We start from the raw sequence: 125,181 nt of genomic DNA on the forward strand, positions 1-125,181 counted from the left end.
TGAGACTTAATTTTTTATCAATATTTAAATGATTGATAAAGAAAATTAGATAAGAATTGAAAGCATTTGTCTTTGAATTCAAATGCCGGGTTAACATCTAGATAACATCATGTTTTGAAAGTTCGAGTAATAAATCATCGCATTGGCACTCGGTACTAATCGAAACTTTTCCCTTGGAAAAATACACGATTCCTCTTCCCCTTCGTTCGTGGCAGCGGCGGCGAACCCAGAGACGTTTTTTCCCTAAACCTCCGGCCGTTCTCTCTCCCTCTCATTTCCTTCTTCTTTCCTCTTTCTTCTTCCTTCTTTCCTCTTCCTCTTCTTCTTTCCCCCTTTTATTTCCGCTGCTGCAACTGGTTGGGACTGTTCATCATCGTTTTCTCCTGCCCGAAAACCATGAGCGGCGGCTACCTCACACCGGCTTCACCCCTCGCTCTTCTTCTCCTAGTCTCGCGAGGGAGAGGTTTTTCAGAGTTACTATTCGTCGCCTTACCCGTCCGAACAAGGGAAGCGGCGGCTTCTCTGTTTTCTCCTCTATATCGGAACTCCCTCTCCAGTCTCTCTGTCTTTCTATTCTTTTTGTTTGTCTTCTTCTCCTCTGGAACTAAAGCTTCCCGCCACTGTTCATTGTCATCTCCGTGAACAGCGGTGGTATTTCTACCCCTTTTCTGCAAACCATCTCCGTCCCCACGAGATTTGTGAAGAGCCCGACTCCAACGTAATTATCTCTATCCTGCTTCTTCTGCGTCGTCTTCTTGTTTGGTTCCCTACAGCGGACTGAGGCTTCCTCTCTGTTCTGCAAGCTTCAAATGAATCCGGCCGACCTCAGAAATCGTTAAAGCACGTTCACACCAGGAGGGACTCGTTCAACCCCTCTGATTTCTACGAAGTGCGTTGAGTTCATCCGTTACAGCATCGAATAGGCGACAAGATATTACTCAGTTGACTTCACTGAAACTCTTTTTTTTTTACAGTGACGATTAGAACAGATTGATGGAGTAGGTTCCATTTGGGCCACTCCGTAGATGTTCTTCAGCCCAATCTGACCTGGAGTTCGCTATCTGCTCCCATGTTTGTCCAGATTCGAATATAATGTTGTTAGAGATCAGGATATTACTGCTTTCTTTTTCTCCCTCCCTCACTGTTTTATTGTTTATATTTGAGATTAATACCAGTAAGAATGTGGTTGCGATTTTGTTTTATAGTTGCAACATGATGAAATGTGTCTTCTATTCTGTTTCTTTGTTTTTCTTTCTCTTTTGCTATTTGATTAGAAAGCGTGCTAAAGCGTGCTATTTATAATTGCTATTTGATGAAATGGGTCCTTCCAGAACCTTGGATGCGAGACCTCAGTCCGGTCATTCATTTTCTTTTATGTTCTGGCTGAACATTGATTATTCATTTCAGATCGAATATAAATTACTTGAGAGTTATCTTCCTTTTAATTTGAGATGATTTTTTTACGTTGTCTTAGTTTTCTCATCCGTTCCATTTCAACCCTCCCCTATCACACTTCACGTGTCAGCTTAATCAGTTAGGGTGTCAGCCACTTCAGTTTTGTTAGCTTACATGCCTTTTCTGGGGCCCATGTAAAATAATGTCATAAAAAAGGGCAAAAAACAACATAACATAAAAAATTTAAAAGGATAAATAAAAAAAATGGAAAAAGGAAAAATTAAAAAACATTTAAAAATAAAAAAAAGAGAGAAGAAAAAACATTTAAAATAAAAGGGATAGGAAAGGTTAGTCCAATACACACAAAAGAAAAAGAAAAATATTAAAAATCCAAAAATTGAAAAAAAATAAAAAGAATAAAGAAGGAAAAAGTGTAAAAAAGTAAAAGAGGCAAGAAAAATAAATAAAAATATTCTTGAAAGAATTAAAAATTAAAAAAAAAGAGATAAAAAGATAATAATAAATTCAAAAAAAAAATCAAAAAATTAAAGCTGAACTCTTAAAAAAATAAATAAAAAGAAAAATGTAAAGAAAACAAAAAACAAAAAATAAAAAAATCAAATTTCTAAAAAATACAAAAACAAAGTGATGTGTCAAAAAAGCAAAACAAAATAAAAAGCATAACAATTATGAATAAAAATTACAAATGTAGGGAAAATCAAATAAGAAGTCTAAAATAATCAGCAAAAGTGGAAATACAAAAGAAAAAGAGAAGAGGAATAAAAAAGAAGAAAATAAAAGAAAAAGAAATCAGAAAAGTGAATAATAAAGAAAACAAAAAAAAATCATTTAAATAAGAGAAATTCTATACATTTCTTTAGGGTAACTAAGGAAAAAGGAAATCAATCATTACACAAAAGTACAAATAAAAAATATTAATATAAAACAAGAATTAAAGATCTAAAAGAAGAAAAGAAAAAATAAAAAATAAAAATAAATAAAAATGAAATATAGATATTTTTTCAAATCAAAAACAAAAAAAAAAACAATAAATAAAATCACCTCAGATTGATCGAAGAGTCAAAAATAAAAAAATAAATAAGTAATAACTAAGTTGTAAAATGTGGGATCTATATACAATGATAGCATGAAACACAAAAAAAAAAAGATGGAGAAAAAAGAAAAAAAATAAAAGTAAAACAAAAAAAACATAAAAATGTCAAAAATTATTATAATAGAATAAAAAAACAAACAACAAAAAAGGAAGATAAAAGTTCAAAAGTAAATAAAAATGAAAACATATTGAAAGTAAAAAAACTAAAACACAAAATACAAAAAAAAAACAAAAAAAAAAGAAAGAAAAAATCAAAATCCAAAGAAAATGCAAAAAAGAAGAGAATCCAAAATCCCAAAAAAGGGAAAAAACCAAAATACAAAAAAAAAAAGAAAGAAAAGATAAAAAAAGAGGAAATGATGAAAATTATTATAAGACATTTAGAAACAATAATAATAACTAAGAAAGAATAAATAAAAAAGAAAGAAAAGGAAAAAAGAGGATGAGGATGATCCAGATTTCTTTGAATTTGTTTTAATTAACCAAAGCTTTGGGAAATGTAATAAATGTTTTACCAAACAAAAAAAAAAAAGTGATGAAAAAAATCAAATCATAAAAAAAAAGAAGAAAAAAGGAAAGGAAGAAGATGTATACAAAGGGGAAATAAGAAAAACAAAAAAAAAAAAAAGAAACAAAAAATGGGAAAATAGAAAAGTCAAAAAAAAAAAAAAAAAACAAAAAGAGAGACAAAAACTTGATATAATGAATTGAAGAAAAAAATATTTGAACGTGCGTTCAATTTGTGATAGATGTATTGTCCGTTATGAATTGATATATTATTCTCTAATACTCCTTTATGGCATTTTAAGGCAACAACAATTTAAATAAATCACTTATTTATGATAGTTTAAGAACTAATTTGTTAACCTAGCCTATTTGCTTATAGTATTCATGGTTTCATGTTTAATTAATTTGTTTTTAAGTTTTAATTAACCATTTGCCATTTTCATTCATAAACTTGCTTTTATCTTTGTTGTTTTATTTTGCTTGCTAGGGTACTGCTATTTACTTAACTATTAAGCCGATAACTCTTTATTTCCTAAACTGAATTGAAAAATCAGCTAATTGAACGTCTGAACTGATTGGTTCGGTTTTGGTTAACCAATATAAAAAAACAGCGGTTAACTGAATCAACCGGTATACATATATTTCTATATATTTTATATACATTTATGTATATTATATATTATATAAATTAATAAATATGTATTATATATAAATATATATTTATAATATATTATATATTATTTAAAATATACTATTATATATATTAATAATTTTTATTATATATTTATATATAGTTTTATAATATATATATTGTAAAAACTAAAAAAATGAAAAACCGACAAACTGAACCGGCGGTTAACCGAACTAGTCAACCGGTTAACTGACTAGTTTCAGTTCGGTTCCATTACCGGTTTTCCAAAAACCAATACTACCAGTTTGGTTCAAAAAAATGCCCTACGGTTCGGTTAACTGAACTGTGAGCACCCCTATATGTAGGGTGCTTACTACTTAGTACCTTATGTTGCACCTAGGGGTGTCAATTGGATTGGATTTGGTCCAATCCGATCGAGTCCAATGTGAGTCCATTACAAATGGACCAGGTCCAATCCAATCCAATAAATATTTTGGACTGGTCCAATTCAATGTCTGGACTGTCCAATCTGTTCAAATCCGTTTTAATTTAGATTGATTTCAACCCAAATCCGGTCCATTAATATCTATATTCTCATCTTATATCAATGGATTACATAATGACTTAATCCAACCCAATCCAATATAAAATTATTACAGACAAATCAGGTCCAATCCAATCTAATAAATATTTTGGACTGGTTTGATCCAATACTCCATTCCAATATGCCTTGTTGGTCCACCCAATCTATCGAAATTGAATTTGGACTGGATGGGGTCCAGTCCAAAACAGGTCCATTGACACCTAGTCGCACCTCAATCTTGGTGCGTTGATACTGATGAAGGAAGATTTGGCCCAACCTCGTAATTACGCAACATGTGGCAAAGGCAACAGCTCGACACAACAACACGCCTAAGATGAGAGCACCAAGGGAAGGAACCAGCGGTCCGAACTCCCTACCAGCAGTCCGAACTCCCTACTAGGAGCCCGAATTCTCCCTTCGGCCCTGAGCCAAACTCAAAAGACAGTAACCCGAACTGGTCTGCCTTATGGCAGTTCGGGACACACCTCTCCGAACTGGCCTGCCTTATGGCAGTTCGGGACACACCTCCGAACTCAAGACTTCACCTCGCTCACCACTCCAGCACTTCGCCTCCGGGATGCCAAACTGAACAACCGTACCGTGCCTAACACCGAGGAAGTTTGTATCCAGGGGCGATGCACCTAACTGACTTGGGATATGACGTTTGACAGCCGCACTTCAAACGGCCACCTGCCACCGCCATCTCCAGTTATAGAGACGACTCCAACAAGGAGCAGTGGCGGTTCTGTCCCAGTAGAAGGGATGACACCTGAACTGGTAGAAACACAGAAGTAATCATACCCGACCTGACAGAAGTCTCGGAGTGAGTGCGCGAAGTGGTTATAAAAGTCCCCCTACCCCCAACAACAAGGTATGCAAACTTTGCGCCATCTGGTTTTATCTTGCCTTTGAGAGAATACTAACTTGAGCTTCGGAGCAATCTCACCGGGTTCCCCCCAGAGTTCCCTCATCTTCTCCGTTTCAGCCTCCCCGTTGCTCCAGTTAGAGGCAAGGTCATTGATAGCTAGGACCGGCCGGATTGCGCACCATCAATTGGTGCCATCTGTGGGAAACGCTTCTAAAAGCCTTCCTCTAAAACTCTCTTAACCTCCTCTTCTTCCAAAAACTCCAACACCCATGGCTTCTTCCAAAAATGCCGGACTTGGCACAGAAACGAACACCATCGAGGAACAACTCCAAGTTCCCGTGGTGTGCATCGGGCAGTTCACCATCCTTCTTTCAGTGGATGGGATCCCCAGCTTGAATGCGCCACAAGCAGTGGTGCCCCTAAACCTTCCTGCCTTGAACGTCCCTCTTCCACTCCCTATCGAAGCAACCTTCGCTGAACCAACTGCTGTCCCACTAGCGACCCGCCAGAACCAGCTGGACGACCTAATGCAATGCATGCGGGCAATGCAAGCTCAAATGCAACAATTCTAGCAGCATCAACTCCAATAACACTAGGTACTACACCACCTCTCTCAACACCATTATCAGCAGCAGTTCCCTCAGCTACCCCTGAACCAGTCACTACTTCCACCTCACCCACAAAGTGAGCACCTCAGCGCTCCAAGCCTGAGTTCCCGCTCACAGAGAACCGGTTTAGCGCCCTAGCATTAGACCAACATTTCGGGCCCATCGAGCTCGACAACACAGAGGCCAGCAGTGCCAGTACTAGGCCCGCTCAACGAAGGCGCCGACGAAGTCGCCGAACTGCCACCCGTGTCCTGCCCAAGCTCAGAGGAAAGGAAGAGATGAGCTCAGATGATGTAAAAGCTGCTCCAACTCTCTCAGTTCCTTCCCCCCTCGCATCAGAAATCCTGACAGTCCCCATGCCCAGAGACTTAAGCTCCCACCCTTGGACAAGTATGATGGGTCCTTTGACCCCAACGACCACGTCGATGCTTTCCAGTCCCAAATGCACCTCGCTAGGGCTAGTGAATCATGCATGTGCGTGGCCTTCACCACCACCTTCAGGGGGTGGCCCACACCTGGTATCGAAACCTAGCCCTCGGGTCAATAAGAAGTTGGGCCCAATTCGTGCAGATCTTCACCGCACACTTCATTACCAGCAATTGGTGCCCCAGAACTGAGGAAAGTATCTTTGGGGTAGTCCAGAGGAAAGGAGAATCCATCCGGAGCTACATCAAGTGGTTCAATGAAACATGCTTGCAGATATCGCGATTAGACCCCGCGGTACAGCTCGCAGCGGCCAAGAGAGGGGTAACGCACAAGGAGTTCAAATGGCACATGGTGGCTAGCCAGCCAGCGACTGTGGCCGATTTCCTCAAGGTCACGGACAAGTTCATGAGAACAGAGGAAAAAATCAACCAAAGAACCGAAGGCGGGGTCGAGAAAAGAAAAAGGGAAGGTGAGCCCTCCAACCCAGGCGACAGAAGGAGCCAGGCCCGAGAGGCGAAGCCAAGCAATCCGTCTCGAGCTCCCTTAGCAGTTTGGACGGATTACATGCCGTTAAACACAAGGCGGGCCGAGACCTTGATGACGATCAAGGACGCCCCCTATGTAAAGTGGCCACCTCGCTTAAAGAGTAATCCAAACGAGAGATAAAAATCTATACTATAGTTTTCATAGAGATCACAGTCATAGTACCGAACAATGTAATAATCTTCGGGACGAGATAGAGAGACTCATCCGTCGCGGATACTTGAGAAATTTTGTACAACATAATGATAATAATAATAAGGCAGGTCGGCAAGGGGAGCACAGAAAGGATGCCCCCGAGTTTAGCAGCAGACCCGCCGAAGCCTTGCAGCAACTGCCTCCAGAAGAGAGGCCAATTCGGGGAACCATCCATGTAATAGTAGGAGGTTCGATGGTAGCATGGTGCACTTCGGCAGCAGCACGTATGTCAGTTCGCGAGGCAGCCCGAGAAAAACAAAACCCTCCAAAGAGGCCGGAGATAGAAGAATCGATCTTTTTCACGGAAGACAATGCGTGAGGTGTCCACTATCCCCACGATGATGCGCTCGTCATAAAACTAAGGATCAACGACTTTGAAGTCCGGCGTGTGCTTGTGGACTCAGACAGTTTGGCGGACATCCTCTTCAAGTCGGTGTTTGACCAACTACAGTTGTAGAGAAGCGATTTGAAGCCCGCAAACACTCCTCTGGTGGGCTTCAGCGAAGAGGAAGTCAGGCCCCTGGGGAAGATAACAGTACCTGTGGAAGTCGACACATGGCCTTGCGCGGTCAGAATCAACCACGATTTCTTGGTGGTCGCGACCCCCTCCCCATACAATGCCATAATAGGGCGGCCAATTACACATATTCTATGGGCAGTGGTCTCCACCTACTATCTGGAAATGAAGTTCCCCACGGACTTCGATGTGGGGGTAGTGCGGGGCGACCAGTTTGAGTCTCGCAAGTGTTATGTTGCCGCCCTGAAGGGAAAAACCAAGGCAGCCGACGACCTCGAACTGGAGCGGCCTATGGAGCAGGGCGAGGAACGAGCTTTGCCCATAGAGGAAACGATCGCGATCCCGACCTCGGCTACAGATCCAGATCGAACGCTACAAATTGGTGCTTTCGTCAAGGAGCCTCTACGAACCGAACTTGTGAGTTTCTTACTTCAAAATTTAGATATTTTTGCATGGTCCGCAGCCGATATGCCCGGTATTGACCCTAGCCTTATAACTCACAAACTTAACATTGACCATGTAGTTAGACCCATTAGACAAAAGAAACGCAACTTAGCCCTGGAGCACTGGAGGGCGGTCGACGAGGAGGTCGAAAAGCTCCTCACAACGGACTTCATAAGGAAAGTTCATTACCCAAGCTGGGTAGCCAACCCAATGCTGGTGAAAAAGGCAAACGACAAGTGGCGCATGTGCGTCGACTACACCGACCTAAACCGAGCTTGCCCAAAAGACTGCTTCCCCTACCCCAAATTGACCGCCTAGTGGACGTGACCTCAGGACATGAGCTGCTAAACTTTTTGGGTGCCTACTCAGGCTACAACCAAATCAGGATGGACCAGTCCGATGAGGAAAAAGCCAGCTTCATAACCGAGTTTGGTTTGTACTGTTACAAGGTCATGCCCTTCGGACTAAAGAATGCTGGGGCGACCTTCCAAGGACTTGTAAATAAGCTTTTTCGGCCCTTAATTGGCACGAAAATAAAATGTTATGTAGACGACATGGTCGTCAAGACACAGTTCTCACAGGAGTTAATACAAGACTTAGATTATGTCTTCTAAATCCTGTGTCAATTTAGCATGAAACTGAACCCCAACAAATGTGTCTTCAGTGTCACCTCGGGTAAGTTCCTTAGGTACATTGTCAACTGGCGTGGTATTGATGCCAACCTGGACAAGATAAAGGCCATCCTAGATATGAGACCACCCCGAAAAGTAAAAGAGGTTCAGAGGCTAAACGGCCGCATAGCCGCTCTAAGCCGCTTCATATACAAATCAGCAAACCACTGTCTCCCTTTCTTTAAGGCGATCAAAGGCAAAGGGTTTGAATGGACCCGAGACTACCAGCTTGCGTTCGATGATCTAAAAAGCTACCTTGCCACTGTGCCAACCTTAGCCAGGCCCGAGGAAGCGAGGTCTTAGAATTGTACCTCTTGGCGAGCGACGAGGTGGTCAGTTCGGTGCTAATAAAAGAAGTAGATCAGATCCAACGGCCCGTCTATTATGTTAGTAAAATCCTGCAGGGAGCAGAGACGAGATACCCACAGATAGAAAAGTTAGCATACGCACTGGTAGTTGCAGCTCGGAAACTCCGCCCATACTTCCAAGCTCACACCGTCATCATCTTGACTGACAAACCTCTGAGGCAAGTCTTACTCAAGCCCGAGGTTTCCGGTCAGCTGACAAAGTGGGCCATCGAGCTCAGTGAGTATGACCTCCAGTACATGCCACAAACTAACATTAAGACCCAAGCCTTAGTAGATTTTATCGCCAAGTGCACATTCAGCCTCGAAGCCCTTGGACCGGTTGAGCCCAAGATCCCCATCTCGGGTGAACCCGGAGCTCCCAAAACGGTAAAGTCTGAACCCTGTGAAGTAGCAACCGGCGTGGCACCTCTCCTGGTTAGGCCAAGTGCGAACTAGGATGAGGAGCCCTGGATCCTTCACGTAGATGGCTCCTCGAACTAGCAGGGCAGCGGGGCTGGAATAGTCCTATGCGGCCCGGGTGGCATGAAACTGGAATATGCACTACGCTTTGAGTTTGCAACATCCAACAACGAGACAGAGTACAAGGCACTGTTAGCTGGGATGAACCTAGCGCAAAAGGTAAGAGCGAAGCACATAGTTATCTGCAGCAGTTCCCAGCTCGTGGTCAACCAGGTTACGGGCGAATACGAAGCACGTGAGCTCTCCATGATCGCATACTTGGCAAAAGTAAAAGAGGCCCTACTCAACTTCCAGTCACACTTCATCAGGCAAATCTCGAGGTCAGAGAACACTGAGGCCGACATCCTGTATCGGCTAGCCAGCATGAGTCACAATGCCATGAGAACCGTGTACATAGAGGACTTACCTCGACCTAGCATTCCCGGTGGGGCAGAGGAGGTCGCTCCTATCCTTGAAGTAGAGCCGAGCTAGATCGACCCACTCGTGAGCTTCTTGCTAGATGGAACCCTCCCTGCGGATCGCAATGCAGCAAGAGGGTGCAGCGCCAGGCAGCCAAATACGTCAAAATAGACGAACGGTTGTACCAACGGTCCTACACGCTCCCCTACCTGCATTGCTTGTGACCTGTCGAAGCCAAGCTCGTATTCTGTGACACTCATGAAGGACTTTGCGGCGGACACCTGGGGGGCAGAGCACTCACCCAAAAGGCACTTCAACAAGGATACTACTGGCCAATGATGAAGGCAGAAGCCGTCGAGCTCGTCAGAAAATGTGACAAGTGTCAGAAGCATGCCAACATCCACCATCAGCCTGCTTCCGACCTCAAATACCTCACCAGCCCATGGCCCTTTGCATAATGGGGCATTGACCTCCTGGGGCCATTCCCGCCAGCAACAGGTGGGAGAAAGTTCCTAGTGGTGGCAGTAGATTACTTCACAAAATGAATAGAAGCTGAACTTCTGGCAACAGCTACAGCCCGAAACATACAAAACTTCTTTTGGAAGAGCATAGTATGTCGCTTCGGGCTTCCTCGGGTACTGATCTCTAACAATGGCAAACAGTTTGAGGATATCAAGTTCCAAGAATGGTGCCAGAATATGGGAATTCGTCAGAACTTCACATCGGTCGCACACCCGCAGGCAAACGGTCAGACAGAAGTAATGAACAGAGCCATCTTGCGTGGACTGAAAGCACGACTAGACCAAGCTAAAGGGTTGTGGGCGGATGAGCTACCAAGTGTTTTATGGGCTCACCGGACTACAAAAAAAACCGCCACGGGAGAGACCCCCTTTAATCTCACCTACGACACTGAAGCGGTAATCCCAACGGAAATTGAAATACCTACACTACGACTAGAAGCATATGACGATCAGACAAATGGAGACAAGCTACGTACCAACCTCGACCTACTGGATGAGGTAAGAGACCTCGCGCACATTTGGACAGTGGCCTACCAGCAGAGAGTAGCTCGGTACTACAACGCCAGAGTAAAAAAGCGAAACTTCTGAGTCGGCGACCTGGTTTTCCGTAAGATTATGGTGTCCGAACCCGGCGTGGGCAAACTTGGACCAAATTGGGAAAGGCCCTACAGAGTAAAGAGAGCGCTCGAAGGGGCATACGAACTTGAAATCTTAGAAGGCAAACAAGTATCCCGAGTGTGGAACATCGTCAACTTAAGGTGATACTACCTATAGATTGCCAAGCGAAGTGGACGAAATCGATACCAGAGCCTAAAAGCCAGGATGCCGAGCTAACGAAGGAACCTCGGCATAGGCAAAGAGGGGCGAAGCGTATTAAACATCAAAATAGGTCGTGCGAGTGTAGTAACCCGGGAAAGAAACAGATTCGGCATATGGTCAGTTCGGGAGAGAACAACCAATACTTAACCAAAAGAAAAGTCCATTCCATTACAAGACAAGGAAGAGTACATTTGATAAAAAAAAATTGCATCTTCACAAGCCCAGAGCTACTTCTTCACCATCAGAAGGCACTTCAACGACACTCGAAGGTCCTGCCTCACCCTCGAAATCCAGCTCACCATCAGCGACGTTGGTCATCTCTTGAGTTATGTGCGAAGTGGATATGACACTAATATCGAGCTCGGGGTATGTGTTTCGGATCATCCACCGACTCAGTTTAAATCCCCTTCTGTACGAGTCCACCATCAGGTCGTCAAAGTGCGGCGAGGCAATGTACTCATCAACGACCTTCTTCTTGGCATCTTCGGTGCCTTGAGAAAAGATCTGTGTTCTCTCCCTTATGTCCTCCTGAAGGTATTCAACCTGATGCTGTAGATCCAATCTCAGGTCTGCCATGTGCTTCACAACCACCCCCATGGCCTCGGCATCCCTTTGAGACCTCGCCTACCTGGCCATAGCAGCGCGAGCAACCTCCTCGACAGCATGAGCAGCTGTTTCAGTAGCTCAGGTAGTCGCCTCGACAGCATGAGCAGCTGTCTAAGGCATGAATAGAAGAGTTCACCTACCAAAAGGAACAAGTGATTAAGAGAACGACAACAAGAGGGATAAAAGTAAACCAGCCCGACAAGAAATTTGACTCACCACCATAGCATGAGTAGCGGCACAACAGGCGATCTGGATCAAGGGAAGATCAGTCCACGCTGCGATCTCCTCGGGGAAGGTGGCCTCCCTACTCTTCTGAAGGGCATAGTTCGGCGACAGCACGCTCCTAAATTCCCCTTGAACTCTTGAGCCTGAGGGCCCAGCTCGCGTATGAGCGGACCCAGAGTAAGCGGGAGCACTTGAGTAGGCAGAGGCACCCGTGTGAGTAGTCTTGACATAAGGGCCCCCCGCCGCTTCTTGCATTGAAAGAGCCACCTCGGGCTCCCTGGGCGGATCCTCCGACGTATAGTCTGGTACATGAGGCTCTGCATCCTGAGGCAGCTCGGCACGAGTTCGCTTGGCGACCCGCTTCCTCCTCTTCATACCTTGGAACAGGTGCCCACCGTGAGTCCTCTCTGAGTCCATCACACCTGGAAAAAAGAGTTCGGCATCAGAAAAAATGAAAGAACAAAGCGAAACAAAACCTCTTGAGCAAGGAACCTACCCGAACTCAGTCCAGCCGCAATGAGCTTGGCCTCCGTCAGGTACTGATGTCATTTTAGCCCTAGCTATGCCCATTGCCAGAGGCCCTTCACCGTCTCTTTATCAAGAGTGACACTGGAGTCGGGGGCGGCCATCCCCCACCCGATCTGAAAAGGCCACCCTTGTGCACTTCGCACCCCGAAGTAGTCCCGCTTCCATGCCGGGACCTTGTTGGGAAGTTCGTGCAAGAGCTTAAAACCCAGGCGAGGAGACAAGTAATACGTCCACCTACTCCCAGGAAGAGGACCCACTTGTTTCTTGAGCATTAAAATATAGGAGAATATCTCCAAGTCTAAAGGAAAGCCCTGTTTGCAAAAAAGGGAAATTGTCCCCACCAAGTTACAAACAGAGTTCGAGTGAAGCTGGCCGACGGTAACGCCGAAGTGGTTTATGACCTCTACAAGAAGGGGATGGAAAGGTAGTCGTAGCCCCACAACGAGCTGCTCCCGAAATATCACGATCTCATTAGGACCGTGTTCCCAAGGAAAGCTACCCGAAGGAATGAAATAGGCGTACTCCCCAGGCAAATTGTAAGAGGTAATAAGGGATTGGAGTCCCTCAGGCATCATGGTCGAAGGACCAAACCTGTCTAGCATCCGACCTCAACAAGAGGTAGACGCCAAACTGCCCGAAGCGGCTTGGCCTATGGGTTCGAACTCGTCCTCAAGTTCTACCTCAGGATCGCTAAGGCTATCGGGGGATGCAACTCGGTTTGTAGAACCTGCATCAGACCCACTAGAAGAACCGTCTGAGCTATCCAAACTAGACATCAAGGAGAAAAGGTGGATTCCAGGAAAGTACTCACCTGAAAAAAGGTTTGAACAGACTTCGGAAACTGGAACAAGCAAAAAAACCTTGAAGGCGAACTAAAAAGCCTTGATGCGAACTAAAAGACCTGGACGCGAGCTGAAACTTGGATGCGAGTTCAAGAAGCAAAACGCAAAAGTGACAAAGTGACTGGGGTCCCCTACTATTTATACCCACAGTAACCGAGAACCAACAGTGCAGATCAGAGCCAATCTGACGGCCCGCATTCGCGCTGACCGCACGTCCCTTGAGACCGAGATGTGATTGGCGCACGTCTTTTTGAAACTGACAAAACATCGGCGCACGTCTTTCTGAAACTGACAAAATGTTGTGCACGTCTTTCTGAAACTGACAAAACGCCATGTACGTCTTTTTGAAACTGATAGAACGACCAGCAATGCATTTTTTCAAAATCGAAAAGAACCGCTGTCACGTCTCCCAGCGATGCGCTTTTTTGAAATTTGAAATAAGCGCGTGCCACCACGTTTGTCAGCATTTGTAAGCAGGTAGGCGCATCTCCTGCCTTTTGGGCGCTCAAGAAAACCAAAGAACCCTGACAACGCACCTCGCCAGGGCATGACCCTTGGCACAAGGAGTGGAGGGCAATTGATGAATGAAGATTTGGCTCGACCTCGTAATTACACAACACGTGGCAAAGGCAACAGCTCAGCACAACAGCACGCCTAAGACGAGAGCACCAAGGGAAGGAACCAGCGGTCCGAACTCCCTACCAGGAACCCAAATTCTCCCTTCGGCCCTGAGCCAAACTCAAAAGACAGTAACCTGAACTGGCCTGCCCTATGGCAGTTCGGGACACACCTCTCCGAACTGGCCTGCCTTATGGTAGTTTGGGACACACCTCCGAACTCAAGACTTCACCTCGCTCACCACTCCAGCACTTCGCCTCCGGGACGCCAAACTGAACAACCGTACCATGCCTGACACCGAGGAAGTTTGTATCCAGGGGCGGCGCACCTGACTGACTTGGGATCTGACGCTTGACAACCGCACTTCAAACGACCACCTGCCACCGCCATCTCCAGTTACATAGACGGCTCCAACAAGGAGCAATGGCGGTTCTGTCCCAGTAGAAGGGATGACACCCGAACTGGCAGAAACACAGAAGTAATCATACCTGACCTGACAGAAGCCTCAGAGTGAGTGCGCGAAGTGGTTATAAAAGGCCCCCTACCCCCAACAACAAGGTATGCAAACTTTGCGCCATCTGATTTTATCTTGCCTTTGGGAGAATACTAACTCGAGCTTCAGAGCAATCTCACCGGATTTCCCCTGGAGTTCCCTCATCTTCTCCGTTTCAGCCTCCCCGTTGCTCCAGTCAGAGGCAAGGTCATCGACAACTAGGACCAGCCGGATTGCACACCATCGGATACCATTCCAACAAAAATGAGAATGAGATTCCAATTCCACTCGAAGAGTTAAATGTTCCTAAGAACCAAATATCCCTAAATCTTTTTGTTTTTTGTTTTTTTTTTTTTTTTAATCTAAACATCAAATCCATTGCAATTTGCAAGTGTTCGATGTTAGCCTTCTACATTTTAGTTTTGCGTGTCCGAAACTAAATTTCACGAATTTTCACAAACGCTTGAAACAGTGTATACCTTTTTTTAGTAAAGACACGTCAAATTTGAGACATTTTAGATCCAACTGCACACTAAAAAATATTTTCAATGGATTAACTCAATGATGAGGCACAGAACACTACAATTAAGCTGTACAACAGGAAGATTTATATGCTTTCCAAGCAGGTAGTAGCCATGAGGTATGATTTTGTTTTTGCTGACATGACAGTTGTTTTGTTTTGAAAAGCAAAAAATTACAGGGCCCCTCAATTGTCTTTAGAGTAAAGGTTCCAGCTCACTCACTCGTAAAGTCTCCTCCTGGTTGTAATATAGTAATAGGAGTCAAATACTGCTTTCGCGCAGCGTATTTATTTATTTTTCTTTTTCTTGGGGACGGGCTCCATTTTGTTTAGCCCATTTCTGCCAGCCCAATTGTTTTAAAGAATAATTCATGTTTTTGAAACAAAAACAAATGTTGATGAAATATATTATATGATTTAAAACAAATATATGCTTTTTAAATCAGAAATTCAAGAATACGCTTTTTCTCATTGTTTTATCATAAACCAAAAATACATTTACAATCAATAACATGTTTTTCAAGTTTTGTTTTAAAAACCAATTTGTTTCCAAACTAAATGGTTTTAATTTGTTTCCGATCTCACAACACACCCTAAATTAAAATCAACCAGTAAGAAAAGAGAGAATTTTCATCACGAAAACCTTGTTATTGATAGAACTTCAAAGCATATAATGTCATTCTATAAAAAGCACAAAGTTGGGACTGGGCACCACCAAGGAAACGTTCTACAACGTGAACTTATGTGTTTTTTGTTTCCAAAACTGAAACTAAAAACATGTTATTGAATCCGGTTTATTTCATCTGATTATTCAAGATGATGTTCCATAAACCATATAATTTCTATATTAGAAAAATTGTCTTTGTTTTGTGTTGGTTCCAAAAACATGTATTATTTTTGAAAAAAAACACTTTTTTTTCCCTTTGAAATAAAAAACATAAGAACATATTTTTGTTTTTTTGCTGATGTGGCGATTCCAAAAACAAACAAAATATCACTCATGTTGTAAAACTCCCCCTAAGAAAGCGGATAGAACTGGATGAAAATCTAGTTCACAACCATACCCACCGTCTACTTTTATCATGTCCTATCTGCCATCAACCCGTTGGTATTCTGAGTCTTCTGTATGTGTTCTCTTTTTCTTCTTCTTCTTCTTCTTTTTGCAGAATACAAAAACATCAATAAGGTAAACCGTGTATTCCTCTTCGCAACCATAATTGATAAGCAGTCATATGGAAGGAATCATAGCCTTTAGGAGTTGTGTGCCATTTGAAGTGTCTTCTAATTTTACATAGATTATTGTGCATTCTCAAGTACAGTTGTCTGGATATTGACAGCAGTATCCGTTTCAGCAAGGCTATGTCTCGATGGCTGATGATGACAGAAAACTTGCTCCAATCCAATACATTGGCAAAAGGAAGGTCATAGTGATTGGATATTATCACAGGAATGCAACCATAGTATATAGCATCGGAGATCCTCGCAGTATTGACTTCGTATCCCTTCACATGGAGGCAATATTTGCTCCTCCTAAACCCTTCCTCGTATGGGAAAGGAGGATTTCCAGAAAATATGTCCATGCAAGTATCATTTGCCCATATGTCTACCAGCTCTTGGCGAACTTGAGAGTTCTGCATGCGTCCAGCAAAGAAAACTAATCTGTTCCTATAATGAGAAAAAAATAAATAAATGCATAAAGCCATTTACAATGGCAAGTAAAAACAGAGCCATCACGGAATATACAGACCCCAATATAACCCACAAAATCCTCTCACTTATAGATACATCTAGAGACCTATCAAAACACATTCCATTGAATGATAAAGACAAATAGAATTTGTGATGTCACTGTAATACCTCCCATACATTTTCATCTCTTGATCCTATCTACCCAATTTTCATTATCACTTCATCATTGTACACATTGAAGGAAGGTGAACGTGTGCAAGCTGTATGTTTTTTTTTTTTTTTTCTTTTGGTGAGAGCATCAATTTTCTATGTGGTTTGATCCAAGAGAGAGAGAGAGAGAGAGAGAGAGAGAGAGAGGACTAACAGTTTCAAATGGATTCTTTAGACTGATCGACCTATTTGATAATCCTTGAATCTGAAAAGAATTCTGTGGATTTGCTTTTAGTATTTGTTCTTTAAATTGGATTGTCTGGCCTTCATCTTAAACTGTTGTGCACTTTGACCTTTCCAATCCAAAAGCTTGGGAAATGATTTTGCTTTCAAATGTTTAAAATTATTATTCCACATCAGCCTTTGCAGCATCTTGGAAAAAAGTATGTATATCTAAAATAGAGGGTAGTCTAGGAATCAGAAGGCTCAAAACAGTAAACTTGGTCCTCCTTGGTAAGTGATATTGGAGATTCAATACCCATCCTGATAGCTTGCAGAGGCATGATAGTGGAAAGGTAGGGGCTGAGAAATATTGAAGGGTAATTGAGAAGAGTTGCAGTAAATTCATGAAGGGGATGCTAGGTGTTGGTGGACATTGGTGGTTCTGTAATACCTTGGAAAGGTCACATGGTATGGCAACCTCCCCTCAATGGAGGAATTTCCAGCACTGTACCTAGTAGCTAGAAACAGAAATTCTATGGTGACAGATTGCTTTGAGATGCACAATGGGAGGTGATTTGGAGTTAGGTGGGATCATTCTTGACCCATTCTGAAAACCCGGCCTACCCCAGCCTGCAATATATCATCATCCCATGCCTCATTAGTGCAGGAGAAAAGGTCTAGCAGATCTGTTCTAGTGATTTTTACAGCAAAAATCACCCAAACTGTTTGAGAAATTCAATAGTGAAGAAAGAAAAACAGCTTTCTTAAGCTTGAACTAATTGAATATCCTCCTTTTTCTCCTTCGAGCAGCAGCTAATAATGTTCTTATATAAGGGTTCTATTTAGGTCGGCAGACAATAAAACCCTGAAATTACAAAAACACCCGAGTCCCAAAATAGTAAGGAAAACCCAAAAATAACTCTATATACCATGTAAGACTTCCTAACAATAATAATCCACTAGAAGTCATTAATTGATTGAGAAACAACCTAGGAAATCATCAAAACAAAAATCAAAACAAGAAAACAGCTAAATTCAAGCACGAGAATTCTTCACTTGCTCAGTTGCTTGTTCCTTCTAGATTTGTCTTGTGCTTCTTCATAATTAAGCGCTGCAGCCTCTACAACAGTCCCCTCCACTTGAAGAGGACTTGCCCTCAAGTCTTGTTTGGAGATGGATAGATGGTACTCAAAGAGATACGCAACATTGAGAGTTCTAGATATATTCATGGAAGTAGGTAGGTCTACAACATAGGTATTGTTATTAATCTTCTTCACGATCTTGTAGGGTCCAATCTTCTTTCTCTGCAACTTGTTGTATTTCCCTGTAGGGAACCAGTCCTTAGAAACACCATTACTTCATCCCCTTCTTTGAAAAACTTTGGTCGTCTATGCTGATCAGCTGCTTCCTTATACTTGGCATTGGCCTCTTCTACGTGTTTCTTTACTTCCTCATGAATAGATATGTTGTCAACAAAGTGCTCCGCTACAACACTATATCCTGGCAATTTTGGAAGTGGCACCAAGTTTAAAGTATGTCTAGGAGTGTGCCCAAACACAATCTCAAATGGAGATTTTCCAGTAGATTTGTTCACCATGCTATTATAGGCAAATTCTGCTTATGCAAGAGCTAAATCCCATTGGTTAGGCTTCCAACTAGATAGATTGTCCACACACATCCTCCAACTCCCATCCTCATTCTGTAATGTGGCAAATTTGGCAAACTAGCCCTTGGAATCAAGTCAATAGCATGCTGTATTTCCCTCACAGGAGGTAATCTATCAGGTAATTCCTCAGGGAAAACACTTTTATGCTCTTCAAATAATGGTTTCATGGCATCGTTACACCAATAGGTGGGGAACCTTAGCCCTTGGCAACAATAACATATATCTGCCCAGTCTCTTTAGATTCCTACAAGAATCTAAGTAAGAAGGGTGTGCCTCTCCACTTGAGAAGTTTTGGAGCGTTCCTTCATTCCCAAAGGTGCAAGAACAATCTTCTGTTTATCTTTAGTGAAAATATAAAGATTATCCTTGCCCCTATAAGTGACATCATAATGGAATTGCTAAGGTCTTCCCAAAATAATGTGTCTAACATCAATATCCATAGCATCAAATAGTAATTCATCAAAATGTACATCACCGATAGAGAAAGCCACCTTGCACTGTTGTGAAACTTTTTTCTGGCTGAATCCTATTCACACAACCAGCAATGAAGGGACCGGTGCTAGGTCTTGTTCTTGTTAGCAAGCCTAACTACTCTACAATTGATTTGGAAATGATATTTGCTTTTGTCCTGCTGTCAATAATTAATTCACATACACAATATCTTTTATTCTACATTGTGTATTGATCTTTTTCTCTTGTGTGTCGAGTATTGGTTACTTAGCTGCATGAAGAATACATTTGACCACACCAAAAGACCTCTCTTCTTCTGGAAAAGCCTAATGAATATCATCTCCCAAAACCTCTTCTTCATCAACAACAGGCTCTTCATTTTGAGGTTGAAAATCTAGGCTGTCTTCAACTTGTTCAATCATATTCACTCCTCTTGTGCGTGGTTGTGGACAAGAGCTAGATGTATGACCACTTCCCCCACACCTATAGCGTTTATTCCCTATAGGATGTGCATAGGGGTTGTTACTTCTAGGTTGATTACCCTGCTGGATAGGTTGGTTTCATTGTATTCGAGGCTGAATTGGTTGCCCCTCTAGGCTGGTTCTTTTGTTGGAAAGTGTTATGGAATGAGGCAGTGGGCATTCCAGCCTTAGGAGCATCCAAGAGAGAGTGTTGGTTCTCCCTAACAACCTCTTTCCCCTTCTCAACAATAGTCTTAACCCTAGATGTCTCACGCAAGATGTCTTTCAGCCTTTACAACTAAACGAATAGCTTCATTCAAATCTCACACATCTTGGGCTGCAACTCTTTCTTGTATGATTGGTTTGAGGCCCTCAATAAACCAAGCAGCCTTTTGTGGTGGAGTTTCAGCCAAACTCATTACGAACTGAAAGCCTGAAAAATTCAGATGCATACTCCCTAACCCCACGTGTACCTTGCACACAACGCTGGTATTGTTGGAACAAGTATTGGTCGTAATCACATGGAAGGAATTAAGCCCGAAGTAACTGCTTCATTCTTGGCCATGTCCTTTTAGGTTGCTTTCCAGCCCTAACTCTCTATCTGAACTTGATCCTACCAAGTAGTGGCTCCCCATTTCAGCTTATAAGAGACCAATTTCACCTTCTTATTTTCTACTGTCTTGGAAAAATCAAAAAATTTCTCCATCTCATGAATCCAATCTCGGAAATCTTCAATATGCAACTGTCCATTGAAAGTTGGCAACTCAATCTTCACCTTGTAACCCCTATCACCATTATTCCGTTTTTTATGTGGTTGTCTAGCTTCACTAAAATCGAAGTCTGTTGCTAGGGCTTGGAACGTGGTTGTTCTTGAGGCTGGAGTGCCTGAAACTGATTCCCTAGATCAACTCTCCTTGCTGGTACAGCAGGCAAACCCCTAGTTTCTTCTTGGCTCGAGGCTGTACTAGGTGGCTGAAGATTAGTCCTAGTTATTGCTTCCATCAACTGACTAATAGCAGTTTCTAAACCTTGAAAGGATACAGCTTGTTGCTGTTGTATCTCTGATGGCTAAGAGAATCTCAGATCCATCACTGGAAGCATTGTTGTAGGCCATGTCTGAGGGAAAACTCAGGCTCTGATACCACCTAATGCAGGAGAACAGGTGATTTTTACAGCAAAAATCACCCAAACTGTTTGAGAAATTCAAGAGAGAAGAAAATAGAGTGAAGAAAAATAGCTTTCTTAGGCTTGAAGTAATTGTATATCCTCCTTTTTCTCCTCTGAGCATTAGTTGATAATGTTGTTATATAGGGGTTCTATTTAGGTCGGTGGCCAATAAAACCCTGAAATTACAAAAATACCCCTGTCCCAAAATAATAAGGAAAACCCATAAATAACCTTATCTAATAGCTATATACCCTATAAGACTCTTCCTAACAATAATAATCCACTAGAAATCATTAATTGATTGAGAAACAACCTAGGAAATCATCAAAACAAAATCAAAACAAGAAAACAACTAAATTCAAGCATGAGAATCCATGACTTATCCCTGTATGTGCAGGGATAACTGGATAAGGTTATGTACATCTGTCCCTCCCCAGACTCAGCATTGGTGGGAGCCTCGTGCATTGGGCCACCCTCTCATCCATGCCTTATCCCAACTATATGGGGTCAGCTACATGAATCCTGTTTTGCCAATCCAATCTATTTAAAGCCATATCCTTTGTTAAATTATTAGTGCTTGAATCATTTCTTACTACTACCCATGTCCTTTTTGGTCTACCCTTATCCTATAGCCCCTTCAACTTGTAACAAATCATTTCTTCTAAGTTCTAATTGGTATTGCTGATGGTCTTCTATGCACATGACAAAACCATCTTAGTCTACTTTCTCTCATTTTATCACATATTGGGGCTACTCCTAGGTTCCTACAGATGACCTCATTCCTAATCTTATCCTTTCTAGTTTTCCACTCATCCATTTTAGCATTTGCATTTCTACCACTCATTTTCTAAATATGTTTGTTGATTGCCCAACACTCTGCTCCATACAACATAGATGGCCTTACAACTGTTTTATAGAACTTTCCTTTTAGCTAAGTGGTATTGCCGATCACATAAAAGTCTAGATGCACCCCTCCATTTTTCCCATCCTGCTCTAATTCTTTGGGTGACATCCTTCTCAATCTCTCCCTTCTTATGAATGATTGAACCAAGGTACTGGAAATGGTCACACTGAGTTATCTCTTGGTCTCCAATCTTAAGTGTATCCTGATTTACGCTTCTATTAAACTGGAGTTTTTTCGATTACATGTTAAGAAGGATGAACTTTGGAGTGAAATGGAGAAATTGGATAAAAGTATGACTATCCTCTTCTTCCTTTTCAGTGTTGGTTAACGGGAGCTCATTTGGATGGTTTAGGAGCTCGAGGGGATTAAGACAAGGGGACCCTCTCTCCCCGTTGTTATTCATTTGTGTGACAGAAGCCCTTTTTAGATTGGTAGAGAGAGCTCGATTAGGAGGACTTGAAGGTGGGAAATGGGGTTAGAGATGGCCCTACTTAAGTTCGTAGATGATACTCTTTTTTTTTTTCTGTAATGCATCTTGGGATCAAATCTGGAATGTGAAGGGGTCAGCTTTTATTTTTTATTTTTTCTTTAAAACTGGTTCAGAGGGATCGGTTTAAGGCTGGTTTACCCCCTGAACTAGGCCAAACCCCGAAACGCCCCTTGTAGGGGCATACTGGGGAAACCCTCGATACGATATGTATAGGTCAATACGCTCCAATATGTTACGATTTTTTTATCCTTGATTGGGAAATATATGGCTAGACAATAATAAGGGCATGGAATGAGGTGGCACACTCTTCTAAAGGAAAGGCAAAAAAGATGATGGAATGGAAGTCCCCAACAATGGATAAGATAAAGTTAAATTTTGACGAGAGAACTACGGGAAACCCGGGAATGGAAGGTATTGGTGGTATGTTTAGAGACGTGTTGGTTATGTACTTGGGACCTATAGGAGAAGGGTAATCACGAAGGGCTGAACTGATGGTGCTGTTACAACGCTTAAAATTTGCTAAGCAATTAAACTTCAGAAACATGGAAGTCAAAAGAGACTCAAAAGTGGTTACTTCTTGGACCACTTCTAGAAATAATGTACCTTGGATTTATAGACATGCCTTAAGGGAGATAGAAAGCCTGAAAGGAGACTTGAATGCCTCTTTTACTTGGATAAGCAGGATGACTAATGGGATGGCTGATACTTTAGCTAAGCAAGGGGTATTTAGGCAGCAACTATTTTGGGCTTTATTGTAAATTGTTATTGGGCATTAGCATTGTTGTATCAGGTCTCTGTATTCTTGGGTGAATGGATACCCACTCTGCTGTAACTTATTTCTTTCACCTATTGATATAATTAATCTTTTGCTGATAAAAAAAAAAAAAAAAAAAGATGGCTACACAAATCTGCTGAACTTATTAAACAAGGTAAAGCCTGTGATCAATTTTGATACTAAAATTTGGAAGTGGGATATCTCATGGTTATTCCTCTCAAGATCTTTTTTCAGGAGGCTTGATCAAAGCATCACAACCACTTATGACTTACTTAGCAGCAGAGTTTTTCTCCCTCATATACCCTCAAAGGTCTCTTTCCTAGAAAGGATTGCAGTTACAACATTATATAAATACTATTTATATAAACGTATAGTACAAATATCATAATATATAATGTTTAAAAATACATATATTTATTATAATAAAATATATTTTTTATAGCTTACAATACAAGTTACAATATTTATATTTATCAAACTGATATATTCCAGAAGGTTAAATTTGTAAAATAATACACTTTCAGATTTTTTTTTTGATAAATAAACAACGAGCTTATTAATGTGGAGACGCCCTAGCAAAACAAGGGACTGTATGGGAGAGACTTTACTGGGCAATGCTGTAATGTTTGATGTTTATTGGATCAACCTTTTTTAATAAGGGTTGACTTCTGTAAAGTTATCGTTTCTGATAATATATATATATATACTGTAGTCCTATGGTCCCTGTTGTACTGTAGTCTTAGTCTTCTTTTTATCTTTCATTCCACCAAGGGCCCTTTTTGTAATTATTCATTTTTCACCTTTAGCCCTTCAAGGGGTCCTTTGTAAATACATATAATTGATATATATATATATACTCTTTGGGTGTGGGGGTCAATTCATTCTGTTAGACAGCCCTGAAGCCTTTGGTGTTCTCACAAACTGGAAGATTGACAATTAAAAATCAAAGAGAATAGGCACTTCAAGTATCCACAGAGAGGCATGAGGTGTTACCTCTCACACAAACTTTATAGAAGATAGAATCAAAACAATTAAAACTGTGCCCAATACAAACAGTCCCTATTAACCCCTTGTTTAGCTAGCTAACCCATGTGCCATAGCATCAGCTGCTCTCCTAACCCAAGAGATTTTCAAGTTCATGTTTCTGGTTATCCATTTAAACCTTTTCATTTCATCCCTAAAACATCATAATAAAGACTCCAGGTGCCATAGTATACTTTCAGATATTACAACATTCAGATATTGAATAATTCAACTGCACTCAGAGGTACAGAAAAAGCAAAATGGAAAATTTTGATTAAGAGTCCAGCGCCACATTCAGATCCTTTTGCTTTTTAGATATCAAAGTTAGTTTCTGTTCTTGCTTCAGCACTTCTAGGTCTGAATCAATCGAGTCTTTAGAGATAGGAGTAGAAACTTAAGTGAAAGGTGATAATCTCTGCATGGGAGGACAAAGCCAGTTTTACACAGTTGAGCTCACCAGCCCCAGTTAAGTGCAGTGCAGTTAAACAAAATCATATTGTACAGAAAAGGTAAAAGAGTGTAAAAGCGCAGAAATCTATTTGACTATCCCTACCATTTAACAAGATGAACATTTTCTTGTCTCCATATCCATCACAAAGGAAGTTCTCTTGGATCTTTGCATTCTTTTTTTCCATACTCAAAGCAGTGACATATAATATATTTGTAGGCTTTACAAACACTTTTGAACACACTAATCCTCCCTCCAACTAAGAGATGCATTTTCTTTCAACCAGCAAGCTGTTAATCAATTCCTTTATCATTAGATACCAAATATACCATTTTATGCTTGCCTCAATTAATAACCCAATGCATGAGAAAAGTATATTAAACTTTCAGTGGATTCCTAGATGTGCTAAAATCATGGCTGGTGGATTAGCAAGACAAGGGGTAAACGGAGCAGAATTGTTTTGGCATGAGGTCCTGAGGGGAGCCTGATGTAAGGATAAACTGGGGTACATAGCAATTGCTAGTCTACAAGTTTTAATAAAATTTTGATTGTTTTCAACCTAAGTAAAAAAAGTAAAAGAAAGGCAGACAACCCATAGCTCCTAAATTCCTTTCACAATTTTCAATCAAAGGTTCATCTTACATGCTTACACCAATCACTGCATTCTTTTTTCAGATTAATATATGACAACAACACCACTTTCAAGCCCTTAACAGTGTTTCAAAAGGCATGGGAGGCGTACGCCTGGAGGTGCGCCTCCAGGCGAGGTGCCCCCAAAATGCCCAGAGGCGCATGACAAAAGCACCCATACCATTGAGGCATACGCCTCATGTACAGAGGCGTGAACAAAGCATACGCTTCTAGGGAGGCATACGCTTCTGGCATCGCCTTCGGAAAGAGGCTTACGCCTCCCACGTGTGGCAATTTAAACATGCACAAGATTTAATTGTTTTACATTTTTAAATTTCTAATTGGTGGGGCCACGATTATATCATGGCCCCCAATGTATTGGATCATGTTTTTAAGTGTAAAAGAGGGGGAAAATATCCCTCCTTCGATTATTTTCTTAACCCAAACCTTTAGGGCTCGAAAGAGAGGAACTCTAAACTTTGAAGTGTGAAACCTGCAAAGTGCGAAGAACAAGTCTTAACTCAGTTTCAACCTGCAACTTCGAGCAATCTGGTATGTGTATTTTTTTTTCTTTTCCTTTCTTCTTTTTCTTTCTTCTTTCGCACTTTGCAGCCTGCAACTTCTTTCTTCTTTCTTCTTCTTCACGTCACTTACTCGGTCTCAAATATGGTGGTCTTATTTTTCTTTTATTCTTTTTATTTGCAATTGCAATCGAAGAGAAGTTGGAGTTGCTGGACCGATGTTGTGGAAGAAGTAGGAGAGGATAATGTGGTTCGAGTAATCATAGATAATCAATCATGTTATGTGCTTGCTAGAAAAAAGTTGACGGAAAAGAGGAGCAAATTGTATTGGACTCCTTGTGCTGCACATTGTATAGATTTAATGTTAGGGTCCACAGGGAAGATGAAAGTTTTTAATGAAACAATTGAGAAGGCAAACCATGTCACAAAATTTATTTACCGCCATGGATGGTGAAAGCTGAACCACTGTAGTCGAAGTAGCAGAAAAGAGGAGAAGAAGAGATGCTGGAATGTCGAACTGTACTTGCAGTTGACCATGCCTTTATTTATATATAAGTGAAGTACAAAGTACAAGAAATTACTGGGATACCCCTGATTAGTGATGGGGCACCCAGAAGACTTAAGACATAAACAAGATTAGGCCCATTAGCAAATGCCCAATTACAAGATAAGTTTAACATAAGAATGGGCTAATAGGAATTCTTATCAGCCAAACACACTCAAGCCTTCTAACATATCATTCTAACACTCCCCCTCAAGATAAACATGGATATCAATCATGTTTAGCTTGCCAAGTATGTCCTTGAACTTTGTAGTTGCCAGCCCTTTTGTTAATACATCTACAATCTGCATTTCTGATGGAGTATAAGGCACACAGAGTTCCCTTGAAACAATTCTCTCTCTTACAAAGTGTCGATCAATTTCAATATGTTTTGTCCTATCATGTTGTACTGGATTATTGGCAATGTTGACAGCAACTTTATTATCACAATACAACTTGAGAGGACCTTCAGTCTTAATACCAAGCTCATTAAGGAGAGTTCTGAGCCATAAGAGTTCAGCAACCCCGTGTGCCATAGCTCGGTATTCTGCTTCTGCACTTGATCTAACCACAACATTCTGCTTCTTACTGCACCATGTGACTAGGTTTCCTCCCAAGAATGTACAATAACCTGAGGTTGACTTTCTGTCTCTAACAGACCCAGCCCAATCAGCATCAATGTAGGCTTCAATTCCAAGTCTGTTGTTCTTCCTGAATAGAATTCCTTTCCCTGGGCAAGTTTTCAAGTATCTTAGAATTCTTTCCACTGCTCTCATATGAGGAGTCTTTGGTGAGTGCATAAATTGACTGACAACATGCACTGCATAGGCAATGTTTGGCCAAGTGAGGGATAGGTATACCAGTTTTCCTACCAATTTTTGGTACCTTTCCTTATCATAGTATTCCTCACCCATTGATTCTTATAATCCATGGTTCGGTTCTATTGGTGTGTTTGCTAGCCTGCACCCCACCATGCCTGTTTCTTCTCGGAGATCTAGCACATATTTTCGTTGACATATGTAGATTCCTTCTCTTGATCTAGCAACTTCAATTCCGAGAAAATATCTCAGATTTCCCAGGTCCTTGATCTCAAATTCTGAAGCTAAGAACTCCTTCAGCCTCTTCATCTCTTTCACATCATTTCTAGTAATCACCATATTATCCACATAAACAATGATGGTTGTAAGTTTTTCATCCTTTCTCCTTGTAAACAATGTATGATCCGCACTGCTCTGAGTCTACCCCACTTTCTTCATGGCCGTACAAAGTCTCTCAAACCATGCCCGGGGAGATTGCTTCAAGCCATACAAAGCTTTCCTTAGTTTACACACCTTCTTTCCAACATCATATCCAAGTGGGGGTTCCATGAATACCTCTTCATGTAGATCACCATTAAGGAAAGCATTCTTCACATCCAGCTGATGAAGTTCCCAAGAGAATTTTGCAGCTAATGACAGTAGAACCCTGATTGTGTTGAGCTTTGCTACCGGGGCAAAGGTTTCCTTGTAGTCAATTCCTTCCTTTTGTGTAAATCCCTTTGCCACAAGTCTGGCCTTGTGTCTTTCAATTGACCCATCGTCCCTGTGCTTTACTGTGAATACCCACTTGCACCCAACAGTGCCTTTCCCTTCTGGCAGGTCCACCAATTCCCACGTTCTTGCTTTCATTAGGGCTTTCATCTCTTCATTCGTGGCTTCTTTCCATCTTGGATCAGATACCGCCTTTGAATATCTGGAAGGGACACATACAGAGGAAAGAGCAGACACAAAGGAATGATAGGCATGTGATAAATGTGAGTAAGCGACATAATCAACTATGGAATGCCGAGTGGTGCAAGAACAAACAGGCTTACGGAGAGCAATGAGAGGATCCAAATCTGAATTGAGAGAGTCAGAATTACCTTGGATTGCAGAGACAGATTGATCCGAGTCCAACTGGTTGCAATCATGAGGTTGAGGGCCCTTCTTCCTTCTATTGTATGTAAGTATCTCTTTCTCTTGTCTGCTGGAATCATCAGGAGCATCAGCTGAAGCTGGAGATGTAACTGGCACAGCGGGAGTCTCACAAGGTCGACCCGGGATGTTACAGCTAGGAGTAGTGGAAGGTGATGAAAGGGGAACAAAAAAGAAGGGAGAATGAGAATCCTCTTCCATCCCACTAGTCTCCCCCTGAAGAGGATTCTAAGAAGATTGGAAATAGGGTTGAGACTCAAAAAAGACTACATCATAACACTTATACCCCCCTTTTGCGTAGGAGAGTAACCCAAAAAAATTCCCTTTGTAACCTTAGGATCCAGCTTGGTTTTCTTTGGATCCTTCACATGTATGAAGTATGTACATCCAAAAACCCGTGGGGGGAGAGGAAATTCTGGAAGAGTGGGACACAACACAGAGAAAGGGGTCTTTATACCCAGTACCTTAGATGGCATCCGATTTATCAGGTATGATGCAGTGAGAACAGCTAGAGACCAATATTGCTTGGGCACACTGTGTTGGAAAAGTAGAGCTCGAGCTGTCTCCATTAGGTGCCTGTTCTTGCGTTCAACAACTCCATTTTGTTTAGGGGTGTAAGCACATGATGACTGATGTAACATGCCTTCGTCTTCTATGAATGAGTTCAGGGATCTTTCAAAATATTCCGCTGCATTGTTTGAACAGAATTGTTTAATCTTCTTATCAAATTGTGTTTCAACCATCTTGCAAAACATCATAGTTATCCGTGGAACTTCTTCATGTCCTTTTAACAGACAAATCCAATTGCACCGAGAATAATGGTCAATAAAACTGATAAAATAACGGAAGCCATCAATGGAGACAATGGGTGAAGGACCCCAAACATCAGAATGGACCAAATCAAAAAGGGCTTGAATTTCATTACTATAAATTGGATATATTGATCTGCATTGTTTTGACATTTGACACACATCACAAACTAAACTTTGATTCAGAATGCCCTTACATAAATCGGGAAACAACATTGCTAAAGAAGAAAAAGACAAATGACCTAGCATAGCATGCCATAAGTGCAGCCTAACTCTTGACTCCACACTTTCTGGACTAGTAGTAGTAGAAGCTTGCAGTGTTGAACTGACATCTGCATAAAAAAAGTAGAGGCTCTCATACTCATGACCACTCCCAATCGTTCTCCTCGTCAATCTGTCCTAGAAAACACAATGAGAGGGAAAAAAAGTTATACTGCAGTTTAAATTTCTTGTAAGCTTTGAAGCAGACAACAAATTTGATGTAAGACTAGGAACATGTAAGACTGATTTAAGAGAGAGATCATTGCTTAGGTCAACCACTCCCTTTCCCGAGATGGTGGAGAGGGACCCATCAGCTACTCTCATCTTATCCTGGCCAGACAATAAATGATATGAGGAGAATAATGAGGACATATGTGTCATATGGCCAGTGGCTCCTGAGTCAATCACCCAAGAGCTAGAATTAATGAACTAGTTGCACTAAATGCAGAGGTTGTACCTGATTTGGCAAGAGAGGTGGAAGCTAAAGAATTGTTCTTCAGATGGGCAAATGCCCGGCTGAGAACCTCTACCTCACTAGCTATAAAGCCCAAGGTACTTGGTCCAGAGGAATCAGCAACTTGCTTTGTGGTGGAAGAGGACACTGGTTGAGTACTTTGTGAGATGTCACTACTACTGTTGGTGGCAAGATTCCCACTTGCTATGTGGCCCTTATGTTGCCTTTTTTCCTTTCTCAGAGCAGCTGGCTTCAGATGAGGGTACAAGACCCAACATTTCTCCTTTGTGCGTTTCTCACCACCACAATGGGTACACTTGAGGGACTTCTTGTCTGAAAATCTGCTTTCCTTAGTGGAGACTAAGGCTGAATGTTCTCCAGATAGTTTTGTTGCTTGTGTCTGGGAGTCAACCTACATCTCCTTTCTCCTTACTTCTCCATTCCTCACCAAGTAGTAAACATGATGAAGCTCAGGTAATTCATCTCTCCCTAGAATCTGTGACCTTACACCTTCATATATAGGGTCTAATCCTGCTAGGAACTTGAAGGCTCTGCCCTCCTCAATCTGCTTGTCATGCCTCCTCTCCTTACCCCTGGCATTTTCCCAATCCAAAATCATGTGATGGTCAAGCTTTTCCCAGAGACCTTCCAGTGTTGCAAAGTATGATGCCACAGACATGTCTCCTTGCCTTAGGGCTGCAATGTCTTGGTTCAGCCTGTAGATTCTAGCATTATTCTTCTTTTGGCCATATGTCTTAGATAATTTCTCCCAGATTTTAGTGGCTGTAGGAAAATGATGAACAGTTCTGGCCACCCGAGGAGTCATGGAGGCCAGCAACCAAGACATAACTATGGCATTTTCCTTGCGCCACACAGTGTATTCAGGGCTGCTGATTTCTGGTTCCTTTTTATCTCCATCCAAATAGCCTGTGAGGTCACGAGAGATAATGAACAGTCTTGCTGAGACAGACCACTCTCTAAAGTTATACTCATCCAATAGCACACTTGTAATCTGCAAGCTATGCAGATTAGGGTTCTCCAGGTTTGAGGACCTTATAACAGGTCTGTTATCTTTAGAAGAAACTTCACCGAATAGTGATGACATCCTAACTTCGGTCAAGGAGTTGTTCACAGTACTTTTGGGTGGTTCTGGTTAGGGCTGGCCGAAGTAGTCATAGAGTTCACAGTGCTGATAGCACAACAGATAGGCTTCACTTGGACTAAACCAGTTCGGGTACAGCAACAAGGAAAAGTCTGTAACTGAACCAGTTCACAGAGATGGAGTAGGGCTGGTAACCGACTTGGAAATGATCTGTAACTGAAGTTGCCACAGTTCTGTAAAGGTCTTTCTGAACCAGTTCTGATGCAGGTTCTAATTAGTCGAAGTAACCTTAGCAGGCCCTGACAGCTCGCAACACAGTTTCAGACTTGCCGAGACTGTCACAGTTCTGAAGCAGTTCTGTTACAGCAGCAAAAGGTGTTCTGGGCTGGTAACCGACCTGTGCTATGCAGACTCCACTTGAACTTCAAGTACTGCAACTGTAAAAGGAGTTCCCCTCCTTACAGACAACACTAGGACTGCTGAAATCAGTCCTCAACTAGGTTTGTCCTATACAGACCTCTTCTTAGCAGCCGAATAGCTACTAACTACTAGAAACTAGTAGGATTCCAGCTTCAGGGTCTTACCTCCCTTGCGCCCCAAGGGAAACCCTAGGTCGAACCTTGTGTTGTTCTCCTGCAACCCTAGGGTTTCACAACAACAACCCAGATAAAAAAAAGGTGAAATACAACAAGAAAGAGGAGATGGTGTTGGCAGTAACCAGGAAGGTGCTCAATGCTCTGATACCATGAAAGCTGAACCATTGTAGTCGAAGTAGCAGAAAAGAGAAGAAGAAGAAGAGATGCTGGAATGTCGAACTGTACTTGCAGTCGACCATGCCTTTATTTATATATAAGTGAAGTACAAAGTACAAGAAATTACTGGGATACCCCTGATTAGTGATGGGACACCCAGAAGACTTAAGACATAAACAAGATTAGGCCCATTAGCAAAGGCCCAGTTACAAGATAAGTTTAACATAAGAATGGGCTAATAGGAATTCTTATCACGCGAACACACTCAAGCCTTCTAACATATCAACTTAGTTTTAACCTGCAACTTCGAGCAATCTGGTATGTGTATTTTTTTTCTTTTCCTTGACACCCTCAGGATGCTTACTCCAATTGCTCCCTTTCCACTTTTCACAAGCAAACATTGATTGAAGAGGTTGCTTCTGTTTATAAATGCTTTGCAATGTCAAGTAAGCAATGGCAAACTAAGTAATTGCTGGACGTAAAAGCTCCTGGTTTTTTGTGAAACTCCTCATCAAGTTTAAAACCTATCCATGGCGGTAAATGAATTTTGTGACATGGTTTGCCTTCTCGATTGTTTCATTAAAAACTTTCATCTTCCCAATGGGCCCTAACATTAAATCTATACAATGTGCAGCACAAGGAGTCCAATACAATTTTGTCCTCTTTTCCGTCAACTTTTTTTCCAGCAAGCACATAACTTGAATGATTATCTGTGATTACTCAAACCACATTATGCTCTCCTTCTTCCTGAGGGTGTCAAGGCAAAACAAACTATAATGTTTGATGGTAGATTTTGGCCTCATGTAGCATTTTGTGTAAAGACCACTTTGCCAATTGTTGCAGTGTTGAGAGAAGTTGATTTTGAAGTAAGACCCTCAATGCCTTATTTATATGAAATGATGGATTCAGCAAAGGAGCAAATTGCATTTGCTTGTGGTGGGATAAAGAGTAAATATATGCCTATTTGGAATAAGATTGATGAAAGATGGACCCCTCAACTTCATGTCCCTCTTCATGCAGCAGACTATTATTTAAACCCACAGCTACGCTATGAGCCAAATTTTTCGAATGATCGTGAAGCAAGAGAGGGATTATTTGAATGTATGAAAAGGATGATTCCTGATAGGCATGAGCATGCCCTAGTAGATTGCCAGTTGGATATGTATGATAAAGCACTAGGAGATTTTGGTTGTGACATGGCAATTGATACGAGGAAGAGGTGATCTCCTGGTAAGTCGTTTATTTGTTTGATAATTAGTACGCAACTATGCATAATTCTTTTTTTTTTTTGGATATTTTAAAGCTTTACTAATGTCTTGTTAAATGATATCTTTGTAGCTGATTGGTGGGCACAGTTTGGAACCCAAACACCAGAGTTAACAAAATTTTCTATTCGAGTTTTGAGTCTTACATGTAGTGCTTCTGGTTATGAAAGAAACTGAAGCACCTTTGAGCAGGTTATTATTTATTTTCTTATTCACTTTTTAGGTTTTTATGTAATAGTTGTGTTTTGTCAATGTTATTAATAATATATACTTTGTCTTTGTACTAGATACACACAGAAAAGAGAAACAAATTGGAGCAACAAAGGTTAAATGCTTTAGCTTTTGTGATGTATTAACATGAAGTTGAGGAAAAGAAACATGAAGAGGAGGGCAAGTGCAAGTATTGAACCCATTTTGACACAACGTGTAGAGGAGGATAATGAATGGATTATTGAAATTGAGGATCTAATTCTTCCAACTAATCCTTCTTGGGTGGATAATCACTCTTTGGGCCTTGAAATTGCCGTAGTTGAGGTGGTTGAAGATGCAGATACAAATTTAGTAGAGCCAACAACCCCTACCAGCAAAAAAGGATCAAGTGGAAGAAAGAGGGGCTCAAGTGATGGTGGCAACAAGACATTTGATCGTAGAAATCAAAAGACTCAAGCTATTGAATCTAAAACTAAGTAATAATTAGTGTATATTGATTCTATTCTTCTAGTGGTCCAATTAATTTTCTAGTTGAGGATTATTAAGTGAGGTGACAATTGCAATTGGATTTTGTTCGTAGGGACAAGGAAAGGCAAGAGTGTTGAACTAAATTTGATTGATGAGGATGAAGATGATGAAATAGGGAGAAATGAACCACATGATGTGGATGCAACTCTTGAAGCAAATGATGATGCCTTTGTTATTCTAGAAGAAGATGATTTAGAGTTTTTTGATTGAGTTTCAGTCCTTAGAGTTTTTTTTTTATCTATGTTGCATACTTGAATCAAGAATTTTATTTCACATTTTCACTATGTTATATTGTTAGTTGGAGTTGAAAATTGAGATTTAGAACACAAATATTAATTGAAATTAAGTCATTATAGTGTTATATATGTTTTCATGCTCAAAAAATCTATTTTTATTAACATACCCACTATAATAATAAAAAAATACATACTTGAGGTTTATGCCTCCAGCGTTCTGAACTATGTGTCACGCCTCCGCATTTTAAAACATTGGCCCTTAAGTATGGTTTTAACCACTCCAACCATATACACCTACAGCCCTACAAAATCGCTGTCAGCCTACAAATAGCAGGTGTGAGAGAACTTTTCCTCTATCCACCACCTTGAAATCATCAATAAGACCAAAACTTTCTGTTTTAAGGACAAGTCAATGGGGATGATCAAAACTTTCAAGTCCCTATCCTAAGTTTTTTGGTGCAAGCCTGACCCAGCCAAGGCTGACCCTAGGCCTCAACATAGGCCAGGGGCCAAGGCTTCATAGTTAAGGCACAATATGTGCAACGTTTCAGGCAAGAAGCACAACTAAAGTGCCTCCTGTTCCTAGAGTCTTAAGTGTGAGGCACAAAGCAAAAAAAACCTAAAATCTGAGTCATCAAAATAGCACCCTAAGACCAGTCAGCTAATTTTATCATCCAAATAGTTTGTCAAAATTCAATCTAAAGCATCCTAAATATTTAGGTTAACAAAGTGATCTCCAAAGATCAACCAAGTGGTGTACCAAGATTTGAGAAGCAACCTAACGTATTCTATAATTATTTTTTGACAAGTCTAATGTAAGTGGGGTGTATGTGAAATTTACCCCAAAAAACTTAGTACATAAGCTCTAAATTATAAAGAAAATATATATATATATATATATATATATATATATATATATATATTTCTTTTGTCAAGGATAAAAGACAGTTTGATTGGGCCAAGTCCTTCCAACAAATATAAGAGAGTGTACAAGAGGAAGAGATTAAAAAGGCTTAGAAGTGAAGAAAAAGGGTGATAAAAGGAGGGGGGGTGGGGAGTTTCAAGTTGTCATGAGGGAGATAACGCTGACCTCGACAAAAGAAGGACTGGAGGTTAGGCCAGGGCCAAGGGATAAGAAGGACGAGGGAAGTCAATCTGGTGAGAGTAGTCTTGCTTTGTCTCAACAAGCTGACAAGGAGGGGGAGAAAGTAATTAAGAGCATGGTGGACACGGAGGCTAGAATTGGCAAGAGTTTAGGGCTATTCTTTTGGGAGGTGAAGAGTTCGCTAGAGGAGCTTTTGAAAATTTTGAAATGAGAAAAAGGAAGAGAGAATGAAGAAGAATTTGCGATGGAAAGAAGAAAAAGTTTGGGATAAGGACAATGATGGGCAAGATCAGACGTTTGAAGCTGAAACTAGCCAATGTCTGAAGTGTGTCTGTGGGGGGGTTCTCATTCTTTCTTTTTGTTAGTTTTGTGTCATTGCAAGCCTTGCTGTTGTGGCAGTGGATTCGGGTGTTACCTTAATACCCCTGTAAGTGTTGTAATCTGTTTTTTATTTTATCAATAATTTTTTTTTATCAATAACACTTTCATTAAATCATCAGTAGAAAATTTACAAGTGGAAGCCAAACACACTTATCTTCCAAGAGCCACAAAGAGCCTCAAGAAAGGAAAAAAGAGAAAAAGACACTAAAGTTACAGCTTAGCCCAAAACAGTGAATCCCTTTCTGCCCCTTGTTTAGCTAAACCGTCAGCTAGGGAATTATCCGATCTTTTAATCCAACATGTCTTAACTTCCATCTCCCGCACCAGCCACTTGAATTTTTTTCTTTTATTCTTCAAAAACAATTAATCAATAATTATGCAGAATACAAGCATCCCTCAAAGAGGCACAAGATGCTACTTCTCCCAATAAACATGCAAGTTACAAATTACACTTGAGCCTAATACAAATGATTTCTATTCACCCCTTGCTTAGCTAAAGTATTTGTCATGCTATTTGCCAATGTCCTCACCCATTGAATCCTCAAGCTTATACTTCTAGTGAACCATTTGAATTTTTTCATCTCATCCCTAAAGCCTCAAATTATGGAGTTCAGTTCCTTCAACCATCCCACCACTAATTTTGAATCCCCCTCAATCACCACATTTTACATATTAAACTCATTTGGATCCCCTCTTATCCCAGAGGGGCTTGGGTTACCTTTGATCGCTCCAATCATAGTTTAATTTCACAAAACCTTCAAGAGGAGACTACCAAACCATATTCCCTTCTTTATTGAAAGAGTTTGTAGACTCCCCCCCCCCCCTTGAATTTCTCCAAATATCATCAAAGGAAAACTAAGAGAATAAGTCCAGAGTTTTAATCCAATGTATTACTAGGACCATCACACAATCTCTCAATGCTTCTTTGCTCCTCCCCTTCTCCATGAAAATTATTGCATTCCTTTCTTCCCAAATAGTCCAAATCAAAGTTGTCGGCCCTCAGCCCCTCACACACCTCCACATGATTTTTCCCCTTCCCTTCAGCCAAGCAAAAACTAAGGGATCAAATAGCATATTTACATCCTCTGGTTGACTCTACTCGTGCCCAAACAGTGAGAAAACCCATCCCCAAATATCAACAATAACACGACAAGAGACAAAAAGGCAGTAACAACTCTCACTATTGGCTTTACATAGAAGACACCGATTTGGGGCTACAAAGAGAGGAGGGGAAATAAACTTTCCTAGCTCCCCTCCAAAAGGTGAAAACAAAAATTACAATGTAGCCTAGAACAAATTGTTTCTGCCCACCCCTTGCTTGGCCAAAACATCAGCCAAACGATTAGCATCTCTCTTAGTCCAATGCAGTTGAATCTCCATGCCTAGAGTTAGGAACCTGAATTTCCCTTTTTCATTTATATAGTCCTACAGGCCCGCCTCCTCCTTTTGAAGCCATCCAATAATGAGCTTTGAGTCCCCTTCAATTATTAGCTTGGAAATATTTAATTCCTTGGCCCTCTGAACTCCTTCCATTACAGCATAGGTTTCAGCTCTCAACGAATCACCCACTCCAATAGGGCCTGAGAAAAGAGCCCTAATGACACCACTTTTATCTCTAAAAACACCTCCAATACCTGAAGGTCCTGGATTACTCTCATTACTACTGTCAAAATTCAGTTTTTGAAAAACCATTAGTAGGAGGGGTCCAAGAAGGTCTAACAACAATTTTCAATGGGGCAGAATCAACCACTTCCTTAACAGATCCGCATGTGATATACCTTCAAAGATTTCCAAAGTCTTCACCCAATGAATCACCCTAGATGAAATTGCTTCAAGTAGGACATCCTTACCTCTTTCCTTGTCCTGAAAGAGTCTCTGATTTCTTTCTTCCCAAAAAGTCCAACACACAGAAGCTCTTGTATAGTCGTATACCTTCATAAAATCTGGCCCCTTCTTTTCTGCCACCTAACAAAGGTATGATCGAACAAGCATTGCACGCTTGGTGGGGGATCCCACCTATACCCGAACAAGGATAAAAACCATTCCCAAATTGAAGATACAAAAGAACAAGAAATTAATAAGTGATGAGAAGACTCCCCATTAGCCTTACAGAAAAGACACCAGTGAGGAGATAAGCACCAAAACACATGTATTGATCCTACCAAGGATCGCTTCCCAACAAAAGCCCCCAATGACCCAATCCTAGGCGGAATAGGCTTACTGCAAACCTCATTACTTGGGAAAGGTTGACCCTGGTTATCCCTTGATTGGGTTAGAGACTCAAAGAAGGAAGCACAAGTAAAGATACCCGAAGGGGATAGGGTCCAAAATCTGCCATCACTTCTTGAAGGGTCTAAAAACACTTTCTCAAGATTTTGGATCAAAGTAAGAGCACTGTTGACCTCGGTGACTTTAAGGTCTCTTCTTAAACCCAAATCCCAAGCAAATCCAGAGAAGAATTGGAAAGAGTCATAAATGAAGCAATAGGTTCATCCTTCTAGTTGGATAAGGCATAAATTAAAGGAAATTTTTCTTTGAGAGTTAAGTTACCCAACCAAGGATGTTCCTAGAGTTTAACAAGACTACCAGAACAAGGAATATACCTAACAAATGGCAAGAAAGAAAGATAGCATGGATAGACTTCCAGGGAGAAGCTCGTGTGGCCCTAGCCAGCACACCGGCATCCCAACCATCAGCCGCAAGCCCATGGATACTGATAATCACCTTCACCCATAGTTTGTCCCTATTAGTTGGCATCCTCCAAAGCCATTTAGCAAGAAGAGCCTTATTCTTTTCCTGAATATTCCCTTGTCCTAACTCACCAAACTTCTTACTTCTTCTAACCACTTGCCAACTAACTCTATGGTCCTTTTTCTTTTCCCATGGCTCCCACAAGAAATCTCTCACAATTTTTCAATTTGGTTGCTAATCCCTTTTGACATTCTAAAGACAAACAAGAGGTAAACTAGCAAGTTTGCAAGAGTGGACCTTATTAGGGTAATGCTACCCTAAAAGGACAAGTAACCTTTCTTCCATGACGCCAGCCTTTTGGAGAATCTCTCAACTACCGGGTTCCAAAACTGGCTTCTCCTCAGATCAGATTGTCCCCCAATGGTAGACCCAAATAACTCAATGGCAATTGATCCGCACTACAAATCAACAACTCAGCCCCTTCATTCATTGTCTATCCTCCATGTTCAATCCCACAAGGCAGCTTTTGTCCCAATTCTCTTTTAGATTTGACATTCTTTCAGACATCAACACTAACATTTTTAAGCTCCCCATCCATCTCAAATCATTACCACCACAAAACAGGACCATATCATCAGAAAACTAGAGGTGGGTGATAGAGATCTCCTCTCTATCAATTCTCCATCCCCTCATGGGATCCCTAAAATCATCCCTAGAGATCAATCTCCTGAGAACATCTGCAATCATAGTAAACAAGAAAGAAGAGAAGATCCCCTTGCCTAATCCCTCTTACAGCCTATAAGTGATCAACCACAGGGCCATTGACCAAAATTGAAAAATGACATGTCCTAACACAACTGAAAATCCACTTGTACCATCTATCACCAAAACCAAGATTTTTCATTGCCTCAATCAGAAAACCCCAATCAACCAAATTATAAGCCTTCTCCAAATCCAATTTACAAATCAAGCCCTTTCTTCTTGATCTCTTAATCTCATCAACACACTCATTGGCAATTAAAATCTGATCAATAATTTGTCTATCCTTAACAAAGGCCCTTTGAGATGGAGAGATCAGCGAAGGTAAAACAACCTTAATTCTCTGGGAAAGCACCTTAACGATGATTTTGTACAAGCTGTTGATCAAGCTGATTGGTCTGTAGTCCTTAGGGCACAACTGCATCAGGCTTTTTTGGGATCAAGGCAATAAATGTGGAATTCAGCCCCGGATTGATTACATCTCTCCCTAAGATTATTTTTTTTAGAAAAAGGTAAGGTAAAATTTTATTAATATTGAGATAAGATATAAAGGGATCCCCCAAGGAAAACCTTGATGGGGTCCAACCACTACAACCCCTGAACTACAAATCCCAAAAGTTGCTAGAATTCAGTCTAGCCCCCAACAATGAGGCATGAATCCCTTTAGTTGCCGACACCCATGCAAGGCATACAGCAAAGAAATATTGGTTCCAAACTTTAAGTCAATAATTCCAACTAAAATCAAAATTATATCCACCTAAGTTCTAGCAGGAGCAAGTTTTGGCAATCCCTTTAAGTCCTAGCTCCAAAGCAACTCCTTTATTGAACCAAGCATTACCCATGCAAGGCGTACAGCAAAGAAATATTGGTTCCAAACTTTAACTGAAACAGGGCAGTGAAGAAATAGGTGACAGCTATCTTCAACACCTTGCCCACACAATACACACTTCTCCCAAAGAAATCATTTTTTAAAATCTCCCAACAATCTTGGTAGAAAGCCATCATAAAACCATCTAGGCCAGGGGCTTTGGATCTATCCATAGAAAACATAGCTTCTTTTATCTCCTCAATCTCAAAGTTCATTTCCAACCAATCCTTAGAACTTTCAGTCAGTTTGGGCCAATCTAAACCACCAAGCCACACTCTTCTATCCAAGGGTCACCTAAAGATTGATTTAAAGTGATTCACAAAGGCTTGGGCAATCTCATCATGATTGGTCAGGGTAACACCTTCCACCACCAATTTGGAGATGTGTTTTTTCCTTCTCCTTCCATTAGCTAGAGCATTGAAAGATTTGGTATTTCTATCTCCCTCCTTAAGCCAATTATTCCTTGACTTTTGTCTCTAATTTGTTTCTTTCTTCAGAAAAAAAATCCTCCAACTGTCTCCTTAAACCCCACCTTTCTTCTTTCTCTTTCCTAAAGCACGCTTGAATCAGTGATGTATGTTCCATTCCTTAATTTTGGCTTTGAGCTCCTTCAGCTTCTAGTGAAATTTCATGCCTTCCCATTCAGCCCTTGGATTGCTTCTCTCCCAGCATTCCTTAACCTTTTAAATAAAACCATCTGCACATAGCCACATATTCACAGACCTCAATGGTGTCAAACCTCTTCCCTCCAAATCCACCTTAAAACTTAAGTTAGGCCAATGATCATAAGTGATCCTAGGTATGGCTCGAGAGACTAGGTTATTCCAATGCTCCTCCCAATCAGAAGTGAATAAAAATCTATCTAATTTGGAACAAATTGGATTGGACTACAAGTTGGACCAAGTACGACTATTGTAGGCCAGTTGCAACCCTCTGAGCTCACACCCTTCAATAAACTGATTGAATTTTCTCATACTTGTGCTTATTCTCTGTCTCGGGTTCGTAGTCTCATTAGTGTACCTAACAACATTAAAGTCACCTCCCAAACACCAAGGCCCATCACATAAACCTCTAATGTCCTCCAGGTCTTCCCAAAAATCATTTCTTTCCCTATAACCATTTGGGCCATAAACATTTGACAACACCCATTCAAAGCCATCAGACACTTGTCTAAATTTAATTGAGACAGTGTATTTTCCAACCAATTCTTTTTTTACCAATAACCAAAATTTCATTAATTAAAATAAAATAATGAATACAGCATCCAAGGGAAGGGGTAAACTCTCTTAGCCCTCCCCAAGGACAAAAAAGATCCAGTGAAAGATTTACAAGCATGTCCACAATGAATGAGTCCTTCCCACCCCCTGTTTAGCTAAGGCATCAATAAAGGAGTTAGCACTCCTTTTAACCCACTAAAGCCTTGTGACCATACCCCTTGACAGCCACTTAAATCCCTTTTTTTCATTTGCGTATTCACAAAGTCCATTCTCTTCTTTATCCAGCCAGCCAATAACTACCTTGGAGTCACCTTCAATGATTAGATTTTGTACATTTAGTTCTTTTGCTCTTCTTACCCCTTCCAACACAGCCAAGACCTCTGCCCTAAGATAATCACCTCCACCCACTAACTCAAAAAATAGTGCCAAAACCTGCCCTTCCTCATTCCTAAAAACACCTCCAATACCTGAAGGTCCTGGGTTACCTTCACTGCCCGTCAAAATTTAGTTTAATAAACCCTTCAACTGGTGGAAACCACAATGGGGAAGGAGCATCTTTCCTTGGCGCTGATTTAGCCACTTCCTCCCAATTATTAATCAGCAAACCTGTTGAAATACCCTCAAATAATTTCAGGGATTTCATCCAATGTAACACTCTAGCTGTAACCATCTCCACAATTGCACTGAAGCTCCTTTCCTTATTATAAAATACCCTTTGAATCCTTTCCTCCCAAACTGTCCAGCAAATAGCAGCTCTGGTGCATCTCCAAAGAATTCTGCCCCTTCTCTTCATCCCACTAGTGACTGAGGAAGTGAACAAGCTTAGTAAGTCCAGAGGAGAATTCCACTTGTAACCAAACAAAGAAGCAAACCAAACCCAAATAGAAAGAACAAGAGGACAAGAGATTAACAAGTGATAGCAGTTCTCACCATTGGATTTACAGGGAGTGCACCAGTTAGGAGACAGGTAATGATCTTCCTCAAAAGTATGTCACAGGTATTGATCTTCCTCAAAAGAGATTCCCAACAGAAGGCCCCTATTCTCGGAGGGACTGGCCTTCCCCATACTTCTTTAACAGGAAAAGTTAACCCCAAGTTTGCAGAAGGTTGAGACAAGGCTCTCTTAAAAGCGGCACATGAAAAAGAACCGGAAGGGGCAAGGGCTTATATTCTACTGTCCAGCTTAGAGGGGATCCAATAAGATTCCTTGTAAAAGTGCACATCAAAATCCATTTGGAACCCAATTTTGGAGAGAATGAATCAAAAACTGGCCACTTGGAAGGTTAGGTATCCTTCCAAAGGAGGGAAGGTAACTCTCATAAAAAGTGTTCTAGCCAGCCTGCCTACCTATTTTTTGTCTCTTTATCCAATCCCTTCGGAGATGGTGAAGGCATTAGAAAAAAAGATGAGAGATTTTCTGTGGATGGGTTGGAAAGACTCACATAAGTATCATCTTGTGAACTGGGGGTAGATATGCAAACCCCACTCACAAGGGAGCTTGGGAAAGGCTCACATTATTAGGCAGCTGGCAGTGGAGGTTTAATGCAGAACCAAATAACCTTTGGAGGAAGGTAATAGCTGAGAAATTTGGGCTGGACAGTTATGGTTAGGATTGTGGTCCCCTCCTTCAACTTATGGCTGCAGCCTCTGGAAAGGAATTTGTAGAGCTAACACCCAGTTCAGACATCGTATCAGGTTTAAAATAGGAGATTGCAGAAGGATCAGACTTTGGCTGGACCCTTGGACTGGGGAGAGATCCCTTTAAAGAGTTGTTTCCTACCTTATTCGACCCGGCAGCTGACAAAGAGGTGCTGGTAGCTGATTCTTTTGTTCAAAGGGGAGAAAACATTTGCTGGAACCCATCCTTCAGAAGGGACTTTCATGATTGGGAGATTCAACAGATAGGGAATCTCCTAGTTTTGCTTCAAGATCAGACTCTGAACTTGCAAAGTCAGGATTCAAGAGTGTGGAAGTGGGAGAAATCAGGAGTGTTCTCAGTTAAATCCCTTTACAGATTTTTAGTAGATGGAAATGATGCACATTTTCCTAGCCGGCCATTTGGGGGACAGTGGAACCCGCGAAAGTTAAACTTTTTGCTTGGGTGGCAGTTTTAGAGAAATGCCTAACAAAAGAGATGCTGTTGAAGAAAGGTTTTCTGTGCAATGACTTCTGCAGTCTGTGCAGTGGGGAGATGGAATCAGTTTGTGAAGATATATCTTGATGTGCATTATTAGAGTAGTCCTTGTTGTACAGTATCATAGTTCTTATTATTTTATTTGTTCTTTTTATCTTTCAGCCCTGTAAGGGCATTCTTGTAACTGTATATACGTTTTATCTCTTTAATATAAAAGAGGCTCTTTGGGGTGGGGGTCGACTATTCTGGACACCCCTAATTCAGTTTTCTCCTAGATCTGAATTCAATTCACATGGTATCAGAGCAGGTTGCTCCTTGATCTTCCTTCTAGTTATAATTCAGCCTGCCTTTGAGTTCTGTTAGTCTGATAACAGCCAAGAAGAAAGAGGAAGAAAGAGGGAAGAAAGAGAGAAAGGAGGAGAAAAGGAGAGAAGAAAAGTCTGGTTCGAATTAGGGAAAAGTTCCTCTCCCATTCGGCCAGACATGTTTTTATATTATTAATATAATGGAAAAGACACATGTGGCCTTATTTAAGTGAGGGACACTAGTTCTAATATAATATTACAGATCAGCAACCTCAACATAAGTATAAAGACAGAAATACCCCTACACTAACACTCCCCCTCAAGTTGGTGAGTATATATCATATAATCCCAGCTTGTTACATATGTAATCCACTCTTCCCCGACTCAACCCTTTTGTAAATAAGTCTACCCACTGGTTTCCTGTATTAATGTATGTAGTGTCTATCACTCCATTCAGCACCTTCCCTCTCACAAAGTGACAGTCAACCTATATGTGCTTGGTTCTTTCATGAAACACCGGATTAGAAGAAATATGAACTGCAGCATGATTGTCACAATAGAGCTTCATTGGAGTATTAATGTTGTATCCTATCTCCTGTAAAAGATTTCTTAGCCACACTAATTCACAAGCAATATGTGCCATAGCTCTATATTCTGCCTCTGCACTGCTTCTTGCCATGACTGTCTGCTTCTTACTTTTTCATGTCACCAGATTACCCTCCAAAAAAGTGCAATAACCTGTGGTAGACCGCCTATCAGACATAGAACCAGCCCAGTTAGCATCAGTATACCTTCTATTTCAAGTGTTCCACCACTTTTGTATATCAAAACCACGACCAAGGGCCCCTTTTAAATACCTCACAATTCTTAGAACCGCATTCCAATGAGGAACCAGAGGTTTCTGCATGAATTGACTTACCACATTAACCGTAAATGAAATATCTAGCCAAATAATGGTTAGGTAGTTTAGTTTACCTACAAGTCATCGGTATCTGCCAGGGTCTTCAAACACTTCACCCATATCACTGCTCAGCTTAGTATTTGTTTCCATAGGTGTTTCAGTTGGTTTAGCACCTAACAAACATGTTTCTTCTAGCATATCAAGCACATATTTCCTCTGACACAAATTAATACCGTGCTTAGACCTTGCTACTTCTATCCCCAAGAAATATTTCAATTTACCAAGGTCCTTTCTCTGAAAATGTTCCTGTAAAAAAGTCTTCAACCTGTCAATGCCCATTTTATCATTCCGGGTAATAATAATATCATCTACATACACCACCAATAGTATTTTTCCTACCAAAGAGTCATGATTAAAGACAAAATGATCAACTTAGCACTGTTTCATACAAAACTTCTTTACCACCTCACTGAACCTACCAAACCATGCTCGAGGAGACTGTTTAAGCCCATATATAGCCTTCTTTAGTCTACATACCTTACCATCCTCCCCTTGAGCAACAAACCCTGGTGGTTGCTCCATGTAGACCTCCTCGAGCAAATCACTATGCAAAAAGGCATTCTTGATATCAAACTGATATAGGGGCCAATCATACATAGCTGCAAGAGAGATCACAACACGAATCGACCCTATCTTAGCAACTGGGGAGGTCTCTGTGTAGTCAATACCATATGTTTGGGAGTACCCTTTTGCAACCAATCGAACTTTCAGGCGCTCAACACTACCATCAGGCAAATACTTAACAGTATAAACCCACTTACAACCGACAACCTGCTTCCCAAGAGGAAGAGCGGTGAGGTCCCAAGTATGATTATGAAGTAGAGTTGAGAGCTTTTCTTCCATTGCACAGCACCACCCTAGAGAGGCAAGGGCTTCATGGACATCCTTAGGAACAACAACTGAGAATAACAAAGAGATAAACTGGCGATGGGAGGCAGAAAGGTGAGTGAATGAAACATGATTAGAAATAGGATGAAGGGTGCAAGTGCGTTTACCTTTCCACAAGGCAATGGGAAGATCAAGATCAGATACTGGATTCGGGGCTGGTGTGGAGAAAACTGTCGGGTCTGCCGACGGTGATGGAGCCAGAGAAGTAGCAACAGGTACACGTGGGCGATGTGTATACACTTGACAGATAGGTGGGCGTTCAATAGGTGGTGGCAGTGGAGGCAAGGACTTGGTCATGGCTGGAACGTTGAGAACTAGGAAGTGGAAGAGGGGGAGGTGATGAGGAGGAAGAAGCATCATCGGACCCCAAGAAAAATATAGACTCAAAGAAGGTAACATCAGCACACACAAAAGAACGTCGAGAACTATGATGGTAACACTTATACCCTTTCTGGGTCCGAGAATAGCCAAGAAATATGCACTTAAGGGATCGTGCATTGAACTTATCGTTCCCGAGGCCCAGATTATGGACGAAGTAGACACACCCAAATACCCGGGGAAAAAGAGGAAACGGAGACAAGGTGGGAAACAAGGTAGTAAATGGGGAATGACCATCAAGAATAGACGTGGGCATCCGATTAATCAAGAAGTAAGCACCGCATCACTCCAAAAGGGTTTTGGAACATTCATGTGATGCATGAGGGATCGTGCTGTTTCCAAGAGATGACGATTCTTTATCTCAACCACCCCATTTTGTTGTGGGGTGTAGGTACATGAGGTCTGATGTATAATGCCATGTTGGTCCAAGTATTCTTGAAATGATGAAGATAACTAATTTTTTTTTATGAATGATAATAAATTTATTAATTCAGAAGCAACTTTAGAGTGAGTTCATACAACATCCCAGAGAGAGGCATGAGTTGCAGCCCCTCCTTGAACCTTACAAGTAAACTAGGAAAGAAAAGCAAGAATCACAACGGAGCCCAAAATAATTCTTCCCTATTTACCCCTTGCTTAGCTAACACATCTGATAAAGTATTTGCTAATCTCCCCACCCACTGTATAGTGACCAACATATTCCTTGTTAACCAACTAAATTTCTTCATCATTCTTGTAACGCCACATAGCCTCTTCAGGATTTTTCAACCAACCCACCACCACTTTGGAATCCCCCTCGATTATTAGGTGTTGTAGCCCCAGCTAGTTTGCAAATTGCACCCCTTGTACAACAGCTAAAAGTTCTGCCCTGATGGAGTCCCCAATTCCCAGGGGACCTGAGTAGAGCAACAAAATCTCTCCCTTCTCATTTCTCAAAGCACCCCCCATTCCAGATAATCCCGGATTACTCATGCTACTTCCATCAAAGTTCAACTTTAGTGAGCCTTCAAATGGAGGAGACCAGCTTGTAATTGATTTGTCCTTTAGAGATGAACACCTCGCTACTACTGACAAATTTCTCCAAAGGTCATTAAAGGAGAATTGATTAAAGATTTCCAAGGTCTTCAGCCAAGGTATTGCCCTATTTAACACACAGTCTTTCAAATCCTAACTACTCATTTCCTTTTCTTGAAAAATTCTAATATTCCTTTCTTCCCAAAGAGTCCAAATCAAGGCAGCACAAGCACATCTCCACATAATTCTCCCTATTGTTGTAGGCCAATATAAGGTAGAATGGTTGAAGAGCATGTGAACTTCTACTGGTAGACTCCAACTACCCCCAAACAACGAAATTAGCCAAGCCCAAAGGTCTGTAGAAAAGGGACAAGATATTAATAGGTGGTAACAATCCTCACCATTAGCTCTACAGAGGATACACCAATTAGGAGAAATACAAAGGAAAGGTCTTCTCTTTTGTAGGTTATCTAGAGTGTTTACTTTCCCAATGAATACTTCCCAACAAAACGCCATAATTTTTTGGGGAACTGGCCTGCACCAAAATTCTTTTGATGGAAAGGGTTGGTGAGTAGAATGTTGAGAGATGGACTTGAAGAAAGAAGCACAAGTAAAGGTTCCATTGGGTCTAGGAGTCCAAACCCTCTTATCGGGCTTGAAGGGATCCAAACAAACCTGATTAAGAAAACCAAGCAAAACAGAAAGAGAATCAATTTCATCATCCCTAAGTCCTCTGTGAAACCCAAAATCCCAAGTAGGATCTAAGGGTGTTCCAAAAGGTGAGACAAATTTTGAGACCACCTCTTTTTTTGTACAAAGAAACAGAAAATAGGAAAGGGAACAAATCCTTTAAAGGTGTGTCTCCTACCCAAATATCCTCCCAAAAAAGAACAGAGTTGCCAGAACAAACTTCATACTTAATAAAATTGAGGAATTGAGGAAGGGTGTTGTGAATAGCCTTCCAAGGTGCGGAAAGGTTAGCTTGCCTTGATACACCAGCATCCCATCCATTCTCTGACCTCCCACGAATGCTTCCCACCACCTCATGCCACAACCTCTCTTTCCAATGGCCATCGCCACAACCATTTCCCTAACAGAGCTTGATTTTTTCTAGTTACCCTCCCAAGTCCCAAACCCCCCTCTTCTTTACTTCTGCACACAATTTCCCAATTAACCAAGTGATCATTTTTTTCTTGTCCCGGCTCCCATAAGAAATCTCTTATCAACTTCTCCAATTTCCTAGCTTCCCTAACTGGTATCCTAAAAACAGACAAAAAATAGGTAGGTAAGTTAGCCAAGGTAGCTCTTATTAGGGTAATTCTCCCTCCTAAAGAGATATAATTCCTCTTCCATGAGGCTAATCTCTTCTCAAACTTTTCTATCAATGGGGTCCAAAATCTACTCTCCCTAAGATTTGCCCCTAAAGGAAGCCCTAAATAAGGCATAGGCCATGCAGAGGTGGAACACTCAAGACACTCCGCAATAGCCTCGACCTCCCCTACCTCCAAATTTATACTCGCTATGCAGCTCTTTTCCAAATTTATACTCAAATTAGAAATACTTTCAAATCCTTTGATTAGCTCCTTTAGGTTTGCTACCTTTTCGCTAAAACCTCCTTCACAAAAAATCATTAGGTCATCTACAAACTGAAGGTGGGTGACGGGGACTTGGTGTCTCCCTATTCTTCAACCCCTAATGGCATCTTCACTGTCAGCCTTAGTAATGATCCTACTTATCACATCAGCTACTAAGGTAAAAAGGAAGGGTGAGAGTGGATCCCCTTGCCTGATACCCCTACAAGCTGGAAAAAAGTCCCTCACCACACCATTTACCATAATAGAGTAGTGACAAGTACTGATACACCCAAAAATCCAACTACACCACTTGTCCCCAAATCCACAGTTTTGCATAACCTATAATAGAAACTTCCAGTCCACCAAATCATAGGCCTTTTCAAGATCCAATTTACAAATGAAACCTCTCTTACTAGACCTTTTCATTTCCTCCACACACTCATTCGCAATTAAGACCTGATCTGTTATTTGTCGCCCTTGAATGAAAGCCCCTTGGGTTTCACTAATGATAGAAGGGAGGACTGTTTTGATCCTCAACGAGAGCACTTTAGCTAGACTTTTATAGATGCTTGTCACCAGACTAATAGGCCTATAATCTTTTGGGTGGTTGGCATCACTCTTCTTAGGTATCAAGGCAAAAAAGGTGGCATTAATTCCAAGGCTTATAGTGTGATTGTCTGCAAATTCCTTAAAGACTTCAACTAAATCCTCTTTCAACACCTCCCAACAGTCTTGATAAAAACCCATTGTAAAGCCATCTGGACCTGGAGCTTTGGATCTATCCATTAGAAAGACAGCTTTCTTAATCTCTTCTTCCTCGAAATCCCTTTCCAGCCATCTTGCCACTCCGTCATCAATTCTTGGCCAATCCACCCCTTCCACGACTACTCTCTCACTCAAAGGTCTTCTATAAATCGATTTGAAGTGGTCCACAAATTTTTTGGCTATGTCATCCTGGTTGGTAATCACCTCCTCTCCTATCCTATCTCTAGCTTGGTCACAAGATTCTTTCTTCGTCTCCCATTTGCCAAATCATGGAAGAATCTAGTGTTCCCATCGCCTTCCGTAATCCACTTGTGTCTAGATTTTTGTCTCTAACTGATTTCTTCCCTCAGTAACACCTCTTCCAAATCCTTTTTCAATTGTCTCCTTAACACTTTGTCCTCCTCGATCAGCCCATTTTGAGATTCCTTTACATCCAAGTTCTCTATTCGAGAGATTAGGCACAATTTTTGCTCCTCAATTCTACCAAAATGATCTCTATTCCACTCTTTTATTTTGGCTCTCAACCTTTTTAATTTCTTATGAAACTTGATCCCCTTCCATCTTACCCCCCTCTCCTCCTCACCCCACCATTCCTTCACTTTTTTCACAAAACCTGGATGGGTAAGCCACATATTTTCGAATCTAAAAGGTTTGGGTCCTATAGGAAAAGACTTAGTACCTATCAGGACAGTGATCGAAAGTGACCCTGGGTAACGCTCTAGCAACCAAGTTTTCCAAACTATTCTCCCAGGCAAGGTCAAATAAGAACCTGTCCAACTTCGAACACAAAGGAGTTTCCTGAAGGTTGGATCAAGTGTAACTGGATTGCAGCTGAGGTATTTCCTTCAGTTCACATTCTTCAATAAAACCATTAAATTTCCTCATGCTTGTTGTAATTACCTGTTGGAGATTACTGGTTTCATCAGAGAATCTAATGACATTAAAATCCCCACCCAGGCACCAAGGGCCATCCCATAGCCCCTTGATTGCATAGAGTTCCTCCCACATCTCATTCCTCTCTCTATAGGAATTAGAGCCATAAACATTGGTTAAGACCCATACACACCCATTCTCTAAATTCTTACACTTAATGGAAACTGAGAATCTGCCTATCAATTCTTCTACTACTTCTACCACATCCTCCCTCCATAGTGTTATGATCCCCCTCGAGGCTCCCCAAGAAGGAGACGAGCTCCATCCTAAACCTCTAGACCTCCAAAAACTCCTCACCCATCTCCCATCTAATTCCATCATTTTGGATTCTTGTAACAGCACAATATCGGGTTTTTCCCTTCGGAGTAGGTCTTTGATCACCCTTCTCTTTCTTGCACTCCCTAACCCTCTTACATTCCAGCTAATAATTTTCATCGAGACAAAATAGCAAAAAACCCATGAAAAGGCCATAATCTCCTCATTTTAGGCCTTTCCTCCTATCCCCTCTACCACTGAATTCTAAATCCCCCTCAATGTCTGAAATTAGCCTTTCCACTTCAGATCTTTTTTTCTTCTTTGTTCCTTTCCCCCCCCCCCCTTCCTAATACAACAATCATCCTTTTTCTTTTCTCCATCCTTTTCAGCCAATGTCTGAGGAAGAATTTTACCATGCTCACACTTATTTTGGCTAAAGCATCTTTCTAAGAATCCTTCCTTTTTTTTAGTTCCTCCATCATTGTACAGATCAACTCCCAAATTCTGTCTACCTCCCCCTTACTACTTCCTTCCAACACCCTCTCTCCTCCTTCCACTATCACCCTCTCTCTTGCATCAAAACCTCATGGATGGGAAGCTGCAATATCTGTTACAGGCATAGCAAACAAGTCAATACCTAAAAAGGAATTGACACCCATACCTAGTAGGACGGGGGTAGGACTAGAATCACTAGAATTGAATTGCTGACAGGCGACAAATGGTTTTAAGGCCTTTCCCCTTTTTGGACAAGGTTGTGAAGTAGACATAGTGAAAGAATCACTTCCTGACGACCTACCCACTTGGAAAACCTTTCTCTGTGTTTCCGACACTGGAATACCCACATCCATCCTCACGGCCGATTCTTGTCCCTCTCCACCAACATCCTGTAATTCATTAGACTCAAAGTCAGCTCCCTCGATGAAGGGAAGAGGAGTTTTCACAGCTTTAGAACCATTTTCTTCACCATTTCTAGTCTTCCCGCCACCTGCCTCTTCAGTCTCTTCCTCTAAAAACAACAGCTCTGTATGCAAACTTTCTATTTCAAGTAAATCATTGTTGCTTTTCGAAGACAGACTTCCCAAACTTAACGTTTCGTCTCTATCAGAATCGTCATTGTTGTTTTGTTCACTCAACCAATCTTCAAACCCTGTTTTGTTCAAATCACTAGGCTTTAGGTATCTTGGGTTGCGCCTATCTGGTGAGAGATGGTTCGCCAAGTTGGATGGGACCCACTATAGAGAGCCTCGAGACTGAGAGTCCTGAGATTTTGCGCTTGAACTGTTCGAACAAAAGGAGGGATTCGGGGTAGAAGAAGATAGACGCTTAATCTCGTCTATCAGCTCATCCCTCCTCCCAGTCACGTGCTTACTTAAAGGGTCCCTTGGCCCATCTGTCTTGTAATGGGCCTTGGGCTCAAGACTTGTAATATAAGAACCCAGCTTTAAAGTCTTTACTTGAGTTGCCTTCTCCGGCCCACCAGAAAAGGGATCCACTCGACTGGGTCCATTTTCTAAGTCTTTTCGTCCCACGTGACCTCTTAAAAAATCACGCCCCCCTGTTTTAATGGTCGAGCCAGCAACCCTCCCTGTATGAGGTTGCTGGTTCAGCCCTATCCCTTTCGACACTAGTAAAATTTTGTATGTTTCCCCTGACACCACCTGCACAAAAGATCTGCCATTTGTCAAATCCTTTTCTTGCTTTCTACAGGTTTGACCTTCCATCTGCCCCAAAGCTTTTTGGCTTCCCAAAATTTGTTGGCCCTTTTTAGTGAAACATTCCTTCCCATTTGAATTAACCAATCACACAAGTCCATGTAATGCTTCTTATTCCTCCTCCCCTCCTACCATACGAGCCTCCTTCCACAACCCTACTTCAATGGAGGAAGCTAGCCACACAGAGACAAAACTCCCCTATGTTCGTACCTCTACCTTTCGTGGAATGTCTTTTGGCTTCACACCACTTAGCAGGATTACTACCGAATAAAGATCGCCCCAGAAAGCTCCTTTCAAGATTCCTCCACACAATACAGCTATAGACTCTGCTATTTCTTGTTTCCATAGATGAAATGGCAAGCCTATTACACACACCACCACACCATCTTCGACAAAAAAATCCTTGGAGTTGGATGTTAGAGTCCATTTAAAGACTGTGAATGATCTAAAATCAGCCTGAACATTGATAGATGATATTTCCAATTCATTCTCTATTGGATCTAGGAGGGCTTTACAGTTATCGAAGGGGGTTACTATGAAGCCACTCTTCAGCTTCAACCTGGTTGCCATAAGTCAGCTACCCTCCTCCAATCATTAACCTTTTCCTTGGCTTGTATCACAAACTTACCATCCCACTCTTCTCTCTCTAGACCTCCCACCATTCTGCAATGGCCTTTTGTTTTTGCCATGACCACTGGCCCTTGTTCTACCCTGTTGTTGTTGAGATATGCCTTCTCTTCCCTTATGGAGGCTTTTTTATCATTTGCTACTCTTTGAGCTAAAAACTCTTTAAACAACCAGTCAACTTCCCCCCAACCTTGGTTCTGTTTTCCTGCTGGTAGACACACCAGTTGCCTTCGTCCCTTACCAAAAAATTCAGCCAAAACTATGAAGAAGCCTTTTCTATTCCTCTTACATTCAACAACATATCTTCTCCCTTCTAATGTACTAAAATCCTGCCAGTTTATCTGCTTACCTTTTGAATAGGCTCCAGCTATGAACTCTCTTAGCCACTCGATCACTTCTAATCCTTCCAGCAATATTGTACCCTTTTTCGCTTCCCTTACCTTCAGGCTTACCTTCCCCCTGATTCTCATCTCTTCGAATAGGAAATTTTTTGCTTCTATCTTCAAGGATCTCCTCCACTGACCTGCCTGCACGAACTCCATTTCTCTCCTTCTACACATCCCTCTACCTTCTTCTCACCATGTTGTGGGAGGATTCATAGCTGCCATTGACCTCCTATAGAACTTGGAAGGGGTGTGTTTGGAAGGTAGTAAGAGGGATAGGAGAATAAATATTCACGGCCATTATCAAAACTAAAAATTTTAATGTAAACACCAAATTGATTGTGAATCTCAACATAAAATTTCTAGAAGATGGTAAACAATTCACTTATTTCTTTCATTAAATAGAACCACGTCATCCTTGAAAAATCATCAACAAAAATGACAATATCTATATCCATTATATAACATCACTTTATACAATTAGGGAAAAGGAGAGAAGAAAAGTCTGGTTCGAATTAGGGAAAAGTTCCTCTCCCATTCGGCCAGACATGTTTTTATATTATTAATATAATGGAAAAGGCACATGTGCCCTTATTTAAGTGAGGGACACTAGTTATAATATAATATTACAGATCAGCAACCTCAACATAAGTATAAAGACAGAAATACCCCTACACTAACACTTCTCTTTGATCTGTCTTGCCCTTGTGATCTATTGAAAACCTACATCTCTGCCGAGTGGTCCTAGACTATTTTGATCTATCCAGGAACTCCTCTTCTATTTTCTGCGCACCCAGAGAGAGAGATTTTATTGGATCTCTCTCGTTTGATCTTCGTTTGCAGCAAGAATTGAAAGGAGTTGTCGCCCAACCCTTCTCAACATATTCTGAAATTTTCACGGAGATCCGTGAAGTTTTGAGAGAGATCTGGACTCTTCTTCTTGGCTGCTGCGCCCAGACTTTCCTTTTCTGGACTATGTGTTCAGCCTCTCTTCGTTTTGGATCTTAAACAATCTCTGGTGAAAGTAAGGGGTTTCTTTCTCAGTTTTTTTACTCTCTTGGATTGATTATAGCATATTTCTCTTGTCTTTGAATCAAGTTTTGCTTCAGATTAATTTTCTTAATCTTTAGTTGAACCCTATTTGTGCTATCTTCTTGCTGAAATGGCTTCAAACAGAGCTGATATCATCCCTGTAAAGATGAATGGACAGAACTATGAGATGTGGAAGTTTCACTTCGACTTTTATGTTGAGGGAAAGGGTTTAGAAGGATATCTGAATGGAACGGTCACCAAACCAGCTGAGACCGAGGCCAACGCTTTACAACAATGGAAGTTGGACAATGGTAAACTTGTTTCTTGGATTCTGAGTTCTATTGACTATCATATATATATTCCCATGAGGAGAATGAAAACAGCATATGAGATGTATATGTACCTAGAAAAGGTTTATCAACAGTCCAATGTATCTAAGCAATATCAGATAGAATCTGAAATATTCTCTTACAGCCAAGAAGATACGAGGATACAGGAGTACTATTCTGGTTTTCTTGATTTATTGGTTGAATATGAGATTGTTCACATTGAACCCTCGAATCCAATGGAGTGTGTAAAATATCTTCAGAAGCACTTTCAAAAGAGAAAGGTAACTCAGTTCTTGATGAAACTCAGACCTGAATATGAGATAATTAGGTCCAACATTCTGAGTAGGGGAACACTTCTAGATATGGATTCTGTTTTAGGGGAACTTCTGAGAGAAGAGACTAGACTTCTCACTGCAGTCGAGCTTGATGAGAAGATGGCTGAAGTTGGGGCTGAAACAGCCTTTGTTGCTCAAGGGGGTAAGAAGCCAACCTCCAAGGACCTCTCCAAAACCCAGTGCTATGAGTGTAAGGGTTTTGGACATATAGTATCTCACTGTAAGAAGAAGAATGTGTGTACCTATTGCAAGCAACATGATCACATCATTCTAGACTATCCAGTCTGACCAACTAAGGGCTCTCAGAAAAAGATTAAGCATCAGGCCTATCAGGCAACAGATGGACCAGCAATAGACACTGTATCTACCAAGGGTGAGTCATCAATGAAAGGTGAATCAACAGGTGTCATGGACAAAGAAAGGGTTCGGAAGCTGGTATCTTATGCTATTTCCTCTGCTTTCTCTGCTATTGGCTTGTCTGGTAAGTTTTCTACATATTGTTCTTCCCCTTCACATGCTTGGATTATAGATTCAGGTGCCACCAACCATATGACAGGAGCCTACCTCAACCACCCAATCCCTTCCACTAAAACTCACCATAAACATATTATTATGGCTAATGGTGAAAAGTTAGACATCATTGGTAGTAATGATCTGTCCCTTCAATTGTCACCAACCAGATCCTTTCCTCTCTCCAAAACCCTCTTAGTACCCAACCTTATTACTAATCTGATTTATGTTGGTTAACTTGTTGATGAAGGAAATGTTCTCACTTTTTCTCATGATGGTTACTTGATACAAGACCGGTACACTGGGAAGGGGAAGGGGAAGAGGCGTAAGCTGGGCCGTCTGTTTGCACTGGAATTCAAGAAGTCTCAACCGAGGGCATCCTCAGCTTTACTTAGTTCTTCTTTGTCTGATTCTATGTTGAGTTATAGAAATAATATTTGGGATTTATGGCATAAACGGTTGGGTCATCCATATTCCCAAAAATTAAAACCTTGTTTGACTTTGGTTTGATTAAGAATAAAATTCCTCAGGTTAATACTTTTGATGTTTCTTGCACTACGTGTTGTTTGAGTAAAAGTCAAGTTTTACCATTTCTTCATAAATCTGAACATGTCACTAAACCTTTTGAGATAATACATAGTGATGTTTGGTATGCTTCTATTACTTCACGATTGGGGTACAGATATTTCGTATTATTTATAAATGATTATACCAGATATACTTGGATTTATTTTCTGCGACACAAATCAGAAGTCTTTGGTGCATTTAAATTGTTTCATACTATGGTGCAAAATCGATTCAAGTGCAATGTGACTATCCTCCGCTCAAATTCAGGGGGAGAAAATAGAGATGGAGACTTCTTGGCATATTTGAGGAGTCATCGAATTCGGTCTCAAAATAGCTGCCCAAAAACTCCACAACATAATGGTGTAAATGAACGGAAGAACGGACACATTCTCAATGTTGTGCGGACATTACTATAGGAGTCTCATACTCCAACATCGTTTTGGGTAGAAGCAGCTAGTACAGCCGTGTATTTGATCAATTTTCTTCCATCCTCTGTTCCAGGCAACACCTCTCCCTTCCAAAAACTTTTTGGTTATCACCAAGATTTCTCTAGCTTTCATGTTTTCGGATGTCTTTGTTTTGTTCATCTTCCTATTCGTGAATGATCTAAATTAACTGCTCAATCTGCTATGTGTGCCTTTGTGGGATATAGTCCTGACTACAAAGGATTTTTGTGTTATGATCATACTACTCGTCGTATTCCGATTTCTCGAAATGTTGTGTTTCTTGAACACATCTCCTTCTTTGTTGGAGTTACTAGATTGGCTGCTCCTTCCATCTCTGTTTTGTAGGATTTTGATTCAAATGACACTACTACTTCCTCAACCGAGAGAGATCTTCTTGTCTTCACCCGTAAGCGGATACGTGTCCTGGCTCTTGCGCCTACAACCCCCCTTCCACCCAGTCCAGATTCATCTTAGATATCCTCTGTAAGTGATACCTTGACCCAAGATCCTCCTATTTCAGATAGTAGCTCAATTATTCCACTTCATCGTTCTACCCGAATCTCTAGACCTCCTGGCCGCTATGGTTTTCCTTCAAACCATAGTTCATTTTCTGTTGTACTTTCTTCCACAGATATCCCTAGATCTTATCAACAAGCCATTAGAAGTTCTCAATGGAAAGAAGTTATGAATGCCAAAATTCAAGCCCTCCATGAGAATGACACTTGGATCTTGTGCCAACTCCTCCATATGCTTTTATTGTTGGAAGTCGTTGGGTCTATACAATCAAACTAAAATCAAATGGCTCTCTTGATCGATATAAGGCCCGGTTAGTTGCCCAAGCATACAGTCAGGAACATGGGATTGATTATGAAGAAACATTTGCCCCGGTCTCTAAGATCACCACAGTTCGGACCCTTATGGCCATTTCTGATGTTTATTCCTGGACTATTTATCAATTGATGTGAAGAATGCGTTCCTTCATGGCGAATTAAAGGAGACAGTCTACATGAAACCTCCACCTGGATATTGAAGTGATCCTTCACGTGTCTATCGCCTGAAGAAGTCTTTATATGGTTTGAAGCAAGTACCCAAGGCTTGGTTTGAGCGCTTCCGGGATGTTGTTGTTGCAGCCGGATATAATCAGAATTCCTCTGACTACTCCCTCTTTGCTAAGAGAAGACCCCAGGGTATTACTATTCTTCTATTATATGTTGATGACATGGTCCTAACGGGGGATGACTATGACGACATTTGTGAGCTGAAGTCCTTACTTCATAACTCATTTCATATGAAGGACCTGGGTCCTCTCACTTACTTCTTGGGTTTGGAGGTTCATCGTAGCAGTCCAGGGTATTTTATTTGTCAACAAAAATACGCCTCTGATCTTGTCAAACTAGATGGAATCACTAATGAGAAACATGTTGATACCCCCCTAGAGCTGAATGTAAAGCTATCCAAATCCGAAGGCCTCATCCTTCCTAATGCCACCCTGTACCATCAGCTTGTTGGCTCTTTGATCTATCTTACTATGATCAGGCCTGATATTTCACATGTTGTTCAGGTCGTCAGTCAATTTGTCTCTGCCCCAAGACAACCTCATATGATTGCAGTTCGCCGCATCATCCGTTGTGTTGGAGAAAAAACCTCTCAGGGGCTGTTTTTCTCTTCTTCATCATCCATACAATTGAGGGTTTATGTTGATGCTGATTGCGTTGGTTGCCCTAACACTTGTCGATCCACTACTGGGTGGTGCGTCTTCATAGGTGACTCTCTCATCTCCTGGAAGTGCAAGAAACAGCAAACTGTCTCTAAGTCTTCCACTGAAGCCGAGTACAGAGTTGTCTTCTGCATGCAGCGAGATTGTTTGGCTAAAGTCACTTCATTGATCTTGGGATTTCTCTTCTTACTCCTATCCCTCTATATGCCGACAACACCAGTGCTATCAAGATCGCTTCTAATCCAGTCTTTCTTGAGAAGACTAAACATATCGAGGTGGATTGTCACTTTATTAGAGACCTCCTTGTTGCAGGCTCTATATTTCTTCCTCATGTTGCCTCTCACATGCAGATTGCCGATATCTTCACCAAGGCCATGACTAAGAGTCGACATCTCATTCTTATGGGCAAACTGATGTTGATGTCTACGCATCAATTTGAGGGGGAGTGTGAAGATATATTTTGATGTACATTATTAGAGTAGTCCTTGTTGTACAGTATCATAGTTCTTATTATTTTATTTGTTCTTTTTATCTTTCAGCCCTGTAAAGGCATTCTTGTAACTGTATATACGTTTTATCTCTTTAATATAAAAGAGGCTCTTTGGGGTGGGGGTCGACTATTTTGGACACCCCTAATTCTGTTTTCTCCTAGATCTGAATTCAGTTCACACAGTTAACCATCTGTTTTTACATTGCAAGTTTGTAATAGAGATATGGAACTATTTTCTAAAGAGCTTAAAGGCCAGCTAGAGTATGACAGCCTCAGTTAAAGAATGCTTGGAGGCTTGGCACATACCGGGGATGACAAAGAAGGGGAAGTTGTGCTGGTCCTATTTACCCCTGGCTATTTTGTGGGTAGTATGGATTGAAAGGAACAGCAGGACTTTTGATCACAAAGCCTCTTCTGAAGCTGAGGTCATTGACAAGGCTATTGCGCTTCTTTGGAGCTGGCTGTCTATACACACAGGATTTAAAGAAGATACAACGGATTGTAATTTTTTGAAGGTAGCTTCTTTTGAGGTCCTTTTGTTTATATTTTGTAAAGCTTCTCATTGTACAAAGGACTGGTTGATTAATACAATTATACTTTACCTTTTCTCAAAAAAAAAATAATTTACAAAAAAAGAAAATATATTAAGCATACAAATCTTGGTAACAAGGTATCACCACGAACAAAATAATAGATCCCTCCCAAGACCCCACTCTAACTAATGATGATCAGCATATGCAAACCCATCCAACTATCAGGGCAACGACAGAAATACAGCCAATAATATTTGGCAAGCTATAACCATGACCCATCTCAAAGCAGCTGTAAAAGCCATTACCACCTCATCCAAAAGTTTACCTCAATGTTTCAAATGACTTCATCTACCTTATTTAGTTTTCTCTCCCAAAAACCTATTCCTTGCCTAAGACATTTCCCAAATGATTTCTATTTGGATCTAAACCTAAGAGTATTTTGATATGAGACTCATTTATAGGGGCTTGGATGGGGTTTGTTTGATGGGCAACAACTCTCATCCATCAATAATTATTTTGCATGGTCATCTCTTCGCTTGGGTATAAAAGCTTATTTCAGGTTTGAGATCAACAATTCATCCCAATAAGGCAACAGGACTGAGGCATTTTTATTAAAGTTGGCAATTTTGACAAAGAAAGGCGGCAGCCAATGGATTTATTCAAACGAGTAAATTAATATTTAGATTTGATATTCGAATGGTTTGTGTCCATTTCATTTGAATACTAATAAATTACATCCATGAGTTTCAAGTTATGTGCCTTTGAGGTTCACCTTTCATGTACATCAAACTTCTAGTGCCTTACAACTAACACTCATTTCAAGTTCTGTCATATGGTGGAATATATCTTTTTTTCCCAAATATTTTTCTATTCCTGAAAAATGGGCTGATGGATTATTTCCCAATATATTTATAAACATGTGAATTTTTAAGCCAAACAAATTGGCTTAATTTACATGACAGCCTCTAAATTAATATGGGTCTCCATGGGCCTAAGGTCCAAGTCTACATAAATATGTCTTGGTGGCCTAAGGATCCAGGTGTATTAAGCCCAATCTATCCCATCTCCTATTGTAATAGGGTGGTCCCATTGGCAAATCCATTAACTCCTACATAATGGTGCATGTATGGGAGTTAGCTCTAACCCAACACCCCACTCACATGGGATTGGTTAGCTAATCAGACTGAGATGGCAGTCCTAATCCTTGGCTATAAATAGTCGTGCCTAGGAAGAAGGAGGCTCCTCTCCTTTTTTCACGAACACACTGCAAGAAGCTCTCAGGCACCAACACTAAAGATTGCAAGCAACCACAATCTCCTATAAACTCCAGCAACTGCAAGATCAAGAGAGAAGAAAGAAGGCAAAAGCTTCTTTGTTCTCTACAACACACTTGGATTCAAATTCTCCCAAGAAGATCAAGCCACCACAAAAGGACCCTTCTTAGAGAAGCATCATTCACAGTCGATCAAGCACAAAACCCAAAGTGAAGAAATCTACATCCAATCACGAAAGCACCAAAATTAAGAAAATCTACATCAACACTTCAAGAAGTACGAGAAACATGCCAACGGCCTCGTCTTCACCGAATTTGACCGTTAATCAGAGGTTGCTCACATCATTGGACAAAAATCAAAGAGAGTTCATTCCCTTGTGTATTTATTACAAATTTATTTTTGTAATTTGTCTTTTGTGAGACAAAATTTGTGTCGACAACATCTTCCTTTTCCGAGTTGGTACTAATCTACAATATGTTAGAATATGCCTAAACAAATAAATTCGATCAATCTTAATATAATTAGATGTGTTAGTTAAATTCTTTTCTATATTCATATATGCATGCATAGACCTTATTATTTACTCGTTCCATTCTACTTCTACAAAACGCAACCTTTCTTGAACTAGTTTTTATTAATATCTTTTATATAGTACACCTACATCCATTTTGCAGTGTTTGAACCTTCTATTGGTAACAAAGGCAGTCATACCTTGCATCTGGCGGATTTAATGCTTCCTCAGGCGGCCGAGGCCAAACTTGGGGAAGCCCCACATCTTTATGACTAACATAGAACCTCTGGAAGTAGCTTGACGAGCAAGTGACCTGAATAGCATTGCTGTACAAACTCTGATGCTTTGAAGCCGCATCCCGCCCAACAGAATGACAGAAAACATAAAAGTGATCAGAACCCTCTGAAGCATTCCAGAATATATACTCCCGGCTGATCCTGGCTGTGTACTGTGCGACAAAGTTTGCAATGGATGCCTCAGAACGCACACGTGGATCGTTTCGAAGAGCATTGATGGAGAAGGGCATGAAGAAGAAGTGTGCCTCTTCTGGGTTGGTTGTGAGAAGGGAGCTCCCAAGGAGGGCTATTTTGAACATGTGCTCGCTGTAGTAGTTTCCAACCTTTGGATGCAAAGGGTTGGGATGGGGAAGGAAAATTGGGGCAGAGGGGGAAGAGTGTTTTTTGGTGAAAACATCGGGATAAACAAATATTTTCAAGTTGGTGAGCATTTCATTAAAATCCGCAGAAAAAAGTTCCCAATTATGGTATGGACCACCCGTTGCATCTGTTGGTGGTGGTGGTGGTGGTAGTGGAAGCGATGGAGGTGGCGGCGACGGTGGTGGATACACCATACTTGTTTGTCCTGCCGCAGCTTTGTTGTTGGTACTGATGTTTTCTGCTAGATAAAGCGTATTTGATGGCGTAAACTGAGTATTTAGTTTGCTTTCAACAAATTGAACTGGTGGAGTATCGGATAGCTTCAGAAGACCGTGGAAAGAGAAGATAGACAACAATGACGCAACTGCCACCGTCACCACCACCACCACCAGCGGCACAAGTAGGCGTCTTTGGTGGAGACCGAAATAGGGAAAGTTTGGCTTTGGCCTTCTCTTGGAGAAATAGGCTTCTGCCGGCAATGCCGTTACCTGCAACATGCGTGAGGAAGGGATGCTAGATGTATATGGATAACGTGGAGGGGAACTGGACAGGGACTGCGGCGACCTAGAAGTCTAGGACCAGACCTTGCACGATCTTGAGTCACGAGTGACGAGTCATGGGCGAGTTGACATCAGCGCCTCACGGAACATCCCAACCGTGTTTGGGAAACATCTCTCGATTACAAGTACAATTACAAGTACAGGAGATGCTTTCCACGCGAGATCGGCTTCAATCAGGGCAAACCTGTGCCCATACCGATCTAAGTGACGGGTGGCTACGAGCCGAGTTACTCGAGTACGGTTCAGGTTTCAATCGACTTTTCAGCCGAGCTTGAATATATATATGTATATATATAATAAAAGTATTATAATTCTTAATTTTTTACATATCAAATAAAAAATATTCTTTATATATAATTTTATATTTTTATTTTAAATCGAGTTCAAACTTATAAGTTTTTAACACGAGCTGATCTTGAGCTCAATGTTCTAGTTTGAACCAAGTTCGAGCTTGAGCCTTATACAACCTTGGCAAGCCGAGCTTGATCATTGTACTATTCGACTCGGCTCTAATCCACCCCTAGTTCTAATAATCATTCCCAACCTTATATTGAAAATATCTCCCCATGAAATAAAGCACATAAGTACGGAGATATTCTCAATACAATGTAGTAAAGGCTACTCAAATGGGCTTTGCCCTATCGAAAGTTGAAATCTTCCAACGCATGTTAAGATGAATTCAGCTTTAGTCAAGGCAAAGCCTACTCAAGCAGACTTTATTGTCTTGCATTGAGAGTATCTTTGTACTTATGTGCTTTATTTTATGGGGAGATATTCCCAATGCAAGGTTGGAAAAGGCTGTTAAAACGATGTATGCATAGGTTTGCCTTGATAGAAGTCGATCTTTGTTGAGGTGTACATGTGGGGCAATTATGGAGTGTTGATGTGGTATCCGAACAAGCAAATCTATGGGTGTAAATGGATTGAATTCGAATGAGTCAGACAATATTTAAATTCAAATTTGATTAAAAAATTTGATTCGATTCATATTCGAATGGGACGAATATTAAAAATTAATATTTGAATTCGAAATTGATTAAATATTTAAATATTTGATTCGAATTTGACCAATTAATTATTTTATATAATAAATAAACATTTTATTTATATAAATATAAATATATAAAGTATTTATATAATTTAATTATTACATATAAATTATATAAAGCATTTAAATAATTTACAAATTATATATAAAAATTAAATAATTGATCAAATTCAAATACATATAAATTGAATTATCCAATTATAATATTTAAATTTAATTCGATTATATTGAATCTCAATTTCGAAAATCGAATTTTCAAATACCGTTGACACACGCAAATTACGCGCTTACTATCGAATTTGCATAGTGCCCCGATACAAGGACGGCAGGTGTTCTCCCGCATGATCTCAATCTAAACACATGCGAGTTAATTGGCCGCATGCTTGTCCTGTTAGATCCCAAATTCACCCAAAAGGCCAAAATCCCCCAACTCCCGCACGACCCTCTCTCTCAACTCTACTTCCGAGCAAAGTATCTTTTCATTCTCCTCCATTCCATTTACCATCCATCTTCCGTATTTAAATATATTAAAAATTATAAAACATATTATATATAGTAGTTATATGACATAGTGTATATGTATATATCACTCCAATTTAACCTCTGACCTATAAATCTTTTCCTTTTTTCGGTTTTATATCCAATCCGATTATCTTAAAATTGGTAATAATTACCCATCTCTCTCATTTCTCTCACATCTGTTCCAGGTTTTGATATTTTTTTCATTATAAAACAAACAAGGGGAGGTATACATCACTGGCCATCACCAACAACCACGGGCAACATTAAACGGGCGGAAATAGGAAATCAGCAGTATAACAGTTGGTCGATTTCTATCCGAACTCCTTTTAATGTTTGACCTAGTTTCTATCCTGGGGATTATGTTGGTTTAATTTGATATTTGATCCGAGCAAACCGGCAGAAAAAAGGTGAAAGGGGAAAAAAGAAAATGAACTTCACTGGATGGCACACAGAACCTTCCTTTCTTCGCTCTCCTGAGAAGTTGTATAATTTGGACACATCATTCAGTTCAATTTTCTGCTCATTTTATGGATGTTACACTTTGTTACAGCTTCAGTTAGTTTGGCATAATACTGCAATTTGTCTATTACCCCACCTGTTCAATGTTGCCAGTGTCACCGGTGATGGGCGGTGGTGGCCTGGTGGGTACCTCCCCTTGCTGGTTTGTAATGGGAAAAAAAAAAAAAAGTAATATCAAAACCTATAATGGATGTGAGAGAGATGAGACAGGGAGTTATTGCCTTCAGACGGTGTGACCACCGAAACGATCATTGGCGCCGGAGAACTCGTGGATTTTGAGCTCGGATGGAGGAGAGTGAACAGGCCGGAATAAGGGGATTTTGATTAGGGCTGTTCACAGGTTGGTTTGGATCGGTTTATTGGCGCTTTTCCAGCCAACCTGACCTGATCAGTTTATCTAGAAATAAAACCAAAACCGACCCAATACTAAGTAAAACCAACCTAATCAGTTTGAATCGGTTTGGGTCGGTTTTGTGAATGATTCTCTTAGTGTGAACGGTAAAGGATTCAAGTCTAAGAAAGCAAAGGCTAGATGCCTGAAAATTAAAAATGATTTGATGGATTAAACCGATATTTTATATATAATGTGTATATTTCTAAAATGAAACTAATATATATATATATATATATATATATATATATATATATATATATATATATGTTTGAAATATATATTATATATAATATATATCTAAGTCGGTTCGATTTCGGTTTTCACACATGAAAACCGAAACCGAACCGAACCATCGGTTTATGTTTTTTTGTAACCTAAAACCAACCAATACTGAAGAAAAACCGACAACTCGGATTGAATAGGATCGGATTGGTCGGTTTGGGTCTTGTTATGAACAGCCCTAATTTTGACCTTTTGGGAGAATTTGGATCCATCAATTAAGATCATGTGAGAGGACACTTGTCTGCGTTTGATTGTGTGGGGCGCTGATGCGAACTCTAATAATGCGACGGAAAATAGCTAACTGAAGCAGACTAAATAAAGTGAGAGATTCATTATGGCAATTGTCTTAATGCAATAAACATGGTTTAAAGTATTGGTACGATCATATCTTTTAAAAAAATACAGTCTGAAATGTCTGTTTTCAGGTGTTTCAGATCTCAAAATTTTTTTAATAATAAAAGACATGTTTTCAGATTCTCAAAAAACCAAAATTTGAAAAAGAAAAGGTATTTCGGCTGTTTGTAAGTACCGATACGATACAGCCAATATGCATTTCATATCGATACTTTGAACCTTATCAACAAATACTTAGGCTATATTTGTTTTGAAGGAAAAAATTATTTTCCCTGCATTTTCCTTCAAACCAAACATAACCTTATAGAATAGGAAAAAAAAAGGGCATGTGCTAACAGGTGTACGTAAGATCTCAAAGAGGACATAAGTGTGTGGGATTTAGATAAGCCTACCGCTAAGATAAACTTCTAATTTAAGCCGGTCATCCAACAGGTTAAAACGCTATGCCATGCAAACAAACTAGAATCAATAAAACAACATAATTAGAAAACCAGGATAATAGTGAATTAGTGATGAATGGCCCAAGATGAACTCTAATATGCGACCAAATGAAATAAATATATTTGTAAAAAGACAGCATAGTTTGCCGTCCCTGGGTCAGAATTGAAAGATAAGCATTTTAAGACTTGTAAACTAGTAACTAGTAAGTAATCCTTCCACGAACAAAGTCTAATTTACTCAAAATGAAAAACATGTCAAGATCTAATTCTTCCATAAAGGAAAACAATGTGCTTCGGTGGCTTATTTTTCAATAAGAGCCAATGAGGAAGTTATTCAATATACAGTACCGTATGTTGTGATATTTTTCTTTTCGGTTATGAAGTCTATTAAAATATGCCGTCTTTTTCGGTTATGAATACTAACCGTGGACCAATGCCAAATCCACGGGCAGAATGGGAAGGGGGCTACTAGTAAACTACAAAAAGGCTGTAATTTCAGACTTCTGAGATGGAGTGCAGTCTAGTTATCCCTTTTTTTTTATTATATACCAGACTTATATTTAGTATTATTAATGCATTTTTAGATTTATTTGAAATTTCTGCAGATTTTAATTTTTCCACCATGTTCGTATTTATCCCTGTAATTCCCTAATGTATTTCCATACTCTTTATCTTTCTACTACTTTGAATTTAGCTTAAAACCTAAACCGAAACTTGGTTTTTGCATGCTTAAATATCATTTTGAACAAAAGTTCGAGATTTTTGCATGCTTAAATATCAAATAGGAGCACCTGCAGAATGCTCTTCCTCTCAAATGGTCCTGAGTCCTGATGCTAGTTACATATCCATGCCAAAAAGGAATAGAAAAATATGTTTTTATCCTAAAGCCATTGACAAAGGGATAATTTTAGCTAGAAGAGTAATGCAATCTCTAATATGGTTTTCTCTAATCAAACTAGCAACATCACACAAAAAGCCGGATGAAGAGTATTACACAATATTTACATTAACGGAAAGGAAGACGTATGAATCAGAGTTCCCAACAAAGCGGATTAACATATCCATCAGGAAACAAACAAAAAAAAAGTGGAATAACAAGTAGACATAGTCGTGGTTCCACAATAAATATGTGAAAGCTTATAATTGCTTTTAATACCCCTTCCTATACTGTCTCATTTTCATGATATAAATACAGGCCAAGGCCAAATCGAGCACAGGCTCTGCAGAAAGCCATTTCCTCGGCTGCAGAAACAGGATCTTCAAGGCTGCCATCACTTGAGGATACTGTTCCAGATGATTCACGATGTGCCTGCATCAATATGTAGCAATAAAAGAATTGTAGATCGGATCTGGTAATGCAAACATTATTATATTGTAAACATGTAACCTAGAATCTTTGATTATGAGCAAACTACCATGGGTTTATAAAACTGTTAGTCAGGGTTGCTTAAAGAATGTACACCTGGGCACTTGGTTGGGAAATGGGTGTTTGTAAAGTTGTTTCTTTGAAGTGGTATTTGGCATATATACTCAGTTCAACTCAACAAGCCTTATCCCTGTTCTACTTCTACGGTTCTGCCATTCCACCGTTTAGTGCCATATCCATTGTTAAATTATAGGCCCTCAAATCATGTCTCACTACTCAACCCATGTCCTTTATGGCCTGCCCCTATCTCTTCTAGACCATTCAACTAGCAACAGATCACTTTTTGCCCCACTGGTAATAGTCTACTCGACACATAACTAAGCCATATACTTTCTCTCATTTATCACCTATGGAGCTACTCCTAAGTTCCTATTATTACGCTCATTTCTGATCCTATTCCTTTAGTTTTCTCACTCATCCATCTCAAAATTTGCATTTCTTCTACTGGGGATGATCATGGACCACGCCAGGCTAGCTTAGCACCTATGATAAGTGCTATAGCCGGGGCCTGGGCCTGGGCCTGGTCTGCCTTGTAACTTTATAAAATTTTTATTTCAACCTAAGTGGCATTCTCTCATCACATAGGACTCATAATACACCTCTCCATTTTTCTCATCTGGCTCCTGTAGAGATGATGGACTGAATAGGCCTTAGTTTCTTTCCTTTGTTTAGTTATGTTTTCGTTTTATGTTTATAAGTAGTGGGCCTTAATTGTGAGCCTGTTTTTTCTTTTTCCTTTTATTGTTGTCTTTAATGCTGGATGCCCTAATAAGGGCACTCATGTAATTGTGCTCATATTACAATTAAGAGAATAAAAGATAATATTGGGGCACTGAAGAGGGGACTGAACTCTCTTCTTTCTTCTCTTTTCTTCCACCTTCCTCCATTACTTCTTTCTCCTCCATCTTCTTCAATCTTCTTCTCTTCTATTTTCTTCCTTTTTTATTTCAGATTATTGCAGATGGGATCTACAATTTGGTATTAGAGTGATGGTCCTACCTTTTCTTCTCTTCTCCTTAATCCCCATACACAGGTTGTATGGAGAATTGATTGGTTAATTGATTAGCAAGTAGACTTGTTCATGGGCCGGGTAGCCCGATGGCCCGGCCCGCACCCCGGTCGGGCTTGGTCATGTAATTAGGATCGCGGGCCTAACACAATAAGCCCAACTGTGTTTCGAGCCGGGCTCGGGATTTGTCAAAAAAAGCCCAACCCGGCCCGACTCAACATTATCAGCCCGACTGTGTTTCGGGTTGGACTCTGGATTTTCCAAAAAAGCCCAACCCAAGCTCGGCCCGGCTCGGCCCGACTCAGCATTATATATTTTATAAAATACATATTATGTATTTTATATATTATATAAAATATAAAAATAATATAATATTTATTGAAATATATATTTATAATTTAATATATACATTTTTTATTTTTTTTTCTTTATAATTTCTCTCTCTCTATTCAGCCGCTTCACCAGTAGTAACAGCATGGGCTAAATTTCGGGCTCAGGCCCAGGCCCGGGCTTCGGGCTTTTTATGAGGGTCGAGCTTGGGCCCAAGTTGTAGGCCCGATGGTCGAGCCAGGCTCGGGCTTGGGCCTTGGAAAAATCTGTTAATATAGAGTGAAAGCCCGGCTCGGCCCATGAACAGGTATATTAGCAAATATTCAGCCCAATTAAAGGAGGTTTTTTTGGAGAAGTTTGAAGTGCTTGTTTGGGGCCCAAGGCAGGTTCTTGGAGAGTCCCGAAAACCCTAGCTAATTGGAGATTTTTTCGATTAAGGGATATAGGAGTGTGAATGTAGGCACTTGGGGCTAGAAATAGAAGTTTATTGATTATTTTTTAGATCAATCCCAGTTGGAAAGATTTCTAGATAGACTTTCTCCCTTCTCTCATTTTGTCAAGTTAGGTGAAAACCCTGATTTGGCTATTTGAAGAGCAACTTTGTCCTTAGGGAAGCAAGTCTTGTCCAGTAACACCCTATTTTGATATTCATTTGTCTCCGTTTGACCAATTGAGCAAATTGGAGGTGAGATGAAACTCTCCACAGATTCCGAGTTTGGTCTAGGAGGGCAGGGCAATAACCTCAATGAAGTTGGATAAAACCAATTTTTTGGCATGGCCTCAATCTATAAAAATTCATGTATGTAGTAGAGGGGAATGGCAGTACATCACTAGGACCAAGGAAAAACTTGTGGAGGATGACCCTACCTATGAGAGGTGGATGTAGGATAACTACACTGTAGTAGTTTGGTTAGTGAATTCCATGCAATCTCATATCAGTTAGCATTACTTGTGGATGAAGACTACAAAAGAGGTGTGGGACAGTGTTATGGAGACCCATTCCCAGAGGTTGAATGTTGCTAGAGCCTACAAGATGAAGAATGATTTCAATAATTTAAGATAGGGGGAAAAACCTTTGGTTGCTTACTTCTCTATGCTGAAATCTCTTTGGCAGGAGATTGACTTGATGAAGATTGTTGTGTCGGGGTTACTAAAGATGCTGAGACTCATAGGAAATTAGTGGAGAGAAATTGGGTCTTTGAGTTCCTCATTGGACTCAATCCCGAGTATGATATAGTTAGACAGAATATTCTCGCAAAAGACAATTTGACCTTATCCCAAGCCTATGCCATGGTTAGCAGTGAGGAAAGTCGAAGACAGTGCAGGTTACAAAAGTCTCAACGGATCACTTTGCTAATGCTAGGATGAAGCCAAGGGTCGGTATTGAGAAGAAGATGTAGTATGTGAGTATTGCAAGAAGCTTAAGCACACAAAGGATACCTGTTGGAAGCTACATCCAGAGCTTATACCTCCTAGATTCAAGAACAACAATGATGGTAAGAAGAGTGGCAATGCCAATGTAACCACCTCTTCTAAGGTTGAAAAAGGTTCTAGTGATGAAATCCTTGAACCGTAGTGTAGCATTTTTCCCTTCTGTGTTTTTCAAGACAAAATCTCAGAAGGTGAATGGGAGTGGCCATGAGGCGAATGGGATATACCTGTTGGATAGGCCCAGACAAAGTTAAGTATCAGTTCAGAGAGCAACTTTTGGTTCTAATGTGTCAAAGTCAAGCGGTCGTATTATGTTATGTCATTATCATTTGGGTCATATATCTTTTTCTCTATTGAGTCTTTTGTTTCCAACTTTGTTAAAGGAAACTACATTATCAAGCCCACATCGTGAGTCATGTGAATTGTGAAAGTATTGTAGAAAGACTTATTCTTCAAGTAATAAAAGATCTGCAGTTCATTTCCATATTGTTCACTCCGATGTGTGGGGAGCATACCATTTACCTTACATGGGTGGTTATAAATACTTTATTTTGTTTATTCGTGAGTTTTCTTGCTATACCTGGCTTTACCTTATGTATTCTCATGTTGAAGTACTACCCAAACTTGTAAAGCAATTTCATGAATTTGTGCCATGCTGAAGTACTACCCAAACTTGTGAAGCAATTTCATGAATTTGTGCTTACCCAATTTGATACCCGCATCAAGATATTCCAATCAAACAACGCTAAGGAATATTTTGATAATGATCTTATTTCATATTTTGAGAGGTTTGGGGAAATACATCAGAGTTCTTGTCCCCATACTCCAGAGCAGAATGGAGTGGTAGAGAGAGAATCGACGTGTTGTTCAAGTAGCCGGAAGCTTTTTTTTTTGTGCCTCCCATGTTCTAGTGAGATTTTGGGGTGATGCAATTATGACAGCTACCTATCTTATTAACCGCATACCATCTCGAGTCTTGAGGGTTTAAATCTCCCTTTGTTGCCATGTTCTGTAAGGGTGAAGTGTTTCCTATTCCTTTGTGTGTCTTTGGTTGCATATGCTATATTCATGTTCCTAGCTATCAGAGACATAAGTTTGAACCCGAGGCTCGGAAGTGCATTTTTCTAAGGTATGCTTCCACACAAAAGGGTTATTGTTGTTTTGATCCCACCAGTGGCACTTGTTTTGTCTCCATGGATGTCACCTTTGCAGAGTCACTTCCTCTTTACGGTCATTCTACTGAGGGAGACCATTCCATTGAATTGTTTACTTCACCACTTCCTCTGCCTTCTCCTGTTGACCATGGGGTTGAATCCCCTATGGTTTCTTCTGCCCCATTGGTAGTCTTTGTCTCCTAGTTCTTCCATTCCAACTCCTCCTCCACATGCTAATCCTCCAGTTTTCACTCTCCATCTTATTGTTCATAGGTGGTACCAAAGACAAAGGCTACGACATGAACAAGTTGTTTCCCCATTTACAATTGTGCCTCAAACACTCCCAACTCCTGAAGAGAGGACAAGTCCTTCACCACCTGCTCCAAAACCTCCCTTCCTAGACCTGGACCTACCTATAGCTATGAGAAAAGGTAAGAGGAAATGTACAACATATTGTATTTCCAAACACCTATCTTACAACATGTTGTCCCCGTCTTATTATTCTTTCTTAACCCATATTTCTTCTCAGCCTATACCCAAGCCAGTTACAGAGGCCTTGTCTAAGCCAGAATGGAGATAGGCTATGAAAATTGAAATAGCACTTCGCAAAAATAATACCTGGGATATTATGGATTTTACCTAATGGGAAGAAACCAGTGGGATGTAAGTGGGTGTTCACCATCAAGTATCATGCTGATGGCACCATTGAAAGGTACAAGGCTCAGCTACTAGCCAAGGGGTATACTCAAGCATATAGAGTTCATTATATAAAGACCTTGTCGCTAGTTGGAAAAATGACCTTAGTGAGAGTCCTGTTGTCCTTGGTAGTGAGTGACTAACCATTACATCAGTTTGATGTTAAGAATACTTTCTTAAATGGAGATTTGACTAAAGAGGTCTATATATCCCTTCCCCCAGGTATGTATGGTAAAGAAAGGCAGGGAAAGGTTGCAAGTTGAATAAATCCTTTTATGGCCTCGAACAATCCCCATGAGCTTGGTTTGACAGATTCAAAGCTGCACTTGTTGAGTTTGGCTATAGACAGACAAAGTCTAACCGTACCTTGTTTGTTAAAGAGGTACTCGGGTTACCTTACTTATGTTGATGATATTGTGGTTACGGGAGTGATATAGAGGAAGTCCAAACTTTCCTGAACTCAAAATTTGAAATTAAGGGCTTAGGGGAGTTGAGATATTTCTTGGGACCGGGAGTCGAAGTTGCCAGGTCTTAAGATGGCGTCTTCATTTCCCAACGGAAGTATGTTTTCGGTCTTCTCATGGAGATTGGGAAACCATGTATGAAGTGAAACCACTCATAAAGATTCTCGAATTTCATTCCTCTCATACTCCATAAAGTAGCCATTGTAAAACATCTTCACATGATATTGCTATAGTTTTTTGTTTTTTTTTTTTTTTAGAAAAGGTAAAGTATGATTGTATAGCAAAAGGTCCTTTATACAATGAGAAGTTGTACAAAAGCTAACAAGTTGGACCTCAAAAAATTACCATCAGACATAACATCTTTAAATACGGTATGTATAGACAACCAACTCCTAAAAAACCCTATAGCCATGTTGATGACTTCAAACTTCAGAAGAAGCTCTGTGTTCAAAAGTTCTTTTGTTTCTTTCCAGCCACACTGCCCACAGAATTGCCATTGGGGTGGAGGACCAGCAGACTTTCCCTTTCTTAGTCAATCCAGATATGTGCCATTCCTCAAACAAGGCTTTCACCTCAGGCAGGCATGCACCAACTTAAATTCAGGGCCTTCAAAAAATATCTCCAAATTTCTGAAGCAAACTTGCAATGCAGAAATAAATGGCTGTCTAATTCTAGTTCCACTTTACAAAGATAGCATCTCAAGTCATTGCAGATGAAACCTTTCATCAGCAACATATCTTTGGAGAGGCACTTCTCCAAAGTTGTTACCCAAAAACTTGACTTTTGAGGGTGCCACTGTCCCCCAAATAGCCTGACTGGGAAAAACTTCACCTTCTCCCACTAGAAAGCTGTAAAAAGATTTACTGAGAACTTTCCTGCCTTGTTCCACTTCCATACTCTTGAGTCATGAGTTTGAAGGTTTAAAGCCTGGTTTTGGAGAGTAGTGAATAGATCTTCAGCCATCTAGACCTCTCAGTCATTGAAATTCCTTCTAAAGGATGGAGTCCAGCAAATGTTGTTGTCCCTCCTCACATAAGAGTCAGCTACCAATGCCTCCTTATCAGTAGCCATATTGAACAGAGCAGGAAACAACTCTTTAAGTGTGCTTTCACCGATCCAGGGGTCAAACCAGAATCTAATCCTTCTGCCATCTCCAATTTTATATCTGATCCATCTTCTGAAAAGTGTAGCAGCTTTACATATTCCTTTCATAAACCACAGCCATATGTCGAAGATGGTGAGCCAATATTCCACCCATTCCTGTCCAGCCCATACTTTTTTCTATTACCTTTCTCCATAGGTTATCCGGCTCAGTAGAAAACCTCCAAAGCCAACTACACAGTAATGCTAAATTGAAGGTCTTTATATGTCTTATTCCCAACCACTTTGGGATGGGGTTTACAAATCTGGTCCCAATTCACAAGGTGGTATTTGTGAGAATCTTTCCAATCCATCCACAGGAAGTCCCTCTTCTTCTTTTCCAATTTCTCTGCCACCTCTGAAGGGATCGGAAAGAGGACCATGAAGTAGGTCGGAAGGCTAGCTAACACACTCTTTATTAGAGTTATCTTCCCACCTTTGGAGAGATATCTTGCTTCCCAAATGGCCGGCTTTTGGTTCATCCTTTCTAAAATTGGATTCCATATGGCTTTGGATGTACATTTGGCACCGAGAGGCAACCCCAAATATTTTGGGGGGAGAGCCAACATTGCAACCCAACAAATCTGCCAATCTCTGAGTAATGGAAACCTCTCCAACAGCTATCATTTCACTTTTAGCTAGGTTCACCTTTAGGTCCAATACTATCTCGAACCAGAATAGATGTTTCAGGTTAATGATTTGGTCCTCCAAAGCATTACAAAAAAGAGTAATCTGCATATTGCAGAATGGGAATTTTTGTGCCATTAGTTCTCACTTCAAAACCCTCAAACATCTCTAGCTCTGCATCCCAATCAACCATTCTACCGAGACCTTCCATTACTAATAAAAATAGCAGAGGTGACAAGGGATCCCCTTGCCTCAAACCTCTCAAACTATTGAAGTTGCCTCTTACTGAACCATTAATTAGGACTGAGAATCTTGGTGTAGTTATGCAGACTTTCATCCAACTTCTCCACTTAGAGCCAAAATGCATTCTCTCCAACAAATAATCCAAAAAAGCCCAATTGACATAGTCATAAGCCTTCTTTAGGTCTATTTTACAGACAAGCCCTCTCCTCCCACTTCTTCTTGAATCAATTAACTCATTGCCTATGAGAACAACATCGTGTGTATGCTTGTTATTGACAAAGGCACCTTGATACTTAGAGATCAGTGTATCCATCACCTATCTTACTCTGGTAGCTAGAATTTTGGCCAAAATTTTGTAAACGCTGCTGCTCAAACTGATTCGCATCAAACGGTAGAAGGTAACAATAGAAATAAGTGTGCAAATCAAGTTCAAGGGTAGAAATCCATTGTCAAAAATGATAAGAAGAATACCTATTTGATTTTAAAATCAATCTCAAATTATCAAGACAGTCTGCAAATGGAAGGGTATATAAGATTTTTAAGCCAAGTCTCTGTTATATTCAAAACAAGACGGTTTTACCCCTAAAGCCCAATACCGATCTATACAGAATTTGAGAATGCTAGAATCAGGATGCTTGGCTAATTCTGTCATGGATGATCTTGAGATGGGAAGGATCTCGATGCTCAGTGTAATTTTAAGGCTGCATTGTTAAGGGACTAGCAATGGTTAAGTTGGGGGTGTCATAACTCTGCATTTTGATGCCTTAAGGGCATCAATTCAGGGTATTTTCGGCCTTACGATAGTCAAGATGTGCCATTTTCCCAATTAAATGCAATGTTCTGGCCTCTGAGGGTCTTTGTGCAAATTCTGGAGAAAACTAGAAAATTTTCATGGCTGAAATGCAGATTTTGGGAAGCTTGTGTGAAGTCCAACTAAGAGAGGGGGTGTTTTTGTGAAAAACTGAAAGCAGGAGGGCGCCTCCTAGCTACTAAACCCAATTTGGCGCCCCTCCTACTGTATTAGCATGCTCACCATGTCTTAACAAACCCTAAGGCGCCTTTTAACCCATTCTTTTCACTCTTAGCAAACCCTAGCCGCCCCTAGGTGTTTAATCTTCACCCTCCACCTCTTTTAATCTCAACCACTCATTCTAGGGCACTCTTTTTGTAGTTTTTAAACCCTAGGGCGCCACCTAACTGTTAACCCTCACCATTCAGCCCCTAACCACTAGATCTCAGCCCTCCATTCCATCTTCTATCTTAGCCATCCACTCTAGGGTGCCTCCCACCTCTTCTAATCTCCACCTTTCAACCTTAGGAGCCTCTCCTCCATTCATTTTTGGAAGCCCAAATCTCATCCCTACATAACATTGAGCGCCCTCTTCTTTTCTTTTCAGCCCTAGGTGTTAGACAGTTTTGTATGCCCTTAGCTTCAATCAAAATGATGTACTTTATGAGTTTATTGTAAATGAATAAAAGTGCATATTTGATTCATGTTCCCTTGGTATGTTTCTGTGTAATACCCTTAAATTGGACACTTAATGAGACTCGTGTTAGTTTAGAATGTTCACAGCCAATGGGTGGGTCTGGGGAGACCTATCCTGACAAGGCTGACACAATGGTACCACCAAGTCGGTTGGGGTGCCTTGTCTCAGCTACCAGGGTGAGACCCTAGGCACATACAGTGTGGGATTAATTGAATCTTTGAACTGGACCAGATTTCCAGTATTGCCCTGGACCTTGGAGATTGATGGGCAAAACTGAAAAGTTACACCCGACCCCTAGACTCGATTATGATACTGCACTAGGTGTCGGATTGGGCTGTCTTTGATGTACCAATCAGTGAGATCCTTAGCGGGGGTCAAAACCTGGGTATGTTGGGACAGTCTGAGAATTCATCTGAGTGGGTGATCATAGTGACAGGATCAGCCCCTTGTCGGACAAAGGTAATGATCGGGGATGCATTCTCACTAATGGAAAGCAAGACTGTCGGCAGCCGATTTCAATCATTGAGATTTGTTTTGCAAAATATATTTTATATGAGATAGAAAAGTATATAAATTATGGTTTCGAAATGATTTGCAAAAGGTTTTAAAACCCGGGATCCATACTTGAGAGAGTGCAACAGTGTTCCTTACAGCCGAGGGAGAGGTCCTCTCTTGTCGGGCAGTGTATGATCATTATGGGCTGAGAGGTTAAGTATAAGACCATTGAGGATAATACCTGATGGGCTAATCTTGCATCTGCCCACAGTCCCTGGGTGTTACAAGGTGGCTTGGCCCAGGGACCACTTAGGGTAAGTGTTGGGCCCATAGAGCCCATCTGATGGGTTTTCAGGGGGTGCAATATCCATAACAGTGTATTCGACCAGGCCTTGTAACAGAGGCTGGGCTGAACCCATGTGGCTGATGTGTAGATCAATGTTTGGGTCCCACGTCATACAAGGAAGCCCAACTGGGTAGTAGTTTGGAAGGCTAAATGAATACATAACCCTAAATGGGCCTTAAGCCCATTTCGAACTGGGCTAATTTGATTAGTCTTTAAGGGGCGAATTCTGAGATAAGATCAACTGATAGGATTGGGCCCACACCCTATCCACTCAGAGAGTCCAAGATCTAAATGAGATTTAGATCTGGAAACTTCCTAAGTAGATTATGAGATGACTGATCTAATCTGCAGATAAGATAAGGATTATCCCTTATCTTGAAGGGACTTCTAATCTAGATATGATTTGGGTTAGCAACTCCTAATGGGATTAGGAGCTGATCCCTTTAAGTCTATAAAAGGAAGAGGGGGCGGCAGCCTTTAGACACATCAACACAACAGACAACCAACAGTCTTGTCTTCAGAGCTGAGATCACAGAAGAGAGAATTCTGCACCCTGCAAATACTCTCTAGCCGCCTCCTTCCTACAGCCGCCGCCTACAGCAGTTCGATCTCCATTCCTTGGGAAAAATAAATATTGGATCTTGATTCCAATCTTTTGGAGAAAAGATTGGTGGGAATTGTATTCACAAGCCGTCCAGGTGCTTCTTGAGAAGGATCAAGTTCTTTTGGAAGAACACTGCTGATTCTGCTCCACCCTGCACTGCGCCATCTTCAGTGGGAGCAGGTTTTGGATCCTACCTTGGGCATGAACACCTCCATTGAGAGATATTATTTCTCTGTATCAGGTATTATCTCTCCCTACTCCTTTTGGTTCAGATCTGGTTCAGTTTATGGTTCAAAAATGATCCTTAAAAATATGATTTTTTAAATGGGGAATTCGAGTCCCTGTTGAAGGGAGAGAAAATTTTTTGAAATTCGCCCCCTTATTCCGCAATCTTTGGGCGTCCATGTGATGGATTTCCTATCCCTTCACTAGGATCACTCCAGAATCATCCTAACTCTCCAGAAACCCTAGAGCGCCCATAACTTTGCTAAAACCCAACTGCCGCCCCCTCTTTCTCTTTATTCCCAGTTGTGTCCACCCTTCTCTATAAAAAGGACCCTAGGGGCCCTAGAGAAGGGGTTGGACAATTCACCCAATTAACAAAGCTAAGGTTTCTTGAGGAGTTCAATGGTTGTAGAAGGGGAGGACACCAAGTTCTTGTCAGGAGGGGTTCCTGCAAGCTGTTCAACCAATCTGCAACTACCGCCACTGGATCTGATCAACCATTCTTTTCTTTTCTATTATTTTTATTTATGCAATCATTTAGATTTAATTCTTGTTCGTTTCTCTATTTTGCAGATCTGAATTCATTCGGTTCAAGGCTAAGGTGTCTCGAGGGGTTCGAGGGTTGTAGAAAGGACAAACACCCAGTTCTTGTCAGGAGGGGTTTCTGCAAGCTGTTTGGCCGATCTACAGCTACTGCCACCGGATCCGGATTCCGAATCATTTTTTTATTTATTTCTTTTATTTCCTTTGTTGATTCCCATACTTTATTATATTCTAATCTTTATTTATTGTTTTGTTTAAATTCAAAACATTTAATTTCAGCAATAATAGATTTTATTTTTGTATTTTCTGCCATTCCCAATTGCATTCTCTTATCCGGATCTAAGTATATATTAATTTTTCACTTACTTCCCTGTGGATACGACCCGTTCTCACACATTTACTAGGATAGTAGTTCTTTGAGAAACGGTAAAAATTATAAATATTAAACCAATGTTTCAAAGTGGTTAACAACACGCTTCCGGACACACCATTAAGGAGTCAAAAACTCTCTTTGTTACACTCCTTTTTCTTCTTTCCTCCTCATCCAAAAACTTTCCTTCTTCCTCCGCATCAATATCAGCTATTATTTTCAAACATTTTGTTTTTTCCTCATCCAACCTTGCCCTTTCCTGCTGCCAGGATTTAATTTTTCTTTTCAGCAATTGCAGTTTTTTTTTTAAATATATGGCTTTCTGAACCTGTTAAAAAAGCTTCAGCCCACCACTGCTGAACGTTTGTTGCCAGCTCTTCTGATTCCAGCCAACAGTGCTCCAGTCTGAAAGGGTGGTGGTACTTTTTTAGCCCCACTGTATCTAATAAGAGAGGAATGTCATTAGAAACTGCTCTTGGTAAGGCTTCCTGACTAGAATTGGGGAAAACTTCTTCCCATTCAGAAGAAATCAGAAATCTGTCCAATCTGACTAGAAGGTTCTTCCTGGTTATTAGTCCAAGTATACTTTGCTCCAGAAAGCGGCAAATTTATCAGACCCCATCTCTGAATGAATTCCGCAAAAAGTTTCATACTCCTGCTACTTCTGTGACAACCCTTTGTCTGCTTGACAAACAGTGGCGTTGAAATCTCCCCCTAACACCAAAGTTCCTTCCCAAATCTCTCTGACACGGTCTAGTTCTTACCAAAATGTAGTATTGTAGGTAATGATCAAAACCAGGTATACATACATACATATATATCAGGATGCCATTTTCACTTTGAAATGGTTGTGCTTGGGCTAGTTGCTTAAAAATCAGTCATTTTTCATTTGGATATTCTAAATGCAGTATTGTAGGTAACGACCAAAACCAGGTATTTGTGCCAATATAATGGGAAACAGAATACGAATATACATCAGAACAGAATGATCATACCTCTCCATCAGATCCGCGTATGGTGAGACGATAAACCACAGTCACACTTCCATTTTCAGAGAATATAACATCACGTACTTCTCCACACCAACCTAATAAAAAAGAAAACATAAGACAGGCAGCTAATACCATGATGAAATTTATCTATGTAATTTATCCATCAGTTAGGCGGAGAGCTCACCACCTACACAACTCATAAATATGAATTTTGGTTATTGCAATCTTGGAAATCCAGGCCCTTCTGGTGTGGCAGGACTTTTAGAAACTGGGAAGAAACTCTGGGAAGGTAAGGAATTGGAGACTTACCAAGGGCCAGGCTCTGACTTATATCAAAATTTAAGGAGATTTGTGTGTTGTAATTGGATGGTTGAAAGAAAATCAGGAGGGTTCTAGGAGGTACAAGCATACATTTTGAGAATTGCTACATGGATACCACATTCTGCCAATAGTCTAGCAGATAGTTTAGCAAAAGAAGGGGCATTGAGAAATCATATGTTCTGGGGACAGATCCCCTAAAGTTTAAAAGGTAGTTAGCCAAGGCTATCCGCATTGTTGGGAATGTATATTTGCAGAGTGTACTATTTAATCCTTTTATTGATAAAATTTAGAGTTGTTATTCATTAAAAAAATAAACATTTTATCCCCACCCGAACACAACTTTTTTTTATTGGCAACAGAAAACAGGAAATTCGTTGATTTAGAAAAGAATTATATAACAAGAGGTTGTGAGTTTACATTTTGATAAGCCCTCAACTACCCATTCGGGCGCACAACATGAGACCCAGGCCCAAGACACACAGCAATCAGGCCCGGCACGAGAGAAACATCTGATTCTCCATGTACAACCTCCACTGAGGTTCGTTTACGTGAGGAGGTCACGTCCCTCCAGTTAGTTAGCAGTCACAGTCGAGTCCATGTGCAGGAGAGACTGAAGAGAGAGTATAAAATATTGTAACCCCCCATCTATTCGGACAGGAAAAGAAAACTTTACTATTCTCCTCCTTCCTTCCTCTTCTACTTCTTCCTTCTCTTCTTCCTCTCTTCTGCTCTGTTTCAGGAGGGTGAGCTCCCTCGAACCAGATTAGATTCTCATAAATTCAAAGTGGTCATATCAATTGGTATCAGAGCCACCCAGATCCATGGATGCACGGATGACAAGGCTTGAAGACCATCTCAGTCATCTTGAGGGAAATCAGAGGATTCAGAAAGGGATTCTGGCCAAGCTGAAGATGATTTTAGACAAGCTTGGCACGATGGTCGGTTCTCTAGAAGAGCATAGTCGCCGAGCTCCTTCCATCAACACTCCTTCCGAAGAAGATGGAGGATCGAAGCTGATAGAGAGCGTTGGAAAACCAATAATGACAACAAGATCATCAACAGAAGTTGAGACTTCAACCCTAGCACCGAGCTCAGTGATGTTAGGTGACAGAATAGGGGAGGTGGTTCAGAAGGGCAGTATGAAGATTATACCCCCAACCAAGATCTACCAGCATCCCAGCCCTAGTCAATTCGTCACCCCATCCATTGCTATCCATGTAGCTCGACCCCTGGTCCCTGTTCTCTCCCCTCTCACTCACTCCCTTAAATCGAGCCTGTCAATACCCAGCCAAGGTTCATATCAGTTGCTCAACCCCTGGTCATCATTTTCGCTGGTAGCAACCATAACCCGACCCATCTCACCATGCCACCGGAAACCTATCTCTGCTCACCCTCTAGTTTTACAGATCCCTGTTCTTTTCCCCTTCCATTTCAGTGGGTGAGACCCTCCTCTGTATAGCGTCCCTTGGCACCCTTCGATCCCACTCACAGCCCGTATTATTATTACCAATACAACTCAAGCAAACCTTATCAGATGCAAGGTAAGGAGATTGCTTAATGGCAGGCCAGTGAGGATGAATGCACCTTTGCTCCCTAGTGACAACCATGAGTTCTGGTTCACTGTTGGAATTAAGCCCGGTGGTCAAGGAACCTTCGTCAACGAAGATCGTACTGGCCATGTGCTTGCTTTCACCAAGTTGTTACGATGTCGGCAGATTCTTTCAATCACTGACAGTGGTGTCAAAATAACTAAGGCAAACTCAATGATTTGGGTTTTGGTTCCCAACAGGACCTCTAGACACAGGTCAACAACGAAAAGGTGAAATGATAGGTAATGGTGAGAATCCAAGCATCATTAACGTAGTCGTTGTTCACCTTGTCCATTCTAGCATCTCCAGTGGTGCCATATCCTATATCTGGGTAGATGTTGTTGTTGTGAGTATGCTCAGGCAATTTGGAGTTGGATTAATTAGTGCTCGTCTTGTTGCTACAAAGAGATTTGTCATTGTCGTCATTGTCGTCATTGTCCCTGCCTCAGCTATGCCCTCACCAAAAAAGGTAATCCGAGTCCCTCTCTTTTATTTTTTGGGAGTTAGATGGATATTTTCCTATGAAAGTGGTTCCTTGCAACCAAGAAACCAACAACTTGCAAAGAGGCGGGCAAGTAGGACCAGCTATTGAGATAAGTAAAGGCCTGTTTGTCCACAACAACATCTTGAGGAACCCAAAAACTCGTGGTCACATATGCCAGTTCTTAGAGTTGGCCCTCACACTTTTGAAGGGAGTGCCTTCTGATGACATCAAAGAAAGCCCATCCATTTGCTCTTCAGTTTCAAATGTTTTCAATGATTTTAGGGGTTATGAAGAGGACCCTATAATTCATGTTTATGGGGCCCACACTGGGTAGTGTGTGCTTACAAGTTTTTTGTCTTAACCTTTATCGGTGGTTGTTCGATGAATTGCACACTAGAAGTTTTTCAATAGCTGAATTGCTTTTGCAAGTAGATGATGTTGACATGCTTCACACAACCAGCTACCACCCCCAGGCTGATGGGCAGTCCGAGGTGGTCGACCAGTGCCTAGAAACGTATTTGCGTTGCTTCATTGGGGAGAAGCCCAAACAGTGGACCTACTAGCTTCCGTGGGCAAAATAATGGTATAACACCACATATCAAGCTTCAACAGGAACCACTCCGTTTAACATAGTATATGGGAGAGAATCTCCAGCAGTGCTGCCATATGAAAAGGGAACTTCTACAGTAGCTGAGGTAGACAACCAGTTGTTGAGCAGAGATGAGATATTGAGATCCCTTAAATTGCATTTGCAGAGAGCACAACAGCGCATGAAGTTGTCCTACGACCGCAATCACCGGGAGCTTGAAATTGCAGTTGGGGATTGGGTCTATTTGAAGCCCCAGCCTTACCGGCAAGCTTCAGTAGCCCGACGAGTTTGGAAGAAGCTAGCTCCTCAGTATTTTAGCCCATTCATGGTGAGTGAACGAGTGGGACAGGTGGCTTACAAATTGGAGCTTCCTGCTTCCTCGAAATTACACCCGGTTTCCCATGTCCGTATGCTGAAGCCTTGCCTAAGCCCCACAACTAAGGTCAGATTCTCATAAATTGAAAGCGGTCTTATCACATTTCATATAGAAATTGTGAGCATAGCCCCTGCTATCTCACCCCAGTACATATTTTTACATTTGAGCCCAAAACAATTGTTGTCTAGTAGTAGCCTCTTGCTTTGCTAACTCATTGGCCAAACTGTTGGCTGATCTTTGTACCCCATTATATTTCTAATTGCATCTCTTGAGAAGCACTTAAATCTTCTATTTCATTTATGTAGTTCCAGTTAGCTTTACTACCCTTCATCAAACAGCTGATAATCACTTTGGAAGAAGGGGGCTGAACAACATCAAAGGCAGAAGCAATACCTGTCTTAGAAAATAAAGAAGAAGCAAATGAGGATTCTTTCAACCAAGCCATAGCCTGATTAAAAAGGTCTACCTCCTTAGCCATAAGGCCAGGAAAGCTAGATTTGGGAGTAATTGCCTGTCCTGAATGAGAAGAAGCACCTGCAACCGCATTCTTTTTACTTCCATCAGCTACATTTGAATGGCAACATGACTCATACCACCTGAACCTTTGTTTGGATTCTTATATTTCCTTAGGGCAGCTGGACTGAGATGAGGATAAAGAATCCAACAGGTGTCTACTGTATATTTTTCTTCCCCGTAGTGAGTACACTTCAAATTTTTCTTGTCTCCATCCTTACTTCCTTTAACCAAAGCAAATACAAGGACTGATCGTTCAGTTGGCCAAAACTGAACCTTACTTCCCATCTCTTTTCTCATTTCAATTGGAGATCAGGTAGCTCGTCCTCCCTAAGATTTGGAGCAAATGCATCATAAGAGGGATTTAGCCTTGCAAGAAACTTGATTATTCTAACTTTTTCAATCTGCTTATCATGTTTTCCTTATCCTAGGTGCTTTCCTAGTCCAAAATTAATCAATGATCCAGTCCAGCTCTTCCCAAAGACCTTCAAGCATTTTTTATTGGAAACGTTAACTTCATTACTATAACTTAAAATAACTTTCCAGATTTAAGTACAGCTGTCAACCCCTAAGTAGGTGTTGAGCCCCCAGTAATCTTTCTTACAAAACTGCCCAGAAAAAGACCTTCAAGCATTTTGAAACCAATGTTTTAAAATGTGGCGGTGTGATGCAAGGTGTTTCATGGCTGGGAGGTGTAAGGCATAGTTCACAATGTAGGAGGCATAAGCCTCTTGAGCACAAGAGGCACACAAGGGGGATGGGGACAATGATGAGAGAGGGGGGAAGAAGAAGAGCGAGGATCTCATTATTGTTTTGTTTCTTTTTTTATGAAAGTTGTCTTGTCAAAGTGGAGGCAAGTGAGTTGGAGCGAGGCAAGACCTGCACAATTTGGGAAGAAAGGAATTCAAGGATTTTTAATGATAAGGAAAGGAATAGAGATGCCATCATTGAAGCAGTAATTGTTGGAGTGGTCCATAGGGTGGCAAATTCAGCCCCTCTCAAAACCAAGATCAGTCCATTTTGATCTCCACCAGCTTCAGAATATATTAAATTGAAGTATTGAACTTTAATGGAAGCAGTAAGGTAACCTAGGGTCTTCTGGTATTGAAAGAGCTTTCAGAGACAAGAATGGGACAGTTATGGCTTTATTTTCTGGTCCTATTGGTGTAGGTGGTTCACTTAGAGCTGAGGTTTTGGTGGTAATGGAAGGATTAGAGAAGACTTAAGGAACTGATTCAATTGAATATTCGTAAGCTTATTATTGAAGGATATTCAAAATTGGTTATAGATTGGCTGCAAATGGAGGATATTGGACTGTGGAAGTTTGCTAATGAGAAAAGATTGCTCAATCAGTTAGCTCAAGGTTTATAGATTCAGTTACAGTAGGTAAAGAGAAGTGTCAATGCCTTTGCGGATACTCTTGCTAAACAATTTTAATTTAGAAATGAGAAATCTATCTCATTTGTCAATCCAACTATGATTTTCAGGAAACATCAAAATAAAAAAAGCAGCAACTGTTTTGGGCTGTGTTGTAATATGAGCTTCTGTTTTCTACTGGGGGAGGGTTTAGAGAGTTTACCTCTCCACTGGTTCCCTTGTAATTTTTCTATTTAATAAAAAGTTTCTATTATTGATCAAATAAACAAATTAGGCTGCATTAAAAAAGAAGTTACGAGGTCTGAGGTCTAGGGGCGAACTTTCATTCCTTTCTCTTTCCCCCCCTTCCCTTTCCTTTTCTGTTCTTTCTTTTCTCTTAAAGAGGCATGTGAAAGTGAAAATGCTGTAAACAGACTGGGGCTTTTTACTAGAAGTATTGAGAATCAGAGGATTTGGAGAAAGGTGGTGCATGTGGGTTAAGAGTTGTATCTCTTCATGCCACTACTCCATTCTAGTGAATGGGGTAGCCAAGGACTTCTTCCCAGCAAAGAGAGGTTTAAGACAAGGAGACCCTCTTTCTCCTTTTCTTTTCACCCTGGTAATTGGTGTGTTGAGTGTCCAGATTACTAGAGCCGATGCTAGAAATTTGCTTAGAGGGTGGAGAGTAGGGAGGAAGAAAATAGTTGTAACCCACCTTCAAATTGCTAATGACTTGATTCTTTTTTGTGAAGGAGATCCGAAGGAGTTGGAAATTTTAAAGGTCTTGGTAGAGAATTTTGAAAAGGTCTCCAACTTGAGAGTAAATTGGAATAAAAGTTGTGTAGCTGGAATTAATAGGCAAGAAGTAGAAGTGGCATCTTTGGCTAGATCTCTAGGTTGTGAGGTAAGTGATTGGCCTCTCAAGTATTTAGGCTTACCTTTGGGAGGAAACCCAAGGTCAGTTAGCTTTTGGTACACAAGTTTGGAAAGATTCTCAAAAAGACTAGTGGGTTGGAAAAGGAACTACATCTCTTTAGGGGGTAGAATCACTCTAATTAAGTCAACACTAGCAAATTTGCCAGTGTATTTTTTGTCTACCTTCAGATTGCCTGTTAAGATTGCAAACCAGGTTGAAAAAAATAATGAGAGATTTTCTGTGGAACCTGGAGATACTAAAAAGGATCATAGGGTAAAATGGGAAGTGGTGTCTAGAAAGAAAGACAAAGGGGGCTTAGGGATTGGAAATATTAGAATAAGAAACGCAGATTTGTTAGGCAAATGGCTATGGAGGTCTCCTAAGGAGCAAGAGAGTTTACGGCATAAGGTGATAAAGAAGTATTCATGGAATGGCAGACGCTGGACTCGACCCAAGGGCTTCGCGCTTTTCCCCGTGGAAAGATATTGTTGGTATCTTGCCTATCTTCTCTCCTTTCATCAGGTATGATGCTTGTGTGGGTAATAAGGTTCTTTTTTGGGAAGACTTCTGGATTGGGGAATCTCCCTTTTAGGATAGATTCCCAAACCTATATTCCCTTTCTTTGAAAAAATCTCAATTTAACTTTTCTTTTCATGTTTCTGGGGATTCTTGGGATCTGGGACTAAGGAGAGGTTTGAGAGACTCAGAAGTAGATTCGGCAAATGATATTTTTTCTCTTCTAAGTTCAGTTTTTTTAGACCACTCTTCTCTTGACAGTAGAAGTTGGACTGAAACTTCTACATGTAGTTTTTCTTGTTCTTTGTTTTTCAATGCTTTGGTCCTTCCTTCTAACCTGATATCTTCCTTTCCTATAAAAGAAGTATGGAACGCTCCGGTCCCCCCAAAAGTAAGGGCTTTTTGTTGGGAAGTGGTTCTCCAAAAAATCAATACCTTGGAAGTGCTTCAAAGAAAGAGACCAAATTGGTGCTTGTCACCTCATGTCTGTAGCCTTTGCTTGAGGAATGGTGAGACGGTGAATCACCTATTAATCTCTTGTCCTTTTAGTGCTCTAATTTGAGATTGGTTCTCCTCTCTCTTTGATTGTAGGTGGACTCCTCCCACAAGCGTAGCGGATTTATTTAACCCTAGCTTTTTCCTACAACCAAAGAAGAAAGGAAGGGTGATGTGGAGAACAACGAGGGCAGCTATCTTGTGGGCAGTGTGGGAAGAGACAAATAATAGGATTTTCCAAGGGAAAGAAAAATCAGCTCCTGAAGTTATTGAAGGGATCACCATCAAGGCAGTACATTGGCTAAAAACTCTTGAACTGTTCAAGGATGTCTCTATAGATGATTTGTTTAGAGGTTGGAGTATTTTAACAAGGTCTTCTACTTCATCACCTACCATACAAGCAGTTTGGTCCCCTCCTATGCAATGTAATGTCAAACTGAACTTTGATGGCAGCTCTATTGGGAACCCCAAACCTTCTGGAATAGGGGGGTGTTTAGAGATGCGGAAGGAAAAATCCTAGATTTGTATTCTGATCCAATAGGTTTGGGGGACTCGCTTAGAGCTGAACTATTGGCTCTCCTCTAGGGGCTCAGATGGGCCAAGCAATTGGGTTTTCAACAGTTAGAAGTGGAGGGGGATTCCAAATTAGTAGTAGGTTGGCTGCAATCAAATAGTTTGGGAACGTGGTCCCTTGGACAACATGTAAGGGAATTATTGAGGCTCACAAGGGAGCTGGGTGCACAAGTGTATTGGTCTAGGAGGTCAGCAAATGCTTTAGCTGACAACCTAGCAAAACAAGGGGTGAATCGGGAGGTTTTGTTTTGTGCAGTATTGTAAGTTATTTGTTATTCAGGGGTCACCTTTTACTTTAGAAGGTGACAGTTGTTCCTCTGGTTTTATCTAATGAAAGTTACCGTTTCCTATCCAAAAAAATGAATTGATTTCACAATTAGACCAAGGTCTCCATGGGAAGCTGACTATTTTAATTTTCCTTTCAAACATACCTATAATAAGCTGGTCCACACAATTTGGACTGATGATAGATCTGAATTTCTCTTATGATAGCAATGACCCAACCAGCCCACGAATTCCTCTTACACTACTCCCAGTGTCTGCAAGCTTTCACCGCTCTCTAGTCTAGATTTGTTGGGCACCAGAAGTTGCAGTTCGATCTTCACTCTCTAGAGTTTCTTTTTCTCACTCTAGGGTTTTGAGCTACTGTAATTCTAGAGCTCTCTTTATCTTAATATAGAGAGATAGGTGAATTGGGTGTGTAAGATCCCCACGAGGTTTCCAAAATTTAAGAGAAGTAATAATAAGAGAAGAAAACCCCTCTCCACTTAGAGATTGGAATCTTTATATCTTTAGTCCTTCTCCAATATGAGTGGCTAGGATTAAAACATTTTTTAATATTGTAGTGAAGTCCAAAAATTCCTTGGTATTTTTTCTCAAGTCCTTGGAAATTATCACTTAGACCCTTTCTTGCAAAGATAAATTTAACTCTGCCCCTCCACACAATAGTATCCTATTCTGGTTAGGAAAAACCACATGTGTGTCATTGTCTGGGCCAACCACCATTAATATGAAATTTATCCAAGAGTTCTACTCAGACTGGGGAACCTCCTGAAGATGTCAAACTTGTTCAAAAACACTTCTAAAACAACTGCAAGCAAATAATAACCCGGGTATATTAGGGTTTCCCTAGTTAATCAACAGCGCAGGATAAGCCTTAGAAACTATCCTACAAGTTCCAAGGTGCCAACCAGCTGGTTGGTAAGATCTCCTGCTGGTTGTAGCGGAGACTTGGGATCAAATCCCGCCTGCACCTCGGTTGGGAGGTTATGGGTTGGGGGATGGGCTACCCCCGTTGTGTAGCCCTTCAAAAGATATCAAAAAAAAAAAAAAAAAACTTTCCTATGAGTTCTAGTGCTACTAGGATTCTTCCCATACTCATCCCAGGGTGATCCAGGACCAAAATATAAGAGTTCTAGTGCAACAAGGATTGCACCCCAAGAGTTCCAGTTTGACTAAGATTTCTGACATAATCATTTCAGTTTTATCCAAAGACTTGTATACGAATCTTACTCTCGCTAAGAATCTACTGCTAGAGTCCTAATTAAACTAGGACACCTAGCCAGAGTCCTAATGTAAACCAACTTCTTGGTTGTGACACTCTCCTCTTATCTAAGGGTATGGATTCCTTATTGGCAATCACCAGAACTGCAATATCACTTTCAACCTCCCAACATATAGAATATGTTAGTGACAATCCAATGGTGACCTCACCCATAATAGTACATAAAGTAACTAATTATGATACAACAACCCTGAGGATTCCCCAAGTTCAACGGCAAAAAAGTCCACGCATCTGAACGATTCTATTAGCTGACAATGACCAAGAGATACTATGATGGATCAAACTCAGTTAGATCAGTATCAATGTGTATAAGATACACATCCACATGGCATCCTGGAGACTCACCCCGATAATTGAGATATCACTATTAACTATCTATATGCCAACCATATAGTGGTCTCCCAAGTCCACCCTTTGTTGGGATATTCTAGGTTTACAAGGAACTGAGTCATCTACATCTCCCGTGATGAGTCTCACTCATCACCCGAATGCTCTACAATGTAACCTTTGAACTGGATAACAAAGAACAGAAACAAGCAATAACAAGGATGCCTCTAACAAAAAGTCTTATTCTATTGATCAAAGAAACTGTACAAAGGCACAAAATGGCTTTAGATGAGCACATGGAAATTGTAGAGATATAGAGCAATAATTAGTGCTGTTATATTGCTGTCAGTTGTTTTATTGTGGTCCTCACTGCTGCTGTTACTTGTTTGCTACTTTATATTTGCTGTTAGGTTGTGTTAGTGATGTTAGCTTTTGTTAGTTATTTGCTTATGTAAGCAGTAGGGGCATTAGTGTAATTGCTGTCTTATTTTTTGATGTTAATATAAATATTTGAGTGGGACGGCAACTAAGGTCAACCCACACTCTTCTCTCTTCTCCTCTCTCTCCTCTTCTTCTTCTTCATCTTTTCTGTTACTTTTTCTTATTAAATTCACATCAAGAATTGGACTGATTACAGTCCTAATTAGCCAACTTGGTATCAGAGCTAATCTAGGGTTTCTCATGTATGTCTAATCCAGCCGACTGCATGACAACTTCCTAGGGCTGGAAGTTTAACAAGATCTGACTGTCGGCTGATTCTTGGAGGTTACCGGAAGGGTTTAGCAGTTGTCCAAGGATTTGTAGAAGCTTGGAGAGTGTCTGGTAATCAGGAAGAATCAGAGAAGAACGAGAAAGACCAAGATTAGGGTTCAGACTAGGATTGGAAGTGGCGATCAGTTTGAGCTAATCTAGGGTTTCTCATGTATGTCTAATCCAGCCGACTGCATGAGAACTTCCTAGGGCTGGAAGTTTAAAAAGATCTGACCGCCGGCTGATTCTTGGAGGTTACCGGAAGGGTTTAGCAGTTGTCCAAGGATTTGTAGAGGCTTGGAGAGTGTCTGGTAATCAGGAAGAATCAGAGAAGAACAAGAAAGACCAAGATTAGGGTTCAGACTAGGATTGGAAGTGGCGATCAGTTTTTTTCTGAGTAAGTTCTTATTTTTCCTTGAGATCGACACCAATCAGAGATAGATCAGACCTATCTAGAAGGAGCAGCTGAGGTTTTTTCTGTTTTCTCTAGGGTTTTTTCTTAACCCTACGATCAGACCTGACTGTGACCTATCTAGAAGAGGCGGCTGAGAGTTTTCTGTATTCTCAGAGTTTTCTTTAGGGTTTTTTCTTAACCCTATGATCAGACCTGACTGTTAACAATTTTCTGGGTGACTCCTAGATCAGTTTCAGCATTCCAAATTGTTTCCTGGGTGATTTCTAGGCTAGTTTCAGCTTCCAAATTTTTTCTGGGTGATTACCAGATCTGTTTAAGCACAATTTTTTTTCTTTTGGGGGTTTTCTCTTGCTGAGAACTGGTTTCTTCCAATAAACCTCTTATAGAAATGGCAGGAGCTGAGTTTAAGACTCAAGAGGAAGGTGTTTTGGGGACTGGAAACATGGCAGAAAACAGATTTCAGATTACTACCGTTAAATTTGATGGTTCTAATTACTTGGAATGGGCTTAGTCAGCCATGATGGCAATTAGAGGCAGAGGGAAATTAGGTTATGTAAATGAGGATGTAAAGAAACCAGGCAGGGACTCCTGTTGGAAGTTACATTCACATTTAATTCCAGAAAAGCTCAGAAACAAAAAGAAGAATGCCAATGTGGCTATCACTAATGGTGCATCCTCATCCAGCACAACAGCTACATCCCTAGACACTTTAGCTGCTGTCCAAGCTACTCTGACTCAGTTAGAAAGTGAAGTTGGCACTTCAGATCCCTCATCTCAGCCACCGGTTACATCTGGCTACTCCTACTTCAGCATTTGCTCATTCAAGCACAAGGGCATCAGCATATCATGTTTCAGGCCCAGGTAACAATGGACCTTGTTGGATCATAGATTCAGGTGCATTTAACCACATGACGGGCTTATCTTCTCTGTTTACAACTTATTGCTAATCCTCTAACAAAGGCATCCCTCGTTCCCATATATGGGAATGGAGACATTAAACCATCGGATGCCATCTCCTTGTCCTCGGTTTTGCATGTTCCTAAGCTTAGTAGTAATCTGTTGTCAGTTAGTAGCATCACTAAAAATCAAAATTGTTCGGTGACATTTTTCCCTAATCTATGTGTTTTTCACGATCTAGAGACAAGGAAGGTGATTGGGATTGGCTGTGAAATGAATGGTCTGACTGATTGAAGGGTATCTGCATGGAGAAAATAAAGAAATTGGAAGGTCTCTTGTTTTTCAATTTGTGAATCAAATTATGTTTTGGCATAATCGATTAGGTCATTTGTCTTTTAGGGCTCTAAGGAGTTTATTTACCAGTTTATTTGAGTCGGTCCAGATGTCGAGTTTAAAATGTGAGAGTTGTGAACTTCAAAGCATTACAGAACAACCTATTCTTTGTGCATACCGATGTTTTGGGGACCATATCACATTACTAATATGGGGGATATTGATACTTTCTGTTGTTTGTTCATGACTATACTCGCTTCGCATGAGTTTATCTTATGCACTCTCGAGATGAGGTCCCTACCCTGACTCCGAATTTCCAACAGATGGTTCTGACCTAGTTTGGAGTCAAAATCAAAATTTTCATATCAAGTAAGCCAAAGAGTATTTTGCAAAACCTTTGGCCTCATATTTCCTTGACCATGGAGTTATTCATTAGAGCACTTGTCCCCGTTCACCTCCACAAAATAGAGTTGTTGAGAGGAAGAATAGGCATGTATTGGAGGTAGCTAGAAGCATTATGCTAAACTTCAATGTTCCTATACGTTTCTGGGGGGATGTTATCCATAGAGCCGTGTATCTCATCAATTGGGTTCCTTCACAGGTCCTAAATATGAAAATTCCATTCAACCTCTTATATCCCGATAAGAACTTGCTCACCATTCCCCTTAAAACTTTTGGATGTACTTGTTTTGTTTAGATTCTCGGGCCTCTTTGTTCCAAGTTTGATCCTAAAGCTTCCAAATGCATCTTTCTTGGGTATGCACAAAATCAAAAGGGATATTGCTGCTATGAACCTATTTTTGGGAAACAGTGTGTTTCTATGGATGTCACCTTCTTTGAGGATGTTCCCTATTATCATAGAGTTTCTTCTCAGGGGAAGAGTAGTGAGATGGGTTCACCCACATCAAAAATTCCATTATACGTCCCAATCACTAAAGAGAAGTGTAGTGAGAAGGGTTGTCATAAGTGTAGGGATTTGAGGATGTTTCATAGGCGGTGGAGACAGGTTGATTTCAGTCCTCAATAGTCCAAGCCAACTCCAGTTTCCTCTGCGGCTCCAGATCCAGGTACCACAGCTCCTTTACATCCCACTCCAGTTTCCACCTGTCTAAAGTTCAGACAGGTGGAAGATGGGTTTGAATGGGTACTAACAAATGTATATGGCCCCAATGACTATAGGCAGAGGAAGAAATTATGGGAAGAACTGAGTGATGTTAGGGGCCTCTGGGAAGGACCATGGTGTGTGGGAGAGGACTTCAATGTAGTAAGGTTCACATAGGAAACCAACAACCCTAGACAAAGACTGATAACAAGTATGAGGAAATTCAACCAATTCGTGGATACATTTGAGCTGAAAGAACTTCCACTCCTAAATAATAATTTCACATGGTCCAACCTTCAATCTAGGCCAATATGCTCTAAGCTGGACAAATTTTTGTTCTCATTAGATTGGGAGGAACATTGGGGTAATCTAACATCTAGAGCACTCCCAAGGCTTGCTTCAAATCATTGGCCTATAGTGATTTGCAAGGAGGAACTGAGAGGTGAGGGACCTACCCCGTTCAGGTTTGAGAATATGTGGTTAACCTATCCGGGGTTCATTGAGAAAATCAAAGTGTAATGAGAGCAGTTTAATCCACAATAGACTGGAAGGGAATGAAATTCCATAAGAAACTTCAGTTCCTAAAATCACAAATAAAAGAGTGGAATAAGTTGGAGTTTGGAAGAATAGAGGAAAGAAAACAAGTATTGCTAGAGCAGATTGAGGATTTGGATATGAAGGAAGAAAGGGGATCTTTTGGAGAGGAAGACAAGAAGTTGAGATGGGATCTGAGGAGGCAAATGAAGGATATTCTGGTTAAAGAGGAAATAAGTTGGAGGCAGAAGTCCAGGTGTAAGTGGCTAAAGGAGGGAGATAGAAACACCAAATTCTTCCATTCAGTGGCAAATGGTAGGAGAAAGAATTTTATATCAAAATTGGAAGTAAAAGGAGCAGTCTTATCCCACCCGGTAGAAATTGCTGAGGCTTTAGTAAATCATTTCAAATCTACTTTTAGAAGACCTTTACATAAGAGGGTGTGGTTGGAGGGTTTGGATTGGCCAACTTTGAGCGCAGAGAAAAGAGAGTGGCTAGAAAAGAGTTTTGATCTAGAGGAGATAAAGGAGGCTATTTTCTCAATGGATAGGACAAAAGCTTTGGGCCTAGACGGTTTTACAATGGCTTTTTATCAGGATTGTTGGGAGGTTGTGAAGAAAGATCTTGGATTAGTCTTTGATGACTTTCACAGAAGGGGAATAATTAATATGGGGCTGAACTCAACTTTCATTGCTCTAGTCCCAAAGAAGAAAGAGGTTTCACAACCAAGGGATTTTAGACCTATCAGTTTGGTGAATATCCTATATAAAATAATTGCAAAAGTCTTGTCTCTCAGGATAAAGAAGATCCTTCCCCTCATTATTATTGCACCCAACCATGGTGCTTTCATAGAGGGAAGACAAATCACATATCAAATCCTCATTGCTAATGAGAGCTTGGAGAGCTATAGGAAATCTAAGAAGAAGGGAGTGGTTTGCAAACTGGATCTGGAAAAGGCTTACAATTTAGTTGATTGGTCTTTCTAACTGGAGGTGCTGAGAGGTTTGGCTTTGGAGACGAGTGGTGTAAATGGATATGAGGTTTTGTTAGGACTTGTCACTATTCTATCTTGGTGAATGGAGTCGTGGTTGACTTTTTTCCTACCTTGAGAGGTATTAGACAAGGGGACCCACTCTCCCATTTCCTGTTCACCCTGATTGCTGATATACTTGGGAGATTAATCCATAGAGCTGACTCAAGAAATTTAATAAAAGGTTGGCGTGTAGGGAGGGAGGAGGTTCCTCTGACACATCTGCAATTTGCAAATGACACAATCCTGTTCTGTGAAGGTGGGGACATAGATTGGATCCGGAATTTGAAATTAGCAATACAACTTTTTAAGCAGATGTCTAACCTCAAGGTGAACTTTGACAAGAGTTGTGTAGTGGGAGTGAATATGGAGAGGGAGTTAAGCAAATATGCAGGTGTGTTAGGGTGTGCGATGTCGGATTGGCCTTTGGAGTACTTGGGCCTCCCCCTAAGAGATAATCCTAAGAATGAAAGCTTTTGGAACCTAGTAGTGGAGAGATTTGAGAAGAGGCTTGCATCTTGGAGGAAAAATTATCTTTCCAAAGGGGGGAGAATCACCTTGATTAAATCTACCCTAGCTAACCTTCCTGTCTACTTTATATCAGTGTTTAAGATCCCCACTAAGGTTTCCAACCTCTTGGAAAAATTAATGAGGAACTTTCTTTGGGAGCCTGGAGAGGAAAAGAAAGATCATAGGGTGAGTTGAGAGGTGGTAACTAGAGGTAAAAAGCTAGAAGGCTTTGGGATTGGTAACATCAAGAAAATGAATATGGCCTTGCTAGGGAAAGGGTTGTGGAGATTTACAATGGAAAAAGATAAGTTGTGGGCTAAGATTGTGGCTAGCATACATGGGCTGGAAGAAAACGATTGGGATCTTGGAATCGCTGCAAGGGCTAAAGCCGCTTCTCCTTGGAAATCCATTCATGACTTGCTTCTAGCTTTCTTCCCTTGGGTCAAGTATGGTCTTAATTCTAGTAATCGAATAAAATTTTGGGAACAGACTTGGGTAGGGGATTCACCTCTAAAAGACCAATTCCCCTCCTTGTATGCTTTGTCAGACCTGAAAAATTGACCTATTTCTTCTTTCTTAGGTCCTTTAGATTCCACCTCTGGTGTTGGAACCTAGGCCTAAGAAGGGCAATTAGGGATTCAAACTTGGACAACATCTTATCTTTGTTACCCATCCTTGAGAATGTCTACCTAGATCCTAATAAGGAGGATACTAGGTTCTGGACTCCTTCCACCTCAAGGTCTTTCTCTTGTGCTTCTCTTTTTGAAACTCTAACTCAACCTCCTGTCACATTAGGGGTTTCCTTTCCGGTTAAAGAGATTTGGAGTAAGCCCATTCCTCCTCGGGTTGGTAGTTTTTGTTGGGAACCTTTCCTGGAAAGATGTAACACATTTGATTTACTTCAAAAAAAAAGACCCAACTCTTGCTTACTTCCTAATTGGTGTATTCTTTGTAAAGCTGACAGGGAAACTAGTTATCACCTTATGGTTTCTTGTAAGGTTGCTAAAACTATATGGGAATGGGCTCTTTCCCTCTTTGGATGCTCATGGAATCCTCCCGAGAGTATCCAGAGGCTGTCCTCTCCTACATTTCTCAGGTGGCCTAAGAAGAGAGGGAAGATTATGTGGAGGAGCATTAGGAAAGCTATATGTTGGTCCCTTTGGGAAGAAAGGAATTTACGAATTTTCTCAAACATGAACAGGCCCCTGTCAAACCTGTTAGATCTAATACTTCTAAGGGCTGCCCATTGGCTTAAATCTCTAGATCAGTTTTCAAACTTTCATGTGGCTGACTTATTAAGAAATTGGAAAGAGATAGCTACTTCGGCTATGTGTAAGAGGTCTCCTAGTCCCTCATGGTCCCCCTCCTCCCTCTGGATTTATAAAATTGAATTTTGATGGCAGTAGTTTGGGGAATCCAGAACCTTCAGGGATTGGAGGAGTGTTCAGGAATGAGGAGGGGGTCATTATTGCTTTGTTCTCCGGCCCCATTGGGGAAAGAGACTCTCTTAGGGCTGAGATCCTTGCAACTCTAGAAGGAATTCAAAGAGCTAAGGAACTAAATATCAAACGCTTGGTTTTGGAAGGTGACTCGAAGGTGGTGATTAGCTGGCTTAAGGAAGAGGACAGTGGCATGTGGAGCAAGGTTCAAAGTATCAACACGTATCGGCCTGTATCGGCCGATACGTATCGTTCTGGGACCCCTCCGATACGCCCCTACAGTGGGTGTATTGGAGGTCTGACCGGTTCAGGGGGTGGAGACCTGAACCGGCCCCCAGAACCGGTTGCAAAAATAAAAAATAAAAAAAAGGGCCTAAAGCACTATATCAATTCGCTTGATACGCCCATACCAGTGTATCGGGCATATCGATATTTTGAACCTTGATGTGGAGATATAACAATGAAAAGAAAAAATTTTGTTGGTTGAATAGAGACATTGAGATACACTAAAGATGGGTGAAGAGGTCTGCCAACTCAATTGCAGATGGGTTGTCCAAGCAGGGGGTGAATAGGGAGGCTATCTTCTAGGCTAATTTCTTATTTCCTATCTTTGTATTCTATAGTGGGGAGTTAAGTCTTTTTACCTCCCCTTTTGTATCTAAGTTTTCACAAATAGTCACATAATTAATAAAGTTTACTGTTATTGATCCAAAAAAAAAGATACTTCCCATCACTGAGCTTAATGAGATGCCTCCCATTACTGAGCCTTCTCCTCTTTTAGATGATCTTGATCTTCCAATTGCAATCCGCAAAGGGAAGCACTATTGTACTTCATCTACAACACATTGTATTTTTCAGTTTCTGACTTATGATCATTTGTTTCCATCCTATAAGTCCTTTTTGGCATCTATTTCTACTATTCCCATTCCTAGGACAGTGCAAGAGGCCTTGTCAATACTTGAGTAGAAAGATGCCATGAAAGTAGAAATGGATGACCTCCTCAAAAAACAATACATAGGAGTTAGTTGATCATCCAAAAGGAAGAAACCGGTTGGGTGTAGATGAGTGTTTACAGTGAAACATAATGTTGATGGCTCTGTTGAGAGGTATAAAGCCAAATTAGTTGCAAAGGGGTTTATACAGACTTATGACATAGACTACTTAGAGACTTTTGCACCGGTAGCCAAGATGAACACTATCAAAGTCTTATTGTCTATTGCAACAAATTTCTTGTGGCCACTGTTCCAAATGGATGTTAAAAACGCCTTCCTCAATGGTGATTTGCAAGAGATATACATGGAGTTACCTCCTACAAAAGCAGGGAAGAATGTCTGTCAGTTGAATAAGGTCATATATGGACTAAAACAGTCTCCAAGAGCATGGTTTGATAGATTTAGACTAGCTCTTGGAAAATTTGGGTATGCCCAAGCCAAATCAGATCACATTCTTTTCATTAAGAAAATAGACTCCTCCTTGACTCTACTTTCTATCTATGTGGATGACATTGTGGTGACAGGGAGTGATACCTGTGAGTTTGACTCTCTTAAGCAACTGCTTCACAACGAATTTGAAGTCAAAGACTTGGGAGAACTACGTTATTTCTTGGGTATTGAAGTAGCCCGGTCCAAACATGGAATTTTTGTCTCCCAAAGGAGCTATGTTCTTGACCTTCTGGAAGAAACTAGGAAGCTAGGTGTTAAACCGCTGACACACCCATTGAACAAAACCACAAGATAAGGACCGAAGGTGGAGAGCCCCTTGAAGACAAGGTTATGTTTCAATGGTTGATTGGGAAACTACTTTATCTTTGCCTAACACGACCAGACACTTCTTATGCAGCCAGTGTAATTAGCTAGTATATGCATTCCCGCAAAACCACTCACCTTCTTGCAGTTGAGAGAATTCATGCTTACCTAAAGAAATGTCCAGGTAAAGGCATACTCTTCAAAAATAATGGTCACATGAAGATAGAAGTCTACACAGATACTGATTGGGTCAGGTGTGTTGATGACAAGAGATCTACTTCTCGGTAGTGCCTTTGTAGGAGGAAATCTTGTCTCTTGGAGGAGTAAGAAACAAAATGTTGTAGTTCGTTCCAGTGCTGAAGCAACATACAGATCTATGGCACATGGTGTGGCTGAAGTATTATGGTTGAGGTCCTTGTTTGAGGAATTGGGAATTGCTTATAAGAAGCCCCTGATGTTGTATTGTGATAATCAAGCTCCTATTAACATTGCCCATAATCCGGTACAACATGAAAAAACTAAACATATTGAGGTGAATCGGCACTTTATCAGAGAGAGACTTGCCTCTCAAGAAGCGTGTCTTCCATATATTGCATCCAATATGCAGCTTGCTGATCTCTTCACCAAGGCAATTACAAGGACCAAGTTGGAAACAGATTTACGCAAATTGGGAATGATAAATCTATTCCCAACTTGAGGGGGAGTATAGAGATATAGAGTAATAATTAGTGTTGTTATATTGCTGTCAGTTGTTTTATTGTGGTCCCCCTTGCTGCTGTTACTTGTTTGCTACTTTATATTTGCTGTTAGGCTGTGTTAGTGATGTTAGTTTTTGTTAGTTATTTGCTTATGTAAGCAATAGGGGCATTAATGTAATTGTTGCCTTATTTTTTGATATTAATATAAATAGTTGAGTGGTGTGGCAACTGAGGTCAACCCACTCTTCTCTCTTCTCCTCTCTCTCTCTTCTCTCTATTCTCTTCTTCTTCTTTTCTGTTACTTTTTCTTATTAAATTCACATCAAGAATTGGACTGATTACAGTCCTGATTAACCAACTGAAATGATATTTCCAACAGCGTGGATGAAGCGCATAAGGCGAATGCCTCAAAGGCATCAGCGCCTCTAGCATACACCTCCAAGCGTATGCCTTCTAAAACACTGCGAAAAACATGTTGAAACTGAAAGCTCCTCTTGATTCATGGCTACAGTATCCTGATTCAGCCTATAAACCCTTGCAAAATTTTTCCTCTACCCATAAGCCTTTAGGAGTATATCCCACATCTTATAAGTTCTGCTAAAATGTTGCACAGTCCTAGCAATCTTAGGTGTCAACAAGCAAAGAAACCAAGACATAACAGTGGCATTCTCTCTACACCATATCTTGAATTTAGGTTGATCTTCCTTGGGCTCAGCAATTTGTCCATTAATAGACCACAGCATTCCTCGACCTGTAGTAAGCTTGGATGAAATAGCCCAGTCAACATGGTTAAACTTGTCTAATTTAATATTGGCAATCTAAAGAGTGGGGTTTTCAAGACTAAGAAGACTCTCCCCTGACTTGGTTTCTTTAGAAGAAACTTCACTGATGGTAGACGTCCTTGCAGCAGAATATACCATCTTCACACACAAAAATAAACTCTAAACAGCAGCAAGAAACAATTGACCGCCTTCTAGGAGCTGTTAGCAGCAGTCCAGCTTCAGTCTTTTAAGTTTCTAAATGTAAACAAAAACATGAAACACATTCGCTCAATAATCTATCAATTTCTAGTTGCGGTACCTCCTGTCCAGCAGACTTCCAGGGCTGCTACATTTGATGTCCTGCACTAGACCAAAAATTTAGGTCTCACTAACAGTCCTTAGACTGCTCATCCTCTATCTCACCCTACCAGGGCATAACCAAGGTGCCCTAGGGTCTTCTTGGTCCTTCCCTCCAAGAAGAACCCTAGAGTTTGAGAAAAAAAAGTCTTCTAGAAGCTCACAAACAGACTAGGGTTTCAGTTAACCAGTGTTATAGAGAAACAAGCAGAAACAAAGGAGAAGAAAGAGAGAGAGGCTTGGAGAATGGGATAGAAGAATAGCTTCTGTCCAGCCCTAATTAGTATTTAAGTGCATGATACAAGATTGCCCCCTATTAGGCGGGTTTTATATAACAGATTTAAAAAAGAGAAAACAGGCCCATTAGGCCCACTAAGAACATATGAAATAAACTACAAAACGCCCAGTTCACTAAGACTTAAAACAACAACAACAAACACCTGCGGTGCTTCTACCATGGCTTCTGCACCTTGTACTGCCACTAGAACCAGTCCAGTCTGCTTCAACCACAACTTTTTCTTCCCAAACAGCAACTAACCACTCAAAGAACAGTAGAAGAATATTTCACTGCATTCAAGAGACAATCAACACCCTTACTAACATTTTCCTGTAGCATTCCAGCAGTCCATCAGATCAAACCAATCTTGAATATGATCCCACAAACAGAAAATGCAACCAACAGCCCTTCAAATACCTTTTTTTTATCAGCTGCCCTTCACATACCTTCAATCACAAGAGGAGACACGGAGGAACTAAACCTTGGTCTTACAGGCAAGGTTAGAATTAAAGAAAAGGAGAACAAAGGGTGGGATCAGATCTGGTATAGGTTTTCCTGCCTTGTGTAGTGTGAAGATGATAAAAGAAAAGAAAACTGTCAAAAGCAGTGGAAAATCTAGTAGTCTCTAGAATAGATGTGTCTCTGACACTATGTCATCTATTGAGAAAGAAACTACAAAAAGAACAGAAGAAAAGAAGAGAGAGAGAGAGAGAGAGAGAGAGAGAGAAAAGAAGAAGAAGAAAGAAAAATTAAAGATTTAAAAATAGAATAATATTACAATTACACCCCTGCATCAATAAACCTTCCATAGATATATCTCACAACAGTCTCTAGTGATCAGTCATCTTATTTCTAGAGCAGATAGGATGAACTTGTTGAAAGGTTGGAAGATGGGAAGAGAAAATGTGAAGGACATTCATTTGCAGTTTGCTGGTGATCTCATTATTTCTTGTGAGGATGCAGGGCTAGAAGGGACCATAAATATATAGTTTCCAATCAATTGCTTTGAAAAGATATCAAACCTTAAGAATCAACTGGCAGAATAGTTGTATAATGGGAACAAATATGGAGGTAGAGGTGGTGGAGAAACATGCAGGAGTGTTGGATTGTATTAGGGAGAAACCCTAGGGCCCATAGCTTTTGGAACCTGGTAGTGTATAGATTTTCCAAGAAACTAGCTACCTAGAAAAAATTTATATCACTTAGAGGCAGGATGACCTTACTTTACTATAGCAAACTTGCACATTTATTTCCTCCTGTTTAGAATTCCCATGTTGATTTTTAAGAAACTAGAGAAGATGATTAGAGAATTTTTTTTGTGGAAACCAAGCACAACTAGACAGGATCACTTAATAAATTGGGGTACTGTGTGCAAAAGAGAGAAGGGCTAGGCATGGATAATTTGGGGCTAAAAAATAAAGCACCGTTGAGCAAGTGGTTATGCAGGTTTCTAATTGAGGCTCATAGGTGTGGCTGCTATGGCACGAGGGAATAAAAAGCATCCCTGGATCATCATCAAATGGATAGGACACGAGCTTGGCTGCCAGATCACCTTTGGATGTTCCTTGTGGAGTAATTTCTTCTATTTTCCCTGAGTTTATCAGTCTCACAACAGTGGAGGTTCTATCTGGGGATAGAACCAAATTTTGGCACAAACTTTGGTGGGGGAGTCTTCCATTAAAGGATAAGTTTTATCCCTGTTTTCTATTTCTTGATCCAGGGATGCTTTGATGTATGAATGCCTTTCTATTTCTGACTCTGGGTTTTCTTGGGACTGAATTTCAGAAGAGGTCTTATTGATGAGGAGGAATTTGAGATCTTGTCTCTTATTCAATCCCTTTTGGTTAGGTCTAGGAGAGATGGTTTTTTCATGTTTTTCTTTTTTCAGTGCCCTTTCTTGTGACCCTGCTTTGAGTCAAGATTTTCCTTTAAAAGCTGTCTAGGAAGGTCCTATACCCTTTAAAATAAAGGCTTTTTGTAAACTGGTGTATCTCTCCGAATATGTGATTCCTTTGTAGAGCAAGTTGTGAGACCCCATCACACTTACTAATTTCCTGTCCCTTTGTCTCTGCTATTTGGGATTTTTCTTTTCTTAGTAGTTTGACTGTAGGTGAACTCCTGTAGATGACTTGAAAAGTTTGTTCAAAACCTTATTCTTTTCTCCTCCAAAAAAAAAAGGGGTAAAGCTTTATGAAGGTACTAGCGATGACCCGTGAGATGCACAGGATGCTGTATTTCTACTTTTTTATGTGTAGAATAGTAGAAAAAATTCTTTTTCTTTTTAGTTATTGAGCTTCAAATTTTGCTTTTTATTATATATTATGAGAAGCACATAAACCCATCTAATATAGAAGCTACTTTATTAGAGAGAGTCAAAAGGGATTAAGAGATATTTCAGAGGAGAATAACGATTTAATGGGGAGGAGAGATGTTACATACATTGACTATTAAGGTGAAAGAAAGAGAGATTTATTAGAGAGTAAATATGGATTTTATGAGAGACAATAAAGACCCATGAGGTTTTCAATGATTTAATATAAAAATAAATATGCAGAGGACCCTCACCTCCCTTCTTTCCTCTCTCTCTCTCTCTATATATATATATATGTGTGTGTGTGTGCACCTCCCTTCTTTCCTCTTTATATATATATATATATATGTGTGTGTGTGTGTGTACGAGAGCAGCTATTGTGGACAGCTTGGGAAGAAAGGAAGAAGAGAATATTTGAAGACAAATATCTAATCAAGGAAGCTGTAGCAAAATCTATTTTGGTTAGCGTGGTCTGCTAGGTAAAAACATTGCCATAATTTTCTGATGTCTCATACAATGATATAGCAAGGAACTGGCAGGTGGTAGCTGGATCTTCTTCCTCTAGAGCCAGATTAAAGATTCCTTCGCAACCACCTGATCCATCAAGAATCAGTTGAATTATGATGAATGCAGCCTTAGGAATTCAGGCATTGGGGATGTATTTAGACAAGCTGATGAGGATGCAAATAGCTCCATACCTGGGTCCAATTGGACATGGAGACTCACCAAAGGTGGAAATAATGGCACTTCTCTATGGGTTAAGAGTGGGTAAGACTCTCAATTATATAGGAATATGACTGCAGGGGGAGACCCCAAAACAGTGGTGGGTATTTTTTTTATCAGCAAAATATTCTATTGAAATAATTAATTATTAGAGAGATAACAGTATGGTTTGATGACCATAAAGTCATCCTAAGTAAGTTTGTTAGGTTACATAGAAGCCTAAAACAACTGTTGTCTTTCCACTCCCTGTTTAGCAAGGGAATCAGCTAACTCATTTGCACACCTTACCCACTTGAAATCAGCATTTAGTTCTCTCACAAGCCTTTCAACTTCCCTGCAAGCATTCTTGAGTGTCCAGGGGATTAGTTTATTGCATCTCGCCCAAGAAATAACTACTTTTGAATCCCCTTCCACCTCCGTCTGTCTGAAACCCAGTTGCTTTGCCAACCGAAGACCATAAAGAAGAGCCAACAATTCAGCCTTCACAGAATTAGTTGCTCCAAGTGGACCTGAATAAATAGCTAATATCTTGCCCTCGGAATTTCTGATTGCCCCACCCATTCCTGCCATACCGGGTTGCCTAAGGAGCCTCCATCAAAGTTCAACTTTACTTTGCTGCCTTGTGGGGGCTTCCGCTCCAATCATATTCTTCTTTTTCTCTAGAGGACTGTGCTACCACCTTCCATACCCGTAGGATATCATTAGTTGTAATGCTCTGAAAGCACTCTCCAAGGTTTTAATCCAAATTTCAGCCTTTATTTTTATGGCCTCTATTACTTCTTCCACAGTTCTAATCTCTCCATTGAATATTCTGTTGTTTCTCTCTTCCCAAATCACACAAATAACTGCTGCCTTTGTTGCTTTCCACATTAATCTCCCCTTTTCTTTAGTTGCCTCAGGAAATTTGGGTTGAAAAATGTCCCCCACCTCTTGAGGAGAGACCCATCTGTAGCCAAAAGGAGAGCAGAAAGACTCCCAAACATGAGAAACAAAGAAACAAGAGATAAATAAATGGGATAAGGATTCTCAACTATCCCTACAAAGGAAACACATGTGAAGAGAAAGGCGATGAGAGGGCCTTCTTCTCTGCAGCATATCACAAGTATTAACCTTTCCAAGGAATATTTCCCAGCAGAAGGCTTGAATTTTTGGTGGGATAGGCTTACTCCAAATTTCTTTTGCCGGGAAGTCCACCCCTTGGGAACTAGATAGGCTAAAAGCTTGAAAAAAAAGAGGAACAAGTGAAAGAGACCATAAGGAGAGCCAGTCCAAATTCTAGAATCTTCTAAGGTTGGGCCCAGAAAAGTTGTCTCCAACAAAGCAACTAAGTTAATCAGTGTAGTGCATCACCCTCCCAAAGGCCTCTTCTAAAACTAAGGTTCCACGTTTGACTATACCTGGTGGTTGTATTGACACACACCACTCTCCTAGAGAACCTTGAGATCATGCTCTAACAAGGGATGGGAAGAAATCAATTGTTTTAGGCACAGTTGTAATTTTATATAAAGTTTGGTGAGGATAGTTAAGAAAGGCAACCACTCCTCTTTTGTGTAAATTTTCCTCTTAATTAATAAAACTCTGTTATTGATATTCTTTTGGTGTGTGTGTGTGTGGGTGTGGGTGTGGGAGGGAGTGCATATATAATTGCTTTTCTTTCTATGAAGGGAGGGGTCACGTCTTGTGCCTCTCTTTGGGTTGCTTGTACTGCACATACTTGCTGTTGCCTACTTGTAATACTTTTTTTCTTGATAAATAACAGAAATACTTTGATTAATGAAAAGAGGTACAAGTAGCTGAATCCTACTAAGGGACTGGGTCCCAGGTGGTGTGGAATCTTTCTTTTTAGAAGAAATATGAATGACTGGGAGGTGGAAGCTTTTGGTTCCTTGTTATCCAGATTGCATGGGTATGAGGAGACACATCCATCCGGATAACCCAGACTCTAGAGTGTGGTTGGGTAACTCCTTGGGCAGCTTCACAGCGAGGTCTTGTTACGGATTGTTCTTGGCTCCAGCTGGGGCTCCAATTCTTTGGCATGGATATGGAGAGAAAAGACACTAACCAAGACAATGTTCTTTCTTTGAATGGCAGCTTGTGACTGATTCTTAATAGTTGATCACCTACTTAGTAGGGACTAGGGGTATGGTGGTGCCAACTGGCTGCAAGTTGTGTGGTACAGACCAGGAATTCACTGGCCATATCGTAATTCATTGCAGTTCCACCTTTTGGATTTGGGTTCATTTTCTGCAACTCTTTGGAAGGCACTGATTTGTACCACCTGACATGCCTTCTCTTTTAGCTCCCTGACATACAACAGGTTTCTTTTCCAAAGGTAAGATATTATGGAGGCTTCTTTCCCTTGCTTTGCTCTGGGGGTTTTTGGAAGGAAAGAAACAGCTGTGTATTTGAAGACTCAGCTGCCTCTCCTGAAGTAGTCATCAGCAAGATTGAGTGGATGTTGATTTGTGTTCTTGCCCCGAGGTCCCTTCTAACTCTGACTTCTCTTCTGTTGCAGATCCAGTCAAAGCCAATCTGGAGCAAAACGTTGTTATCATGTTGCCATTAGCCTTGGCGCCAATGATCTTTCAGATAGGGATATTGAGGAAGAGGGGTAGAATCATAAACTTAATCCTAGAAAACCTTTCAGCCTTGGACTTAGTGAGACTTTTGAGGGAATTGGGATAGAAGATCTAAAACCCTGTGAACAAGTTCCTTATCAACAAAAGCAACCTACCCTGGAGGAAGTGGCTCCATTAGCCGAAGGAGGAAGAAGTAAGGGGAAAGACAATGGAGCTGAGGAAAGAAAAAAAGGAGGAAACAAAAGCCTACTTGAGGAAGAAAACGAAACAAAGAAAGAGAAAGAAGTGTGAATTTAAAAAGCTCAAGTTTGGTATAAGTTATGAGGAGGGGAATAGAAAAAAAGGGGAGATTGAGTACAGGCAGTTTTACTGGAACCTTCAGATTGTTGAAATGAAGATATTGAGCTGGAATGTAAGAGGTTTAGGAAGTGGAAAGAAGAGAAGATTAATAAGAAATGTCTCGAGGAAAGAAAGACCAAATATATTTCTGATTTAGGAGACTAAATTAGCAGAGATAGACAGAAATTCAATCAGAAGTACCTGGACAACCAGGGGTCTTAGATGGACATTGGCATCCTCTTGGGGAGCCTCCGGGGGGGATTCTAACAATTTGGAAAAATGAGGAGTTGGAGTGTTTATAGAAATTAATTGGGAAATTCTCAGTTTCTATGAAAATTAAAAGCTTTGTGAATGGGAGAGAATGGGCACTAACAAAGCTCTTTTCTTGGAGGAATTGTCTGCTACCAGAGAGCTATAGGCAAGCCCTTGGTGTCTCGGGGGAGATTTCAATGTGATCAGGTTCTCAGGAGAAATAAATAAACCAAACCACGGCTTTACTACCATTGCCCTCTTTATACTGGAAAAGAAGCCCCTTTTGGAGGTCCTTCACCTTTTTGTTTTGAAAATATGTGGTTTGAGGATTCTTTGTTTATGGAAAGGTTAAAAAGTTGGTGGGAAGAGTCCAGGCCTTTAGGGAGAAAGAAAACCAGAAAGCTTTGCAAAAAGTTTGTGGAATAAAGAGCATTTTGGAAGAGTTGATGAGCTCAAAGAGTCAATCTCCTCTAGGATTGAAGAGCTAGATCAGAAAGAGTCTCTTAGAATGCTGTCAGAAGAGGAAAGGAAGGAAAGATGGAATCAAAAGGTGAAGCTTAAGGAAATTCTAACGAAAGGGGAGATATTTTGGAAATAGAAATAAAGGAGCAAATGGATTACAGAAGGAGATGGTAACACTAAATTCTTTCATTCAATAGCAAATGGAAAAAAGAAAAATACCATTCATAGTGTGGTAGTGAATGGACAAAAGATAAGAGAAAATTGGGAGGTTGTAAGGATTTTTGTAAATCATTTTAAATTTATTTTCTCTGAACCTGTTGGCCCTAGATTAAGCTTGTCGGAATTGGATTGGAACATAATATCTAAGGATCAGTCCCAATTATTGGAAAGAAGATTTTCAATGGAAGAAATGAAGGAAGCAATCTTTTCTTTGGATAGGTCTAAAGCCCCTGGTCCAGATGGTTTCTCTATGGCTTTTTACCGAGAATGTTGGGATTTTATGAAGGTTAAGATCCTGGAGGTCTTTGATGAATTCTTTGTAAAGGGGCAGATCCCCTTTGAAGCAAATGCAACTTTCATCTCATTGATTCTGAAGAAGAAAGAGGCAATTTCTCTCAAGGATTTTAGACCTACTAGTCTGATTGGGGGTCTTTACAAGATCATTGCAAAGGTTTTGTCTGTAAGGTTCAAGCAGGTTCTACCATCAGTCATTTCTTTGTTCCAAGGGGCTTTGTGGAAGGTAGACAAATATTAGACCAAATTCTAGTGGCAAATGAATATGTTGTGGAGAAAAGAAAGGGCAAGGAGAAGGGCTTGGTGTGTAAATTGGATGTAGAAAAAGCCTATGACCTAGTAGATTGGAGGTTTATATTAAAAGTCTTAGAGAAACTAGGGTTTGGAGCTAGATGGAGGCTATGGCTAAAATGGTTGTGTCAACTCAGTCTATTACTCAATTCTTATTAATGGGGTAGTAAAAGACTTCTTTCCAGCTAAGAGAGGTATAAGACATGGGGACCCTTTATCCCCCTTCCTTTTCACCCTAGTGACAGAGGTCCTGAGTAGAAAGGTTGTAGACTGTTTAGGGAAATCATTGATTGACAACTTTGTGGAAATCTCAAATTTGAGAATAAATTGGAAAAAAAGTGGAATTGTTGGAAATCTCAACTTGGAAGAAAGGGAACTTCTAAGCTTTGCGGAGGTAGTTTGATTTGGGCCCAGGCAACCTTTATGGCCTGGGTTTTGTTGTATTTTTCATCGTTTTTCTGTGATGAATAAATTACCTTACCTTTTTCCAAAAAAAAAAGCTTTGCGGAGGTGTTGTGTTGTGAAGTTAGGGCTTGGCTTATAACTTATCTAGGCCCTTGGGGGAAATTCGAGATCCGATAGTTTTTGGAAGCTAGTGGTAGAGAGGTTTGCTAAAAAACTATCTCTTTGGTAAAGGAATTATATCTCTCTAGGAGGAAGAATTACCTTGGTTAGAACTACTTTAGCAAGTCTACCTATTTACTTCCTTTCCACCTTCCGTATCCTGACCAAGATTGCAAATCAACTAGAGAAATATATGAGGGATTTCTTGTGGGAACTGGGAGAGGAAAGAGAAGATCATTTGGTTAAGTGGGAACAGGTTTGCAAACCGAAGGAGAAAGGAGGCCTAGGATTTGGAAATATTGTCTTTAGAAACATTGCTTTGTTGGGTAAGTGGCTGTGGAGATTTCCATTTGAAAGAGCTAAGCCGTGGTACAAAGTAATAGTAAGTATTCATGGTTTGGAGGGTAGTAACTGGGATGCAAAATTTAATTATCACTCAACTTTAGCTTCTCAGTGGAAAGCAATTCATGAGGTATACTCTTCTTTTTAAATCTATCTGTTATGATGTGGGCAGGGGGTGACAAAATATGTTTCTAGGAAGACCTTTGGATAGGGAAAACGCTTTTAAAAGATCAATTTCTTAAACTCTTTGCCCTCTCTGACCTCGAGGGCAAACCAAGTCTAGACTAGGAACTTCCTCTCCTTTATATTTTGCAGGAATTTTAAGAGTCAGAGATACAGTTCCAGGTCAACAAAATGACATATTTGCTTCATGGCCTAAAATTAGATGTAATAAGCAGTTGAAGATTATTAGGAGTGCAATCACTTTCATGGTGTGCCGATAATTTGGAAAGAGAAGAATAGGCAAACATTTGGACAAGAAAAATGAGGTTGGATGAGAAGTTATTGGGAAGGAGTGAATATGATTAGTGGAGACTTGGTGCTATGTAAGAGCTCAAGGAGGGTAGTTGGAGAATATTTGTAACAATTGTCACCAGTAGGTTGGAGGTGGTTTGACTTTCATTCCAGAACAATGAAGGGAAGTTGTAAATATGGATTCTTTCTTTGACCTTTTTTTATGCACAAAAGTCCTTTAATCATCATTCCTTTTGCTAGTGTTGAATTGCTCTCTTAGTCCTTTTTGTGGTGTCACCAAGAATTAACAGCCACAAAGCTTGTATATTCCGTGTATACTGTATTTTTTTCTCTTTTTTATGAATTTTTGTATTATCAAAAAAAAAAAGAACTGTAAATGTGAATCAGGGTTCATGAAGCAGACTCCCAAATAGTGAAGCAAGTGGAACTTAAGTCTCAATATGCCAAGTATAAGTAGAACAAGTTAACTAGATGGATGAAACCAATAATAAGTGCCAATGGATGTGCACGTGTTCTGATGCCATCTTTTCACTGATCTTCATGATTCTAATACATTGAACTTGTGGAAATTGGAATTCAAGTCTCAATGAGGTAATCAGAAAACCTGTATATAGAATAAGTGAACTAGAAGGACTAGAAACAAATATAATAAATGCCTATGGACATGCACCTGTAACCATGCTATCTTTTGAATGAGCATCAGTAATTTAGAAGGCATGCCTAGGCACACAAGTGAGGTGCATTCTAGGGTTTGTGGCTCACCTGGGCCCAAGCGCAGCAGCCCCGTTGAAAAGACGTGCCTTTTGTGTTTTGCCCCTTGGTTCCAAGAACTTCCTATTTGCTAATATTGTTCATTTCATTCTTCCTAATAGAAGATATGTTCTAAAAGATCATTAAATTACAAAACCACTTTTTTGTAGGGGTTAAGAATTAAAGACCCTAACATAGATTTTTTTGTGTTGCCTCAAGGAGTTAAATACAAAAGGCGGCTCATAGATTAGGAATGGAACATGTTTAACATCACATTATCCATGATAAGTAGTGCAACTAGGAAAGAAATAAAGAAATTTAAAAGTTTTACATATCGAATATGTTTTATATGCTATGTTTGATTTTATTGTTTACATTTTCGGTTTGAATGTGTTTTATACGTTAGTGAGCTTTCTTAAAATATTTAGTTTAAAATTAAAGTTTTCCTTTTAATTAATATTTTCTTAATTTAGTTTGAATTTTTTACTCTTTTTCTTTTTTGAGTTTTTTAAAATTTTGTGCTTTGCACTTCGTGCCTCAGGCAGCCCCTTTGCATTTTTAAAACACTGGTTTCATGAACCTTTTAGCATAATTTTGAAGTTTTGGCTATCAAAAATAGAATTGAAGCTTAATGGGACTGGATGCCCGTATAGTTCATGGGCATTCGAAGCCATTATTTGGTATTTTTCACTTATAAAAGAGATGCAAGGTTATCTAAAGACTAAAGGTGTGGTTTTGCATTCTAAGATATCTGGAGTGTGATAAGTGTTCGATTGAGGGAGAGGAAGAGGCAACAGTGATAGTGTTCAATGTATCATCATCACCGAATCAGTAACCATAAATGTGGTAAAGTGCCTAGACATGCATGCAATATGAGTTCTTGCACAAGAAACAGCTGAGGAAGAAGTGCTCACCTGGGGCATAGAAGCTCAACATCCTATTAGCATGGTACCTACAAGAAGAAACAAAAGAACAAATGCGCTAAAATTTACAAATTTCACATTGGATGGCCAACGTCCAATAGGAATAGACAAAGAGAGATTATCATAAAATATTAAAAACTGACGATACAGTTCTAGAAAAACGGAACAAGGGCAGAAGGGGGGGGGGGGGGGGGGGGGGGGGGGGTGGGTGTGGAAGAAATCAGTAAGTACGTAGTTTTCGTACCAGGGGATGTAATTTGAATCGGGATCAATGATCTTGCTGGGGACCCTCTTGTTGAGGTCTCTGAGAATCTCTTCGAGTGGGCGCATAAAGCAAGGGGACTTGTCTAGAGGCACCACGTAATTTGAGTTGGGTACTGCAGCTTTCTTACCAGCGTTATTGCTGCGGCTGCTGCCGCTGTTCTTGTCTAAAGCCCATACCACCAGCGAAAGTGATGGCCCCCGTGTACTTCTCCCCCGATAAATCCGGAGCTCATTAGGAGAAGAGCATAAAGAGTATGAGATTGTAACGGCACGATTCTCGGTGGCTGGACAGATGGGACTCAGGAGGAAGTTTAGGTTTTGCAAAGCCATCATGGATCGGGTATATTATCGAAGAAGATAAAAATGGAGAAAACAAAAATCGAAGACAATACGCAGGGAAATAGTAGTTAGGACTTAGGCAGGGAAGAGAATAATCGAGTATATTATTGGTGGGAGACTGGGAATTGGAGATTTTACATGGCCGGGGGAAACGGTATCTCACCGACTCAGTACCCACGGGGAAACTTTGGCTGTTTGAGGCGTGCTCTTCGAACTTTCCCTCCTTATGACAATTTCACCCTGAGACGATTAGGTTATGTTTGGTTTCAAGGAAAAGGTAGGGAAACGAAGGAAAAACAGAAAAATCTATATAAAGTTTGTAAAGATTTTTCTACATTTCTTTGTGTTTTCCTTTAAACCAAACATAATAATATGTTATGTTTGGAAAAGGTAGAGAAAGAAAGGAAAAAGTAGAAAAATTAATACAAACTTTATATACGTTTCCCTGGCTTTCCATACTTTTTCCTTTAAACCAAACATAAGGTAAGGTAAAAGATTGTTTACTTCTTAAAAGTCCACTAGGTATATAAATTTTTGAACTCACCATATAGTTTAATTAATTAACTAACTCTATTCTTATTGTTTATATATTATCTTAAAGTGACAATGAACATTCTAGTGAAAGTCAAAGGGAAATATCTTTGGATGGGTAGATATGTAATCATTCACAAAAAGTGGTATTGTTATGCAACTGAAGCAGTTGACCCCATGCATTTATGTAATTTCCCACATTTCTAGCACTTAAATATCCGAGTGATAGGGCTTCTGAAGCACGAATAAGGGAATATAAAAAATGGAAATAGAACAATTATTTTGTCTAGTGTTATGTCTTAGTTTCTTTGGACAATTATATTTAGAAACAATTTGACAAAATTGATATCTACAAAGATATTGTAAATAGTCTTAAGACCATGTATGAGGAGTATAATCGTTTTGTTAGACAAAAGGTCATCAAAATGTTGATGACTACGAGAATGACAAAAAATCAACTAGTTCATGACCATATCATGTGGATGATAAGGTACATAAATGAATTAGAGGCTCTTGAATATCAACTTGATGATGACACCAACACTGATGTCATCCTGAACTCTCTATCATCGTCATTCAATCAGTTTCATGAACAAGCTAAAAAATAACTTACAAGAACTCAACGATATGTTGCAAAGAGTCGAAAAACTAATCATGAAATATAAGCAAGTAGCCATGCTAGTTGAAGGTGGAAAGTTTGACAAGAAAAAAAACAATGGTAAGAAAAAACCCCATAAAAATTTGATACAAACCAAAAAAAGAATAATATCGACAAGTCATCAGATGAATGTCACTTTTGCAAGTAGATTGGGCACTAGAAAATGAATTGTCCTCAATATCTATAATCCCGTAAAAACAAATAAGATAATTTCAAATCTCTTGTCATAGAGACCAATGTGTTGGTCACATCTGCATCATAGTGTGTTGACTCTGGGGCTTTCACTCATGAATGTAAGACATTGCAGGAGTTCAAAGAAAGCAAAAGGTTGATTGATGACTAGGTGGTGCTTTATTTGGGGACAACTGCAACTATTGTAGTTACTACTATAGGAACAATAGATTTAATTTTTAGATAATGAATTGTTACATTAAAATATTGTCTTTATGTATATTTACTTATAAAAAATTTGATATTAGTTTCTAAATTGCATAAGGATGGTTATTCTAGTTTATTTAATAATAAGATTACAATTAAATTGAATAGCAAATTCATTACTTTTGGAGAACTTGATAGTGGTCTTTATGTCCTCCATCATTCTATAGAAACAAATATAATCGAAACTGTGTCGAAGCACATCCCTAATAAAAGAACATGTGATATAGTTAATCACGCGTGCCTGTGACATTACAGACTTAGCCATATAAATATAGAATGTATTACAAGATTGGTGAATGATGGTCCTCTAGATTTTATCACTGTGCAAAATCAATTAACTTGTTAGCCTTGCTTCCAAAGCAAGATGACAAAAAGGCCATTTATAGGTAAGCCGGAAAGATTTACAGGCACACTTTACCTTATATATATAGATGTATGTAGTCTCATGAATGTTAGGACACGAAACCAACACTATTATATCATAACTTTCACCGATAATTATTCTCAGTATGGTTACGGGTACCTAATGATATATAACTCTGAATCCTTTGAAAACTTCAAGTATTTTAGACAAAAAGTCAATAAACAATTGGGGAAATAAATCATAACCCTTCAATCATATCGATGAGATAATATCTCTCTGATGAATTAAGAGACTACTTAAAAGACAATGAGATTATATTACAGTTGTCTCCCCTACTATACATCAATTAAACAATGTGTTAGAGAGAATAAATCACACTCTATTAAATATGGTTCAATCACTCATCGTTCATTTTGAGTTACCATATATTTTTTGGGACATACATTAAAAATTGCAATATACGTGCTTGACTAGGTTCCAACCAACTTGGTTCATAAGACTCCTTATGAACTATGGACCGACAAAAAATCAAGTGTAAGACACTTAAAAATATGGTGTTGTCTAACACACATCAAAATGACAGGTGCAGACAAATCATAATCCAAAATCAATCGTTGCCTATTTGTAAGTTACCCCAAGGGCTTCGTATTGTATATTTTCTATGACCCACAAGAACAAAAATTGTTTGTTAGTTGAAATGCCTACTTATTAGAGGATGACTGTATCCTGAACAATCATCATCAATAAATTGTTTTTGATGAAAAGAACTCAAGAGTAGTGAGAGATGACCCACATATTCTATATAATAATACCTAGCTTAGAAGATCTACTCGGGTTTCTAGACCTACAGTTCGTTGTGCATATGATCAAGAAAGTTACTTGATTAAAGCTATGAACAGTGAATAGGATCCCGTGACCTATACGAAAGCTATGCTAGATATAGACTCGTTCAAATGCGTAGATGTCAATCAGTTGCAAATTGATCTATAAAAGGAATAAAGACCCTTATGGAAATGTTCAGACCTATAAAACTCGATTTGTAGCAAAATGGTACACTCAAAAAGAAAAAGCCAATTATGAGAAGACTTTTTTGCCAGTAGTCATGCTCAAATCCATAAGGATTTTGTTAATTATAACTGCACACTATGACTATGAAATATGACACATAAATGTCAAAATTACGCTCCTAATTTGAAATCTTATTGAAAATATCTATATGCAACAATCGCAATGCTTTATTGCCACCGGAACACATGGTGTGAAAACTGAATAGATCCATTTATGGATTGAAGCAAGTTCGATTTGACTCAACAGTTAAACAGTTTGATTTTGAGCAAAATCTGGATGAACTTTGTGTTTACAGAAAGATAGTGGGAGATAAAGTTATATTCATGATTTTGTATGTATACGACATTTTGCTCATTGTGAATGATGTAGGAGTATTGACTAAGGTGAATATATGGTTTTCGTAATAATTCTTCATGAAAGATCTTGGAAAAACCTCCTATATATCGAGACTTTGACTCTATAAAGATATATAAAAAATGATAAGACATAACACTAGTCAACATTCCTATGGAGTCACTCTCCATATGTAACATTTTGACAAGATCATCAAAATGTAAAACATGTATAACTCAAAAAATGGATTTGATCATTTTAGGCATGAAGTCACTCTCTCCAAGGGCATGTCACCTGTGATCCATGAGAAGATAAAGGACATGAGAGAAGCTCCCTATGTAACAGCCGTAAGAAGCATCATGTATGACATTTGAACACTCAGCCAGACATTGCCCAGGTCATAAGTGTGATAAGTAGATATAATCTAATACAGGACAGGAACATTAGACTGATTTGAGAAACATACTAAAATACATAAGGAAGACTAAAGATTGTTGTCTTTTATGTTATGGTAGTTCATTACAGATGGTTGGGTATACTGATGCCGACTTTCAGTCTAACCCAAATGATAAAAAGTTTACATTTGGATACGTCTTCATGATAAGGTCCTACGTAGTTAGCTGAAGAAGCAAAAAACAATGGTCTATAGCGGATTTCACGAACGAGGCCGAGTACATTGCCGCAAATGAGGTGATTAATAAGTAGTATTGATGAAGAAATTCATTGTGTAATTTGGAATCCTACCATATCACCCATTCCACTGTTGTGTAACAACACTGATTTTATGGGAGATTGTTGGTAGAAAGGACATCCAGATTCAAAAAGTAAAATCAGTGGAAAATGTTGAAGACCCAATGACTAAGTCACTGACACAAAAAGTGTTTGAGAAACACGTAAACAGTATGTGATTCAGTCTTGTACCCAATTGGACCTAAGTGCAAGTGGGAATTGTTACAGAGTGTATGACATTATCTCTAATTAGATTGATGTACAAATACATTTATTATAAATGAATAAAAGTATATTATTGTTTTATGTTGATATTATTTGTTTATGAGAAATTACCCCTTAAATTGGACACTTATGAGACTCGTGTTAGTTTAGAATGTTCTCAGTCATTTGATAGACTTGTAGAGTTTATCCTACCAAGTATAGCAATGATGTGTTGCCAAAGATCAACTGTTAGGGTTAGACCAAAAGCATATGCAGTGTGTGTTTGGTTGAAACACTAAACCCGAAGCATTTTATAGTTATGCCCAAGGTATGTCAGGGCAGTCTGAGAATTCACTTAAGTAGATGATCATAGTGATAGGATTGGCCATTTTGTTAGTCAAAGTGAATGATAGGGTTTACATACACTCTCTGATGGAAACATAAACTGTTAGTTAATTACTTGTTGTGTTTTATCTTACTTAAGTCTATTATCTTTGGATCTTCATAGTATAGTTAATCATTTAAGTATAAAAGTTTGGCCCATTTTGAGCCCATAGTGATGTGCTTAGGGGTTATTCGACTAAGCCTTTTCACATATGTTGGGCCAAACCCATGTTGACTTATGTAAGGTCATTATGGGGGCCCACACCATACAGATCAGACCTAAGTTGGCCATGTAACACCCTTCGGTCATGAGCCTTATAGTTGATGAGCTTAAAACCCACAATTAATATGATTAATTAAATTGTCACATGACATTTTAAATTATGATGTCACATGGGGCGAATCTGAGTTTGAAAATGGGTATATAGCACATATCCTATTAAAAAGATAAGACCTATCTCTCAATAGAGTCCATATCTATATTAGATTTGGATAATCTCACAATTTGATTAAAGAAGTGCTCTATAAAGAGATAAAAGAAGAAAATGGTGAACTGATCAACAACTTTCTCTATTATGCTCCCTCTTATTCTTCTTTTGTATCCTAATAAACCTTAATTCAGCTATTTTGGGACTGATATAGATCAGTTTTTCTTTCGATTTTTGTAAGAAAAAATCATAGGAAATTTGTATAAGGAATTCGATTCCCCGAGGGATTAATAAATTTTTGAAATTTCACCCAACAATCTATCATGGTTTGGCCATCCATATGATGGATCCTAACCCTTCATCCATAGACTTGGTGTTTGCTAACCGATGAATTGAAAAATCACCTAAAAATGGGAATGGGTTGAGGCTAAGAGGTTGCACTTACTTGAAAAATTTCAGCAGAGGTTTTATTTTGAAATTTGGAGGAAAAGTGGATGATAAATTCAACATTTTGTTTTTTCAAATACTATTTAACGACGATGTCAATTGTTAGAAAAACTTGAGAGTACTTTAAAACAACATGTAAACAATGAGGGTATAGTTAGTCAATTAGCTAAACCATAAGGGTAGTTTAAGAAAATTGCTTATATAAAAAGTCATGGTTTAGAAAACAACCCAAAAACAGAATCGTTATATCAATTTTTTGATTTACGATTCGGCTGTTCAATTAAAATGGATAGCCCATTCTGACAAAAAAATAAAAAAAAAATGTCAAAAACCGTTGAATAGGTCAATAGGTCATTGACTAATTCAATGGTTTTTTGCCAGGGATTAAGTATGGGGTAAAACGGAATCAGTTGCCTAGATGGTTCCCTTACCGACCGACCCAACGGTCCGGGTGAACGACGATTCAAAAACCATGAGAAAAAGACTAAAATGTATCTTTTGACATTTTTTATCCTTCATTTTCTTTTAAATTTTTTAAATATAGCTTTTCAAATTAATGTGGATGGTATGTGAGTTATTTCACATTTATAGGAAACCAATCGTATATATTTAACAAAAAGGGGTGTTATATATCCTTTTTTTTTTTCACATCAGAATCTGATTTGTTTATGATCTTCATCATATCAATATCGTCATTTGAAATTGATCCATGCTCATTTTAGATACCTTTAGTAACAGCTTTGGCTATCGGTAAAGTCTCTAGCAATAGTTTGCCGCTAAAAGTCATTTTTCTTGTACTGTGACAAATATTTCTTTACCAAAAGACAAAGACTTCGTCCTAATTAGAAACAAATCTATCTTAATTTACGTTAACTCAAAATATTTAAATGATTGGAAACCCTTAAAGAATATCAAAACAAATTAACACTACTCATAAAAGCCTCTAGTTACAACTAACAAGAAACCCATTTTTTGTGTTTCTCATAAATCATCCACTATCAGAATATAAATAGTAAACAAATTGAAACCAAACCTAAAAGCAAATAAAAAGACAAAGAAGAACATATTCGTTGTTTACAAGTTGTTGATTACCATGACCAAGTACATTGGCGTTGACATGCTATAACTATGCAAATTGTGTATCGATCATCAACAATGAATAAACAAGAGTTGCAATGTGCAAGCAAGCAATGCAAACTAAAATCAACCATGAGTAGAGCGGATTATCCAATATATCGGTTTTGTACTTTGCATTTTTCTATGAACCAACTCCACCTCCGACTTCACTTTTTGCCACGACTATTATTCCCCTAGTTTAGGTTGTTACCACTGCCCTATTGTCATTATTAGGGTTCAAATAGGACAAGTTGTGAAACATTGAATAGAAATCATCGAGCCACTCAACACAGGAACATTGTCACCACCTTCCACATTGCTAGTATTCCATTGAAAAATCATTCATCAGTACTGTAGGAAACTAGTGTCAACATATTGATTATATTGCTAAAGAATTGCATTTCTTAGCCAAATTCCAATTGGTTGTAGAAAACTGTCACCAACATATTGGTTCTATTGCCGAAAATTTGCATTAAATGGACTATGGTTTTTGAACCATCGTTGACCTAGATAGTTTGATTGTTCGGCTCAGGAATTGTCTAAGCAATTGGTTTCGTTTTACTCCAACCCGGTATTTGGCCAAAAACCGTTGAATCAGTCAATGACCCATTAACCCAGGGCAGTTGAACTATCGACCCATTCAATGGTTTTTTGTCATTTTTATTTTTTTGTTAAAATGGGCTATCCGTTTGAATCGAACGATCGAACCATTGACCCGAAAATTGGTGGCCAAAACGGTTCCATGTCTGGGTCATTTTTTAAAACCATGAAATGGATTAGTTCCATAGTTAGTTATCACTTTTTTTTTTCTCCTCCCAAAATGGAAAAATATAATTGTTTAAATTTTAAATGGCCTTTTTCACTGATGACTAGTATGTTTAGGTCATGTAGATTTAGCCCAAAATGTATATTTAAGTATTTTTGAAGAATTTATTGTATGTTTAAGTCAATTTAATAAAACCTAGGGTATATTTAAGTATTTTTTTCCCTTAATATTAATGGAATAGTTAAGAATTCAAATGTATTGTTTGAAAAATTAATTTTCTTTTTAGTTTTGTTTATTATTTGCATGCAAAAGTAATGAAACCCCACCTGCCTCCTTCGTTCTTTATTGTTACACATGTCATGTATGACAATGTAGATTTGAAGAGAATTAGAAATCAATCAACTAACTTTTGTGAATTATATTGTGTTGGAAAACATGAAAAAATATGGCTATAGCAATAATGAAACCAAAATTCCATGCAACAAAATAGATCCAAATTGCATAAAATATATGTACCAAACTAATAACAAGTGATAAACTTATTAGCGATAGCTGAGTTGTGGCAAGTATCAACACTCTTTAAAACCAATTTTGCCACTTCTTGGAGTATTGTTCGTCGGTAAAAGTGGTTTCCGATAGTCATCCCCCAAGATACAACAACTCTCAACATTGGCATTGTGTGCACTCACAACCCAGAGTAGCGAACTAGTACGTTATATATGCCCACATGATTCAATGTGAGGAAAAAATAAGGTGGAAGAAAAAAAAACAACGAATAAGATAAACAAGTCTTGGCACACAAAAAATGTATATTGGCAATTAGGAAAGCTCATTGCCACACCAAAACTTTAGTACAAATTGAATAATAGTAGGTGGGTGAATGAATCAAAATTCTAAGGGGATAGTGAATCATAGGTGGAGTTGTTGGTATATAAAACTCAAAAAACCCAATAAAAATTTGTGAAGTGGACTGAACTTTAAATTTTCACTAAAAACATTGGTTTTATATAAAAAGTATTGGATATAGATCTAATTAATGGAAATTATTGACGTTGACAAAATACCTTAAATATAGTATATAATAATAGAAAATGAAAGCTAAAATCTTAAATGTAAGAGAGGAAAATAGAGAAGTAGTAGCTCAAAACATCAAATTACATTTTTACCTTCACAATTCGATATGGACTAAATTCAAAAAATGGGCATTTCAATTAAAAAAAAAAACCCACAAGCCCATTCATACTTTTAGTGGAGTGTATTTATAGATATGTTAAATTTTTCTACAGATTTTTTTTTTTTATAACATTATCATTTAATATGATAAATATATAAATATATGATATTAGATATGTGTCTAAATGTTTTCTACAAAACTTTATTGTATTTAGGGAAATTTATGATACGTAAAAGATATGGCATGGAAAGAGCTTTGACTAATAAAAAACCCACCCATGAATTTTGATAAATTACACCTGAATCATTATCGCGTTTATGATTCTAGTTTATTGGTTAGTTGTTTTTCCCATATCATAGTCGAACCCTTTGTATTTTCATACTTTGGTGTGTTTTCGTATTTTAATTTTTTTATTATTTAATTAAAACACGTGTGATTGATATTGTCAATGAAAGCAATTGTTCTTTGTTACACTCATTTTTATTTAATATGGATAATTAATATAAAATTCAATGAAAATGGGAATTAATATCCTAAATATAAGACTTTATGAAGAGTAATTAAATGAGGAGAAATGTAGCAGTTCAAATTACAGTATCTTCCCCTTATTTGGAGAGTAGTCAATTTAAAGGGGTGGGGGGCTATTCTAGTATATCTTTGGTATTGATGTTGTAGGTGCTGCTGATGTGTGGGTTGGAAGCATCGTTTTATGATAAAATGGTGTTTTTTTTTTGAAACGTTGTTGCCGAGTATGATGTTTCCTGGAGCAACAAAAGCATTTTTTGTTTGGTACCAATTCTCTAGGAAACGTTTTCGGCATGGGTACCCATTATTGTGCCATGTCACTACCACCTCATGTCCCTTTTGGTAGCAACGACCTACAGCTCCAGGAAACGCCAAATTTAGCGTTGCTCCAAGCCACACCTTCCCAATTTTCAGGGCATAACTTGGAGTACTACTTTTATGGAAAAACGGTTCCAAACAAATAAGCATTTCCTGAAGCATCGTATTTTTTTCTCGATGTGGTGCTAATGTGTCACCATTTCCTGGAGCAACGACATCGATGCCAAACAAACGCCTAGTTAAGAATAGTATATAATAAATGTTAATGGGAATTAATACCTTAAATATAAGACTTTACGAGAGGAATTTGAATGAAGATAAAAGTAGTTGTTCAAAAAACATATTTTCGTCATTGCAATTAGACATGTTAAAAAACTTGGGTATTTTAGTCATACAAAAGTTCTACACTATTATTTACGCTCTTGTTGATGACAATGATAGTAAATTATACACTTCAAATTTTTACTACAAGTTTTTTTTTTTTTTATTTGTGTGACTATACAAATTTTCCTTATTTGCCACACTTATTCTTATTCAATATGATGAATATATGATATTAGAAATTTGCCAAAATAATTGCTACATTTTTTGTAAATTTTATACTTTTGTGTATTTTCATATTTTTTTCTTAAATTTTTTATTACTATTTAATTATGATATCTATGGTTGATACATGTGACCTGAAAATGTTGAATTGTAGACTCGTTGCCAAATGGGAAAATAACTTGACTTTTGGGTAATTACCAAATAAAAACTCAAATTTTTGGCTTGTTTTAAATTTGCATACGAGTTGATGGGTGGATTAGTAGGTACATTGGGATATGGTTTTTCCCTTGTTAGTGCAATGAACTTGTAAGGGTATCGACCACTACGGATTAACAAATTGCAACAAGACCAACCAGGTCTGACTAACTAAACTCGAGTTAGTTTGGCCTATCTTACTTATTAAATATATGTGTTGGATATTTTAGCACATAAAATGCATATTTCACAAACCAATAAAACATTATCAAATAAAAAATAAACATGAAAACATTATAGAAATGAATCCAATTAACCAGGGAGATAAACATGTGATTAATAAGTCAATTCTATACAAATATTCAGCCACATATTTTAGATGTGAAAAGAATAACATTCTAGAGTACAAAGGTAAAATAGGAAAACCACATACTTAAGAAACTCTTGGAACGAGCACCCAAAAACTATAAATAGGGGTCTTTGAACCATTTCTTGGGCCATCACCTTGATATCAATCCATTATCTCTCTTTAGTCTCTTTCCATCTTCCCATGCAACCATCCACCATTTCACTACCTTATCCAACTCCGGTGGACAACATTGGCTTGATTCTTTGTCGGAGGATATGTATGCAGCCTCGCTAGGGTCTCTCTTCCACTTCTTCCCTTTTTTTGTTCAACTATTTCCTCAAACTTTAAGGTAAAGACTACTTCACATTCTCAACCTTACAAAACTAAAAAAGAAAAAAGAAAAATAGTATTTTATTTCTATATAAATAAAAAAAAAATTATTTGGTGCACTTATTTTTCTTTAATATGGTTAATTAATACAAGATTCAATGTTACCCTAAATATAAGACTTAGTGAGAGGGCATTGAATAAATAGAAATGTAGTAGCTAAAATTACATTATGTGCCCTTACAATTAGAAAAATGCCAAATTCAAAATAAGGATATTAGTCAATGACATGATCTGATGAATGTTGATGGGAGTTAATGCTCTGAATATAAAAAAACTTAATGAGAGGGATTTTAATGAGGGAAAAAGTGATTGTTCAAATTGCAGTTTTATACTTATAATTAGAGATGGATCAAATTAAAAAACTAAGGTATTTTAGTCAAACAACAGTTTTACACTCTCATTCACACTTATTTTTTTTTTTTTATTACGTTATTGTTGTTGTTGTTAATGAAATTCAAGTTTTTAAAGAACAAGTTATAGTTTTTCATTCTTTTTGTTTTTGGAAGGGGGGGGGGGAGGGGGATAAAGAAATAATAGGTTCCATAAGTAGACATTGGACCCAACCCTAGAACCACAAGGATCAAAATCGACATTGAAACTAATCTTTATCTGTGATAGGGTAAATTTCAATCCCAAAAATACTATAACAACCCCTATAGGGTAAGTTTAGATTTATACCTTAAAGTTTAACTGAATTGATCCATGCTCAATTATCTTTAACTCTAACTTAGAGTATACCTCACATTGACAAAAGTTTAGTGTTGATTCGAGTTTGGGGCAAGGACCATACTCCTTATCATCAACCCTAATTTATAAACAACGCAACTCTTTATCCTCAACCCTGACCCTTGTTGAGGAGTCCACAATCCCCGTTGGAGATGTGTTCCCCATTGAAAACTTTAATTCCATAAATATTTTTTTTAATTAAAAAACTCCTTAGGAATAAATATATATTTTAAAAAGGAAAACATTCATTAATTTAAATTGGTTTAACACTTAACATATATGACATATCTACAAAATATATTTCCAAATATTTAACATACACGTATATATGTATATATATATATATATATATATATATATATATATATTTCAAAATTTAAAATATAAATATTATTTAAAAACATTTAAAATATTACAATCAATGTTGGGTTGGGTGGGGACTTCACTATCCATTCTCATCCCGTCCCCTATGTATTTGGATTAATCCCCATCCTTGTGTCCATCTTTGTCTCGAATAGAGTAGTTTCCCTTGCCAGCCTAGGAAGGTTGAGTACCCAGTGGGGATGGAGAAAATTGCCATCACTAGACAAATGACCGAGGAATAGTTTGGAAAATGAACAAAATAGTCTTAATGTGTGTTTTTTAACTTCAAATTTCTAAATGCCATAAAGAACCACAATTTTGTGAGTCTTGCTCTCTTTATTGTTTCATTCAAGTGTAAGAAAAACAAGAGGACAAATGGTTTGTAGAGTAGAGTTTTTTTTTTTAAATGTTTGAAAACACAAATGACATCGCATGTGCCACTTACCAATTAACCTGCATTCATTTTTTTAGTATTAGTGGACCCCACAAAAAGAATGATTCGTAAGTGTATCGGTTAATTGGATAAGCATTAATACAAGATGTGTAACCACTGGTTGGGCCATAAGTATCATGATTTTTGTAGCAAACGTAAAAAAAATAATGACAAAGAAAATAAATTAACAAGATAAACAAGAAATTGACAAAAAACTTAAAATTTTATTCCTCATGAGTTTTGATGTATACAATTGCTTATGTGTGAAATAATAAAATTAAATTAAAAATATAATAAAATTGGAAAATATAGTATAGTAGGAAAGAAAAAAAAGCATATATATATTATCATATTTACATATTATTATATTATATATATATATTATTGTATTATTATATAATATATATCGCACCATTGCATGCCATCACACATGCCTCAAAACCCAAGCTTGGCATGGCAAGAAGATTTAAGTTGGGCCTGAGTCATGTTAGGTTGCCTATGAGTGGCCCAACCCATTTTACAACTCTAAATATTGCCCTTAAGGGCTCACTTGTATGAGTAAATCACTTCCCCGCTCATTGAGAAAATTACTTATATATTATTCCTTCTAATAATATCCTTTTTATTTTTTCTGATTTTATTTGATAAACAAAATAACACTAATAATGATAATCTATATACAAATACTAAAATAAGGATGACCACGTCAGGTGACTTCTCCTTGATCCATTGCTCCAACCCATGCAATTATAGGTAAGGTACTTTATTGGGGTTTGAATGTAGTAAGCATGTTAGATAAGCACAATGAGTGAGCATATAATATTTATGTGACATAGGTCATAACTAATGCACCTTTCATTCAAACGTTTTTGCTTCATTAGACATAAATTATCTATTATTTTATTCTTTTTGCCAAAATAAAAAACAATAAAAAAGGAAAACATAAATGGGTCCCAACTCCGAACATGTTTAGGTTTTCCTTTTTCATTGTTTTTATTTTTAATTATTTTGACAAAAATAATAAAATAATGGATAAGTTATGTCTAATGGAGCAAAAACGTTTGAATGAAAGGCGCATTAGGTGAGACATGTGTCACACAGCTATTACGTGCTCACTCATTGTGCTTACCTAACATGCCTACTACACCCCACAACATGTTGTCACCTCAACATGCCCCCTTTCCCTTTCCCACCCCTAATGGAAACATGTTGTTTCAAATTTGAGTTCACATCTACACCCCACAGGTACCCCACATACATCTCAGCGTGCACTAGGAACATCTCCCAAAGTTATCATTTGGAGATGTTTCTAATACACGGTTGGGATGTTGTGTAGGGCATAGATGTGAATTCCTCAATTTTGTTTACTTTTAGTAATTTATTTGATTAGCTAATTAAAATGAGTAACATAACTATCCTAATTAGTTCATTTAATTAAATGAAACAAACTTAAATTAATTAACATAATTAATCAACTTTAAATTAAGTCACCCTAATTAACCTGCATAATTTAATTAATGAAGTTAACCTTAACCCAAAGGCTTTAAATGTCAAATTGAAAATTGAACCATTTTTGCGTGTGGGTTATGGGTTAGCGATTCAATTATAAGGTTTGAAATGGATCCACTTATGATATTCATCGGTGTTTTTAAAATCAACATGGAATCATAACCGCTTTGGCCACCGGTTTATGGGCTAGTAGTTTGACCGTCTGATTTGAATAGATGGACTTTTCCAATTAAAAAAATATTAATATTTTAAAATAATTAAAATAACAAATGATAAAAAAATCGTTGTGCAATTTGAATGGATTAACGATTCGGCCATATGTGTCAGTGGGTCGCTAATTAAGTCAATGATGTTTGGCCAAGTTATGTGTTGAGGGTGAAATGGAACCAATTGCATTGACGATTTTTCAGGCTAAACAGTCCGAATGCTTGGGTCAAGGGCGATTCAAAAACCATGATATGTTATCAGTCTATGAATGGGTATTCACTTCAATGATTATACAATTTGGATCAAAAGTCAATAGTAATGGGCTAAGTGGTAATTAAAGAAAAAACGTGCCCAACTTTTTATTAAAAGAGTTAAGCTTAATGATCTGTAACGGGGGAGGAGCGAATTTTTATTTATTTTTTCTATGGGGTGAAGACCTGATTAAATGAATGGAGATAGAAGAATAAACATGGATTGGGATTTGGGAGGCTAATCATTGGATTAGGGAGAAGGGAGAGGGGAGAGGGGAGAGGGAAAATTTACATGGAGAGAAATATTATAAGAGGGGATTAAGGTTCCCCTAGTCGTATTGTATCCACCCTTGATCATTGGTAGGGGTGGGCTTGAGCTGAATTGAGCCAAATAGTACGAGGTTCGAGTTTAATTCGAGATTGTTCTACAAGGTTTGAGCTTATGCTTGAGCTCGGTTTGAGCCAAAACCTTGAGCTCG

General features: G+C 39.6%; 2 protein-coding genes across 3 annotated transcripts; both read right to left on the reverse strand.

Moving 5' to 3' along the window:
- Positions 1 to 15,720: 15,720 nt before the first annotated feature.
- Positions 15,721 to 61,657, reverse strand: LOC148862231 (putative glycosyltransferase At3g07620). Of its 2 annotated transcripts, none has more exons than XM_088974617.1 (2): positions 60,501 to 61,657; positions 15,721 to 16,565 (listed from the first exon to the last, which is right to left on the reverse strand). In XM_088974617.1, the coding sequence occupies exons 1-2, from the start codon at positions 61,451 to 61,453 to the stop codon at positions 16,079 to 16,081; spliced, it is 1,440 nt and encodes a 479-aa protein (XP_088830743.1). In that variant the 5' UTR covers positions 61,454 to 61,657; the 3' UTR covers positions 15,721 to 16,078. The 2 variants fall into 2 exon arrangements, with proteins under 2 accessions (XP_088830743.1, XP_088830744.1); XM_088974618.1 differs by having other exon boundaries at positions 15,721 to 16,559; positions 60,501 to 61,589.
- A 4,399-nt stretch (positions 61,658 to 66,056) lies between these two features.
- On the reverse strand, positions 66,057 to 110,589 carry LOC148862232 (DNA repair RAD52-like protein 2, chloroplastic). Its single transcript, XM_088981558.1, has 4 exons — positions 109,892 to 110,589; positions 109,639 to 109,676; positions 78,661 to 78,752; positions 66,057 to 66,384 (listed from the first exon to the last, which is right to left on the reverse strand). The coding sequence occupies exons 1-4, from the start codon at positions 110,242 to 110,244 to the stop codon at positions 66,238 to 66,240; spliced, it is 630 nt and encodes a 209-aa protein (XP_088837684.1). The 5' UTR covers positions 110,245 to 110,589; the 3' UTR covers positions 66,057 to 66,237.
- Between the last annotated feature and the right edge of the window lie 14,592 nt (positions 110,590 to 125,181).

This window comes from Nelumbo lutea, chromosome 3, assembly GCF_056320005.1.
Source record: "Nelumbo lutea isolate HS-2025 chromosome 3, American lotus-T2T, whole genome shotgun sequence".
NCBI classification, from domain to species: Eukaryota; Viridiplantae; Streptophyta; class Magnoliopsida; order Proteales; family Nelumbonaceae; genus Nelumbo; species Nelumbo lutea.

What these genes read in the sequence shown, in the direction of transcription:
- LOC148862231 (XM_088974617.1), bottom strand. Translation starts at nt 61,453, where the DNA reads ATGTTGCAGGTAACGGCATTGCCGGCAGAAGCCTATTTCTCCAAGAGA. An exon ending in TTAAATCCGCCAGATGCAAG is followed by an intron (nt 16,566 to 60,500) that starts GTATGACTGCCT and finishes TTCTCATTATAG; the next exon opens with GAACAGATTAGTTTTCTTTG.
- LOC148862232 (XM_088981558.1), bottom strand. Translation starts at nt 110,244, where the DNA reads ATGATGGCTTTGCAAAACCTAAACTTCCTCCTGAGTCCCATCTGTCCA. An exon ending in GATTCAAATTACATCCCCTG is followed by an intron (nt 109,677 to 109,891) that starts GTACGAAAACTA and finishes TTCTTCTTGTAG; the next exon opens with GTACCATGCTAATAGGATGT. An exon ending in GTTGAGCTTCTATGCCCCAG is followed by an intron (nt 78,753 to 109,638) that starts GTGAGCACTTCT and finishes CTTTTTTATTAG; the next exon opens with GTTGGTGTGGAGAAGTACGT.